Raw genomic sequence first — 114,216 nt, 5'->3', positions numbered from 1 at the left:
CAGTGCTGCATGTTGTTCACCATCATCATCATCTGGATCTACAACTCTTATGTGAGTCTTGGCCGCGTTTACTATTTCCCTCCATTGTTGTCGGTCCTGAGCAGCTATTTCCCATTTTGCGTAGATCACTGACTACTGCGTCCTTCCATCTCTTTCTTTTGCGACCAACTGACCTTTTGCCATCGGGCCTTTCCCAGAATGTGGCGTTCAGAAGTCTTTCGTCACTCGATCTTAGCACGTGGCCCGCCCATCTTATTCGGTTTGCTTTAATGTAGCGTACTATGTTTCCATCTACTATCTGGAGTTCATCATTGTGTCTTCTTCTCCATTCTCCTGTTGTCTCTTCTCTGCAAGGCCTATAGATAGTCCGCAGTATCTTTCTTTCAAGTACCAGTAATTTTGTCGTATTCTGCATGTTGTTACCTAATGTTATTTAATACTCAACAGAAGTTAATAGTTTCCATGTATCCAATATGAGATATACCACAGACTTATTAACTATAGTTAATTATAGTTAATAATTCTGTGGATATACTAATGATGTTATTGATATATTATTTATTAGTCTCCTGATACATATGCAACCAACCATATGTTCAATTTCAAATTTTCACATTTAACATATTATTACTCCATTAAAATAATGTAATCACTGTCGGACTCCAGTCTACAAAAGAGAAATAGGACGAAAAAGGAAATAGATAATGATGGATGTTTGTGGAGAGCTAGCTGATCTACAACATATGCTGTTAGAATGTCCTTTACATTTTATTGAAATATCAAATTTCTATACCAATCTAGTTCAAGTTAATGTACAATTTCCTTTTAATCTTATATACCTTTTACAATCAAACAATCTAGATGTTTATAAAATTTTATACAACCATGTTAATTGTTTAAAATCTGTCTCGAGCTATTCTAAATAGATGCTCTGCTTTTTTTATGTATGTCCTCTCCTTGAGATTGTACAACCAAGAGGCCTGTTTTTAACCAATTCCTCTGCGTCCTTCGATTTTATCCATCATAATAAGTTGAAGAATATTGTATCAGTCTCCTCTTACTACATGTTATTTTGCATCGTCAACAGATGCTACTTTAAATTTGGTATCCATCATACAAAAAGAAAATAAAAACGTATCTTTATTATCTATTAACAACTATGAACAGAATTTCGTAAAAGGTCATGCAAATAACATGTAAAGCATGTAACGAGCAGAATACTTTACATTTTTTTTTAAATTTGTTACTTTACGTGATTCTGTTTTTAAATAACAGTCAATAAGTAACTACTTAGTACTTAAATTAATATCCATAAATAAATCTAATTCACTTTTTAAATCACTTCTTTTTTTCAATATGTTTTGTTGGCTCCAAAATCTAAAAAAAATATAGAAAAAAATTAATAAAAAAAAACAAGGCCTTTTTGAGTTTTAATATAAAATGATGGAAACCGGATGCGGATAAGAAAAGAGGTGGGTTCAATATTAGCAACGAATATGAGTCTACATTCCAAAGAAAAGTTGTGGCTTATTCCTAACTAAAATATTAAATTAGATCACTAGAAGAATCCGAATTACTTAAATAGCAGTAGAAAGACTCAGTGTTGTGTTAAAAAACAATAAGATATCAATAAATGTAAAGAGAAGGTTAATCAACAGTTACCAGCTACTACCAGCTGTGACCTATGGAATGAAGAATGAAGACAGCGACACTTACAGATTTATCAGCCAACAGATTAAGAACAACATATATAGAGAAATCGAACGAGCTATGTTACAAGTTTCCCTGAGGGAACATTACGAAACAAAAACGTGTGAATCAGGACAATGGTGGAAGATGTAATTGGAAGAATTTCGCAAATTAAATGGAGCTCGGCAGGACACGTGGCACAACAAGATGAACGAGAAACATTGTACATTGGAGACCACTCCAACACAGTCTTAGTATAAGAAATAAGGGCACAAGCTGTATCAGCAGTAGGTCTCCGAATAAATAAGCAAAACTCAAATAATGACCAATTTAGTGTTTGAACAAAACATCAAAATAGACGACGCCAACGTAACAGAAACACATGTGCATAAATCAGTGGCGTGCGGTGACTTTTTCTAAAGGGGAAGCGATTCAATAAAGATATAAAAATATTTTCTTAAGGGTCGAGGGTCGAGCCACTTCCCACCTGATAACACTCTGATGCGCTATAGGGGCTCTCTATCAGCAAAGTGCTTATGTGAGACGTGCTGGGTACAAGGAGTCACACACTAAATCCTACTCCGATCAATGCGTGAGGCACTCTATTGCCGCTATTTCTAGTGACTATCGTGACCTATCATTGATCTGTATTGCTTGCTCGGGCCTTAAGTCCTTGCTCCAGGCTTCGTTTCCTAAAGAAGAGATCTATTTAAATGTTTTTTTTTAATTCCGAGGCATTTTCCACAACACACAACTTTCAACAATATGACACTTATTTATACTTGAGCTCTATTCTCCTATCAACTTCTGATAATTGTTGAATTCGGTCTTTTTCAATGGACTTGTAAAGACTGTCTTCGCTTGTTGAATTTCTTGTAAAACTTTTAATGCATTTTAATACTGAAAAACTTCGTTCAACTGATGCACTTGTGACTGGGATAGTTTGTAGTAATTCACACAACTTGGACACTTCACACAGGGGCTTTTTTAAACCAGTAGTTATAAGAAATACCCAGATTTCTGAGTATATCTTTATCAATAATGTGAGTTGTTTCATAAACAACACTTATACTCTGGGCTAATTAGCAAAATACAAGGAAAAGTTATTTACCAGCAATTTTATTGCTGGAATCGAATCTTATTATTGTATGTATTAATAATATGGGTATGCAAAGTCCGCAGATAGTGTGCTACTTTTTTTATAAACAAAATGGCGCTCGAAAATCGTGTTTTTTTCAATCTTTGCTCTATAACTCCAAAGATTTTAACTTTACACCAAAAACACCCAAATAAAAATTCGCCGCAATTAAATTCTGCATAGAGACGTGTTTTCCCGATTCACTTCGACGAAAACTTTTTTCCAACAAAATCTTTAATTTTCAACTAAAATTTTAGATAAGTAATTGTTAATCAATAATTAAATAACTTGGTAATGTAAAAGCCCTTTTTGTGTAGATTATAATTCCAGAAGCCGATGGAAATTGAATGAACAGTTTAGCAACAATTGAATTGTTAATTAAAAATTTACGGTCGCTATAATAACGACAATAATTATGATGCATAAGAATAACTATGATTTTTTCATAAAAAGACACTATACCTATCTAATGTACTTTACAGAATTGAAATTGGACTATTTAAGCGGCCTCAGGAATATTTTAAAATTATAAACAATTTTTTCGCTTATAAACAAATAGAATATCTCGGGAAATATTAAACTAAATTAAATTGTAAAAACGGCATTCGAAAAACAGCGGCAGGGAGCTGCTGCAGTTCCTGAGATACAACCGGTCAAATTTGACCAGAATTTACGGCAAAAATATAAACAATAGGATCATAATTTTAAACCATCACCTTTTTATTTTTGTCCTCTTTCTCCACACCAATTTTCATATCGATATTTCATATTATAATAAAAACTATCGATAGTACGTGTGAAAATTATCAAAATAGCAAAATTCCAATCAAAAATTAGGTTGGAGAAACTGTAACCCCCAAAGTTCAAAATCGGTATACGTTAAAAAAATGCATTTTATCGGCTTCCCATGGAGCAATTTCCTTCATTCTTTTTTTGTTCCCAAGTAACTCGAGTAGGGCCATCGAACTAATGCATTATTAAATGTCAGACTTGCTTTTGTTTTGTTATAATAGATTAATTTATTTATAACAACAGAAAACTACATATTTTTTCCAGTTGTAGGCTTTTTTTACATAAACTTACTACAAATGTACCTTTTAAAGTTAAAAACATAAATATTCTCATTTGAAAGCTGTATAATTATTTAAACAATTTTTATTTAAACAAATTAAAATTTTGTGTTATAATAAATAAATTAATTAATTATAACAAAACTAAAGCAAGTCTGACATTTAATAATGCGCTAGTTCGATGGCTCTACTCGAGTTACTTGGGAACAAAAAAAGAATGAAGAAAATTGCTCTATGGGAAGCCGAGAAAATGCATTTTTTTAACGTATACCGATTTTGAACTTTGAGGGTTACATTTTCTCCAACCTAATTTTTGATTGGAATTTTGCTATTTTTGGCAATTTTCACACGTATTATCGATAGTTTTTATTATAATAATATATGTTATGAGTATTTTAAGGTTATGAAAATTGGTGTGGAGAAAGAGGAAAAAAATAAAAAGTTGATGGTTTGAAAATTATGATCCCATTGTTTATATATTTGCCGTAAATTCCGGTCAACTTTGACCGGTTGTATCTCAAGGGGACTCATCATAATTAAACATTTTTTCTTTTAAAAGATACTCACTGTCGCTGTTTTTCGAATGCCGTTTTTACAATTTAATTTAGTTTAATATTTCCCGAGATATTCTATTTGTTTATAGGCCAAAAAATTGTTTATAATTTTAAAATATTCCTGAGGCCGCTTAAATAGTCCAATTTCAATTCTGTAAAGTACATTAGATAGGTATAGTGTCTTTTTATGAAAAAATCATAGTTATTCTTATGCATCATAATTATTGTCGTTATTATAGCGACCGTAAATTTTTAATTAACAATTCAATTGTTGCTAAACTGTTCATTTAATTTCCATCGGATTCTGGAATTATAATCTATACACAAAGGGCTTTTACATTACCAAGTTATATAATTATTGATTAACAATTACCTATCTAAAATTTTAGTTGAAAATTAAAGATTTTGTTGGAAAAACCCGCTTTTTACGTGGAAAGTTTTCGTCGAAGTGAATCGGGAAAAACACGTCTCTATGCAGAATTTAATTGCGGTGAATTTTTATTTGGGTGTTTTTGGTGTAAAGTTAAAATCTTTGGAGTTATAGAGCAAAAATTGAAAAAAAAACACGATTTTCGGGCGCCATTTTGTTTATAAAAAAAGTAGCACACTATCTGCGGAATTTGCATACGTATATTATTAATATATACAATCGTAAGATCCGATTCCAGCAATAAAATTGCTGGTAAATAACTTTTCCCAAAAATGGCCTATTCTCCGGTAATCAGCCCAGACTATTAACTTATAATGCAAAGCTGGCATATCAAAATATTTTCATTATTTAATCGTAGTGAAATAAATTTCTCTGTGGGAAATTTTGATGAATTATAATTAGAAATATTAAATAAGAATATATTATATAATTCTAAAAATTTTAATTCGTTAAAATTTTGAAAGCGAAAATTCATTTTTTGTAGAATGTTATCAAAAGGTCTCTCTGTTGTCGACATTATCAATCTTCATTCTTTTTCTTTCATGTTCAAACCCCATATTTTCAGTTTTATCCCAAATATTTTTAAACTGCTCTCGTTTTTTAATTATCGTATTAATAAAGTCATCAATTTGTCTTATACAAAATGCAATGTCAATTGACTTCATCTGTAAAATGTCAAATACAAGATCAGTAAAAGGAAAAATCTCTGCAAAAAATTTAAATCGAAATATTCTTTAAGCGAATGTATGTACCTAAGCACCCCTTAGAAGCAGTAACAGTCAGAGCATCCCACTCTTGGAAGGCGATCGAACGATCGCTTCTGCAGGGTACCAAAATTCGCGCGACTAGTGGGTGGTGCCGTCATTGAACCCTGACCAATTTTTATACGGGACAACTGCATGACAAGCGGCGATTTTGAGATGCGCTTCTGTCAGGGGTGGACCGAATAGTTGAATTGTGTGCATAGTGCATATTGAGTTCCTTCCTATGCGATTAATTTTTAATATTTTTCAATGCCTATTGCCTAGGTAATAATATGTAGATTACTGGGATTGGGGAAAATTTTTGATAATTAAATATTAGTTAATAATATATTTTGTTATATCGAAGTATATAATAGGGAAGCGGTGCTTCCCCCGCTTCCATAGACCGCACGCCTCTGGTATAAATACCTTGGACATGAGATACAAATTTTAAAGAATAACCAAACACACGAGATACAGTGCAGAATAGGTTTGGGTTGGGCTGCGTTTGGTAAGCTACGGGAAATATGTAAAAATAAAATGCCCATGTCTAAAGAGAAAAGTGTATGAATAGTGCATATTGCCGGTGATAAAAAGAAATGGAGATGGGCAAGTCATGTGGCAAGAACTTCGAACAGCAGGTGGACTACCAACGCACTAGAGTGACGATGTAAAGAGAACTGCCGGAAACTGGATGATGGTAGCTCAAGATAAGGAGACACGGAAAAACTTAGAGGAGACATATGTGATGAACGGCTAAATGATGATGATGATTATTATATAAATATAGCAAATCCACAGATACAACAAAAAAGTATATTTCAATTAAAAATTTAGTTTCTTTTACCTGAAATGAACACAAAAGATTTTCATTTATTGACATAAGCGCTCCAGCGTTGTCAAATGTACCACAATAATTTGGAGCCGAAAATATCGTTATTAATTTTCTCTGAGCGAAGAATTCATAGCCGTCTTCAACAACCTACAACAGAAAAAACAAATAGAAACAAAATACTTACTACAAACTTCTTATCTATTTATTGATTTCAGTACAGCTTTTGGGTTGGATCAACAGGAATTGATTTTAATAATAATTATCCTACGCACCTTTTCATATAAAGTAATTGTCATTCAATACAGGGTGTAACAAAAATACAGGTCATAAATTAAATCACATATTCTGGGACCAAAAATAGTTCGATTGAACCTAACTTACCTTAGTACAAATATGCACATAAAAAATGTTATAGCCTTTTGAAGTTACAAAATAAAAATAGATTTTTTCCAATATATTAAAAACTATTAGAGATTTTTTATTGAAAATAGACATGGGGCCTTGTCTATGGCCATTGATTATAAATATTCCTATGTCCTAATCAATTCCTAACATTCCTAATCAATGCTATGGCAGTTTATGGCAGTGTCTATGGCATCGTCTGTTCCTGTTATGGCAGGAACATCTTAAAAAAAAATAAAAGTGAAATTTGTGCACTCCATTAAAATTTTATGGGGGTTTTGTTCCCTTAAGCTCCCCACCCCCAAATATTTGTGTACGTTCCAATTAAATTATTATTGTGGTACCATTAGTTAACCAAAATATTTTTAAAACTTTTTTATGCATTTGTAATTTTTCGATAAGTCAGTTTTTATCGAAATATTTTAAACATTTGTAAAATCCATCACAAATTTTTACATGGTAAGATTATAGAGATCTGGTGATAATAGTGAAAAGTTATTGTGAATTTATATACGTACTGTGAATTTTTTTAGGTATATTTTGAAACATATTAATATCTCGATAAAAAATCGTTTATCCAAAAAATAATAAAATGCAAAAAAGTTTTAAAAACATTGTGTTTAAGTAACGGTACCACAATAATAATTTAATTGGAACGTACACAAACATTTGGGGCGTTTAGGGGAACAAAACCCCCATAAAATTTTTATGTAAACATATTAAAAAAGAAGACGCATCTCGATAAAAACTGCCTTATCGAAAAAATACTAGGAGGCAAAGAGTTTTAAAACCATTGTGTTTAACTAATGGTACTGCAGTAATAATTTAATTGGAACGTACACAAAAGTTTGAGGGGTTTAAAGGAACAAAACCCCTAGAAAATTTTTATGGGCTGTACAAATTTCACTATTATTATTTTTGAGATATCCCTACTATAAGAATAGCACATGCCCATTTTCAATAAAAAATCTCTTAGTTTTCAATATATTGGAAAAAATTTATTTTCATTTTATAACTTCAAAGTACTGTAACTTTTTTTATGTGCATATTTGTACTAAGGTAAGTTAGGTTCAATCGAGCTATTTTTGGTCCCAGAATATATATGTGGTTTATTTTATGACCTACATTTTTGTTACACCCTGTATAATCGATACCAAAACTCTCTTTATATTAAACTCTGAATGAATTGTTAACATATTTTTTTCATCGTTATACGCTCTGAGCTTCGATGGTGTCGCCCCTGGCGGATTACTAATTTAACTTTCACTGGTAATTTTTAAATTTATTATTTAATTGTTATCGCTTAATATTTACAACGCTAAAAAGTAATTAAATTGTAATAGATTTTTTTTAAATTTTGCTAATCATTTTGACGTTCTATTGATGAAATATTAATTTCTTACTTCGGATACTTTCACAATTATCGTGTAGATGGCGCTAAGATTAATTTATAATTACATATTACGGAACATTAAAAAAACGTAAATTCAGTATTTAAAACGTAAGTATATTTAAGGTAAAAATATATACCACAGCTTTGACCAACTAATATTTTTTATAATTAATGTTTTTAATTTTAATTTTAAATTAATCACTTTGACATTTATGTCAAATTTCCGGTAAACATTTACAGACTTGCCACTACTGGCGCTCGCGAATTTATAAATATCCCCTCTACGTACGAGCTCACAGCGTATAAACGAATATTTGTTACATTTTACCTGATGACCTCTGCAAATTAAATCAAAGTCATGTTTCCTTAAAAACTTATTAATAACATCTGGACCAAATGAGAATGACACTCCTCTGTCATTTTCCGTCCAACCAGGCTCGGTACTGGGATCAGACCACAATAAATCACAGAGTAAACCTGAAACCAAATAAAAATAAATGATAAGCAAAACATTAATCTCCTCTTTCTATTATAAGATATGACATATGTTATTCTTCTTTTTCTTCTTCCTTTATATAAACAATTTTTCTTGTTCATTAGCAGTTATCATGACCCAACCAGAGACCTAAGAGGACAAATAAACAAGGCCGCAGTCATGTTCGGATGTTTGAGAGATGTGGTCTGGAATAACCCATGTATGAGACTAGCTGCAATACAATCACATGTACTGGCAGATGCATCAGACCTGTTATGACCTATGGTATTGAATCAAGAGAAGACACCAATAAAACCAAAAGCATGCTACGAACAGTCGAGATGAAGACACTAAGAGCAATAACAGGGAAGACAAAGAAGGGATAGAATACGAAACAACATCATCAGGGAACAATGTGGCGTACCAGATGTAGTAAGATGGGACAGGCAAAGATGAAGAGAATGGTTCAGTCATGTAAAAAGAATAGAGGAGCACGTACTACGAAGAATTGGGCTACCAGGAAAACCGGCTGGCAAACGTCCAACAGGAAGACCACCAAAAAGATGGAGAGATAGTTGGCAGTCTACCTCTCAAGAAGTACTTCAATGTCAAAGAAGAAGAAGTAGAAGATGAAGAAGCTTGTTTATTGGTGGGAGATATTAATCTCTTGTCTCTGTCTCTGTCATTCTACTGATGTGATTGTTCTACTGTTTTTTTATATAATGTCCACTCGTTTATACCCTGTACATTGTACATAGTGTACATTACATGTTGTTCTGATATTGCTCGCAGCGTATTTCCTGCGATTCTTCCGAGTATTCTCATTTCTGTTGTTTCCAGTATTCTCTGGAAACTTGGATTCCCGAAGGGATAAATTTTTTATTCCCAGAAGTACCTACCCTAATCAGATGAGAAAATGGAAAGTCAAATATGCGAAAAAGTAAAAAAAAACAAATATAAAGAAGCAAAAGGTATAGAAAAAGTCTTACCCTCGACAGGGGTCTCGAACAACACGTAGGATATCTTTTACATTTTGATGCATACCGGAAAATAAAAGAGAATTGAAAAGGTAGTCCTTTGTCCTTTTATAAAAAATATTTAAACAGATAAAGGTAGGTAAGTACCGTTAGTTATCGTTCTAAGTGGGCAAAATCGAACCTCTTGGTAACGGAACTTTGCTCGTCTGGTTGGCAAGGCCAGGATTCTTTTGCTCGCTGCCTATTTGAAGGGATTAGTTTGATCAAAGATGAATAACCATTTTCAATTTCGTTGCAACACGAAACTACAGCCGGATCATATTCCAGTCCAATCAGAGAGTGCGAAACTTATTAGTCTCTCATCAGGAGGCACATATGCTGCTCTCTCTGACCCAACCAGGACAAATTCCGACGTGCAGTCACGGATCGCAACGAACGAAATGGCAGGGATGCCCTAGCGGCAACTGCTAGCAAAAAACTAAGTTTTCAATCTAATAGCACATAAAACAACATTCAAAAATGCTACTCTACATCCTACAAGATTGAAAACAAGATTAGTTTGAATTACAAATCACTTACCTTGAATAGGAATGTCAATAGGACGCTGAATATTTCGAATTTGTCCTATATGTAAGAGATCTGGGCTCAAGCCTCCATGGCAGCAGAAAATTTTGTCGTCTATGATGGCAGCCACCGGCAATGTGTTAAAAACATCGGTAAATAGTTTAAATATTTTAGTGCTATATCTTCTTTTGCCTAAAAAGTATGAAATATAATGTGTTTTCGAAAGAAGTTTAATATGTATAATATGTAAATAATTGGCTTGAACAGAAACAGATTAAACTATGATGTACAGAACTGAATGTTGGGCAAATGAAAAGAAAAAGGAACAATGACTGCAAATGGTGCAAAATGCAATGCTTAGATAAATGAGTAGAGTGACAAAAACGGATAAAAATAATTATAAGTATTATGTCAAATTACGAGTTACGAGTTACGAGTATGAAATTACCAATTGATGCCAAAATGAGAGAGCACAGTTTAAGATATTTAGGGATATAAAGAAATGTAATTAGGAAATCCGACGCATAGAGATAAATAATCCAAGTAATGAAGCTTAAAATAGGACAAAACCTCGCAATTTTTACAGAATGGATCGATTTGCTTGAAAATTTGAGAATAAGTAGTGGATAGTCCAAGGATCAAAATCTATATCATGCCGAAAGGCGCCTTTACCATGGGGGTGGTTGCCACCCCATCTCAGGGGTGGAAATTTTTTATTATATTTTAATCACAAAAGTTGGTAAAAACGTTCATTCTTAGCAAAAAACATTCTATACATTTTTTTAATAAAATTGATAGTTTTCGATTTATTCGCTATCGAAAGTGTTGGTTTTATATCGAAAAATCAATGTTTTTAATAAGTTTACTGCTAATAACTCCAAAAGTTTTCGTTTTATCAAAACAACTTTACCTAACAAAAATGTACCTTTTGAAAAAATAAACAAAAGCGTGTTTTTAGATTTTCTTTAAGACCAATAGTAATCGAACTATACTTTATTATATGTTGGCTCTTCTTCGTCAAATGCTAAATATTGTAGTTTCAAAATCAAAAGACGAGAAAACTATGCAATTTTCGAGGACAACTTGTTTCATAATAATTTAAAATATTAAAAATATCTATCTCCAGAAATAAAAAAAGTCTCTAGCTCAAAAATTAAGTAACTTATAATGAAAATAACGTTAGTCCCTATTTTTTTCAGCGAAAAAGTGATTGGAAGCAACCCCCTAATCACCACCCTAATTAAAATTAGTAATTGACCTTATTTGGTCTTTTTTTATTTATGTATTATTAATAGGTTCTAGAAGTTTGACCGGCTTAGAATGAATAGTTAATTATATGTTGGCTCTTCTTCGTCAAATGCTAAATATTGTAGTTTCAAAATCAAAAGACGAGAAAACTATGCAATTTTCGAGGACAACTTGTTTCATAATAATTTAAAATATTAAAAATATCTATCTCCAGAAATAAAAAAAGTCTCTAGCTCAAAAATTAAGTAACTTATAATGAAAATAACGTTAGTCCCTATTTTTTTCAGCGAAAAAGTGATTGGAAGCAACCCCCTAATCACCACCCTAATTAAAATTAGTAATTGACCTTATTTGGTCTTTTTTTATTTATGTATTATTAATAGGTTCTAGAAGTTTGACCGGCTTAGAATGAATAGTTTTAAAAAAAAATGGAGTTAAAATCAAATAACGAATTTTTGTAGTTTGGAAAAAATTGCCTTTTCTTCAGAATAGCAAGATTAGCATCAGAGATACGAAAAAATGTTTAAATATGAAATTGTAGCCGATTTAACTTCCAAAAACCTGGTTTTCAAAAATTTTTTCTAGGGCAAACATTGAGTGAGTATCGACAATTAAAACTTGTAATAACATGCAAAAGCCACCTTTACCAACCCTTTCAAAGTCACCTCTTTTTGCGACTGAGGATTTTAACAAGAATTAATATTAATAGCCATATTATGGACTTTGTAAAAACCTACAAAATTCTTTTTTACCAAACTTCTAGGATCAAAATTAAAAATGTTAGGGTTAAAAAATGAATATATTTTTTTGAAAAAAAAAGGAGAAATCCAATTGGAAGCATAATAATGTAATTTAGCGGTGTTTTTAGTCATTGGCCTTATTCATTCTTATTTATTTATGTATTATTAATAGATTCTAGATGTTTGACTGGCTTAGAATGATTAGTTTTTAAAAACAAGAGTTAAAAGCGAATAATGAATTTTTGTAGCTTGGTAAAAAATGCCATTTTCTTCAGAATATAAAGATTAGCATCAGAGATACGAAAAAATGTTTCAATATAAAATTGCAGGTTATTCAATTCTCAAGAATTTGGTATGAAAAAATTTTTTCTACTGCAAAAATTGAGTGAATCGTAAATGAGTATACCTACCAAAACATTGATTTTTTCGATATAAAACTAACATTTTCGATGGCAAATAAATCGAAAACTGTTAATTTTATCAAAAAAAAATGTATAGAATATTTTTTGCTTAGAATGAATGTTTCTATCAACTTTTGCGGTCAAAATATAATAAAAAATTTCCACCCCCGCGATGGGGTGACAACCTCCCCCATGGTAAAAGCGCCTTTCCGCATCATATAGATTTTGATCCTTGGTCTATCTACTATATTTATTTTCAAATTTTCAAGCAAATCTATCCATTCTGTAAAAATTGAGAGGTGAAAAGCTTCGGTTCCTGGCCTAAAAGGCAGAGAGGTATCATGATGACGATGATTGGACAGTTACTACCAGTGTTACGTCAGAAGATTATTGTAGTATTATGGAGTCAAAGTTTTAGACCAATAGAATATAAATAACCAACACATTCAAAATACAATTATTTAATTATCGCACCCCCACTTCAATAGTGCCGTAGCCTTAAAAAATAGACAATCTATTTTTGGCCTAACACATTCCTTTAGGCGTTGCCTTCATTGTGGAATAGTCTCATATAATTTATGGATTTATGTCGAGAGTGGGTGTGTGATAAGTACCGTTGATTTTTAAATATTGCCCTAACATGTGACAATGCATTTGTTCACCAAGAAGAACTACCCACTAAGTAAAATTTGTGATATGGTAGAAGGAAAACGGAATCCAGGCCGTAGAAGAATGTCGTGGATGCTGAATTTGAGAGAGTGGTTTGGCTGCACCACTAATGAACTTTTTAGGTCAGCTGTAAACAAAGTCAGGGTAGCCTTGATGATTTCCAATCTCCGATAGGAGTGGCACAAGAAGAAGAAGAAGGTAGATACACCCTAAACCTCGAATTTTAAATATGGCTGCCTTGACAATAGCGCGTTATCATATTTTAAGGGTGAATTTCAGGGTAAAGCAACGTCAATAACTAAAAATAAATACTAGCATTATACAGTGCTAGTCAAAAGTCCGTACCCCCTCGTATCTTTTGAACGGTTATACCTATAATAGTGAAATTTGAAGGGGGGAAATAAACGGACGTGAGCTTCTTAACTAGTCATGACAAGTGACGTAGTAGTGACAGATGACGTTACAGAGCCACTTTTAAATGGGACCTTATGGTAAGTGATGCCTCGTTTGAAAGGTATTCAAAATACCTATTCAGTCATACTATTTTTTTTTATTTTAGTTGATTTTGATTTTGGTGAATAAATTAAATAAATATAATATTGTAGTTTCGCATTTACATAATTAATAAAAATTCAAATGTCAACCTATGGTTTTTTTTGTCAAAAAAGTTGACGTTTTTCAATTCTCTAGTAGTTTTCATATCTCAGCAAGTAATCATATGCGGAATTTTGAATTTTTATTAATTAAATGCGAAACTACAATTTTATATTACAAACAAAATTAGTATGGCTGAATAGGTATTTTTAATACCTTTCAAACGAGGTATCACTTGCCATAAGGTCCTATTTAAAATTATCTGTCACAGTGGCGCTGTAAAGTCATCTGTCATAATTACGTCAGCTCTCATGACTAGTTAAGAAGCTACCTACGTCCGTTTATTTCCTCCCTCCAAATTTCACTATTATAGGTATAACCGTTCAAAAGATACGAGGGGGGTACGGACTTTTGACTAGCAGTGTATAGCTATACACATAGGTAATCAACACGAATGCAAAATTTGGTTAACTTCGATAAGGAAGTTACAGAGAACAAAATTAAGAGTTCACATAACATTTTGTTTTTGCTCTCCTGAAAAGTTTGCTATTTCACGGTTATGGCACTAATGAAGTCCGGGTGCGATGTATTAAAGATACCTACCTATATTTTTAAAAGACCATTCTCATGAAAACAAATGAAGAGTGCACTTAAAAATGCTAAATTTATTTGGTAGACATAATGATATTAGGTTTGTTCCAACTCGATACAAAACCGTTCTTGAACGGTTACGAGTATGCGCAGTAACGAAAAATGTGTTACTGCGCATAATTATTCGTTATTTTCGTGCATGCGCGTAACGATTCAAGAACGGTTTTGTATCGAATTGGAACAAACCTATTGCTATCATTGTATTCTAAGTGTAATCAATAAAAATAAAATAATTGGATACTTACATTCATCAAAAAATCCGTATATCTTACATACTGCGGATGCTTCATGATTACCTCGCAGTAAGAAGAAATTTTCGGGGTATTTAATTTTGTATGCTAACAATAAGCATATGACTTCTACAGACTGTTTCCCCCTATCTACATAGTCTCCGAGGAATAAGTAATTTGAGTCGGGGGGAAAACCACCAAATCCAAACAGTTTTAACAAATCGAGAAATTGTCCATGTATATCACCTGCAATTAAGAATACTGATTTTGTCATTTGTGAAGATTTTCTTATAAAAAAAAGAATAGGTGGTACCTCCCGTTAAGGTAAACAAAATGTGGTCACTACCAGAATAATATTTTTTATTTTTGTACGTTTTGTAAGATTAAAAGATAACTCACAGCGCAATTTTTGCCTACCACCCCCTTCCACTCCTTTTCCCCCAAAACAACATTTTTTCGTTTTTATATGTTTCTTCGGTGAGTTGCGATCAATTTAAAAATTTCAAAAAATTCACACGCATACTTGAGGCTTTTACAAAACTTTTCTATTTTTTATAGACATGTAGCTTGAGTTTTCATAACTTACAAATAAATTTTCTTTCGAAAAAAGCGTATTACTTTTTTTAGATGGCTGCAGGTCTATTTTTTTATTTTGTGTATTTCATTTTGCGTAGGGTGCGCATAGACATATTAACCGTAGACAAGGCATACTAAGCAAAAAAGCGTAACGCGGAAAGAGTCGATCGGTATCGGTGGCTATGTATCTCTTTTAACCAAGCGATCCCACGCATATGACAGACAAAGATGGCTAGACCACTCAATCCTTAATATTGGCGTTACACCTCGATGCACAGAGCGGTCCATACCTTGACTAATCTACCTAGTTATTATATCTATGAGGGAACGCCTCTTCAAAAACACGAAAAACTGCTTTTTAGAGGTTTGTGGAGATTTCCCCTATTCTTAAACTTCAAAATAGATGAAATACAACGATCGTTTACACGAAAAACCAGGTTTTTCGAACAGGCACGAATACACTAAAGAGTTGGACATCTGCATTCGCTTCATTGACCCAAAGGTTAACAATTATCTCTATCGCGACAGTTCTCCACTTGAAGGCAATAGACAAGTAGTGAAAGTACCGCATTTCTCTCTCTCTCTCTCTCTCTCTCTCTCTCTCTCTCTCTCTCTCTCTCTCTCTCTCTCTTGATTGTTCGCCGCCAAAGGCCTTAAATGTGCAAAGATAACTCTCTCAGTGATAATCACTATTTAACACGCGAAAATGCCTCGAACCTCTGTCTGGGTTCAACTATCGCCGAATAAACGCTTTTTTCTCTTTGTGAACTAATTTCAAGCGTAAACAGTGACGTGTACACATGTATCCGCAAAAGCAGACAGATAATACATACTGGTTTTTTCCGTGTCAACCACTGCGAATGAAAACCTATTTATCTGAATACCGCGAGTGTATGTGACGGTGATTTTGGCAAGATTTTCTATAAACTTAATTAGATAATTACTAATTAAGTATTTTCTATGGGAAATAAGCCACAATTTTACTAAAAAATGAATTTATTAACGTTTCGAAGCCCAAATCGGGTTTCGTTGTCAAAATACAAAATACTATTAAAATAAACAAAAATGTTGTTGGTTGCTAAGTAAAAAAATTCTTCTAATAATTTATTTAATTTGACTCATTTATATTGGCAATTCAGACGTATATTATACATTTTAAAGTAGAAGACTTTAAAATGATATCGCCAATATTTATGAGTTGCGTTCCTGGGACGACTTTACTAAAAGATAGATCATTCGATTACATGAAATCAATCCCAACTCAAGAATATCCGTCGCAAAAAAATCATAGCATGTGATCTGTCTTTAAAAAGACAACCAAATGCAACGATGACAGTAAAATTCTCGCGTTAGAGATTCCATAGTAAATCACGAGGGAAAACCAGGAAAAATCCTCGTGATACTATCCCGACATCGTTAGTATTTGGTCTTACATTTAATTTACCTTCAAAAAACTAATACCAAATTCTGACTTTAATAGGTTTAAATTATAAATAATATTAATAATACATAGATATACAATAAGTAATACTAAAATATAAAATTTGTACTAATTCGATATGTTATTGACTTACTAATCGTGGTATTTTCTTTCTATTGACTTCCTCTTTCAGTATGGGTAACCACATCCTACTGCATTCTACCGAGGAATTTGCGACACAATTGGTTTCATTTAGCATAATTAGAGCCGCTTCTTTGATTTTTCTCTTTTTACTATCTGATTCTTTCAGGACTATACTTGAATCTCTCCACTGAACTCTATGTTCATTATCCCATGCGTGTTGACATATTTGAGATCTATCAAATTCTCTATTTTAATATAAGACTGATGTTCATTTATTCTAACGTTTATTTATAATATAGAGAATTTGATAGATCTCAAATATGTCAACACGCATGGGATAATAAACATAGAGTTCAGTGGAGAGATTCAAGTATAGTCCTGAAAGAATCAGATAGTAAAAAGAGAAAAATCAAAGAAGCGGCTCTAATTATGCTAAATGAAACCAATTGTGTCGCAAATTCCTCGGTAGAATGCAGTAGGATGTGGTTACCCATACTGAAAGAGGAAGTCAATAGAAAGAAAATACCACGATTAGTAAGTCAATAACATATCGAGTTAGTACAAATTTTATATTTTAGTATTACTTATTGTATATCTATGTATTATTAATATTATTTATAATTTAAACATATTAAAGTCAGAATTTGGTATTAGTTTTTTGAAGGTAAATTAAATGTAAGATCAAATACTTACGATGTCGGGATAGTATCACGAGGTTTTTTCCTGGTTTTCCCTCGTGATTTACTATGGAATCTCTAACGCGAGAATTTTACTGTCATCGTTGCCTGTGGTTGTCTTTTTAAAGACAGATCACATGCTATGATTTTTTTGCGACGGATATTCTTGAGTTGGGATTGATTTCATGTAATCGAATGAACTATCTTCTAGTAAAGTCGCCCCAGAAACGCAACTCATAAATATTGGCGATATCATTTTAAAGTCTTCTACTTTAAAATATATAATATACGTCTGAATTGCCAACATAAATGGCAATACAGTTCTATACAGTTTAATACTAATACAGTTCACACAACACACAGCTCTGAAATTATATTAATAATTTCGTATATTATGTACATGTCTTAATTGTACATACATCTCAGGCTGGAGGGGGATCAAAAAAGAAACTTTTGGAAAATCAGAATATTATAGAATTTTACCTAGCTTTACTTACCGCAAACTTTGATTGGTGCTTCTAGCTCGAGCAGCATGGGTTGTGACATAAATATGCTCATAGACTTGAAACATAACGCTTTTATATCAGATTCAGATATGCTTATTAGTTTGATTTTCTTGCTCTCCCGAACTAAAATAAAATTGTAATTGTTTAAAAAAATTAGTATTACCCGAAAGGTAATTAGCAATATATCTCTATAAGAAATCATCTCTGGCATTATAGAAAAGTTCTCTTAATGGTTGACAACACATTGGCCTCATTACATTATATTCAAAACAAGAATTATCCCTTACAAATATATGACTGTATTTTCTGAATACTTCCCCATTTGGGGCAGGAGATGATTGCGCCGATGTTATATGCCTGCTATAATCCAGACTCGATAAAGAGTCTTTTAACCTATAAACACAATTGCGCCAGCAGAATATTTAATCCGCACACCACGATAATTATTATTAGTTACTTACAAGTGAACCAGAATACGAATAGACGTGAAAGTGAACATACTGTTCACGCTAGCAGATTTCAAATTACGGAACAGAGCGCTCAGTTAATCGATAATCGCTTAGCTGTTCATGTGGATAGTTTCGCTGTAGAAGCGATTTGCGACGTTATGTCCTGATAAAGACATATATTCCGACATATCCCAATCGGCAGAGGTGTCCGACAGGGCAATACCTTATCGCCTAAACTGTTTACCGCAGCAGGTACATACTAGAATATGCTGGTAAAAAACTTAACTGGGAAGAGAGAGGCCTGAACATTGACGGTAGAAGATTATCAAATTTGAAATTCGCAGACGACATAGTTTTGTTCTATGACAACCTCAAGGAGATATGTACAATGTTACATGAACTTCAGTTAGTGTGTGCCAGTGTAGGTCTTAAAATAAACATCTCTAAAACAAAATTCATGACAAACCTAGTACCTAGCGGAAATATCAATATTTTAGACAACGAAGTAGAGCTAGTGGAAAAATACATATACCTTGAACACGAAATAAAGATCACAAGAGACTACCAAACATGCGAACTACGAAGAAGAATAAACCTAGCATGGGCAGCCTATGGAAAACTCAAAGACATCTTTAAAAGTGATATACCAATTTCTTTAAAACGTAAAACATTTGGCCACTGTGTGTTGCCTGTGATGACTTATGGTGCCGAAACTTTGACATTGACAGCTACAACTTCTAAAACGCTGCAAATAGCTCAGAGGAAAATGAAAAGGTCACTGCTGAGTATATCGCTGCGTAACCGAGTTAGAAGTGAAGACCTAAGACGAAGAACAAGAGTTACCGATGTAATTTCCCGAGTTGCCACCCTGAAATGGAACTGGGCCGGACACGTCGCCCGGATCAGTGATGGGAAGTGGACGAAGAGATTACTTGAGTGCAGGCCGAGATTAGACAAAAGAAGTAGAGGAAGACCCCCTACTCGTTGGACTGACGATCTTAGGAAAATGTCAAGGAATTGGATGCAAAGTGCTCAAAATAGAGCACAATGGACAAAAATGAGGGAGGCCTATGTCCAGCAGTGGACGCAAAGGGCTGGGTGATGATGTCCGGATGAAGCAGAAGGGATGGTAATTAATCTCCTTCTTTGGTTCTTATTAAATAAAACTATATTTCACTGATTTACTGAAAACTGATTTACATATCACATACGGTGTCGAAACACAACCGTCAACAAGTACAATACTGATCTAACACAATATTTCGAAATATGTACATAAATATGTCTAATAATATACGAATAATAATATACGATGTCTTTGCACCTATACTAAATTTAAATTCAAGATGCAATAGAAATAAATAAACCAAGGCAGGTTAAATGATACTAGGAGCACTACCGAATCATAATTTACAATGTATAAACTTTGGAAATCATGATTTGAGATTTACAGAGTATATACTTGGAGGAGTAAGGGCGAATCTGCTATGATAATAGCATGGTAGGTAGGTTCGCCCTTACTCCTCCAAGCGCCATGTTACGGTTGATGTGATAAATCCGGTCTGTATTAATAATTACCGGTAAATATTAATAGTAACCGTAGCAGTTGGTCAATGTGATTAATAATGCCTTTATAATTAAATTTACCGGCTATTATTAATTAGACCAGTAAGGATCTGCGAAAAAAACGTCTATTTTTGGATGTGAGAGGGGCATTCGGATTTTTGCAGATAAAGTTAGGTGACACCTTCAGTAATAATAATTGACTTATGCTCCTTTTCAAATATGCCCCGAACATTAATAAAAAAATTAAAATATTTAAAAATTTCGAAAAACATCGATTTGTTTCTGCTTTCTTTGCTTAAAACTTTAAAACGATTCGTTTTGGAACAAAGTTGTAAAGAAATAAAATAACGATAATTAAATTTTGTATGATATACGACTGGTAAAAAATCTCTTAAGGTATTACCTTTTCTGCAATATAGCAATAAATACAAAATAAGGGGGCAAAATAAGTCTGTTGTTATTCAATATTTTTTAACCACTTTGGTGGCACTTAGAACCTTAGTAATTCATTTAGGAAATTCTTTGTAACATACTTAAATTGTGTACCAAATTTCATTAAAATCGACCCAATACATTTTGCATAATAAATTTGCAATCTAAATGTTTTTAAAAAAGTTCAAATTTTTTAAAATCTTTCTGAATAAAAAGTAGGCCATTTAGAAGTTGGCTAATTTTTTTACATATAAAGATGTGCTCTACCTATCTAATACACTTTACAGAATTAAAATCGGATTATTTAAGGGGCCCCAGCAAAGTTGTAAATTTATAAACAATTTTTTGGCTTATAAACAAATAGCTTTGTTTAATAATAAAAAAATTAATTTTTAGCAATGCAAATAATTAAAACCGGTATAATTTGACTTAAACTTTAAAATGCTGTCAGCAGAATTACTATTTTATTTTTTAATCAAACGTTATTCGCGTTCAAAAATTGCAATTTCTCGATTTTTTGAAAGTTCCACCGCGTTTATCTCGAAAACTATGCATCCTACGAAAAAACTTGTAAGAACATTTTTTGCTTAGAATTACCCAAGAAATACAAAAAAATGTTTTATTAAGTTCTTTGTTTATAACAATCTTATCGACATCCGGATCAACTGTTACCCAAAAAATTCGTGTTCTATGGGTCAAAATACATAAAAAAAAACTTGGGTAAGTCCATCTAAATAAAGGAGCCCGTAGCATCCCATCCTGGCCACAGCACTAATTTGTTTATAAGCCAAAAAATTGTTTATAACTTTAAAACATTGCTGAGGCTGCTTAAATAATTCGATTTCAATTCTGTAAAGTGCATTAGATAGGTGGAGTACTTCTTTATATGTAAAAAAATTTACAAATCTTTGTATGTTCTAGTTTTTGTTGTGCAAGATTTTAAAAAATTTTAATTTAAAAAAAAAAGTTTAGATTGCAAAATTATTATGCAAAATCTAGTTAGTCAATTTTAATGAAATTTGGTGTACAGTTTTAACACATTACAAAAATTTTATACGCGAATTAGGAAGGTTCCACGTGTAACCTAAGTGATGGAAAATCATTGAATAAGGACAGGCTTGTTTTGCCCCCCTATTTTATATTTATTGCTATTTTGAAGCAAGGTTGATAAATTAAGACATTTTTAACCAATCGCATCTGATAGAAAATTTTGTTTTATTCTTATAGGACTTTGTTCTAAAATGAATAGTTTTTAAGTTATAAGCAAAAAAAGTAGAAAAAAATGAAATTTTTTGAAATTTTTAATTTTTTTTTTTTATTAATGTTCCGGGCATATTTGAGAAGGAACATTAATCAATTATTATTAACGAAGTTATCACCTAACTTTATCCGCAAAAATCTGAATGCCACCTCTCACATCCACCTAAAAACAGATCCTTACTGGTCTATAATACTTTCCTAATAATCTTGGTTAATGTAATAAAAACGCATTCTGGGCTTCACTATTGTTTATTTATGAAATTTGATAATAAAGTTAAACAATTACCTAAACAGAATTTATCAATAAAAAAACTCAACTATTAGACACCTTATAAGTAAAAACAAACTCAGACACACGCATTAGGCTTTAAGTTACTAGATTATAATTACTTGTTTTTATAGGAAAGTCTCTTGTGGCACTTATACAGTGCGGTGGAATAAGTGTTGCCCCCCCTATTAACTTGTTTATTTTAAGAATGTAAGCAAAACGCTCGGACAGGTCGATTTTTAAACTAACCATAGTATATTATAGCATCAACGTTTCGAACTTTACGCGATCCCTCTTCAGGTGACAGGCATAACTTTGATTTTTTTAAATGGGAAAGTACATCATGTGACACCTCATTTAAAAGCTCTTAAAATACTGATTTTAAAAATGTATAATACTTTAATCCTGTTTGAGAGCGTAGGCGCAAAATTTTGGTCGAACTCTTTTTAAACGCATTAATTTTTTTCGAATTCTGAGAAAACTAATAAGTATTTTTGAAAAATTTAAATGCAGAATCAAAGATTAGATTATTACCGAGGGCTGACAGGCCCTTAGAATAAACAAAAAGTTTCTATTGAATGATATATTTGAAATTAAAAATCACACTAAATTTTCTCTTTTTTTCACCACTGTGGCTTATTAAAATAAACATTATAGGAGTTCTCAGGGACTTTGGACCATCGAGAATACTGTAATATTTCATTCTTCGTTTAAATTTTTCAAAAATATTTATTAGTTTTTTCAGGATTCGAAAAAAGTGATTGCATTTAGAAAGAATTCGACCGAAATTTTGCGCCTAGGCTCTCAAACAGGATTAAAGTATTATACATTTTTGAAATCAGTATTTTAAGATCTTTTAAATGAGGTGTCACATGATGTACTTTCCCATTTAAAAAAATCAAAGTTATGCCTGTCACCTGAAGAGGGATCGCGTAAAGTTCGAAACGTTGATGCTATAATATACTATAGTGAGTTTAAAAATCGACATGTCCGAATGTTTCGCTTATATTCTTAAAATAAACAAGTTAATAGGGGGGGGGCAACACTTATTCCACCGCACTGTATGTAATTACAAAGAACGCTTAATTTTTTGCATTTGCAGCGTTTTTAATTGCATTGGCCACTACAATTGCCAAACTTTACGAACGCATTCACTGAGACTTATCTCAGTATTAGCGCATCATTGATTGAAATAAGTGTTTCCTAGCAGGTGGTAAATTCGTTTCTTGCATGAAGTTGGTTTAAATGCCATGATTATTGCCTAGCTTGTATAGCTTTTCATCTATAACAGAAATAATAATGGCAATAATGTTTCGGCTATTGGCCTTAGCTCTATTAACTTCTGGAATTCGCACTCAAACACTTTGATCTACTTTTTCAACAGTGAATCTATCATTAGAATCCTTTAAGATTCTGTCAGATTCTTTTACAAGTGACTGTTTAGCAAGATCCCGAGTCCCTGAATTTTCTTTTGAAGTTTTGTCAATTGCAGTGCCATCTTCTTCGTCTCCCTCATTTTCTTTAACGCCAATACTGACATTGTCTTCCTCATTGACAGCAATTATCGCACACGCATTATGTTCGATTGGGCTGTTAGTATTACCTGTATCTTCAATATTTGTCAACTGTAAATCCTCCGTTGTATTGTTGAGTTCCATATCACCAAGGTGCTTTGTTCCATCATCAGCGTCGTCAGAATGATCTGCTATTATCGCTTCTAAATCTTCTTCTGATTTCGGATAAAGTACCAGGAGGTAAGGATGTTTTTAATCCTACTTTAGCCTTATGTATTTAATACATTAAATAGTGTATTACCCAGTGGCCGCTTCCGACTACAGATTGACTAACACTGTGGTATGATATGTGGTATGCCGTATTTAGCTCTGGTATGTCGCAGTGCCTAATACACTCCATACACTTCGCAAGCTTCTACGCGCTTAATGGTATTGAAATTTATCACATTTACCGATCTAATCCGGGATTTATTAATAATTACCGGTTGATGTGATTATTTCTGGCATATTATTACTTTTACCTAGCTATTCGGTTTGTATTAATAGTAACCGGTAATTATCGTCACACATACATTGTAAATTATGATTCGGGAGTGCTCCTAGTTAGTCCATTCTTTCACGGTTTTTGCTCTAAATTTTAAAGAACCGCTTGGATTGAATTGAAATTTGGCATACTTATAGCTTACATGTCAAAGAAAAAAAGTGTAATTGTGCCGATGTGTGCTTTTGCCCTGGGGGTGACTTTCACCCCCTCTTGGGGGTGAAAAAATATATGTCCAAAATAAGTCCGGAAATGGGTAAACTGACTAATTTTAAGTAACTTTTGTCCTATAGAGCTTTTTCGCCAAGTCAACACTTTTCGAGTTATTTGCGAGTGAATATGTTCATTTTTCAACAAAATAGCCACATTTTTAGACGGTTTTTCGCAAATAACGCAAAAAGTAAGTATTTTGTCGAAAAAAACGTTCTTAACAAAAATATAGCCTATAAAAAAGTAAAAAAAATGGTGTACGCGTTAGGTCTCTGGATCTCGTAGAACCAGAGTTATAGCCAATGAAAAATAGATTCATATTCACCAAATTTCAAATAGAATATTTCGACGTGAAATATCCAAAAAATTAAGCAATTTTGGGGAAAGTTTCACCCCCATAAGGGGTGAAAATCACCCCCAGGTGACTGTGCCGATGTGTGCTTTTGCCCTGGGGGTGACTTTCACCCCCCTTTTGGGGGTGAAAAAATATATGTCCAAAATAATAATACATGTCCGGAAATGGGTAAACTGACTAATTTTAAGTAATTTTTGTTCTATAGAGCTTTTTCGCCAAGTCAACACTTTTCGAGTTATTTGCGAGTGAATATGTTCATTTTTCAACAAAATAGCCACATTTTTAGACGGTTTTTCGCCAATAACTCAAAAAGTAAGTATTTTGTCGAAAAAAACGTTCTTAACAAAAATATAGCCTATAAAAAAGTAAAAAAAATGGTGTACGCGTTAGGTCTCTGGATCTCGTAGAACCAGAGTTATAGCCAATGAAAAATAGATTCATATTCATCAAATTTCAAATAGAATATTTCGACGTGAAATATCCAAAAAATTAAGCAATTTTGGGGAAACCCCGTTACAACTCTATTAAAGTGTTTAAAAAAGGCTTTATTTTTGTTTTTACAAAAAGTTTCTAGCATTAAATTTAAGCAAGTTACGCTCAAAATAAAGTTTGTCCCTTTTGTTGTTGCAAAAAAAAATCTGGAAGACCACCCCCTAATTAGCAACTTAAATGAAATTAATCGTTACCGCTTCACAAATTATTTTACTTATGTTGTGTTTATATGATCTGTAAGTTTCATCGATTCAAAGTGCTTATTTTTGAAAAAATTTGGTTTCAAAGTAAAATTTTTAAAAATTTAAATTTTGAAAAATATGCTTTTTTTCAAAATTACTTAAAAATTGTTAGAGATACCAAAAATCTCGAAAAACAAAAAAAGTCAGATTTGCTTATCTGAATATCATGTATTTTTTTGTTTTTCTGTTAGACAAAAATTTATTAAGATTTGGTGTTTCTAAATTTGCATACATTCGTGATCAGTGACTCGTTCAACCCCTTTTAACTACAGCCCTTTCAATAATAAGGACTTTGAACCGATGAAACTTACAGATCATATTATAAACAATATATACACGAGTCAAGAAACTTGTGAAGTCGTAACGATTAAGTTCATTTAAGATACTAATTAGGGGGTAATTTTTCGATTTTTTTAACAAAACCAAAAGGCACTAACTTTATTTTGAGCGTAACTTGTTTAATTTTGATGCTAGAAAATTTTTTTAAAAAACAAAAATGAAGCTTTTTTAAACACTTTAAATAAGTTGTAATGCTATTTTCCCCGAAATGTGCTTCATTTTTGGTTATTTCACGTTAAAGTATTCCATTTGGAATTTGACGAATATAAACATATTTTTCATTAGCTATAACTCTGCTTCTACTAGGTGTAGAGACGTGACATATACCTACAGCATTTTTTAAAAATTTTTACAGGCTATATTTTTGCTAAGAATGTTTTTTCGACAAAATACTTACTATTTGAGTTATTTGCGAAAAACCGTCTAAAAGCGTGGTTATTTTGTCGAAAAAATGAACATATTCACTGCCAAATAACTGGAAAAGTATTGACTTAGTGAAAAAACTCTATAGCACAAAAGTTACTTAAAATTAGCCAGTTTATCCATTTCCTGACTTTCTTTGGACGAATATTTTTTCACCCCCAAGAGGGGGCGAAAACCACCCCAGGGCAAAAGCACATATCGGCACAATATCACTTTTTTTGTTTGACTTGTTAGCTATGTGTATGCCAAAATACTAGCTATTTATAAAATATTTGCAATATTTTACCGTTAAAGAACGGACTAAGTAGCATTTAACGTGTCTTGGTTTGTTTATTTCTACTGCATCTTGAATTTAAATTTAGTATAGTCTGTATTTATACACAACATACTCGTATCAATAACACGTATAGTTCAATGTCATGTTTGCTTATTGTTCGGGAATAATAATTGTCCGTCATCCAGAATAATTATTTTAATGAAATTTTTATATCTCCTTGCCTTTGTTCCGTATTTTATACGAACTCATCAATTAGCCTATATTTGTCCACTGCTGAACGTAGGCCTTCCGTAAAATTTTCCACCTATTTCTATAATGAGCTTATTGCATCCAAGAAGTAGTCGTCAGTTACTAACTAAGCTAAATAAAAAAGTATTCTAGATGTTTCAAATAGTTATATCTGTTTTGGATATCTGATTTTGTATCAAACAAAAAGAAATTTGGACCATTACTCACTGATGACTGGTTATAAATTAACAATAATACTTTTAAATATTCACAATTTTCATTTAATAGGGATTTTATCAGACAATGCCAAACACTCGATATTTGGAGGACAGCCGAAAATTATGTTATTGTTTTTTAATATAACAATGACACAAAGTTTGGATACTATGATCTCTTATTAAAGTTATTTAAATTAGAGCATAAAGTATGGCACGAAAAAATTAAATATAAATTAAAGAATTATTGGAAACATACATTAAAGATTTTGTGGTTAAGCAAGAAGAAGCCTGCTCGGAATTAAGTTAATCAATGCAGATGTACCACAAGGTAGTGTTATAGGAACAGCCCTATACCTATTATACAATACCTAGTGGACCAAGAGCTCTAGCAACGACGGAAAAAAATATTTTAAGACAACTGTTTCTTTGATATATTATTCTCTATGCTTCCTCGAACACCGTACCGGCCATCTGGCTGCTGATACAGGTTGCGTTCATTACTGCGCAGCACATTTGTACAGGTAAACATATCGAATTTAAAATTATTGTAAGACGAAAAATTATTTTGTCATTGCTTTTTAAACATTATTAGAAATATGAACTATAATTGCCAAACATTTTTGTGGTTTAAAAAGTAATGAGAAAAAAATGTTTCGTCCTAAAATAATTTAAATTCAATATACAGGGTGATTGATGAGTGTGATAAAGCTCAGTAGATCCGCTATAGTAATAGATAGCAATAAAAGTTGATAACAAAAATTGTAGCCAACTTTCAGCTTTACATTACGAAATTTGTTAGAATGTTACAGGGTGTTCAATAACATAGTGGCAAACCAAACTTTTGTTTTTTTAAATGGAATACCCTATATTTTATTTTATATTCGAAATTGTCTTAACTTTCCCATCACAAAAATATAAAGGTTTGTTATGTTATATAGGGCTTTTACAAAGTTATAACCAATTTTTTATGAAAAACGTAACAAGTTCAGCTCCCTGTATAAATAAAAATAAGCAAAACAGCAATGGTTTATTGGTGCTATATTTTTTTGTTGATTGTCAAAATTTATAAAAATGGTTGATATTGCTAATTTTCCTTATATCAAATACAGGATGAGTCAAAACGCAAGTACATTCTTTTCTCAGAAATTTTAAATGGAATACCCTGTATTTTATATCACCATCGAAAAGTATCATTACAGTTCTTAAATTTTTGTATAATATTCCCTATGACTAAATTTGTTAGTTTTTGAGATATTTTCATTTTTCAGAGCAAGTTATTAATTAAGGTGTTCTATTTAAACTTACTGAGAAAATAATGTACTTGCGTTTTGACTCATCCTGTATTCGATATAAAGAAAATTAGCAATATCAACCATTTTTATAAATTTTGACAATCAACAAAAAAATATGGCACCAATAAACCATTGCTGTTGTGCTTATTTTTATTTATCCAGGGAGCTGAACTTATTCCGATTTTCGTAGAACATTGGTTATAACTTTGTAAATACCCTGTATAACATAACAAACCTTTATATTTTTGTGTTGGAGCAGTTAACAGGATTTCGAATATAAAATAAAATATAGGGTGTTCCTTTTAAAAAAACATAAGTTTGGTCTGCCACTATGATGTCGAACACCCTGTAACATTCTAACTAATTCTGTAATGTGAAGCTCAAAGTTGGCTACAAGTTTTGTTATTAACTTTTATTGCTATCTATTACTATAGCGGATCTACTAAGCTATATCACACTAATCAATCACCCTGATTTTGTATTTACCTGTACAAGTGTGCTGCGCAGTAATGAACGCAGTATCAGCAGCCAGATGGCCGGTACGGTGTTCGAGGAAGCATAGGGAACAATATATGAAAGAATCAGCTGTCTTAAAATAGTTTCTCGAAAACGTTGCTAGCTCTTAGACCATAGTGAAATCCCTGAATTAGATCATAACTCAAAAGCTACCTTTGCTACATATACTGCCGGATTGGCCGTAGGTGAAGATAATGAAGAAACAACAAGAAAACTACAAACCTCTGTTAACACACTTAACAACTGGACTTAATGCTGACGAATTAAATTAAATGAAATTTCGTCAGTGCACATTAATTTTAGAAACAAGAAAAAACGAGGCAGTCCTAAGCAGATCCCTCAAAATAGTTGGGTATAACATTGGACTACAACTAAACTACAAGACTTTACAAACAAATTTTTAAGAAAAACCCTGAAAATATACTGGCCTAACAGAATAACTAATACAAAACTATGGGAAAGAACAAAACCTAACATATCTATTCCGTTCAAGGGAAAAAAATGAAAATGGAATGGCCATACTTTGAGGAAAGATTAAAACAACACAGCGAGAACAGCACTTAAATATGAGCCAAAGGAGATAAAAAGAGAGGAAGACCAGACAGCACGTGAAAACGAACCAAAACGAGGAACCACAAAAAAATTGGACCAAGATGGGGTGAAATCAAAAAGAGAGCAAGAAATAGAAGAGGATAGATAGAGGACTATTTAGTAAACAGTTTATCCAGAGAATAAAAAAAAAGAAGATGCGATGACCCGGACAGCCAGCCATTGAGAAGTTCTACACTTTTGGCCAAGAAACTCATAAGCGCCCAATACTGCATAAAGAGGAATGAAATTAGAGAGAGAGAGAAAGGGAGAGATAGAGAGAGATAGAGAGAGAGAGAAAGAGAGAGAAAGAGAGAGGTAGAGAGAAAGAGAGAGATAGAGAGAGAAAGAGAGAGATAGAGCGAGATAGAGAGGTAGAGAGAGAGAGTGAAAGAGAGAGATAGAGAGAGAGAAAGAGAGAGGGATATTTTGTAACGCCACTAACTGCAGTATAGGCCAGGGGTCACCAATTAGGTTCCATGGGGGTCCGTTTCGAAAACCTATGACACTTCCGGGGTCCGGATTTATGCTGCCTGTGTCTAGTTGTTCTGATTCGGTTTCTTTGCGGATTCTTCTAAAAAAATATCCCCTATAAACAAATAAGAAGGGTGCCGGGCGAAATATTTGGGTAGAAATTGTTTAACATTTTTTTTAACAAATTCAAAACATCACCTTTCTTGCCCCAGAAAATATGTTTTAGGATTTTTGGATCATCTTAAACAAAAAATATCTGTCACTTTATTAAAACTTAAGAGTTTTCAAGAATCGCAAATGCATATTTTTGCATTTTTCAGATTTTAAATCGCTTATAACTCGAAAACTATCAACTTTTCAGAAATATGACAAGAGACCTTGTTTGTTTACAATTACCCAAGAAAAAAGTAATTTTGAATTTGCTTAAAAAATGTTTCACCCTTCTGATTTGTTTAAAGGGGACATTTTTGAACAGGAATCCGCAAAGAAATCGAGTCAGAAACATTTTTCATACGAAAGTGACCTCACACATGGACTAATATGGAAAGGAAAACTAATAATATCTGATGGTTTTTTGGTTACTGTATATATTTCCTGTAAGTTTTCCTGGTACAATAAATAAAATATAAATTCATTGTTATGATGTTATTATCAGTATATTTTGAAAACAGCATTATTTTAAATTGTTACTGAGAATATTTTAAAAGTAAGAAATTTATAATTTGAATGCTAATGAAGACATCTTCATTTTTGAAAATTTAGACATCTTCAATTTTGTAGAAAGGAAACTGAGGAATTTAAAATAAATAATAATAGTACAAAATGCTAATTAAGATGTTATCTTTTCTACATTAGTTTCAATGCAAGTTGATTGTTGCAAACTTATTAAATCTGAAAATTATTTCAATTAAATGCACATCTGGAAAGTACTCCTACTTAAATAGTAGAGAGGAAATGAATATAAAAAATGCACATGATCATTTTATATTACAGTATACTTAATTTCAAAATTAGTGATTTAAATTATCAGAGAGAAAAATGAAATTTTTTTATGTACCAGCTGTCTGAAGTTTGGAGTGAGTTTAGTGCAACTGAGTCTCATTAGAGAGTTGAGATATTCATCTGTTAAGTGAGATCTCTACTGATTTTTAATTAAGTTCATTCTTGATAAAGCGGCTTGGCACACATAAGTTGAGCCAAACATAGTACACAATTTCATGGCCAACATTTTCAAAATTGCCAAACACTAGGTATATTCTGAATTTATTGACGGTCCGCACAAAACTAGCCCACGGTCCGGATGCGGACCGCGGTCCGCTAATTGGTGACCCCTGGTATAGGCAATGACAAAAGTATACCAACAAACAGTATCTAAATCGAGAGTACTGTTTTTAGTTTGTTAATATTGGTTAATATAGTTGGCGTATAAAAAAATAACGAAGAGTAAATACCAGTTCCTTCAACTTCAACTTATAATCCAGGGTAAAATTAAAGGCAAGAGAGGAATAGGACGCAAGAAAATGTCCTGGCTCCGAAACATAAGGCAATGGACAGGGATTACCGACATACAATCACTGATACACATTGCAAGAAACAGAGAGTTAATGGAAAATGTGATCGCCAACATCCATTAGTGGATTTGCATTTGAAGAAGAAGAAATACTAGGATATTACTCTGAATAAAAAAATATATTACGAAAAAATACATATAAACAAATAAATGAGAGTGATAAGCAAATGAGTTAAAATATTTGCTTTGATCTGTCATAAACAAACATACATATCGAATGGCATTAATTTTAATACAATTATGTTATTCTAAACATTTAGTTCCTAAAGATTTAATAAAAAATTAGATACATACCCTCTTTGGAGGTGAGTTTTGTAATAATTTTATCCACGTCTAGGTGTGTAGCCATTTTGAAAACACTTGATGGATCCAAAAAAACTTGTGAGCTGTATCTACCTACTACGTCCGATAAGATAAAAATGATATTAATGATTTTGAGTAATCTTAATAAATATGTAATCAAACTTGTTCCAGTTATCAGCTGAAACTATTAAGTACCTCTTTCAACACAAAAAATCTACGATCATTACCTTCGGTAATAGACAATCAGTTAAAAAATTAGACAAAGCAATTACGAAAAATTAAATGTATGTTCAGATAAATAAGAATATGTTATAAACGTTAAATCACATAAGTAAACGAAATTATTATTATTGATTGTTACAAAATTTGATATCTAGTCTTTAAAAAAATGATTGAGAAGAATACGAAGCTCATGAAATTGAACAAGTAGGATTTAGAGCTGGAAAATCTTGCGTAGACTACATATTTGCCTTAACACAACTTAACGAAAAGAAAGTTGAAAGAAGCCAGAAAATATGTCTTTTATTTGTGAATTTCACAAAAGCGCATGACACGATTCCAGCAAGAAAACTGTGGCAGTCTCTTGGTCGATCTTCGTTAAATAGCACGATCATTGTCGCAGTCAAACTATTATACAAGAAAGCAACATAAAAAATCAAACTAAACAACACCTTATCAGAAGAATTTCCAGTAACAGAAGGGTTACGACAAAGATTCTGCCTCTCTCCAGTACTATTCAAGTTCTATTTAAATGAAGCACTAAAACACTGGAGAAGATGGGGATCCAACTTGACGACGGTAGTGTATACTCTACATTTTGCGGACGACTACCTCATAGTTGCAGCAGACAATGAAGGTTTAGAATTCATGAGGAGACGGTTATTATGAAGAGTGGAGCCTTAATAAGTACAAGAATATTGAGGAAATCTAGCTCCTCGATACTACTGGGCAAACTAGAAGATTGAAGAGGATAAAGCCTTTTGAACTAGTTTGAGTGATAGGTGATAGTGAAAAGCAGAGCATAGTGCTTGTGTGCCTGTGTATGTTAGAATAGTGCACGATCTTTTTAGATTAGATAAGAGACGCTATGGGGTAAGCTCTTCATTTTAAGGAACAATAGTAATTTAGGTTAAATTAAAATTGCTCATTGGTCAGTTATGACCAGATTGTAATTGTAATGTACAATTCAATACAATGAATCATCATCGTAGTGATGATTATGGGCTTACAAGGATGTATTATTTGGTATGGCCACATATACTTCTGGTATATCGTCGGCGATGTGGCAATACCTCCTATCTGCTTTTTCATGAATTTTGTAGGAGACGAAAAACTATTTTTAGGGTCATCTCCTGTTTTCACATGTAAATTTTGACATGTTTTGTGGTAAATAGATAGTTGAATTTACTACAAAACATGTCAAAAAATATCATATGAAAATAGGAGGTGACTGTAAAAAAAGTTTTAATTCTCTCTTACAAAACTCATGAAAAAACAAATCGGAGGTATTATGTCACATCAGCGACTATATCCAGGGAATGTCTAAAAAATATACTGTGAATGTCCAAAGAACATTCGTAGACATTCGTGGAATGTTCCAACAAGAAATTCAAGGAATATTTAAAATGGTGACAGAGGACTTTCCTGGGACATTTATGGGACGTTATTGTGCTTTTGAGGACATTCCAGGAATGTTTTCAATGTCCTGTGTGTACATTCTAGGAACATACATGGAATGTTTGGTGTTATTAGGGTTTCTGTAAATAGAAACAAAACACAATACTTATGTATCGGGAATGAAGCATAAGATCTAATGGTCAACGAACACAAAACAATCAAGAACGGTGAGGAATATATATATATTTGGGAACAACAATCAACAAGAGTGGGCGCAACCGAAAAAGAGATAGAGCAAAGGATCGTGAAAAGAAAAAGGGTGATTGGATGCCTAAACCCGATGCTATGGTCAAAATAACTATCAAATCAAAGAAAACATCTCATCTTTAACTCCATCTTTAAAAGTATAGTGCTCTATGCACTACAACCAGTGGCGTAACAAACTCCATAGGGCCCCCCGCAGAATTGGAAATGGGACCCCCTTTAAAAAATTACCCAATGCGACATGTGTAACAAATATCTATATGTGTTACAGCCCAGTAAATCAATGTCCCCACCGAAGTGGTCAACTCAAGTCTTTTCGAGTTATTTATGAGTAAAAATGTTTATTGTTCCACAAAAAACCACGTTGTTAGGCGATTTTTCGCAAATAGTTCAAAGAGTAAGTATTCGATCGAAAAGAATATTGTTAGCAAGAATGTATCTAGCTTATAAAAAAAAGTGAAACAAAAATGAAGTCTATTGACTCAGTAAAAGAAAACTTGTAGCTCATGAAAAGTTTTTCTTATTCGTCAAATTCCAAATAGAATATTTCAACGTGAAATAACCAAAAAATGAAATACTGTTCGGGGAAACTCATTAGAACTTTTTTAAAGTGTTTAAAAGAAGCTTTATTTTTTACAAAAGTTTCTAGCATCAAAACTAAGCCAGTTACGCTCAAAATACAGTTAATCCCATTTTTTGGTAAAAAATTGTGAAAATCTCCCCCTATTTAGCACCCCAAATGAAACTAATCATTATCGCCTTACAAATTACCTAACTTTTTTATAAGTTAACTGTAAGTTTCACCGGTTCAATTCAAACTGCTTATTTTTAAAAGGGTTCTAGTTTAAGGGCTTGAACGAGTCACTAATCACGAGTATATGCAAATTTTAAACAGCCATGTCTTAACCATATTTTGTCTTACAGAAAAACAAAATAAAGCCAAAATATTTATAAAAGCAAGACCTACATTTCTTTACTCTTTGAGATTTTTCGTATCACTAATACTTTTTAAGTTATTTTGAAAAAAAGGCATTTTTTCAAAATAAAAAAAACTTTTAAATTTTTTCAAAAATAAGAACTTCGAACCGGTCAAACTTACAGATCATATAAACAATAAATATTTAAAGTAAATGGTAAAGCGCTAATGATTAATTTTATTTGGGGTGCGAAATAGGGGCAGATTTTCACGATTTTTTTTACCAAAAAGGGGCCAACTTTATTTTGAGCGTAACTCGTATAGGTTTGATGCTAGAAACTTTTATAAAAAAAACAAAAATAAAGCTTTTTTTAACATTTAAAAAAAGTTTTAAGAGTTTTTCCCGAAAATTGCTTCATTTTTTGGTTATTTCAGGTTGAAATATTCGATTTTTAATTGGACAAATAAGAATAATTCTTCATGAGCTTCAACTGTGCTTTTACTGTGTCGATAGACTTCATGAATAAGTACACCATTTTCGGAATCTTATAAGCTACATTTTTGCTACAAAATATTTTTTCGATATCTAATATTTAATTCGATAAATACTTATTTTTGAGTTATTTGCGAAAAACCCGTCTGAAAACGTTGTTTTTTTAATAAAAATTATCACTCGCAAATGACTTGAAAAGTATTAGCATAGATAAAGAAACTCTATAGAAGAACGAAAGTTGCTTATAATTAGTCAATTTATACATTTCCGGACTTATTTTAAACGTATGTTTTTCACCCCAAGGAGGGGTTACCCCCCGAAGTAAAAGCAACCAACGGCATAAATCCAACTTTGAAGTGGAGTGTAACTAGAACCTAAATCCAAATTGTCAAGCAAATGCGTCCGTCGTGACGCTGATAATTTCACTCCAAAACTGTCATTTACTGAGCTATTGGTGTATTCATGCATTGTTTATGACGACTTACATTTTTCATCTTTATTGGTATAGAATAAAATAGAACAAAAATTACTAAATGATTACATTAGTAATCATTACTATGTTTACTAATTATCAGTAATTATTACTAATAGTATCAGCGAATATATCTACAATTTTATTAATTCGGATGGACAACTTAATTTTCAATACTGCACTGCTTAAAAAAAGTGTGTATGCAAATAATATAAAAACACATTTTTACATATATTAGACAACAAGACGGGGCACTTGACATATTGGGGCTTCATGCTGCGGGGGCCTTTGTTACGCCTCTGGATAATTGTATCGAAATACTAAACGTAGGCAAAGATTAAAGAGAAAACCCATTTCGGCAAATTGCAATTCTCAAATCTTTCAATAGTCACGTACAAAGCATTATAGTTTATTGTCGTTACCATAAAATTTCGGTAGGCCGGAGCCGGAAGGGATTAAGTTTCTAGATATTATGAGATGATTAACTTGGCAAATACGTCTATTTAGAAATTTACCTTTTTAATTTTAAACACACAACGTAAAATAATGTTACAATAACAGATTTTTACATAATATCAGATGACAAGATGGGGCCCTTAAGCGATTGGGCCCCCCCCCCCGCAAGCTTCACGCTGCGGGGCCTCTATTACGCCCCTGACTACAATTTACTAAATCCCTGGAACGACGCCCTCTTGCATTGGAAATGGACTTCTGGAGAAAATCAGCTAGAAAGTCAAGGCTTTAAAGAATACAAAATGACCAAATCAGACATATCATGGGAGTCAAGTCAACTATCATAGATGAAATTCAAACGAGGCAACTGATACGGTATGGTCATGGTCATGTAGAGCGAATGGACGACGTCAGGCTGCCAAAATAATGGATGCCAAGGGAAAGAAGTAAGAGAGGAAGGCCGAAATAATCCTGACTAGGTGGTATTCAGAAGGTAATGTCGGAAAGGAACCTTCATCCTGGCGAATGGAACGACTGACGAAGCTGGAAACTAGGAATCAGACGGCGGAGAAGTTTGTTAGTCGTACCTATGTCTTAGTTGGACCGGAGCCTTAATATCAAGCAGGCACAAAGGGGAGAAATTGGCGTAAAGGATAAATATATTAAGCTATTGAGAAAACCAAAATAAAGAAAAACCTTGAAAGGTTTTGATTCCTTGCTCGACTCTGGTTGAATAATTTTCGTTCTTGCTAAAAAACCATTGTTTTGACTACTTTTCGGTAAGGCCACTCTTGTCATAGTAATGGTAATGACGTGTGAAGGTAACATTCACTGGTCACCTTGGTGTTGAGCATGATTTATGTGAAATTAGAGTGAAAATATAGAGTTAGAGTGGGATTGATGCTGAATGTAAGATGTATAATAATAATAATAATAGAGTTTATTTGCAGCAACCTAGTACATAATAAATAAACCCAGTTTCTCACTGAAGTTGTTAGTCACATGGACTACAACTTGTGCGTGAGGGTTAAATTTAGATTATAAAACAACATGAATTTATCTTAACAAAAAGGAATCGAATATAGTCTTGTTCATTCTTGTTCGCTCATCTGTCTTTAACTTTGGGCTCCTCTTCTCAATAATTTAGTTAACGTTAAATTTTGTTTGTCGGACCTACAAAAATCTCTAATCAAATTCAACAAAGGATTGCGAAAACTTAAATGGGATTCTTCTGGCGGGACTTCGTTTTATATGAGAATTTTCAGGATATTTTGAAGGTGTTTTATCCATTTTTGCCATAATTTTTAAGATGTGCTCAAGAGATAGTAGAAACAATAAATTCAGGTCTTTCTCAATTTAAAATGCGATATAAATAATATTTTAGGATTTATTACGATAAGTAGTCATTACATTACTTGTCAATAATGTCATAACGCCATTTTTATTCAATGTGTTCTTATTAATAATAGATAATCTCATCTTAATATTTTTTTCTATTTTTCTTAGTTTTTCGATCATGTTTATATTCAAAACAAAACAATTCACACTATAATACATAGCTTGATATGAATATATAACATGCTCAAGTTAAATATTAACTGACTTACTTACGTGACTAAATTTTTACACAGATTATAGCATTCGAAGGTTTATCAAATATATTTTATTAGAAAAACCTTTTTTCAATGATGGGTATTGTTGTAATACATACTTATATTAAATGTTGTACACACACTTTTTAAGTATACAATCGATACCTTGGGAAATAATTATAAAAACTAATTATATCTATGAGAAGCGTTATCAGGCTGCGTCAAAGATTGCTAAAGCAAATATTTTCTTAATTTCTGAAGGATGATATACTTTACTTTACTTTATCGTGTCCGGACATGTCATTCTGATAATTTCGGCCCAGTATCGGGCTACGTCGGTTCCAAATTTGTTGACAAGTCTTCGAGGGTATACCGATGAGGACAGTTTCTGCATGTAAAAGAAGATGTCTGATGTCTGCATGGTATAAGAAGATGTTTCATTTTCTGTATTTCTTCATAGTCACAGTTTATATCATCTTGGTCTATTTTCCCCATTTTACAACGTTTAATTTTACTGGAGCTACCACCGTCCTAGAATTCATAGTTTTCCACATTTTAAAGTCCAGAGATTAACCAGTCCATTGACCCTGGGGAAGAGGAAAATACTTGGACGGTTCATCCTGCACTGTTTCAAGTAAGCTTTTCCTGGATTTTAGTCGTTTTCGAGGTGTTCGAGCTTTGTATAGGGCAGCGTTTCCCAAAGTTTTTTGGTCGAGGGGCACTATTCAGGACAGAAATTCTGTAGGGAGCACTTACCATATTGCACCTGAAGCCTTTATAGGTGCCACAGAGAACGAGAGATATTAGTTGGGGGGGGGGGGGATTACCATTACATTTTCTATTCACTTTATTCAATTTTTTTTTCAATCGCAAACATAAGAAACTTAATTACATATAGCGAAAAACAAAAATAAAATGAACACACAGGTCTTATTTCTAAAATCTTAAAAAACGTAATGTATTCATTTTAATGTGAAGAATGGGGCTGCCTTGATTTGCACAGTTGCACAGGTTAGTAATATCCGGTTGAATTTGGGATAACTGCAATCGAATGTCAGGTTCCGCATTCAGGCGAGATCTATATTTTGTTTTAGTGGCCACATAGGCAGATAATGCTGCTTCACATAAGTATGTTGTTGCAAAAGGGAGAAGAATAAGTTTCGCTTTATCTGACACAATTTTAAATTCGTCTTTGAGTTGACACCAAAAATCTACTAGCGATTTACTTTCAAAATGTTTCTTATCGCAGAATCCTATGTCAAATCTATCAGGCATTCATACTGCTGAGATGTTAAGGAAGATGGTTTTTTTACCATTGCAAGGTACCTACATATGGATCTGCAACCCAGAAGTTTTCTTTAATTTTGTCGTGGAATTTCTCAGGAAAATAATTCTTGAAGTTTTCAAGTAAATTTAGCAGATGAGTGTGGAACTCGTTTAAGACAGCTTCAGGTATGCCCGATTCCAGTTCTTCTCGAAATTCTGTGATTAGTGGAAAGCTATCTAGGTTTTTATTTTTCACCGATTCTGAGAGATTTTTGCCAATTCCGATCGCTAAAAATAATGAATGGGGAAAATACACAAGAATATCCACAAATTACGGTCAATAATTGACTACATAATCCAAAGAGAAAGCTCTAGACTCAAGACTACAGACGTGAGGGTATACCGGGGACTAGAATGTGGACCCTATCACCACCTGTTGGTAGTCACCATAAGAATAACTTACCGGTCAACAAATACCAACCGTTTATTATCGTCATATAGTGGAGCACCTGTAGATGCTTCGCGGAGCACCGAGTGCTCCGCGGAGCACAGTTTGGGAAACGCTGGTATAGGGAATGCCGCTCGTCCGCGATCGGTTTAATTTTCTCTATGTGCTCTGCAACACCTCTGCATGTTGAGGGTTCTGCAAACTCCGCTGCTTTTCTGAAGGATGGTGAAACTAACATATTAAATAAACTTGAGTGCAAGAACTTTTGGAGCCACGTTTTTGTTTTCATGATTTACTTTTAGGATATATTTGATGAATCATTTGAAAATGATCGGTTGAGTTAATTACAAGCACCACTGTAGAAGTTAAGATATGACAACGTAATATATTTGAAGGGTAAAGAATATTTACAATTTTTGTCGGGCTATCAATTATTATTTAAGAAGAATATTGTTTATTTAAGACTAACGTACTTTACCAAAGTTTTCATACAACAATTTATGCCAAAGAGTAAGTCTACGGGCCAAGCCAAAAAAATGTCTTAGGGATGTTTTAACCACCCGGCCGCTTCGCGTATATCTTTCAATTAGTTGGGTGCTTTGCTTTTTTCACTCCTACACTCTTTTCTCTTGGTTCTTCCACAACCTAGAGCTGACAAACCCTCTCTTGAGTCACCCTCTCTGGAACTGCATCACTTCTATAGAGTAGATCATTACCTGCGACATTCTCGCCATTAATAACTGCCTCAATGACTTCCACCCGGTAAAGCTATGCAGTGGTCTCAGATGTTGGTTTTGTGCGGTTGCAAGCCTAACTAACCGCGCCTGGTCATCCCTGCCAGGTATAAGTTCAATAACTTTCCTAAAAGCCACTGAAGACGTTTGTTGTCGTTGCCGACTAAAACGACATCCTCGATATATACTTTCCCACCATGCAGCTGTAGGTGTTCACCTACAGCTGCATGGTGTAGATGTTCCATCCCTCAGGAATGGTTGGTGTCGACCTTTGTAAAAATACCAAAAACAATATATGCCAAAGATTGTTCGGATTATAGGACAATATCACTAATAAGCCATACCCTCAAAATATTTCTAAAGGTGATTCATGGAAGATTATACAGAAAGCTAGAAGATGATATGGACGATACCCAATTTGGGTTCCGCAAAGGACTTGGAACAAGAGAGGCATTGTTTGCGTTTAATGTCCTCTCTCAAAATGCTTAGAAATGAACCTGGATATTTATTCCTCTTCTATCGACTTCGAAAAAGCGTTCGACAGGGTCCGGCATGAAAAGCTAATAGAATTATTGAAAAACAGAGATATAGACAGACGAGATTTACGAATTATCATCAATCTATATTGGAATCAAAACGCCAATATAAAGATAGAAGAACAAGAATCAGAGCATATTGATATAAAGAGAGGAGTAAGACAGGGTTGTGTTCTGTCGCCGCTACTGTTTAACGTGTACAGTGAAGCCATATTTCAGGAAGCGATAGCGGAGCTAAGTGATGGAATCTCTATAAACGGTAGAATAGTAAATAACATAAGATTCGCTGATGACACCGTTATAATGGCAGATACCGTGGAGTCGCTACAAGAATTGCTAAATAGAATTAACGATTATTGCATTCGATACGGACTAAAAATAAACAAGAAAAAAACTAAATTTATGATTGTCTCTAAAACACAACATAGGAATGAAAGGTTAATGATAGAGCAACCCAGGGAACCTGGGTTGATGACAAAAATGACCAAAGTAAAGAAATTAAAGTCCGAATTGAAACTGCAAGGCAAGCATTTATAAAAATGAAGACTGCTTATAAACAAAGACCTTCAGTTGCCTCTCAGATTGAGGGCTCGAAGAAGAAAAGTCTTGGATTTAAAATATTGTTTATTATATTTTTATTTCAATTATTCTAATTGTTTAAAAAGTAGTAAACTTTGTATCTAGGGCTTTTCGTTGTTTTCCTCGTAATACGAGAGATGTCGCTAGATTGCGTCTCAAAAGGTGAAATCATTGTATCGCGATGGTTTCCCTTAAATAGGCAGATTGTTTATATTCCTTTCAGAGTTGTGACTGCATAGCTTCACTGAGGAGGCATGAGGATGCTGAAATAGCTATATGGAGATGGTGGTCCAACTCTGAATCGAATATAAACAAAACCTGCCTTTATCTTTTTAATATTTAAAAGGTGGTACTATGAAGGGTACAGGGAAGAAAACATTGTTATATAAGAATCAATTTTATTTCTCTTTAGGAACATCACACGGTAAGTATACAATAAAAATCTAGATTTAAATAACAAAAGTAGATAAATTTCTCTTAGTTATAAACAAGTGTGGCGCAGTTGAGCATATTGTCATATTTTTGGTTCACATTATTTATTAAATTCTAAGACCATCTTTTAACTTTTTTGTAATGTTTTTCTCATTATGTAAAATAAACTATCTGTTTAGTTTTATTCAATTATTGCTTTAATCCGTCCGCATCCTATCTAATGCAGATTTCGAACATAAAATTTTGTGAGCTGTACTTTAGGCTACGTGCAAGTTCGACCTTGTCGCGCATTTCGGTATGAAATTAAGATATTAGGTCTGGATCCCCCATAAGAAAAAAAGGTGATTAATAGCAAGCTGAAAATTTGTTAACAGCTTTACGGTATGTAGTCGGACAAACTTTAATATATGGGAACACTGGAACAGGTGAAGTTTTAATGGTGGAACAGGTTAAAAATTTGGAACGTCAAATGTATTTTGTCGGACAGAACTTCCAATTGATTTGGTTCTCTTTTATTAAACTCTCATGCAAAAACCAGACTGGTGTTTATCACCAACTGGGCATTTTAATGAGTGAAACACGAAGAACATGTCAAGTGACAGGAATCATGTTGGTTAGTAATAGCAGTCTGATTTTTGCATGAGAGTTTAATGAAAGGGTAACAAATCAATTGGAAGTTCTTTCCGACAAAATACATCTGACGTTTTCGTAGTCTGACGTTCCAAATTTTTAACCTGTTCCACAATTAAAACTTCCCCTGTTCCAGTGTTCCCATATATCAAAGTTTGTCCGACTAGACACCCTTAAGCTATTAAAAAATGTTCAGCTTGCTATTAATCAACTTTTTTTGGTACGCGGGATCCAGACCTATATGCAGTCAATGTTTTTGGGATTCATTTTTTTCCAAGCATACGTTTCCAAGGTTCATGAGGTTTCGCATCAAGTCTGCCTAACTCCGATGCCTATCGAACACGTGCTTAACATGTGACATATGGGAGCCAACAATTGGTATTGTAACTTGCGCTATCCTCTCTTTTTTATTGTCTAGGGTCAACATTATCAAAATATTATATAGACCTGGATCCTGCGTAAGAAAAAAAAGTTGATTAACAGCAAGCTGACAATTTGTTAATAGCTTAACGGTGTCTAGTCGGACTAACATTGATGCACGGGAACACTGAAACAGGGGAAGTTTTAACGGTGGAGCATGATAAACGTGTCGTCCTGACAAGTTTATGATGGTGAAAAATAGCAAGTTGTTTTTAAGTTTATTCAATAGCCAACGTTATATAATATATGAAAAAATGTTTGTCCGACAAAAAGGTTGGGCATTTTAACGAGTCCGACACGTAGAACATGTCACCTCACAGGAACTATGTTGGTGATGAATAGCAGTCTGATTTTTGCATGAGAGTTTAATGAAAGGTTAAAAAAGCAACTGGAAGTTCTGTCGGACAAAATGAATGGGAAATTTTCCTAGTCGGACATTCTAAACATGTAATATATAGACAAAAATGTTAGTGATAAATAGCAAGCTAATTTTGATTTTTTTATGTACAAATTATATTTTGTAACGCAAAAAGTTATATGTCGGACAAAAAGTTTGGGCAAATCTTAGGAAATAAATAAAAAACATTTTTTCAGAATGACTTAGTCACATATTGATAAAGCTATTTTAGTTGTATATTATTTATATTCACATATTTGCATGTGCATATATATACATGCACACTCCAAAAACAGTGAGGTAAGTATCAATGCATGTATATATTGCAAAACAATTATTTTTTGGGTGGAGTTTGTTCTAGATTTTCTCAAAATGACAATAAAAAATGTCAAAGAACCTGTGAAAGCAATCTCTTAGGGTTTTCTAATTAGGCGCATCAGAAAGTACGGAAAATTTCCTACAAAAAACGTATACATTTTTTTCCATACTCAAATCTTAACCCTGTAAACGACATTGAAAAATGTGAAGAGTCTAAAACTTCGGTGCTTATAAGAATAGACGTAAATATGACACATTATGCTTAGAAGTATGTATTAGAAGGCTGCATTTGTCAGTGTGACACTTTGTGCTATACAAAGTAGTATTTGAAAGTACATGGTCTCTGAGTTTCTGTTTGCCACGTGTGTTGGAAATTAAAATTTATATTAACTATGGAGTGTTTTTGTGTCTATTTTTGAGTGTCAACAGTTTAAATTTTAAGTCGCCAAATCAAAAGTGAAACCATTCAACGGAACATTTTTGAGTAATTTTCGAACATTTTACAAAGTTAGTAAAATACTTGGTCATCAATTCAATGAGGTTCAGTTGCCAGATAATTGTGAAAGTTCTATTGAATATCATTCTTCGTGTTATAATGCTTTGCTTGATTGAAAAAGGGTACCTAAATAAATTATTACTAAAATTGTATAACGTAATATTTCTCAACTTTCTACAAACGAAATAATAATGTAATTAATATGTCACATGGCAAGAAATAATTTGCTGCCAAAATAAATCGATTAGTTTAAATTTGAAGTTACGATTGCAATTTATTATGAATTATTGTCAAAAGTGACAGTTTTTCTTCTTCTTCTTCTTTTTGTTTTTGGTTTCGCTGCAAGGCGATTACCAGCACGATTTATAGGCGACCTTGACGTGTCTGGCTCAGTTTTTCTTAAATGGAAATGTATTCATAGACATAAGGGTAGACAGGGAATACAGTGCAAAAAGTCTACCTCTTTTAACCAAGCATGTTCCACGTGTCGGACTCGTTAAAATGCTCAACATTTTTGTCGGACAAACATTTTCGCATATATTACATAACGTTGGCTATCGAATAAACTTAAAAACAACTTGCTATTTTTCACAATCATAAACTTGTCAGGACGACACGTTTATCATGCTCCACAGTTAAAACTTCCCCTGTTCCAGTGTTCCCGTGCATCAAAGTTTGTCCGACTAGACACCGTTAAGCTATTAACAAATTTTCAGCTTGCTATTAATCAACTTTTCTTTCTTACGCGGGATCCAGGTCTAATACTGTATGGACACTAACCGCGATGTCAAACGGAACAGGAAGGCACGGCGAGTCAAAAATTTTATTTAGAGAATGCAGGAAAACAAAACATTTTGGCATTTAGTTAAATTGTTATGAATATTGTAAATACTATGAGAAAAGGCATAATAAGGTATCATAATGTTAAAAAGTAAATGAAAACAATACTGTTCTTTACCACAATGTAGTAATTATCGTTCGGATGCAATAAATATGCATTTTTCCTCGAGATCAAAATGTACAATGTTTTTTGACTCATTAATTAAAATTTAAGAAATCAATAACAATGGTATGATCATGTGTTCACATTTGTTATGTAGCGTTTTTTTTTCAAGCAAGCTTTATAAACAGAAGTTTGGCATTTATTATATATGTACCTAATATATCGATCTTAATTAAAATTTCTATTGTAGTCGCAATAGTGAAAAAGCAAACTTTAAAGAAAGGTGTTGTTTTTCTCAATGAGTTTCTAAAGGAAGACATGAATGAAGAATTGGTAAATGCTAGACTAAGACGCAATAAAAGACAGAAATTTAACACAGCATTTAAAAACGCTTAGCCTTTTGTTAAAGTCCTACTGTGTCGTCTATATATTTAAAAATAACGTCTTTAGAAATATCCACAAGATAACCTTTAATATCTTTATTTTCCACTTTTTCCTCTTCTTCTTTCACCTTTCAAAGGCTTCCAGATTCTTGAGAAGTGTATCCATTAAACTCCAACCTTCGACACCATACAAAAGAGTAGAGAACACATAACATCTCACTAATCTAATTTTCAGTCTTAAAGTAATATTGTTTCCACATAACAGTTTCTTCATCTCAAAGAATGCAGCTCTGGTCTTCTCTATACGTATTCAAATTTCTTTGCTTATGTTCTCATTTAGATTACAGCCAAGGTAGGTGATACTGGTAGTTCTCTTCAGTTGTTCACCATAAGCTGTTACCACTTCCGGTTGTCTTATCGTTTTACTGAGAACCATCAACTGTGTTAAGCTTCAATCCATTATTGAAAAAACTAAAAATTCATGGCGGTTATTTGAATAAAGTTGTTGAACTTATTGAAATTAGCTGGAAAATTAATTAAACTCGTGAGCAGTGGAATATAATATACACTGGGGTGCAAAATTAACCATACACTTTAAAAATGGGTCATTTTTGATGTCTCGAATTTTCTAAACCTGTTGTCCGATTTAAGTGATTTTTTAAATATGTTATAGCCTTATTCGTTAACAATATTGCTGTAATAATATTGTTACTAAACGGGTGAATTTTCATTGGATACCGGGTGTACCAATGAAACTGTGTTTTTTTCTCAAACTTCGCATCACCCTGTGGAATATTCTAGCATTTATAAAATACTGAAATTAAAACCCAACTGTAGATTCATGTTTTCTCAACATTCTGTTTTTTGATTCATTCGCTTATATTGGACCATAAAAAAGTTAGGTACTTTAACAATTACCGATGTAATTCATGAATACAGGGTGTTTTCAAAATAAGTGTGGCAAACTTCAAGGGGTAGTTTTACATGAAAGAATAATGACAGTTTGCTTTATAAACCTATGTTCGCAAAATGCTTCGTTTCTGAGATAGAGGATGTTGACATTTTTCTTACAAACTGACGATTTATTTATTGCTTTAAAACCGCTTGAGATATGCAAATGAAATTTGGTGGGTTTTAAGACGTAGTTATTGTACATTTTTTGACATACAAGTAAGAATTTAATATTCACCATTGGCGCGCATACGGGTAATATGAGCGGTTATATTACCCGTATGCGCGCCAATGGTGAATATTGCGCCAAAAAATGTACAATAACTACGTCTTAAAACCGACCAAATTTCATTTGCATATCTCGACCGGTTTTAAAGCAATAAATAAATCGTCAATTTGTAATAAAAATTTCAACACCCCATATCTCGGAAACGAAGCATTTGCGGACATAACGTTTATAAAGCAAACTCTCATTATTTTTTATGCAGAATTTTCCCTTACAGTTGGCCATACTTATTTAAAACACCCTGTATTGATTAAAAACATGGCTAGTTGTTAAAGTACCTAACTTTTTTATGGACCAATGTAAGCGAATGAATCAAAAAACAATATGTTGAGAAAACATGAGGCTATAGTTTGAATTTAATTTCAGTATTTTATAAATGCTAGAATGTTCCACAGGGTGATGCGAACTTTTAGAAAAAAAACACAGTTTGATCGGTACATCCGGTATACAATGAAAATTTAACTGTTTAGCAACAATACTATTACAGCGATAATGTTAAAGAATAAGGCTATAATATATTAAAAAAGTCACTTAAATCAGACAACAGGTTTAGAAAATTCCAGACATAAAAAATGACCCTTTTTAAGGTGTCCGGTTAATTTTGCACCCCAGCGTAGAATGGTAAATTTGAATGACATAGATGGTTAAAAATAAGAAAACACTTGGCTACACTCATAAATTGTTAACACTTAAAATATGTTTTCCGTGCTACGGTTGTGGCAAATTGGTTTGTTTTTCTACATTCTTGATTAGCTAGGCATCTGTTAAAGCACCCTCTACAGTTCGTTTAAATCGCGGATAGAAACTACAAATAACTGGTTATAATCTATAATACTATGAAGAATAAATATAAAAATATATATTTATAAAAATATAGGTTTGGACAAGTTGGAATACTTTAAAGTTTCAATAACTAGATATATTTACGCCTAAGACTAGTAATAGAGCAATGGTTATATAAATTGTACCTTATAGGTTACAAATATAGTCCTGGATCCCGCGTACCAAATAAAAGATTATTAATATCAGGCTGAAAATTTGTTCATAGATTAACGGTGCTGAGTCGGACAAACTTTGATGTATGGGAACACTGGAAGTTTTAATTGTGGAACATGATAAACTTGTCATCTGCACAAGTTTATGATTGTGAAAAATAGCAGGCTGTTTTTAAGTTTGTTCAATAGCCACCGTTATATAATACATATAAGAAAAAATGTTTGTCCGACAAAAATGTTGGGCATCTTAACCAGTCCGACACGTAGAACATGTCAAATGACAGGAAATATATTGATGATAAATAGCAGTCTGATTTTTGCATGAGAGTTTAATGAATGGGTAAAAAATCAATTGGAATTTCTGTCCGACCAAACTCATGGGAAGATTTCGTAGTCCGACGTTCGAAACTATCTATATCTTACAGGTTTCAAATGTAGGACTACGAAAACTTCCCATAAATTTTGTCTTACAGGGACAGAACTTCCAATTGATTTGTTACCCTTTCATTAAACTCACATGCAAAAATCAGACTGCTATTTATCACCAACATAATTCCTGTCATATGACATGTTCTACGTGTCGGACTGGTTAAAATGCCCAAACTTTTTGTCGGACAAACATTTTTTAATATATTATACAGGGTGTAAAAAAATACAGGTCATAAATTAAATCACATATTCTGGGACCAAAAATAGTTCGATTGAACTAACTTACTTTAGTACAAATATGCACACAAAAAAAGTTACAGCCCTTTGAAGTTACACGATAAAAATCGATATTTTCCGATATATCGAGAACTATTAGAGATATTTTAATGAAAATGGACACGTGGCATTCTTATGGCAGGAACATTTTAAAAATAAATTATAGTTAAATTTGTGCATCCCATAAAAATTTTATGGGGGTTTTGTTCCCTTAAACCCTCCCAAACTTTTTTGTACGTTCCAATTAAATTATTATTGTGGTATCCTTAGTAGGGCTTCCAATCCCGCAATACCGAGATCTCGGTATTGCGAGATCCCGCGTCATTTTCCAATCCCGCATGATGCGGGATTACAGGCGCGGGATCCGCGGGATTTGCGGGACTGAAAAAAGCTTACATTACTGCTGTAGCCACGCTCAAAATTATCAAAAAACTGGAAAAAAATTATTCAAGGTTAGTTTCAGAATTAGCTTTATCTTTGCGCCGTATTTTACAACGACGTAGAAATGTGACTGCACTACTGATTTATCTCCAAAAGCCCTGTAGATACCAAGCGTCGTGTGACGATGAAACTTTTCATCTCCCACCGAAAAATTTACTTCGAAAAGAAATTAATGATTTTGTAACGGGAATGAACTTCAGCCTTTGAATTTCATCTGAGAGCAATTATGACAAATAGGCTGATCAAGTAAGAAACACGTGAGAAACAATGTCATGTAGAGGTTCCATCATCGGGTTCCGATCTTGATCTTACATTGCAACAGAAGTTAGAGTTAACTATGTCGTCAGCATGTAATGTATTTAGTTTGCCCGTCGCCATCTCGAGCTAGTACACTTGAGTCCATTATTAAAATAGAAATGACTCTCTATGAATCTGGGGAGTCAATGGGAAAATATCTTACATTTACATAATATAAAGCCTAAAAAGGAATACCGTCGATGTATGGAAGCCGAAAGGGCATCTTCTGCTGCTGGCTATATTGTGTCTAAAATTCTCAGGAATTTGGCAGATGACAGTTTAGATTTAGATATTGGCTCGTATGAATAAAAATGAGAATGTAGTTTATACTTAAAATTTTGGAGTACATACATACTCCACGCGGTAGTATCTACTCTTATGTACGGTGGATGGGCAGAAACTCATCACATCGACATATTTTTATTCGTATAAAATGTAGTATAAACTTATACTCTATGCTCATACCCATGAGAACGTACTCTTAGTACTCCGTACTCCGTTTTAATTCATACCATCCAATATGTTGTGTTTCCTTTGCAAACATTTTCAATAGGGCTTTTCATTCGCAGTCATTTGTTTCGAGCTTCTGTCATATCCTTATTCTGTCGTATAATCCGTGCATATTAATATTATACACAGATTATACAACATATGACAGAAGCTCGAAACAAATGACAATCGATGAAAAACCCTATTGAAAGCTTTAGCTAAATAATAGTAACTTACAGCTAAGTAATATAGCAACTAAATTAGTAAACTATATTAATTTTCAGTTGAAAATGGGTTTTTGGTTGATTTTTAAAATTTTGTTGGTGTATTTTTTGAAGAAGATAGATTTTTTGTTTTTTCAGTATTTGTTAGTGTTTTTTGTGAAGAAAAAACAGTTTTGATCTCATACTAATAGTAATACTTAAATAAATGTGGAGTTAGTTGATTAATTTATTGTTTTATTTACCTTATATAAATGTGACTACTTTCAATATGCGGGATCACGCAAATACCGAGATCCCGCGGGATTGAAAATTCGTAGTTCCGTAAATACCGAGATTGAACTCAGGCTGCGGGATTGGAAGCCCTAATCCTTAGTTAAACACAATGTTTTTAAAACTTTTTTCCCTCTTAATATTTTTTCGATAAACCAGTTTTAATCGAGATGCGGCTTCTTTTTTAATATGTTTACATAAAAATTTTATGGGGGTTCTGTGCCTTTAAACCCCCCAAATGTTTGTGTACGTTCCAATTAAACTATTATTGCGATACCATTAGTTAAACAGGATGTTTTTAAAACTTTTTTGCCTCTTAGTATTTTTGCGATGAGGCACCTTTTATCGAGATGTGGCTTCTTTTCTAATATGGTTCAAAATATACCTCAAACTGTAATTTATAAAAAAAAAATTCATATTATTACCAGGTCTCTACAATCATACGTAACAGTATACAAATATGTGGTGGATTTGACAAATATTCAAAATATCTCGATAAAAACTAGCTTTTCAAAAAAATACTAAGAGGCAAAAAAGTTTAAAAAACTGTGTTTAACTAATGGTACCACAACAATAATTTAATTGGAACGTACAAAACAGTTTGGGGGGGTTTAAGGGAACAAAACCCCATAATATTTTTATGGGGTGCAGAAATTTAACTATAATTTATTTTTAAAATGTTCCTGCCATAAGAATGCCACGTGTCCATTTTCATTAAAAAATATCTAATAGTTTTCGATATATCGGAAAAAAACGATTTTTATCTTGTAACTTCAAAGGGTTATACCTTTTTTTGTATGCTCATTTGGACTAAGGTAAGTTAGGTTCAATCGAACTATTTTTGGTCACAGAATATGTGATTTAAATTATGACCTGTATTTTTGTTACACCCTGTATAACTTTGGCTATCGAATAAACTTAAAAACAGCCTTCTATTTTTCACAATCATAAACTTGTCCGGATGACACGTTTATCATGTTCCACAATAATTAAAACTTCCCCTGTTCCAGTGTCCCATACATCAAAGTTTGTCCGACTCAACACCGTTAATCTATGAACAAATTTTCAGCTTGCTATTAATAATCTTTTATTTAGTACGCGGGATCCAGGACTATTATATTTTTCAAATAATTCTGAGAAATGAACTAATAAACATAATAATATAAAGTCATGGGGAAAATATAAATATTTAAAATATTATTTTAACCGTTGTTTCTAAAGAAGCGGTTCTGTGTCATTTATGAGAGGTGAATAATTATTCTGTTCTCTGAGTAAAAGTTTGTACCGATTTTTTGGAATAGATTTACACTTTATAAACTGGATACATTTCTTCAACCATTCTCTGTCTGCCATGCCCACCTGTAAAAAGAAAGAAGAAATAATATTAGAAGAAATATATATTATCAGTAGGTTTTAGCAACATGTCCACTGCATGACATAGGCCTCCCCTGTTTGTATCCAGAGAGACAGTCTTGTGCAGTATGGATCCAATTTTTCGTCATCTTTCGCAGATCTTCTTGTAGGTGGTCTTCCTCTGTTGCGTTTATCTGTTCTTGGTCTCCATTATTAGGTTAACTTGCATATTCATCTTCCATCCTTCATTCTTGCCACGTGGCCAGCCCATCTCCATTTCAATCCGTAAGCTCTCTCCACAACATCTGTAACTTTAGTTCTGTTTCGTATGTCTTCGATTGTAATATTGTTTAGTAGTATGTTTATATGGAATTGAGCCACAATTGTTGGTGTAATGAAAATTACATTTCTTAATTAACTATTGTTTAATGCTTCGATTTCCACTCCGGAAATCGTTCTCAGAAAATTAAAAGAAAATAAGGTTTGAAAATTCTGGGAAAATTCTCATAACCTGATCTTTTTAGGTATGTACCCTCGGAGATCGGTGGAAAAAATTTACACCCAAAATAACAAAATTCAGTTTGGCAACACTGTGTGAATGTTGATAGTAACAGATAAACAGAACTGTGATTTAGTCTAGACAAATTAATATATTTTTGTGCCAACAAAAATGAGATTTTTCAACCAAATAATGTTTCACATGCGATGTGCAAAATAATTTTGAATTGGTTTCTGCTAATGAGCTTGCTTTTTTTGTCATTAAAGTAGAAAAAACTTTAAAATTTATTCTTTATAATCACTATCGTCCAGTTCTCGTCTTATTATTTTCACTGTACTAATATCCGTCGACTAATTTACAATGATTAATAGGCTATTGATAATATTCAAAATAAGATAGCTAAAAGGAACTACAACGTTAACGGGGTTTTATTATTTCATATGGTCAACGGACATCTATATATGAAAAAACCGCGGAGTGCTACAATTTAAAGGGTTGCGTTTTTGAGAAATGGGTGAATTAGTCCCTGGGCACAGGTTACATTAGGGTGAGTTCTATGCACTTTTGGTACAAACATACCTACATAAAAATTCTTCCTCGTTAAATTTCCTATCTACATATCACTTTTTAAAGTCAATGATACTTTTTTTACAAAGATATATTCAAAAGAAAAAGCACAAAGAAACCCTAAAGAAAGACATTTTGTTTTTTGTCCCATAACTTTTGTCCACGAGGATATAGGTACAGACATTGCTTTACAGAAAAAAAACCTACATACTTCTTCTTTAAAATGTTGTTTAGTAGAGGTAATTAGGATTTATACTTTTCGAAATATGATTTTTCAAAATTCGCCAATCACAGCAATTTTGGGCAATTTTCCTTGTTATTTCGCAAATATTGTTCTGTAACTTTTTTCTACGTAACTTTAGGTATATGCAATGGTACACGTAATAGGAATAGAAATCAATTACCTTTAAAATGGTCTACTGACTACTGTATAACGTTGTACGACTTTTTCTTTTCGAAAGAGATTATGGTTTTTCAAGGTTTTATACTTTCAACGATTTCTTATAATATAATATAAAAATAAAATAATATTATTATATAATATATTATATAATACTTATATATTATATAATACCTAATATAAAAAAATATTATTTTTTACATTTTACAATTCTAGGACTATTTTTGAATAAGATATTATTTTTCAAAATGTAATAAGTACTTGCAACGATTTTTGATTTTAGGATTATTTTTTAAATTTCTCAATATAACTTTTTTTCTTGTACATGAATATACTATATATTGCTCAATAAAGAGGGCTTATTTTCTGTTCTTTAAAATGGCGTATCATATATATTTAAATAATGGAGACCGAGTGATTCTTTGATATTTTTTTACCTGTATTATTTAAAATTATTTCTTTTACAAAAATTACATAAACATTAGTCTTAAAAAACATCACTTTAGTTAAAATTATTTAAACGTTGACATTTAAAAAATTTTCAAAATCAAGGTCCATCTCTTCGTTAGCATTAGCTTCAATATCTTCCTCTGACACCTCAGTTATCTTAGAGTTCCCACAATTAGTACCCATGCACATGCACCCTTTGCAGAATATTGAACAACTAATTCCTATCTTCCTACAACCGCATTTTTTTGTACATCCTTTGGTACATTTACATGCTATTTTTTCAAGCAAAGCTTTGTGGTGCTTGTGGAGCTTTGACAGTAAATATTGGAATTAATCCAAATTTGAAGTTTGCCCGGCCGAGTCAAGTGGATCCAAAGTATTACCTATAAAAAATAAGATTCAATCATAACACACAATCACATAAAAAAGTTGTAATGAGAAATTTAAAAAATAATCCTAAAATCAAAAATCGATGCAAGTACTTATTACATTTTGAAAAATCATATCTTATTCAAAAATAATCCTAGATTTTTTTATAACACACCATTTTAAAGTAAACAGAATAAGCTTTCTTTTTCATTATATAATAATATATACCTAAATGTAGAAAAAAAAGTTATACTGGGAAATTTAAAAAATAATCTTAAAAAATATTAAAACTCGTTAAAAGTATAAAATCTTGAAAAAGATAACCTCTTTAAAAGAAGTCGTACAACATTATACAGTAGAACATTTTAAAGGTAATTGATTTTTATTCCTCTTACATGTACCATTGCATATGCCTAAAGTTACGTAGAAAAAAGTTACAGAGCAATATTTGCGAAATAACAAGGAAAATTGCCCAAAATTGCTGTGAGTGGCAAACTTTGAAAAATTATATTTCGAAAACTGTAAATCCTAGTGGCCTCTATCAAACATCATTTTAAAGATAAAATATGTAAGTTTTTTTTCGGTGAAGCAATGTCTATACCTATATCCCCGTGGACAAAAGTTATGGGACAAAAAACAAAATTTCTTTCTTTTGGGTTTCTTTGTGCTTTTTCTTTTGAATATATTTTTGTAAAAAAAAGTATCTTTGACTTTAAAAAGTTATATTTAACCAGGAAATTTATCCGGGAACAATTTTTATGTAGACGTGTTTGTACCAAAAGTTCATAGAACTCACCCTAATGTAACCTATGCCCAGGGACTAATTCACCCATTTCTCATAAACGCACCCCTTTAAATGGTAGCACTCCGCGGTTTTTTGAGATATAGAGATTCATTGACCATATGAAATAATAAAACCCCGTTAACGTTGTAGTTCCTTTCTATAGTACATAATCAATAGCCTATAATGCGATGTTAAAACATGTTATCGTTAGCGGCTTCTGGAGTGTCTGAGACATATCTAATTTCATTGATAAAATGCACAGTTCCACCGATTTCCACTTGAGCTATACTTCCTAATACAAATATTTTCCTTACAAATAAAATTTTGGTCTTGGTCTTAAGGACCCTATAGGGTTCTTAAGAGCTTCTGAAGGTTCCTCATCTGAACGAGATGAGGTTGGGGTGTAAATCTGAAGAATCTTTATACACTAGGTATATTCGCAGAGCAAATCCTGAACTTACCCAGAGGAAGAACGCTTGCGTATTGGGTGTTCAGAGGAAAAAATTCGACCTCCGCGTACGCCCAATTTTAAAATGCGCAGGCGCTGTCCCTCTGAGTAAGTTCAGGATTTGCTCCGCGAATACACCTTATATCTGTCATTGAGCTTAAAATTCCTTTGACGGATGTGATATTGTACTTGTGCAAAACTTTACTTTATACTGTACTTTCGTGTATTGTACTAATGCATTCTGTGGACAAAGAGTGCAGTACCGTTCACTGAAGTATCTTCGTTTCCGATGTGCTAAAATGTGAATTGAGTTCCAAACTTTCTCGTTTTCTTCTGACTTCATTTACTCCTATTATGTCCCAGTTAATGTTTGCTATTTCGCTTTCTACAGTGGAACCCCTTTAACTCGGATTAATCGGGACCGCGGCCGATCCGGGTTATCGAAAATCCGGGTTAGCCGGAGAAAATGGTAAAAATTAATAAAATAAGGTATGCTTACAGATAAACTCCGTTAAAATTGTTACACAGACACTGGTAAACCACGTTCGCATTCCACACAAAACCACACATACAAAGCGTCGTCAAGAGTCTCATTCTTAGCTTTATTAGCTTTGCATCGATTGTCCAAACTGTCTTTTGTTATCATTTTGAAAAAAAATTTTTCGATTTTAGTTCTATTTTTCTTCCAATCCGATACTGTAGATGTACCGACATCATATAATGCTGCAAGATTCGCCTTTATCAATTCTACTTAATGCTTCTAGTTTCTTTTCCATTGTTACTACATTTTTACGTTTTGTTGCCCTTATAGACAAAAACACGAAAACACAAAATCTGAATAGATTTACGAACGATTATAGAACGGAAGCGAATAATACGACTTTACTACACACAATACCGTCTCTGATGTTATGTTATTTAATAACAGTGATGACTAAGTCCATTGTTAAAAAAAAAGAATTTTAATAGTCTTTTCTAAACAATACTAAGACAGTTTCAAATAAATAAAGGATACTACAGGTGCCTGTTGTTTTCGATAACACGACAATGAATGTGGTGTGCCATGAGTCATTTTTACTATGGTATATGTAGTTCAAATTACACGAATACCCATTATCTGTCGAATATTTTATTACATTCATTTTTATTGTTTAAATGTTTGTCTGATAAAAATCGGTCCGGGTTAGCCGGAGTTCCGGGTTATCAGGGGCCGACTTATCGGGGTTCCACTGTACTTATGTAAACCTTTGTTCTGATAAAAGGCTTCTGGTGTTACACGCTGCTACTTGCAAAGAGATAGGTTTTTTATTCTTCTGATGTTCTTTCTAGTTCTATTCAGATGTGTGGGATTTTCAAATACTGATCTATCCAACTGGGGTACATATAGATATGTTTCGCCATTAGGGGGGTTTTGGCAGTTAAAACACCGCGCTTGTCGAGTTTGTTTTCAGCAATCCACTCTAGGTTAGAAGCTGTTTCTAACTTTCCACTGTGGATCAGTCGCTGCATGTATTCTAGTATATACAGTATTTCTTTTAAAGTTAATTGCAGGTCAGATATTACTACATTACCTAAAGAAACTAGCACTAAAATATGAAAAATACTAACCTCTATTAGACTCGCCAATATAAAATGAAGAACGGGAAATGCTAACAAACTGTACTTGAAATCATTCTCCGGTCTCTTTCCGTGTGGAATGTAGACCACGTTCATCAAATCGGCAATATACTCGCAGGGATAAACAACGAGCCACGTTACAGCTATCACCAATAAAACAGCCGACAACAGGAACCATGAATTGGTAATAAGCATTTCTCGGTACGGCCTGCCTTTGGAGTACACCACCGCTAAGATAATATACTGGTAACACGAAACACAGAATACCACTGTGTTCTCCCAAGAAACTATTATCGGTTCGATCGTATTGCTTGGAATTGGTTTGAACCATCGTTGTTGGAACAGGTAGTAAATCGATCCCATTTGAAATAAGGCACATAAGGCTATTTGTAAAAGTAATGGCAGCACGTTTTTGGCAGATACGAGTGAGCTCATTGGACGTTTGGAACTTAAGTAGCCGGACGGACCTAAAAATATCAAAATTTGTAAATAATATACGAAAAGGAATATTCACACATCGTCTAACCCGCCATTCTGCGATATGTGTTTCGCTATTTTTAGCTCTTCTGACATAGCTTGAAAGACGCGGTAAGAAATTATTTTCATATATCGGTGGTTAATACACAACCATGCAGTCATTCACAGATCAGTGCAATCTGGATTTAGTCCAGAAAGCCACTGCGCATCCGCTAGGAAAAATATTCTGATTCGGATTTTTTGCACAATCTTACTGAAAAAGGACTCCTTTTAACAAATTTGCATGTTGCCGGGACCAAAAGGTGGTCAAAACTTTTTTAAACGTTTTTTTTTTTGTTTTTTTCCTAAAATTATTTTTTTGCACGGAAAAAAGTTTTTTTTAGGTTTTTTGGATCATTCCAAACAGAAAAGGTCTTTAGTGACTTTTCTCTAAAAATGATAGTTTTTGACATATAAGCGATTAAAAATTGAAAAATTGCGAAATCGGCCATTTTTAACCCTCAAAAACTATGTGAAAAACTGAAAATTTGAATGTTGCCAAGGTAGGTAGATATTCTTTAAACATCGATTGATGAAATCCCGAAGAGTTTTTTGCAATACAATATTCAAAACTCCTTTGTTTTTAATTGCTAATCACGCGTGCGCGACACTATTTTCCACCGACAGTATGGTGCAAACGAAAGGAATAAATTCGTTATTTCGTAAACCGGCGACTTTAAGGAAAAATCCCGAAACAGGTCGATTTTTATTTTTAAGTTAGGATATTGTGGCATATATGGTATACTAGTGACGTCATCCATCTGGACGTGATGACGTAATCGATGATTTTTTTAAATGAGAATAGGGGTCGTGTGCTAGCTCATTTGAAAGGTTCTTTAATTCTCTATTCAGTAATATAAACATTTACATAATTATTTATACAGGGTGTCCAAAAAATTTTTATTAAATTAAATTATTTGACAAAAAAGAAGTAGAAGGACACCCTGTATAAATAATTATATAAATGTTTACATTACTGAATAGAGAATTGAAGAACCTTTCAAATAAGCTACCACACGACCCCTATTCTCATCTAAAAAAATCATCGATTACGTCACCACGTCCAGATGGATGACGTCACTAGTATACCGTACATGCCACAATATCATAACTTAAAAATAAAAATCGACCTGTTTCGGGATTTTTCCTTAAAGTCGCCGGTTTACGAAATAACGAATTTAATCCTTTCATTTGCACCATACTGTCCGGTGCAAAAATAGGGTCGCGCACGCTTGATTATCAATTAAAAAACAAAGGAGTTTTGAATATTGTATTGCAAAAAACTCTTCGGGATTTCATCAATCGATGTTTAAAGAATATCTACCTACCTTGGCAACATTCAAATTTTCAGTTTTTCACATAGTTTTTGAGGGTTATAAATGGCCGATTTCGCAATTTTTCAATTTTTAATCGCTTATATGTCAAAAACTATCATTTTTAGAGAAAAGTCACTAAAGACCTTTTCTGTTTGGAATGATCCAAAAAACCTAAAAAAACTTTTTTTCATGCAAAAAAAATAATTTTAGGAAAAAAACAAAAAAAAAACGTTTAAAAATTTTTGACCACCTTTTGGTCCTGGCAACATGCAAATTTGTTAAAAGGAGTCCTTTTTGAGTAAGATTGTGCAAAAAATCCGAATCAGAATATTTTTCCTAGCGGATGCGCAGTGGCTTTCTGGACTAATTCTATTGAAGCAACCCACTAGCTTGCTCTATAAAATCCAGATTGCGGTAATCTGAATATCAAAATTTATTTAATCCACATAATTTATCAACCATAAATTAAGGTCCCCATTTTTGCCGCGCTAAAAAACAACTTCATTATCAAGGTGATATTTTATAAAAGGTAGTTGATGAGTAAGAAGCATAAACAGCACTTTTTACTCAAATGGAATCTCCCCTTTGCGCGGTACTCCATGTTAGATATCAAACGATTACCGAGTATCTGAGAAATATGTGTATGAACCAAACCAGCGAAAATGTAGTGATACTTACGAAAGTAATGTCCAACAGAAAACACCTATGCTCTATGATGGGAGCTTGGTGTAAGGTTAACAACCCCTTCATACCGTACAAATGCATTACAACGATGGATTTACAGTTTTGGTGACAGGTCGAGGAACAGAAATAGAAATAATATGACCGAAGATGTGGAAGCCTCTCTCTCGAATATGTGATAAGACGCTTGAATATAAGAAGAGCTAATCTTCTAATAAATAAAACAATACAGATGCCGACCTCGCAGAAAGGAAGAAACAGCAGTATACTCATAATTAAATAATTAAAAACAGGGACAAAATAAACTGGACTAAAAATAAATATTCAAAAGACAAAAAACTTACACAGGCTAAAAAGAGCTAGGAGAAAAGAACCGCAAATAGTGAACTGTAGGGCGCAAGACCAATAGGAAGACCACGGAAAAGATGAGGGGGGGGATGTGGCAGCGGTCGCGCAAAATGTATTATACATGAGAACATAAAGAAGACTGGCGCGTGACCGGCAAGGTTGGATACATAGTTTGGGAGGTAGTGATGTCGATTATAGTTATTTTCGAGTATTCGTTACAAATCGTTACTTTTGTATAAAGTAATCATTTACAGTATTCGTTACTTTGATTACTATGATTACCTACTTTAGTTACTTTTGTATTTGAGTACCGATAATCATATCTAGAATCGTATTTCTCAGTAGGTAGGTATTTTGTATAGGTATTCCGATATAACAACGACCTTCACCGATCTGTTTAAGGGTTAAAAATGATTTGGTTACTATGATTACTTTTGTTACTTTTGTATTTGAGTACCGGTAATCATATAGAGAATCGTATTTCTCAGTAGGTAGGTATTTTGTATAGGTATTCCGTCACACCCTTAAAACGCTTCATAACGATAACGATATTCGATAACACTCGTAAAATACGTAAATTGGTACGAAGTAATCACAGGAATCAAAGTACATACAATAGTCGTTACTCGCTCTAATACGATTCGTACGAAGTAATCAGAGTAATCAAAGTAGATACAACAGTCGTTACTCGCTCTAATACGATTGGTACGAAGTAATCAGAGTAATCAAAGTAACGATTTGCTCTCTGTATAGTAATCGTTACTTTCGGTATTCGTAAGTAACGAGTACTTTGTAACGAATAGTTACTTTTTCAACATCACTATTGGGAGGAGGCTAAGGCTAGATTTGGGTTGTAGTGCCATTGGGGGAGAGAGGGGGAAAGAGTCGTTATGATAATTGCTAACTTTCTGAGAGTAAAGTAAAGTAGAACAAACTGCGCAAAAACTAAATGAATCGAAACTGGATGTGAATGAACTGGATGACGATTCGATTATATTGACTTACCTTGTCTTGCCATAGTTATTGCAAAACTAGTTGTAATTATTAAATCAACGAACAGGAACTGGGAATCTCCAATCATGGAATGTGCCTAAAAATAATAATATTCAAATAATTGTAGTCATAAATAAATTACGAATATATTATGAATCCACGGCGAAAGTACATATCCTTGTCCCACATGTTTTAAAATGTTCTTATTCTTGATGCTTTGACAATGGTAATTCCTAGCTGAAGCTTATTATTTATTCATCTTATGGTTTATAATTAACGTCCTCTTCATGTATCATGTGATTTCAGAATGTTGGTTACCATCATAGCTACATTTTATTTGTATTTTATTCTTATTTACCTATAGCAACCTATATTTGGGCCTGCTTATTATTTGCCCGATGTAATTCAGCTTTACTACTAATCTCGGTGATCTTGCTGAGATGTTCTAGTAATCTGGAGTTTCAAATCTTCTGCACTCAAGACACCTTTAAAAATTTTCATTATTACTTACCCTGTAGAGAATTAATACCGACAAAAATTGAATGAGACTGTAGAGAGCCATGTATTTAAACTGTACAAAACTGGTCACCAGCGCACATCTTCCTTCCAGCATTAAATGAACTAGGCATGATATGTTTTGAATTGAAGAGGTAAACGGTGCTGCGACACTGGCTTCAGCTTGAGATAATGATACACCAACATGGGCTGCCTTTAACGCCTGGAAATAAAGATGAACTCATCATAAAGATCAGATCATTATAGATGTCAGCTGTGATGTTTTTGCATGCCTGATTGACTATAAGAAGGCTTTCGATAGTCAGGCATGAGCAAATGATGGAAGTGCTGAAGAGGACGGGGATTGACGGAAGAGACCTAAAAATAATAGCTAACCTGTATTGGAATCAATCAACAGTGCTCCGAATAGATTGAGAATATAGAGATCAGGTCAAAATCTTAAGGGACGTGAGACAGGGGTACATAATATCACCGCTGATATTCAATCTGTACTCAGAGCACATTTTTGAAGAGGCTCTAAAAGACATTGATGAAGGCATCTCAATAAATGGAGTCAAGCTCTGTACCTAACCTGCGGTATGCAGATTGCAGGTGATACAATAGTGTTTTCCAATACCACAGCCGTAAGCTGCAGTACTTGGGATATATAATGAGAAATCAAGGCAGAGACGAGCTACTCTAATGCATTTTGTAAGGTAAAATTGAAGGAAAAAGGGGCCCAGGACGAAGGAGAATATCCTGGCTTGCTAATCTGAGAGCATGGTATAGAAAGACTTCAACACAACTATTCCGTATAACAACCAACAAAATCATCATAGCCAAAATGAGTCCGTTAGCCACAGATTTTTATTTTATTTTTACCTCAATTTATTATAACAAAACTAATAAATTGAGGTAAAAATAAAATAAAAATCTGTGGCTAACGGACTCGCATCCAAGCCATTTTCACACACACACACACACACACACACACACACACACACACACACACACACACACACACACACACACACACACACACACACACACACACACACACACACACACACACACATAGCCAAAATGATCGCCAACGTTCGGAATGGACAGGCACCCTAAGAAGAAGAAACGGGGCTGCGACACTGGCTTCAGCTTGAGATAATACACCAACATGAGCAGCCTTTAACGCCTGGAAATAAAGATTAACTCATCATAGAGATTAGTTTACTCATCACAAGTTTACAAAATTCAACATTTAAAAAAATTTGAGTACGCCGTTCATAAAAAAAAAATTTGGGTGGTAAAAAAGAATATAATACAATACTTACACCACAATCGTTAGCACCATCACCGACCATAGAAACTATATAGTCCAGTTTTTGTAAATACGTAATCAACTCGGTCTTCTGATCAGACTTAAATCTGGCAAATATAGTAGCAGTTACTAAAAGACTAGGAATTAGGTCCGGATAATGTGTTCGTAGTTTACTCCAAGTTTTTCCTTCGATGGCTATATGGTAATGCTGGAATAAATTAAAGATTTCTTATAAGTCAAATGCTGGAATAAACTAAAGATTTCTTATAAGTCAAAAGGAAAAGAAATAATTTTTCCTGTAGCCTAGCTGTATACCACCAATCACAAAAATGAAATGAAAAATCCTTTGTAAAAGCTATCAATTTTTTTATTAAAACAGCCCTTTAAGGGTTACATCACAGAACGTTTTCGATTTTAAAAAAAACCATCATCAGTGTTTAAAACTGGTTGATCACAATGAGCCGAGTTGTCATCTAACAGTCTTCATGTAGAGACATATCTACATTCTACATGTTTAGCCACGTGATGGGGGAGTCATGCTGTGCCCATGAACCTATGGAATTTTAAGCAAATATGCTATTATGACAAATTGTTATACCACTTAATGGGTTCATACTCTGGTATTTCTTCGGTGGCTCAGCTTGTGATCAACCAGTTCTAAACACTGATGTAATGTAGCCCTTGAAGGAATTTTAATAAAAACATTTATACCTTTTACAAACGATTTTTCATTAAATTTTTCAAAAGGAACGTTATTGTTTAAAAATAGAACCAGGAAATTAATCGGTCCCAGAAGAAGAGGTAGACCCAGAACGAGGGTGATCACGTTTCTGGAAGGAACTAGTTTGCTAAAGATTGTTATCACGGTGAACAACAGGTCGTAGATGCAATTATACGTCTCCTTGTCGACTAATTCATCACTCTGTATTGCTTTATATTTACATCTTTAAAGGCATCAGAGGATAACAATTCGAATTTTAGTTCCCGACTCATTTGACTTACGATTCATAGATGGTGATAGCACCATCCTTGGCAATTATTTAAATAATTGCACCGAATAGATGACAAGAGTTGATTCCAGTTCAGTGCCTCTACACAGGTGCTCTGAGGGGGCTACGGTAAAGCCGAAATACGTATAAGCACATAGTAGATGCCCAGGGGTCTTATTCTCGAGCTCATATATCGACCGTGATGAACGTCGAACAAAAATGTCGCACGCAAGTGCTTTATTGTTCGAGATTGTTTATGTTCTGCAAGTGCAGAAAATCGAGATTGCTATTCTCGAAATTCCTTGTTCGACATAAATATGTCGAATGATAAGCATCGAGCGGTGGTAAATGGGTCACCAACGCTCGGTGGTGAGTGGGTCGACATGTTGTATATTTCACTCTGTTTAAAGACAGTGTATATTTCGTTCTTTTTCAGAGGCGACCATGATTCTCTTACGTACGTTTCACTCTTTTGATATCTTCAAAGTGGCTTATGTTCTGCTCTGAGCCAAAAAGAAAACAAACTGTCGTTACCCTAAGCAAAATTTGCTGTAGCGACATCTATTAACACAATAAGAAGTCCCAGACTAGAAGTCTAATTCTAAAGACTTCTACCGTGGAACCAATTTTCTGGTACAACCTAAATCCGTGCTTTCACCAATTTAAAAAGCAAACGGGCTATGAATAAAACAGACGAAAGGGACTCTCCAATATACAGTCACCTCCCGTCAATTCATCTAGGTAAAATTCCATCGAAAGTTAATTTTGTGTACTCACAATATAAGTAAACTAAGAGAAAATGAAAGACAGTTTATATTTCATTCAGTTTAAGAGGCGACCATCATTCTCTTACGAACGTTTCACTCTCTTGAGCACTTCTTCTTCTTCTTCTTCTTCTTCTACGGCACTACAGCCCAAATTGAGCCTTGGCCTCCTTTATTTTTTGCCTCCACCCTTGCCTGTCTGTGGCTGCTCTTCTCCATACACGGACTCCTAAAAGGGCTTGTACGTCGCTGTTTACTGTGTCTTCCCAGCGCTTTCGTGGCTTCCCAATCGGTCTCTTTCCCTGCATTCTATCATTCAGTGCTCGTTTTGGTAGCCTATCCTCTCCCATTCTTATCACATGTCCGGCCCATTGCAATCTTTGTATTCTAATGAAGTCTGACAGGGGCGTTTCCTTATAAAGTTGATAAAGCTCGTTGTTGTATCGACTTCTGAAGATTCCGTTTTCCCTCACAGGTCCTAGTATTCTCCTAAGTACTTTCCTTTCGAATGTGTCGAGTTTGTTTTTGGATGTTTCTTTCAGGACCCAGGCTTCACTGCCATAGCATGTTATTGGTCGAATTAAGGTTTTATAGATTCTCAGCTTTGTATTTCGGTGGACACTTTTAGACCGAAATATATGGGAGAGGGCAAAATAAGCTCTGTTTGCCTGCGTTATTCTCTTCCGTATTTCTCCATCTTCTGATCCGTCGGCATATATTACTACTCTTGAGCACTTCAGAGAGGCATATTTTCTGCTCTGAATCAAAAAGAAAACAAACTCTCTCTCTAAGCAAAATTCTACAAATAATTCGCTTTCAGACGCTGTAGCGGCATCTATTAACACAATGAGAAATCCTAGATCCGAAAATCTAAAGACTTCTACCGTGGAGCCAAATTTCTGGTTACAAGCTAAATCCGTGCTTTCTACACTTTACAAAACAAACGGACGATGAATAAAACAGATGAAAGGGACTCTACAATGGATTGACGCGAGGTGACTGCATATTGTAGAGGATATTTCGTCTGCTTTATTTATCGTCTGTTTGCTTTATAAATTATAGAAAGCACAGATTTAAATTGTAACTACAAAGTTGGTTACACGATAGAAGTCTTTAAATTTTCGGACCTAGGACTTCTCATTGTGACAAAAAACATTGTTGTATTTTAAAATCAACTTACATCTCTATCGATGCTAACAATCGAATCGGTAACTAAAGCTCTTCCCACCTCTTCATACTGGATTCTTGTAGTTTCCATCTGGTTTTCATCACCAATGGTTGTTTCCACTGAGAGAATAAATATTTTATCTGACTTTCTAACCATTCCACAGTCATGAGCCACTGAAATGGCTGTTAAAATATTGTCACCTAAAATGGATAGTAAATTAAAAAAAAAAGTAAAGAAATAAAATGAGATGTCCCAGATCCGCAAATCGGAATCCTCTCGTGGAACCAATTTTTGGTTACTTCTTTTATCTCTGCCTTTAACAATTTATAAGGAAAGGAGACGACGAATAAGGAAGACGAAAAGGGCTCTATAATATGCAGTCACATTTCGTCTACTCGTCTAGGAAAAATTCCAGCGAAACTTGGTTCCGTATACTGACGATCTGAATAAACGTATGTTTCTGTCTCCCCAGACCTCATCAGAGGTCTGAAACGTACGTAAGGGGATGATTACATAAGCTGTGAAACATGAAAGGAAACATAAGCTGTGTTTCATAGAAAACTGTACTGTCCTCAATTACTTGGCGGAAGGAAGTAAAAAAAAACGTTTTGGAATTTTCAACTGATACAGAAATGGCCACTGGAGAAAAAATCCAAACTGAAGGAATATACATCAGAAATGCAGAAAATAAATGGATCACTCACAAAGAGAGTATAAATTTGAGTAGGTAACAGAATTTGAGTACCATGGAGTAACAGTTACAAATAGAGGAGGCGAAGAAAGATAGAGAGAGAGAGAGAGAGAGATAAACGGTTGTCGAAAGGAAGCAAAGCAGTAGCAGTAAATGCACTGTTGAAGGCAAAAAACATGTCCAGGGCAGCCAAGATTAGAACTTATGAAACAATAGTTAGACTAACGGTGTTGGTATGCATGTGAAACTTGCACAATGAATCCGAAAGAAGAAAAAAGAGGAAATTGAGAGAGGAAAATATTGAGAAAAGTTTTTAGTGACTAACGGGGAATAGCGTAGAAGAACAAACCAGGAGCTAATAGAGATATACACTGATGAACGCACTAATAACCGGCAAAATAACGCAAAAGATGGAAAATATATTAAGCTGTGAGATAAAAAGAGATGAACTTAGTGGAGGTGTTAAATTTAGCGATAGTAACTTAATATCGATTGACATTATATTGATTGTTTCCCACCTTTTGACGTATCGAACGAATTTGAGACATGCCACTGTCACAGTGACAGTTTTAGTTGACATACTCCTCTGACACGTCTGAAGGTGGGAAACAATCAATATAATGTCAATTTATATGTTACTATCGCTAAATTTAACAACTCTACTAGTTTTATTTCTTTTTATCTCACAGTTTAATATGTTTTCCATGTTTTGCGTTATTTTGCCGGTTATTAGCACGGTCATCACTGTATAAGAGACCCAAAATATCACAGAAAATCAGGGTACAGAGAGTTCGAAGGTTATGTTTTACGAATGCCAAAAGAAAGAACCGTTCTAAGAGTTCTGCAAGCAGGAAAACAAGAAAAGAAAAGAAAAGAAGGAGACCATAAAGGAAGTGGAAATAGGAACAGGGGCTGGAGAGAACAAGTGAAAGACCAGAAAAAGTGGAAGAAACTATTCAAGACTATCAAAGCCGCCTCTAAGACCTGTATTGTTCAATCTAGGGAACGATTAGGCCTATTAGGGGAGTGCAATTAGAAAGAAAAGATACAATGTTTCGGAAAAAATCAAACAAGGTTATATTTTTCTAAAACTTTTTTTGCTAGTTTATAAATATGTTAAAGTAAAAAGTTCTACTCACAAATTTCGCCGCTAATTGTTTATTAATTGTTTAAACAATAACAATTGTTTTGTATAAATAATGTTAAGAATATGGGTGAATTCAACATTTTATTTTGATAAAAAATGTTTTCATTTTAGTTTTGATTATGCTGAACCCGAATCTGACATTACAATTTGCAAATTCAAAATGGTGGATTCAAAATGGCGGATTTTTTCCTAAAAATCCTTAAAAAGTAGTTGTAAAATCCGAATTTTTTTTATAAAACGTGTTTGTTTACATATATGTGGATATTTTTGAGAGGTTGTTGAACCTGAATCAAATTTTGATAATTTAAATTATAAAATGGCAGATCCAAAATGGCGGATAACTTAAAAAATAGTTGTAAAATAATAATTTCTTTACAAAATGTATTTATTTCTACATATATTTATTTTTGGGAGCTTTGATAAACCTAACTTAAATGTTAACATTATAAACTATAAAGTGGCGGATCCAAAATGCGGATTTTCTAAAAAGAACATAAAAAAGAACATTTTTCTAAAACATTTATTGTCTTTATTTTTAATCTGAATTGGTTGTTTAATCTGAATTAAAGATTAAAAATTAAAAATTAAAGATTAAAAATTTAAATTTCAAAATGGCGGATATTTAAATGAAAAAGAAGTAGAATCCAATCAAACAAATTTCAGATATGAGTAAAATACCTATATTTTCATAATACTGAAAATTGTTATTATGGAAAGTTGTTCAGAATTAAAAATGATGTGTCAATATGCAATTACACTCTTCTAATCGAAATATTGTGAACTACACTCACCGGCAGAGAAAACGGGCACCCCAAAAAATGGGTCATTTTTAATGTCTTGTATTTCCTAAACCTGATGTCCGATTTAAGTAATTTTTTTAATATGTTATAGCCTTATTCTTTATCAATATCGCTGTAATAATATTGTTGCTAGACAGGTACATTGTCATTGTATACAGGGTGTACGAATCAAACTGTGTTTTTTTCTCAAACTTTGGAACACCCTGTGGAATGTTCTAGCTTTTATAAAATACTAAAATTATAACCAAACTATAGCCTCAGGTTTTCTTAACATTCTGTTTTTTGATTTATTCGCTTATGTTGGATAATAAAAAAGTTAAGCACTTTAACAACTACCCCTGTTTTCGTTAATACAGGGTGTTTTTAAATAAGTACGGCAAACTTTAAGGAGTAATTCTGCATGATAAAATAATGACTAGCTCTTAAAATCTACCAAATTTCATTTGCATATCACAAACCGTTTTAGAGCAATAAATAAATCGTCAGTTTGTAAGAACAATTTCAACACCCCCTATCTCAGAAACGAAGTATTTGCGGGCATAAGTTTATAAAGCAAACTGTCATTATTTTATCATGCAGAATTACCCCTTAAAGCTTGCCGTACTTATTGAAAAACACCCTGTATTGACGAAAAACAGGGGTAGTTGTTAAAGTGCCTAACTTTTTTATTATCCAACATAAGCGAATGAATAAAAAAACATAATGTTAAGAAAATCTGTGGCTATAGTTGGGTTTTCATTTTAGTATTTTATAAAAGCTAGAACATTCCACAGGGTGTTCCAAAGTTTGAGAAAAAAACACAGTTTGATTCGTACACCCTGTATACAATGACAATGTACCTGTCTAGCACAATATTATTACAGCGATATTGATAAAGAATAAGGCTATAGCATATTAAAAAAAGAATGTGTGTGTACTTTGTACGCACAAAAGAAGATATTCTTCTATTATAGGTAATTTAAACGAAGTAAATATACTTAAAAGGTTATTTGTACTTATTTTATTTAAAAATCAAACTAACTTTCTTATCTACCACTTTCAAAAAAGAAGAATATCTTCAAAAATTATATAATAATATAGTACTTACAATCATAAAATCTATAAAAAAAAATAAAAAAGTAATAACTTGCTTGGGGCTCGAACTCACTTCACTTCTACCGAGCTGTACGAAAGCTGACGGCATGCCGCGGCATTTCAAACTAGACCACATCCGCGTGTACGTCATATGGGAATATACTCAAACTAAACGTTTACACCATAAATTTATATCAATTTAATAAAATCATTAGTTTGATTTTTGTCGAAATAAAATACAACAAAGTATAGTGTAAGAAAACAATATATGAGATGAAGATTTTTAGAAAGTTTGTTCGTAATCAGATTATGTAAATTAAAGCATTGCCTACTAATAGGTAACTACATTATTTTGTTTACATTTTCCTAATAGATAGGTATTGAAACTATTAGGTATTTCCAACTGAAACATTTAAAATTACGTACCTGCGGCTTTTCAAAACTATTTAAAAACTCACTATAATTATAACTTTTATTTTATTTCTGTCCACACATCAATAAAAACTAATATTATACAATATTTTTGTTTACCATAATCTCCATATTGAACAATTATTGACAGATCATTTCAAAATTTCAACACCCAATCAGAGCCCGTATAACCACTAATACCATACTGTCGGTGTGCGCATGCGCGTGGTAAATCAAATTTTACCCTCAATAGATTCGTCGCTAAAGAAGAATATCTTCAAAAATTACTTAAATCGGACATCAGGTTTAGGAAATACAAGACATTAAAAATGACCCATTTTTTGGGGTGTCCGTTTTCTCTGCCGGTGAGTGTATAAAGGTACATATTTATTGCGCAAAATATAATTTTTTTACATACCTCGTATAATATTGATAAAAAATATTTTATATTTGCATATTAAGTGTTAGACCATGCACAGCTATTTATGACGAATAACTTTCTTCATAAAATTAATAATAAAACAGTTATCATAAATAATAAGTGAAAATTTAATGATGTTGGGTATAATTAATTTGAAACAATATTAAAAAAAACAAATTTTCGATTAGAAGGATATAATTACATATTGGAACATAGTTATTAATTCCAAACAACTTTTCTTTATAAAAATTTTCGATATTGTGAAATATAAAGGTACTTTACTCTTGAGTGAAATTCATATTTTTTGACATACCTCGTACAAAATTAATAAAATTTGATATTTGATGGTTGCATCTTATGTTATATACGATGCAGAGTATTTTATAAAGAATAACTTTTTTTCGTCAAACTGATATTAAAAAAGTTATCAATAGGTTCCAAGTTACGCAGACATACTGAATGAGCTAAAAAAATTTTTTTTGTTGAACATTTATTATTGTTGAAGCTTATTATTAAATGTATTTTAGGTAAGTTTTACAGAAAAAAGTTTTGATCACTCTGTATATACATTTTTTCAGCTGGTAATTTTCGGTTTTTGTATTACATTTTTGTTATCTTTCTTAGTTTTCTCAAAAAGAAATTGTTTATTTCATTTTTAAACTAAAATAATTCAGTGTTTTTTTAAGATTACATCCTAAGCTTTAACAAATATCAAAAAAATTGTATTAGATTTATTCAAACTTGAGTAATACCGTCTTAATTGGTGGGAATTCTGTAAAACTACGAAGTTTTCAAAAATTACATTTTTTGAGACATCGTATTATTTGAATTAAATTTTTGAGATTTTTTTTGAACAAAACATCGTTTAGTAAGATTATTGAGAGGTAAGTTGTGCAAATTTGAGAGTTTTATAAGTAAAATTGTATTAGTTACACATTTTTAAATCATTTTTAAACAGAATTCATGTAAGGCTCACTTTCCGCGCAAACCGTACTTATGTCCATATATTTTATTTCTTTTTATTACAACCATAAGATAGCTTATTTCATCTTCTTTCATGTCCAATTTGTAAAATTTCTTTTGATCCATTAGTTAAAGAATTACATTAAAAAAACTCAACCGTGCACTTCTTCCAACGCTAGTTTACAGTGCGCCAATGTGTGTGAGAAGGGTGACTTTAGCGTTATAAATAAAAAATTACGGAAGCTAGAGATTTAATTTTAGAAAAATCTTTATATAAGGTTTTTTTTTGTAAAATTTTCTAAATTTTTCAATGGTCAAGTCAGTTTTTTTCTAAAAATTATATTTTCGGAGTTATTTAAAAAAACATCTAACTTCGCTGTTCATTTGTTTAATAAAAAATGAAGCACCCACTTCTCGAGTAGAACTTTTTGATATGTTGTTTATTAAACATTTCTTAATGAAATTACAGAAAGTTTTATCTTGTTTGATTTTTTCCGAAGTGAAAATCTAAATGCACTCCCCTATATGTATATATGTACTATGGTTAAATTGTAGACTATTGTATTTCTAAAATTATTTGACGGAAATAATTATACGTACCTGTTACCATAACTGTTCTAATATTGGCATTGTGTAGTATTTTTATCACAGGAGCAGTTTCTTCTTTTAAAGGATTGTGCATAATTAAAAATCCAAGAAAAGTTAAATCACATTCTATCTGAAAAACAAAATACAAACATCTGTAAAACAGGCATAAAACAGAAGCACGTCTACATTCTGCGTTTCTCTCACGTTGAACTTAAGATTGTAATTTTTTCGTGTAATGTGTCTTCAGTTGTGCGCAGATAAATACTTTAATGGCCAAATAAAAACAAATTCTCAATTATTGTTTTCTGTTCCCTGCGTCAGCCATAGACAGGTGCAAAATTAAATTTTTACCAAAAAAAATTCTGTAATTTAGATTTGAAAGTTACTACACCAATGTAGAAAGAATTACAATGCACAATTTTTCTGTTAATCTCTCAATTTACTAACGCCTAACTGATGAAACACAACACTACATTGAATTCTTAGGCTGCTAACTAGACACATTGTCGAGACACATTGTGTCTAGTTAGTGTTTTATTTTCGAGGAGGTAGACTGCACCTTACAAAACTAATGGACAAAATTAACACCAATTAAACGAAACAGAATAAAAACTTAGCAAAAATAACAAAACGAGATCGTCATTACATATCACAACAGCTTGAAACAACAGAAATCAAGGTACTTAGTGGCATAGCTCGAAAGTCTTCTAGACAAAGAAACAACTGAAAACATAATAGTGCAGTCACTGAAGGTGGATATGAGCTATATGAAAATTGGTGAGTGGTTAGAAGATATCTCTGGGAACAAAGGTGACATGGTGCCATCTTGCACTTTTACCCTGGGAATGGATGTCACCCCTTCTCGGGGTGAAAAAAATAACCCCATAATTAAATAGAGAGACAAATTCTAAGCAAAATTTGTTATATGTATAAAGTTATTAAAATAAATCAAAACTTTTCCAGTTATTAAATACCAAAGATTTTAATTTTTCGTGAGAAAATGCATGTTTTTAACCGAGTTTTATATAACCGAGTTTTATTTTAATTAGCTCCGTTAATTTTCAAGATATCAGGTTCACCTAAAAACGATTTGAAAGATAATTCCAAAAGCTATTAAAACATGTTGAATTTAATCTTCTAAACCCCTTACTTTTTTAAAATACCGAAGGTTAAATGTTCACGGTTACATGGTTCTCGAAGCAAAATTTCAGCTTTAAACGTTTCTATCTCGGTTATTTTTCACCCTTCAGAAATAGTAAATAGGTAAAATATTTGATATAGAAAAAACTAAAATTCGGTTAAATATCATTTTTTTATTTATTGAATATTTTTGGAGTTATTATCAAAAGAAAATGAAAATGACGATAACTTTAAAAATTCAGATTTTTTCAAATTATTATATCTTTTTTTCAAAAATATGCATTCTAAACCGGTGAAAATTGTTGAAATCATTACTTATGCTGATACAAAGAAATTCTTGTAAGGATTACTATAAATTTTAATTTTTTTGGAAATGGTGTTTATTTTATTTTTCACTTTTTCCTAAAAAATTCGAAAGTGTTCTCTTATTTTCATCAGAACTTGCCTAATTTTGATGCTATTAACTTCTTCAGGAGCTCGTTTGATAGGTATTCCGAAGTACTTTGACAAGTGTTTAGCAGGTATGTTTTATAAAATGCATCGTTTTCCCGTTATTTAAGCTTGAATACTTAGATTTGAGTACTCGTCGAAAAAAATATATAATCAATTACCCACAACTCACCTTGAATTAACATTAATTTAGTTCTTTAAGTGAAGAGTGTATTAAATTTTTTGTTATCTTTAATTTTGTTAATAATAACTTTTTTGTAAAAACTCACAGTTTTTGAGTTATACGTGAAAAACAGCATTAAAACGTGCATTTTCTTACGAAAAAAATAAAATCTTTGATCTTTAATAACTCAAAAAGTATTGATCTATATTAATAACTTCAAATAACAAACTTTGCTTAGAATTTGTCACTCTATCGATTTATGGTATTATTTTTAATAAAATAATTTTCTCCCCCGAAAAGGGGAGGCATCCACCCCCAGGGTGAAAACGCAAGTTGGCATCCTGTCACCTTTGTTCCCTGAGGTATCCTCTAACTGCTCACCAATTTTCATGAAAATCGATGGAGGTTCAACGAAATCGGAGGTGAAAACATTCACTGACTGCACTATAAGGGATGCATGTGGGGTAGACAATATTAATCTCAATGGCGGATAGGGGAATGCCCTCACCGGCATAGATGGCGAACAGGGAGGAAATAAAATACTCCCCGCGGACCAAAAACTAAGGGAACAAACCGTGACAGAAAATGCTGGCCCTCCAGATTAGTTGTGCGCTATGGGCTAGAAACCTAAACATGGAAAAAAAGGAGCTATGAATCGTTTAGTATTGCCTGGGAATAAGACAGAACTACGGAGCAGACCTAAGCATTGAAATAAGGATATTCTATTTGGCATTTGGAACGTACTAAGCTGGTGCTGAGCAGAAATCGAAACACGTTTTAAAACAGTTACAGAAATATAAGACGAATGTAACAGCTATTCAGGAAATGAGGAGAACAGGCTCGGGGAGCCTGCAGATGGAAAACTCTCTGGTTTTCTGGTCGGGAGAAGAAGAAAAAATAGATTAGATTAAGAAACAAACAATTTAACAATAATATCACATAAACTTTAAGACATTGCATACTCCAAAAGGCACAAATAAAAATTTTAGCATAAAGAAACAAAATAACTAGCAACAATAAATTAAATAAATGATTTTTAAAACATAAAAAAACTTAGACATTGTACCAATGATATCGTGCATTTTATTTGCCAGTACCTGTACATTTTTGACTACCAACTACAAAAGAACTTGCCTTAATGAAAATTCTTTATTAAAGGATGTCTTGCTCTGTAGAAAAACTTTGTTTCTTTATTCGTTAGTTATCCATTTTGTCTGTTCTTATACTGCACATATCTACAAGTACAAGTAATCGCTAATTTATTTTTATAAAAAAATACTTAATATTGACATCAGAATATGCGGAGTGTATTTGTTATCTTAGAAGTATTTGAGTGATATTGACATTTTTGATCAATTTCATACTAATTAAAATTTAAAACTCTTGACATATTGAAAAGGCAACACTCACTAAAGGGTCAATCCATGCCAGTTGGTCCAATATAAATTAAGTTGGTTGCTCGACTATATTTAATATTTTTTATTTTTCTACCTTTTAAACTTCAGTCTATAGAGACTACAGAATTCCATTTATTTTATTTTTAAAAAATTTAGTTTGCCGATGATGGTCATTTTTGTTAAAGCGTATCGATCATTTTCACGGAAAACATGGCTTCGCTCTTTAGCCAATATTTTCACTGAGGTTTGTCCTAGAACAATAAATCAAAAACCAAACTATAGCATTATTTAATTTCAAACTACCCTTAAGGCCTTAAATGAACCTCAAAGTTTGAAAAGGTAAACTGATAAAATTCCATTTTCAGCATTTTTTTAACAGCATAAGGCAAGCCGATAATGGTTTGTAATTTTTTTCTGCAAAAGACATACATACATACTTTAAATAAAAAAAGTTTGAGCTTTGAGACTTGAGTAATTTTTTTCAAAAACAATCTCAAAAATGTAATTTTTTGAAAAATCTCAAAGTTTGACCCCTTATATCTCTGATGGGCACAGATGAAAAAATTTGAAATTCGGCTGAATCTTAGCCCCTAGCAAGTAGAATAAGGAGTAAAAATTTGGAGTTGCAGACTTGCCTCATATAGGAGTTACAGGCCTGAAAAATGGTCAAAAATCAAAATGGTCAAAAATCAAAATGGTCAAAATTTGAGCGTTTGTGGGCAGGGTAATTAAAATTCAGATAAACTGTCTAATGAAATAAAAATTAATGTATTTTCACCAGATTTCACAATGAATACAAATTTATACAGGGTGGGCCAAAGAAAAGATTTCACCTTGATATTTGGCAGTTATTAGATTTTAAGGGAATGTCGAAACAGGTAGATTTTTATTTTTAAATTACAATTTTTTTATATATATTTCATACGTCTCACATGACGTGTCATCGTCAGTGACGTCATCCATCTGGGCGTGATGACGTAATCGATCATTTTTTTAATGGGAATAGGGGCGTATGTTATCTCATTTGAAAGAGTGTTCAATTCTCTGTTCAGTAGTATTAACAATAATATAATTATTTATACAGGGTGGGCAAAAAATAATTTTTGAATTAAATTAATTGACACAAAAAGAAAAATGTATGTAATTTATTTAACTCAAAATACATTTTATTGCTGTCATAAAATAGAAAAAAAATATATTATTTGGCAAATAAACATTGCTTTTCGCTTAAATTAAATGTTCAAACTGTCAAGAGGTAGGTGGGAGGCTGTTTGTGATTTAATTTAAGCGAAAAAAAAAATGTTTATTTGTGAAATAAACATTTTTTCTATTTTCTGACAGCAGTAAAATATATTTTTAGTTGCCTCAAGACCCCTATTCCCATTTAAAAAAATCATCGATTACGTCATCACGCTCTGATGGATGACGTCACGTAGTATGAAATATATCCCAAAAAGTTGCAATATAATAAAAATAAAAATGGACCTATATCGGCATTTTCTTAAAATCTAATAGGTAACTATTGCCAAATATCGAGGTGGGCTCTTTTCTTTGGTACACCCTGTATAAATTTGTATTCATTGTGAAATCTGGTGAAAATACATTAATTTTTATTTCATTAGACAGTTTATTTGAATTTTAATTACCCTGCCCGCAAACGCTCAAATTTTGACCATTTTGATTTTTGACCATTTTTTCAGGCCTGTAACTCCTATATGACGTAAGTCTGCAACTCCAAATTTTTACTCCTTATTTTACTTGCTAGGGGCTAACATTCAGCCAAATTTCAAATTTTTTCATCCGTGCCCATCAGGGATATAAGGGGTCAAACTTTGAGATTTTTCAAAAAATTACATTTTTAAGATTTATTTTGAAAAAATTTACTCAAGTCTCAAAGCTCAAACTTTTTTTATTTAAAGTATGTACGTATGTCTTTTTCAGAAAAAAATTACAAACCATTATCGGCTTGCCTTATGCTGTTAAAAAAATGCTAAAAATGGAATTTTATCAGTTTACCTTTTTAAATTTTGAGGTTCATTTAAGACCTTAAGGGTAGTTTGAAATTAAATAATGCTACAGGCAATTTTTTTGGAGTATACTTTTCTAAAAAGTTTGGTTTTTGATATATGGTTCTAGGACAAACCTCAGTAAAAATATTGGTTAAAGAGTGAAGCCATGTTCTCCGTGAAAATGATCGACACGCTTTAAGAAAAATGGCCGTCATCGGCAAACTAAATTTTTTAAAAATAAAATGAATGCAATTTTGTACTCTCTATAGGCTGAAGTTTAAAAGGTAAAAAAATAAAAAATATTACAAATAGTCAAGCAACCACCTTTGGACCACTTGGCTTGGATTGACCCTAAAACATCAGGAATATCATGAAAGTGTACTAACTTTAATTTGCTGGCCAGTAGAAACTTCAAAAGCTTTCACGAGACAAATTTAAAAGCAGGAGATTTTAATTATTACAAAAATAACAATCGGGTAGTGTTAGTAATCTTTTGTTTAATTTCAATTAATATCTTTAACCTAAGTAATATATTATGTATACAACTTATGTATACGAATGAACATCTTCAAATGAAGATTTCAAATACTCTGTCCTACCAAGGTTTAAACCATTTCCTGAAGACTTAGTCTCCACTCTTCCAGTTTTTGGAAATCATACAACTATCATATAACATAAAATCATCGTACAATCAACAGTCAATCCAGCTACACTCAAAAAAGGGACTCAAGGTTGACAACAATACCATATATTATGTAAAGCGCTTATTAGAAAAATGAAAAAGGATACGGAATAATATAACAAAACAACAACATTTAAAACAACCAACACACTCAGATCTATCATGTGTAAAATCAAACCAAACAACACACAGGAGAGCTGAAAGAACTGCATCTACAAAATACCCTGTGAATGCAACAATTTCTAAGAGGGACAAACTGTATAACCTCTAAGCCTCAGGATCAACGAACATGAAACATACATCAAAAACAGGGATTTCGACAAATTACAGATGTGCGAACATGCCTGGAACAATAAACAGACCACAATGGAAAGATGCATCAATAATCATAAAGAAAACATACATGAACAAGACAAAAAACAAAAAAGGAGCCCCCATCCTATATATAGAAAAATGTGTAGCAACCCAATCAGCAACATGCAGCAGACTTTAGTTGTCAATACTTACAGAGGAAGTGAACAACAAGAACATACTAGTACTAGAGGATAAGAAAACGTAAAACACAAGTTATCATACACTATACATATGCAACACGCAATAACACAATATCTAGTACTTTTTTAACACATTCTTTCATTATTGTATTCTTTCAAATGTACAACAATACATGTAAAGTAGATTCGCTAATTTGAGACACAACTGTCTAGTGGCATTGGTAATTTTTTTGGAAGTTAGGTTGCTACACGTGACTAGAAATTCTACACAACCAAACCTACCTGCTCATAACCAATATTATTAATAGTAAACAGACACAAATGACATAAACCTTGGGCCAACCAATAATTATTTATTTACACCATTATAATGTATTGATAACAAATGAGAAAATTATTTATTGTATAAAATAAAAATATTTTGAAGAAATAAATTCCACAAAATTTTATAAGTATAGTATACACTCACACTATTTCCAATAATTCTTCTTTTTTAATGAAAGATTAAGTTGATTTGAACAGTTAATAGTGTGAGGTAGGAGTTTTTGTATTGTATGTTTCCTATTCCCAAGGCGTCAAAATGAATCTTGGCTGAGCGAATTCAGAATATTATCCTATATATAAAATAATCTATGTAACGTACTACTTTAAAATTCTTACCTTATCCCTTTTCACCTTCTGCGCCTCTTTCCACTTGAAACTTTCCGGCAAATCCTTATAGCCCAAAGCGATAACTCGGTAACCCTGAGCAGTATACTCAGCTAACTTCGCAAGAAAATTCTCCGGAATGGTTTCTTCTCGGCACATATTCAGCAATTTTTCAGGAGCACCTTTGGTAAATGCCACCATGTTGGGTTGACGTAGATCACGACATATCACAGACATACATTGAAACGTGGAAGAAAAGGTAAACGTCCTTAAAAGTGCTATTTCGTAAGGTAGCTAAAATGTCACATTTGCTGTATACGTGGCCTGTCTTTTTAGTTTTGCATATAGCCGCTTAGAGGGCGCCACCTCTAAAACGTAACCTCAACCTTTTGTTGACATAAATCGAGAGTTTCATTCCGAAACAACAACAGGGCCGTAACTACGATGTTAGGGGCCCCGGGGCAAAGGTGATCTGGGGGCCCCCTGCCAGGGGGTCTGGGTTTACCCCCCAGCGGAAGGCGGGTTCCGGAAAAATGTTTGATATTTAACCCCTTGAAAACGCATTTTAATGGATTCTATGACTACAGTTTCTTGAACCTACATATTACTATTTTAGTTAACCAACACAACAAAAAATTGAAATCACCTTATTTTTTATTCGCTTTGAAAAATTTAAAAGAAAAACAACAAAATGAACAGATAGTAAAACAAAATGAGATAATATAATGAAACAATAAAAAGAAAATTTCTTGAAACTTCAAAAACCGAATGGAAAAATATGAAGATATGAAGGTTTATTTAGAGAAAATGTAGGAACACGCTCTGAGCTTCGCTGGTGTCGCTCCTAGCGGTTACTAATTCAACTTTTACTGGTAATTTTTAAATTTATTATTTAATTGTTATCGCTTAATATTTACAACGCAAAAAAGTAATTAAATTGTAATCGATTTTTTTAAGATTTTTCTAATCATTTTGACGTTCTATTGATAAAATATCAATTTCTTACTTCGGATACTTTGACAATAATCGTGTAGATGGCGCTAAGATTATAATATTCGTTTTTATTTTTATACGTCCATGTTATTTATAATTAGATATTACGGAACATTAAAAAAACTTAAATTCAGTATTTAAAACGTAAGTATATTTAAGGTAAAAATATATACCACAGCTTTGACCAACTAATATTGTTTATAATTAATGTTTTTTAATTTTAATTTTAAATTAATCACTTTGACATTTATGTCAAATTTCCGGTAAACGTTTACAAACTTGTCACTACTGGCGTTCGCGAATTTGTAAATATCCCCTCTACGTACGAGCTCACAGCGTATAGGTAAATCAGATTGCTGAGGAGATACAGAAAATTGAAAAGGTGGAAGAAAATTTCAAGAATGCGGTAAAATTCGATATGGAAAAAGTGGAAGAAAATTGACGGAGATAGGAAAATGTCAAAAAGGAGGAGACCGTCGAGAAGTAATTGTATAAAGCTCTAATGAGAGCAGAATCCTATTTGACGAGGATATTAGAAAACGATATCCGGTACTTTCAGCAGTGACACTCTCGAAGGCGAATACCGTCACTGCTGTTAGATTTATTATGCTGTGGTACTGGTAGGGCTGATTCCAATGTGCTCATTCCATCTTACCCTTACCTTTCTTTTCAATATGTGGTACCATGTGGTTCCGTTCACGTACCAAGATGTGGTCTGGGGTAAATTGGTCAAGATAAAGTAGCTGGGACCGGGGGCCGCTATTCCGGTTGCATTTTAGTTTTTATTTCACCAAAATAACTAATTTTCTCAGTAACAATTTATGTCTTTACGAAAGGTCTCGGGGGCCCCAGCTTAGCCCGGGTCCCTCTTTCAATGGCATTTTAGGTCTCGGGAGCCCCTGCTTAGCTCAGGCCTCAGGGGACCCTTCTAAGGGTTCTGTTCCAATTGCATTTTGGTCGAAAATACTAATTTCTCCAGTAAAAATTAAAACTTTATGTTCTATTCTAGGGTGCCCCTGTAAGGTCTTTTTAAAATTGTGTCATTGGAAAATATTTCGTTGGGATCGGCTTTTAAAATAAATATTTTTATTTTCCTCGTTAAACTCTATGCACGGTCAAAAAAGGGGCAACTGCGGGGCCCCCCTTGGCGGGGGGCCCCGGGGCACTGCCCCGGTTGCCCCAATGGTAGTTACGGCCCTGAACAACAAGTCGTGTAGATACAGTGAATTTTTGAAATTAGCAAGTCGGTCGAAAAATGGATCTTAGCCGAGAACATTTTCGAGTAATAATTTTTTACAATTTTCGGAGAGGATTATCCCAACAGCAATGTCACGCTGAAATGGTTTCTGTGTTTGGAAATGAAGCATCACACCAGTCAACTATTTCCCGCTCGTATTGGGAATTTCAACGTGGTCGCTCCAGTCTCAGCGACGAATCCAGGCCAGGTCCACCCAAAACATCAGTCACACAGCAAAACATTGATGCGGTTCGTCAGCTAATTAAGGATGACCGCCGTGTAACATACCGGGAGATAGAGGCATCCTTGGGCATTTCAAAGACCTCGATCCAAAAGATCCTACATGAAGAACTGGGCGTTAGGAAGTTGGTTGGCCGTTGGATCCCTCATTTACTTACAGAAGAGCAAAAAGCGGTTCGCGTCAATTGGTGTCGAAAAACATTGGAACAGTTCGACAAAAGAAGCGCAAAAAACGTTTACAGTATTGTTAGTGGCGATGAATCTTGTATTTACTCCTACCAACTGGAAAATAAATGCCAATACGCTGTGTGGGTGGTTACGATGAGCAAAAACCAACAAAAGTGATCCGTTCTCGAAATGTGCCAAAGAAAATAATCGCAATTTTTGTGTCAAAATCTGGTCATGTGGCAACAATTGCTTTAAAAGATCGAAGAATGGTTACTTCTGATTGGTATATAACCGTTTGTTTACCAGAAGTTATCGCGAAACTCAGACAAAGCGACATACAACAGCGAACCATCCTACATCATGACAATGCAAGTGCTGACACTATCCAAAAGACAATAGAGTTTTTGGAGCTTCAAAACATCGAATTGTTAAACCATCCACCTATAGCCCCGACCTAAGTCGCAACGACTTCTTCACTTTCCCAAAGATCAAACACTCAATGCGTGGGTGGCGATTCCAGTCGCCAGAAGAAGCCATCGATGCCCTTAAAACAGCGATTTTGCAGGTGTCAACTGAAGACTGAAGTTTTACCACTTGGCATGAACGGATGTAAAAGTGTATCGATTTTGGTTGGACATATTTTGAAAAGCAATAAAGTACTTTCAAGTCTATATATTTTTTTGTTTTTATGGCTATATGCAAAACTAAAAAGGCAACCTATCGTATGATATACGAGGGGTGTAGAAAATGAAGTATAAAATATTTCGGGTATATAGTTACTGTATGACACTTTTGTATAAGATGAAGTGATACAACTGCCCAAAATGAAACAATCAAACATTAGTACGTTATTCACAATTATGATGTTTATATTATACAGAATCTTCTTCCACTCTTTCTAGTTCTATGACCATTATAGATCGTTAGATATCATGTTGACTACCATATTCGCTATCGTGACTTTATTGGCAGCAGCTCTGAATAACGATATAGTCGATTTTCCATACCATTGCCTTATGACGTTTCAGCCATGACGTTCTTTTACCAGGACCACGTTTACCTTGGATATTTCCCTGAATGATCAGATGAAAAAGATCATATTTTTCTGGGTGTCTCATAATGTAACCACAGTATTCCAGCTTGCGTCTCTTTATTATATGTATTGACCAGTTGTTTGGTTCAGCCGTCTAAGGACCTTCTCATTTCTAACTCTGTCGACCCAACTTATGTTTAGTAGTCGTCTGTATACCCACATATCAAAGGCTTTCAACCGTTTAAGCATAGCCTCACTTATGAATCCACGCTTCTACTCCATACAGTAGTGATGTTGAAAAAGTAACTATTCGTTACAAAGTACTCGTTACTTACGAATACCGAAAGTAACGATTACTATACAGAGAGGCAAATCGTTACTTTGATTACTCTGATTACTTCGTACCATTCGTATCAGAGCGAGTAACGACTATTGTATCTACAACCAGTAAATTTGATTACTTTCTAGTTTCTAGACTGACCGGAAAAAAGTGGAAATGATAATGTTTCTACAGTTGTTATATCTGTGATAATGTTATATCGGAATACCTATACAAAATACCTTCTTCTGCTTCTTCGTCTAGCCATTCACGTCCACATCTGAACATAAGCCTGTTCAAGTCTTCCTTTCCATTGTTTTTTGTTGTACGCTTCTTGTAGCCAATTTTAAACATAAAAAAAAGAAGTGTTTCGCAAAAATTAAAATATATTTTATATTTAAAAAACAGTAAAATAATTTAAAAAAAAACAAAATAAAAAAAGCTACACAATGTACCAATGTATCTATAAAAATAATATTGTAGAATGTACTTATGTTTATAAGAAATTTATGACTATGAATCTGCAATCAATCACAAACAAGTCTGGCTAATTGGCTCTGCCAAAGCCATTTTTCAAAAAAAAAAAATTTTTTCCCGGCAGTTCCTTTCAGACAATCTGTCCATCTCATAGGAGGTCTGCCTTTGGGCCTTTTGTGTTGGTATGGTCTCCAGGTTAGAATTGTTCTGTGCCATTTGTTTAGATCGCTCCTAGCTACATGTCCAGCGTATTCTCATTTCAATTTTAGTGATTTTTGTACCACATCGGTGACTTTGGTTTTCTGTCTTATCCATGTGTTTGTTTTCCTGTCCTTAAGTGATATGCCAAGCATTGCTTTTTCCATCGCGTGTTGAGTGACTCTGAGTAAGAAGTGACTCTAAAGTAAGTAACTTTTTTGTGATTGTCCATGTTTGTGCCCCATATGTTAATATCGGAATAATGCATGCATCAAAAACTTTAGATCTTAGATGTAGTTGAATTTGCTGATTTCGGAGTATATAGTTCAGTTTGCCGAATGCTGCCCATGCTAACTTTCTTCTTCTTTTTATTTCTTCCGTTTGAATTTCCCTATTTAGTATTATTTATATCTACAGGAAAATGTATTGGTACATGAGTAGGAAATCAAATCTTAGCCTGAAGAACAAAATTATGATTTATAAATGTATTTTAAAACCGGTGTGGCTATATGCAGCACAAATATGGGGAACAGCAAGTAATACCAACATTCAAAAACTTCAACGGTTCCAATCAAAAGTGTTGCGCCAGATCTGCAATGCCCCTTGGTATGTTACGAACCAGAGATTGCACCACGATCTACAGCTACCAACAGTTAAGCGCTGGTTTCCTCGAAAGCGGTGCCGACAACCTCCGATCGTAACACTGCGATGAATGACATCATAAAAAACTGTACCATGCAAAATAATAGCGTTGGTTTACAAGGATGCGTTGGAAGCCACCGCTTGCTGAGCTTGCACATTCCATTGCCCCAGTGAAGAACCTTGAATTTTTCACCGTAATTTGACGTAATTCATCACAGTGCTACGGCCGCTGTTTGTCGGTGCCGCTTTAGAGGAAACCCAGGCTTTAGCGAAGCAATATCTGCTGTAAATTCTAGATACAAGACCAGACTATCCTGCCATCCAAATCCACTCGCCACGGACCTGCTCAACATTTCTCATGAAAGACGATTAAAAAGACCTGACCCTTTGGACCTCTAGTACATCTGGACATCAGAGCAACAACAGAGTGCAGTGTCATAGTGCAGTGAAATAATCATGTTTTAGTTTTAGTGATTTTTTTTAAACTTCTTTCGTATTTTTATTCATGTTCCTTAGACTTTTAATAATCATATTTTTATTGTCTGAACTGTCCAATATACTAAATTTTATCTATGTATTATGTTCCAAGTAATTGTTATGTCTTATTTTAAAATTATAATGTTACATGTCTTACTGGGTGCTCGCCACTGGGCGGCTTCCATCTGTGTTATTTTTCAATAATTATATGTATTGCTTATTGTTTGTGATCAGACAGATTGCAATAAACGTTGGATGTTAAAAAAAAGTATTATTTTTTGTCCTAAGTATATATATTCTTCAACTTTTTCTATAACTTTGTCGTTTATTATTGTCACGGTTTCTTCGGAGTGCATGACTTTTGTTTTGTTTAAATTCATTTTCAGTCCTATTTTGGAAGATTCTGTGTGTAGTTCTGAAAGCATGGCTTGCAGTTCTTGTAGGTCAGTAGCTATCAGGATTATATCATCCGCAAATCGCAGATTACTGAGGTAGCGGCCATTGATGTTTATTCCCTTCTATTTCCAATTTAGATTTTTAAACACGTCCTCCAAAACTAAGGTGAACAGTTTGGGTGGTAGAGTGTCTCCCTGTTTGACTCCCCTAGCTTGGTTCATAGTTTCTTTTATTAAGTTAATATATCTGCTGTCTATTCTACAAATGCTATAAAAACTGGAAACTTGTATTCGTTACATTTTTCTATTAATATTTTTGTGGTTAACAGGACCTTAACAGTGGCCTTTTCTAAAAGCTGCCTGTTAATATGGTTGGTATTCATCTTTTTTTCTTGTTAGTCGGGTAGTTATGACTTTTGTGAGTATTTTAAACAGGTGTGACAGTAGACTGATGGGCCTGTAGTTTTCCAACTTTCGATTATCACCTTTCTTGTGTAATAAGATTACTTTACAGTTGTTCCAGCTCTTAGGGACTTTGCCCTGGGGTAAACAACTGTCTATAAGCTTAGTTACAATTGCAATGAGGCATACAAAATACCTACCTACTGAGAAATACGATTTTCGATATGATTACCGGTACTCAAATACAAAAGTAACAAAAGTAATCATAGTAATCAAAGTAATACTGTAAAGGATTATTTTATACAAAAGTAACGATTTGTAACGAATACTCGAAAGTAACTATAATCAACATCACTAACATACAGTAGGATTGTAGTTACTTTCATTATTTAATATTACTTCCATATACGTGGTAATAAAGGTCTGTAGCGCCTGTCCTTAAAAACTTGCAATGTTTTTGCGGGATGCAAAAACTAAAGATTGAAAATTTTCATTTTATATAAATATGTTAACATTTTCGTATTTCTTTCGAAATCTTCATAAGTTATTCTTTCTATAGTTAGCGCCGGACTCCACTTGCGATTTGTAGTCGCGCGATTATTTTGTCGCGAAGATTGAACACATTGTTTCAAATACAAGTCAAACCATGATTATTAAGTCGCAAATGAATTGACTTGTATTTGAAACAATGTGTTCAATCTTCGCGACAAAACAATCGCGCGACTACAAATCGCAAATGGAGTCCGGCGCTGTTACAGTCAGGTCTCCGTTTGCTTTGATTTTGGTTTTAATTATTCCCAATGTGAAGGTTGTCAGTATTTATTAGTGTTTTTTTATTATTTCTGCGACGTAGTTCTACTTGTATATTGTTGCTTCAGTTTTTCGATATCTAGCTGTGCTGTCATCTATGCCCTATGCTGCTTTTTAATTTTGAAGTCTTAAGTTTTTTAATGCTAGTCGCAGTAGTAGAAAAAGATATTTCGAATAAAACAGATTGATATAAGTTGTTATTAACATCGTTATTTTTAAACATACATGTGGTCTACAAAATAAAATACATACATACCTCAGTTTTATTAATATCTAAAGGATTTAAATTATGGTTTAATGTGGGCCCCACTACAGTTGGAGCTAACATATCGTAACGTGCGGTTTCTGTCATTCCAAGTTCCTCTAATTCCTAAAAAAATTATTTATTTAAAAAACAAAACAAATTACCGAGAGTATATTTATATAGCCTCGAAAATTGATGCTAAATATACTACAGATAAGCTTTATTTACAAGTAATTTCACAGCCTATACTAATAAAGACTTTTTTCCAGGCACTAGTTATGCGTTTACTAATATAATAGGGCACAACCACACTGTAATGAACGAAAAGATACAAAAACATAACTCACCCACTTTGTAAACTCAAACATGCTTAATTCTAAAGGATCACCGTTTAATACACCTTCGACTCTTGTCAAAGAATGGCAAGTAGCCATTATTTGAACAAGTTTTGCCTCTACATCTAATTGACGAACATCGCTTACTGGATCGGAAAATGCAGCTTCTGTGCAAGGTATCACACAATTCATCTCCAAACCATCGTGGGTTAAAGTACCTGTCTGCAAAATACCAATATATAAAAACATATAAATACTTACTGTGTGCGTGTGTTTGTTTTATTTGCACTGGTTGTAGCAACCAACTGGCCAATCAATTTGTTTTGAGTTCTCTCTTTTACAAACGAAAAGGTATCTTTAACCATACAAAGTAGGTGATATTGTTACTTGTTATTTGTTTTTATAAGTATTTTCGTTTTAAGAGTGTTCTTTGTCTGTCGAAGAAAAAGACAAAGTGGCGCCTTTTTGGCAAATTGTTTATGACTTGTCTTCTTTTTTTATTCATTCTCTATTTCTGGTTTAGCTCTAGTAGCTATTATGTTATAATTTTTGCTTTTTCTCTAATTTTATTTATATTTATGTACTAGTAAGAATGATCCAAAGAACTATCCCATATCTCTTCCGATTCTGAGAGTAACGCGGCCTTCGTTCTTTATGTGTTACACATCTGTGTGTTACACTTTAATGGCGCCCAACGCGGGCTATGATGCTATTGCACGATACAGAAACAAAAAGTTAAAAAACTTTACCTAGTATACTGTCCTACCTAGTATACCTAGCTGTCCTACTTTACCTAGTATAACTTTATTGCCTATTATTACAAATCATTACAATTGCCAAAGATACTCAAACATTAAAAATGGTCCATAATTCCTAGACCTAAAAAGACGAGTACGGCCTGACTTCCTCAAGATCTAATTAGAAAGTGAATTAAATTTTCGCCATGGAAGATTTTCCTCCCACTGGCTAAGACACTCAACGCTGATAACTTGATCGGCACTTTTTAGACCAATTTAAAACCTAAGTAGCCACTTATGAGATTCTAAAATAAAGCGCTATTCGATGCAATTAAAACTGAACAAACAAACACTGTAATTTTTGCTAGCAATGGCCACCAAGTGTTTTTCACCGAATTTTTAAGATGGAATTAGAATGTCTATAAGTTAGAATATTTGTAAGGTGAAGATTAAAACCATATATACAGAACGGAAAACTTAAATTCGTGATTTAAAACTTGTATGATTCTTGATATATCGTGTAGTGGTGATTATTTCTTATCTTAATTATAGCAATTTATAATACATTATACGTACTTTGTCAAAACAAGCAATTTTGATTTTTCCACAAACATTTATTCTGGCCGGACTTATGCAAAAAATTCCAGTTTTCTTCAGGCGATTCTGACTGTAGCCAATGCCGACAGCTATCGCGGCTGGTAACGCTGGCGGTACTACGATCGTTATTATATCTAAAGTTCTTATAATAATATCTTTCAATGGTGCCTACAAAAATATAATATCAAATTAACTTTTACCGTAAGGAAACACTAAGCCCAGAAACAGACGAGCCACTCTGCAGCGCTACTCTGTGGCGCCACAGAGTGGCTTAGTCAGGCGATTTTGTAGCGCCAATGATTTTGTAATGGACGCCACTAGCAGCGAGGATCGGCGACAGTGGCTGGCCACTGTCGCTCGTCTGGAATGGCACGTTATTTACATAGGAATTTACGGCTAATCATCGGAAGCTACTTTGTGGCGCGACAGAGTAGCGCTGCAGAGTGGTTCGTCTGTTTCTGGGCTAACACTAGAAGAAAAATTGGGGGGGGGGTCACAGTGTACCGGGTGTCCCAATAAGAATGGCTCTCGGCCATATCTCAGGAACAGTTTATACTACAGCTTTGGGAAAACTAATTTTTTAACAAAAGTTGCCCCGAGAATAGCTTTGAAATTATTTTCATAATTGTAAGGCCACCGCTAGAGGGCGTAATTAAATATCAAAAATTAAAAATCGAAATTTTACAAAATTTGCCTAATGAAAGGGCACTGGAAATCCAATCATCGTATTCTTCATACAATTCTATGCATATTTTATTCACAAGTTTAAGTCTACCTGTGCAAATAAGAGGTGGGGGTGAGTGGGAACATTGTTATGAAAAAATCGCTGTAAGTCCGGTTCTGCTTAATAGATTTTTACAAACTTGGTCTTGTTGAAAACAGCTCTTTTTCGTCAATGTAATAGTTATAATTTGGAAACAGTCTATTACGTAATATACCGGCTAGAAGGCGCTATTTATTTTTTTAGAAATCTAGTTTTCTTCTAGTTTTCAGAATACCGAAAACCGCATGTCGATACCTTTTTTCTATCTCGAGATATCTTAAGAAACGTGTAAATTTTAAACATAACTGTTGCTGTCATCTAAGTGGAAATATATAGAAGCACGTAGTGTGCTATGGAAATAAACAAAGGAACATTGTCCAGATGTCACCGTATATAATGAATCAAAACAACAATAAGACAAATAACACTATAAAATATAACAAAAAAAGAGTGTGTGTACTTTGTACGCGAGTAAGAAGTTATACTTCTATTATTATGATTTTAACGAAATAAATATATTGTAAACAGTTTAATTTTATTTTTATTTAAATATTACACTAATTTTAATACTTAAAATAATACCAAAAAATAGCGTTAATATGTAAATTTTTATGAATTGTTGCCTCTGCGCATTTGCTTTTCTCTCGATGAATCGTAGAAAATGTAAAAACGTCAGATTTTCTACACAAATTTTTAATTTTTATTTCATTATATTTTAATATCAATTATCCTATTCCCAACTAAGATAAATACGTAACTGTTATTATCACCGGTAAACTAAGTTAGGAAGTCCAAGTGGAAACAAGTAGTGTGCTATGGAAAAAAATAGAACTATTAGAAGTATTAACTTCAAAAAGTCATCATGTGTCAAATTATGTGTCAAATCAGTAAAACATAAAAATTTGTTCATTGATGGTTTGTTGCGGTTTGTTTCTATTAAATTTTATATAAAATTTATACAGAGTGAAATTCAAGATGATTCTTACAAACTAAGAAGCATTTGACATGATAGCCACATTCTTTGAATGCATAAGAAATGCAACTGTTGCGGCTAGAATATATGCAATGAAATATCCCCAAAGACGTTACCCCAGTAGTAGAGTTTTTCATATTTTGTTTTGATTTATTATATACGGTGACATCTGGAAAATGTTTCTTTTCCATAGCACACTACTTGTTTCTATATATTTCCACTTATATGACAGCAACAGTTATGTTTAAAATTTACGCGTTTCTTAAGATATCTCGAGATAGAAAAAAGGTATAGACATGCGGTTTTCGGTATTCTGTTGCTAATTTGGTCTAATTTTGTAATACAGGAAAAAAATACATACTTGTGTTTAACATTTTCCAAAGAAAACTAGATTTCTAAAAAGAAAATAACTAGCGCCTCCTAGCCGGCATATTACGTAATAGGCTGTTTCCAAATTATAACTATTACACAGACGAAAAAGAGCTGTTTTCAACAAGACCAAGTTTGCAAAAATCGATTAAGCAGAACCGGACTTACAGCGATTTTTTTCATAACAAGGTTTCCACTCACCCCCACCTCTTATTTGCACAGGTAGACTTAAACTTGTGAAATAAAATATGCGCAGAATTTTATGAAGAATACGATAATCGGATTTCCAGTGCCCTTTCATTAGGCAAATTTTGTAAAATTTCGATTTTTTAATTTTTGATATTCAATTACGCCCTCTAGCGGTGGACTTACAATTATGAAAATAATTTCCAGGATTTTCTCGAGGCAACATTTGTTATAAATTTTTTTTTCCCAAAGCTGTACTATAAACGGTTCCTGAGATATGGCCGAGCGCCATTCTTATTGGGACACCCGGTACATAGTGAGATGAAATTAATGGGTTAAATACAGTAAAATAAAGGATCTAGATTAACAACCTAAAGGATCCAAAAATGTGTTGAAATAAGCTTTATTATTTAAAAATTCTTCTTCTTTAGCTATCGTATTCTGTATCGGCTGCTTCGTGAAATAATTCTTCGACTGTGGAACCACCCATTGTCTAATGCCCATGAAAGTTTCTTTCGACCAATCCATCTCTTTCCCTACACGTTTTCTTGTATTATAAGGCCAAGTAGATGGTATTTAGGTCCTCTAATTATATGGCCGAAGTATTCTGTTTTTCTCCTATTTGATGTTTATAATCTTTACGATCCGTCGAGAGCACCACAATTCGAATGTTTCTAATTTGTTTAGCATTGTGGTCTTGTGGTTTTTAACAGTCAAACTTCAAAAAGTTTGTAAAAATTTACAGTTTTGTTTTATTAGACACGAGTTTGTGTTTTGTTTTGTCCGTTTAGTGGAAAACCGTCATAAGATAATGTAAAATTGTTAATACTTACATGCCTAGAAATATATAAATACAAACAATACGTCATCCCAATCATCGCCACGGAAAATAGCACCAAAACGAACTTCATACTGTCCCTGTAAAATTTGAGATCGACTGGTACCGGAAAAAGAATGCTTTTGACAAGTAATCCCTTCGTCGTATCGAAACCAGTCCGTACGACTCTTGCTAGAACATGTTCGCTGTTGTAATAACGAGTCTGGATGACGGTTGTGCCAGAGAAGAGAGTATGGCGCTTGTGCTCGTCTACATCATACGTTTCTGTTCCGGAATGTAGAGCTGTTTTCGTTTCTGGAACACTTTCACCTAAAAATATGAAATTTAAATATCACATCGGAATAATCAAGATTTATCAATCCCCATAAAAATCAGGTTACTACGATGTTATGTCTATCCTATAACATATTTATATGGGAGTAGAAAGTAAATGTTCATTTAAAGATGGAGTTACTACAAATAAAATGGTATCTTTGGATGGTGAAATGATTGTGAAAATCAATAGTTTTAAGTACCTAGGATCGGTATTACAGAGTAATGGAGAAATAGATGGAGATGCATGCAGTAGAATTAGGGCTAAATGGATGAAGTGGAAAGAAACGAGTGGTGTGTTGTGTGACAGAAAAATTCCAATGAAGCTGAAGGGAAAATTCTATAAAACAGCCATAAGACCGGCTATGATGTACGGAACTGAATGTTGGGCAGTGAAAAAGAAAGAGGAACAGCGAATGCATGTGGCGGAAATGAGAATGCTTAGATGGATGAGTGGAGTGACAAAGAAGGATAAAATTAGAAATGAGTATATTAGGGGAAGTCTAGGTGTAGCACCAATTGATGCCAAAATGAGAGAGCATAGGTTAAGATGGTTTGGTCATGTTCAACGTCGAGACGTTAATCACCCAATACGAAGAATAGCTGAAGTGCAGATTCCTGGAAGGAGTAGGAGAAGAAGACCAAAGAAGACCTGGGGGGGAGACCACAAGGCAGGACATGTTGGTAAAGGGGATTAACATTGATATGACCCAAGATAGAATTGTGTGGAGAAATGCAATTAGGGAAGCCGACCCCGCATAGGGATAAGGTAAAGAGAATGATGATGATGATACGGGAGTAGAAAGTAAATAAAAAAGTAATGGCGAAGCATGCTGATTCTACGAAATTCTGGTGATTCCTACATATTTTAAGAAACAGAGAATTAATGAAAAATGTGATCGTAACATTAGTCCAAGTAATGAAGCTTAAAATAGGACAAAACCTCGCAATTTTTACAGAAGGGATCGATTTTCTTGAAAATTTGAGAATAAGTAGTGGATAGTCTAAGGATAAAATCTATATGATACCGAAAGGCGCTTTTACCATGGGGGTTGTTGCCACCCCATCTAGGGGGTGGAATTTTTTTATTACATTTTAATCACAAAAGTTAATAAAAACGTTCATTCTAAGCAAAAAACGTTCTATAAATTTTGTTGATAAAATTGATAGTCTTCGTTTTATTTGCTATCGAAAGTGCTAGTTTTATATCGAAAAAATCAATGATTTTTAAAAAGTTTTCTACTAATAACTCCAAAAGTTTTCGTTTTATCAAAACAACTTTACTTAACAAAAATGTACCTTTTGAAAAAATAAACAAAACCTTTTTTTTAATTTTCTTACAGACCAATAGTAATCGAGCTATACTTTATTATATGTTGGCTCTTCTTCGTCAAATGCTAAATATTGTAGTTTCAAAGTCAAAAGACGGGAAAACTATGCATTTTTCGAGGACAACTTGGTCAAACTAATTCAAAGTACATAAAAATATCTATCTGCAGAAGTAAAAAAGAAGTCTCTAGCTCAAAAATTAAGTGACTTATAATAAAAATAATGTCAGTTCATATTTTTTTTTCAGCGAAAAAGTGATTGCAAGCAACCCCCTAATTACCACCCTAATTAAAATTCGTCATTGACCTTATTCGGTCTTTTTTATTTATGTATTATTAATAGGTTCTAGAAGTTTGACCGGCTTAGAATGATTAGTTTAAAAAAAGAAGTTAAAAGCGAATAACGCCTTTTTGTAGTTTGGAAAAAAATGGCATTTTCTTCAGAATAGCAAGATTAGCATCAGAGATACGAAAAAATGTTTAAATATAAAATTGTAGATTATTTAATTCCCAAGAACCTGGGTTGCAGAAATTTTTTCTACGTCAAAAATTGAGTGAGCTATTGACAATTAAAACTTATAAAAACATGCAAAAACCACCTTTACCAACCCTTTCAAAGTCACCTCTTTCTGCGACTGATGATTTTAAAAAGATTTAATATTCATAGGCTTATAGACCTTGTAAAACATACGAAATTATTTTTTACTAAACTTTTTTAGATAAAAAATAAAAAAGTTACGGTTAAAAATCAATATATCTTTTTGAAAAAAAAAAGGAGAAATCCAATTGGTAGCATAATAATGTAAGTTAGCTGTGTTTTTAGTCATTCTCCTTATTCATTCTTATTTATTTATGTATTAATAATAGACTCCAGAAGTTTAACTGGCTTAGAATGATCAGTTTTTAAAAACTAGAGTTAAAAGCGAATAACGAATTTTTGTAGTTTGGTAAAAAATTCCATTTTCTTCAGAATAGAAAGATTAGCATCAAAGATACGAAAAAATGTTTCAATATAAAATTGTAGGTTATTTAATTCCCAATAACTTGGTTTGAAAAAAAAATTTCTACAGCAAAAATTGAGTGAATCGTAAATGAGTATCTCGAAAAACATTGATCTTTTCTATACAATACTAACACTTTCGATAGCAAATAAATCGCAAACTATTAATTTTATCAAAAAAATGTATAGAACATTTTTTGCTTAGAATGAATGTTTTTATCAACTTTTGCGGTCAAAATATAATAAAAAAGGAATGTGTGTGTACTTTGTACGCACGTAAGAAGTTATACTTCTATTATAATATAATCTAACTTCATATTATGATTTCAACGAAATCAATATACCTATCTACTTTAAACAGTTTTTTTGTATTGTATTTAAATATTAAACTAATTTTAGAAAGAACAAAAAGAATACCAAACATTAAAAAAAAAGGATATGACTTTGTCAGGATTCGAACAGGGGACCTCTCGATCCCTAGGCGAATGCTCTACCGATCAGCTACCACCGCTTTTGTATTCAGTCGATCATTTCTCGGACATAATTACAATCACGGTTGCAGATACATTAATTGAAAATAAACATTTTCAATAATACTTATAAGGAGGAAGACAAATCCACAGTCATAAAAATTATGATAAATATATTTACTAAAAACACTAATAATATATTCTTTTCACGCACACCTTATTTGCGCTACATAACTTAAAAGATGCAGCGACTAATACCTTACTGTCGGTGTGCGCATGCGCCAGGGAATTTAAAAATCCACACTCGTGCCTAAAGAAGTATAACTTCAAAAATTTCCACCCCCGAGATGGGGTGGCAACCACCCCCATGGTAAAAGCGCCTTTCGGCATCATATAGATTTTGATCCTTGGACTATCCACTACTTATTCTCAATTTTTCAAGCAAATTGATTTATTCTGTAAAAATTGCGAGGTGAAAAGCTTCGGTTCCTGGCCTACATCCATTAGTCATTAGTGGATTTGCATGTGAAGAAAAAGATTCACATACCTGTTAAGACGCTTTCATTAACGATACACTCGCCTGTAAGAAGGACGGCATCACAGGGCATTGTATACTTTGAGGAACGAAGAACAATAAGATCTCCAGGAACAAGATCCTCAGGATCTATAATCATATCGTTTACACTTACATCATTTACATTATATCTACGTAATACTGATACTTCATGGCATTTGGAAGACTCTACCAAATCACGGATGGCTTCGCTTTGCTAAAATATTAAACAATAATAAAGATCTGAATAGATCTGAATAGTTACTGAATTTAAATATAAAAGAATATGCATTGCAGAAAAATGATGTACCTACATAAAAAATGACTGTTACTAGTTACTAGCAAAAATAGACAAAAATACTCAGTTAACTACAGAGACGTAAATATAAATCGACTGAGCCGTGTGTAGAGTGAAGTAACGACACCATCTCATTTTTCTTATGGGTTCTGCTTCACTCTTACACATAGTAAAGCTGCGACATTATTATTTAAGTCATTTTTAAGTAGGGAGAAGTATGAAGTTCGCTAACGTGCCTATACCACCACTTAGTTTCTCGATACAATGTGTTAAAAAGAGATAGTACCAATGAATCCAAGAGATCTTGTCATGAAGCGCGGCCGGTATGATCAGTCTATTTCTTTCTCTTCATAAGGGTGCTGAAAAATCTAATGCCTGCAACTATAGACCTACTGCTTTACTACCGGTACTCTCCAAAATTATTGAAAGACTCATAAAAACCCGACTTATGTCCTTTCTCATTGATAACAACATTTTATCACAAAATCAGTTCGACTTTTTAACTAATAACTGTCCCACTGATGCCATATTTTCTGTACTATATGAGGTTTCTTCTTTTTCGGGTGCTATGTCCGTTTATCGAACGTTAGCGATCATGTTGGCTATTAGCCCAGTCGGGATAGCATTTGACCTTGCATTAGGAGCTGCCCCAAATTTTATTTTTCTAATCTTTAGGGAGGGTTAATATTAGTAAAAATTTAAAATCTCGACTGAATTCCACCGTTGCGTTAGCCGCCATCTTGATTTTAAACGAGAACCGTTTTTGCTCAATATCTCCGCCATTCTCAATTTTTTGACAAAAAGTGTACAAACTGAAATTGTTGAAAATGTGATTTTCTATAATTTCATTTATTATAATTTTTTTCGTGCGGTCGATATTTTCCGAGTTATGAAGGGAAAATAGTAACAGTTGTAGCATAATTATTGAATTATTGAATTATCTCGTTTATTATTAGTTTTACAACAAATATATACCTATACAAAAATGAAGAGAATTAAATTTTGTACAATTTTGTTGCCGTTCATTTTTTTGATAAAATCAATATTTAAGGTAGTGCGTATGTGGTAAAGGTGCGAGCGTAAGACCTGATTGATTTTGTAGCAATTGTTTTTGTTCAATATCTCCGCCATTTTCAACTTTTCGACTAAAAGTGTAAGAACTGAAATTGTTGCAATTACGATTTACTACAATTTTTTGAGAGAAACAGTGGCGGGTCTACAATGGGGGGAAATGGGAAAATTCCCCCCAACAGGGTCCAAAATTTAAAAAAAATTGTTGAAACATCACGATATATTAGCTGAAATAATACTTAAAATATCGACCGACAAATTTAACCAATAAAACCCGCTAGTTAATAAAATTAAGTGAACTTAATGCATATAATGTCTTTTTATGTCTTTTATATACTTAGTTTGGTTGATGTTTCATTGGAAGTTTCAAAAATTGTATAAAATATAATTCTCTTTATTTTTGTTTATGTACAATTATGTCGTAAAGTTAATAATAAATGAGACAATTCAATAATTATGCTTCCCCTCCGCTTCCATTATTTTCCCCTTAAATCGGAGAATATTGATGGTATAAAAAAATTGTGCCAAAGAAATTGTAGGAAATTTTATTTTCAACAATTTTCTTTCCCACCATTTATGTCGAAAAGTTGAAAATGACGGAGATATTAAGCAACAACAGTTCTCATTTAAAATCAATATGGTGGCTAATGCAACCGCGGAATTCAGTCGAGGTTTTAAATTTACACTACTATTGATCTCTCCTAAAGGATAGAATTTTAAAATTTGGGGCAGCTCGGAAACAAAATTCAATTCAATAATTATGCTCTCCCCACCACTTTTTACTATTTTCCCATGTAACTCGGAAAATATCAACCGCATGAAAAAAATTGTTAAAAGGAAATTGTAGAAAATTATATTTTGAACAATTTTAGTTGAAAATGGCGTAGATATTGAACAAAAACAATTGCTATAAAATCAATCCGGTCTTACGCTCGCGCCATTACCGCATACGTACTACCTTAAATATTAATTTTAGCAAAAAATGAAGAGATAAAAATTGTGTAGAATTTAATTCTCTTCATTTTTGTATGGGTACATATTTGTTGTAAAATTAATAATAAACGAGATAATTTAATAATTCAATAATTATGCTCCAACTGTCACTATTTTCCCCTCATAATTCGGAAAATATCGACCGCACGAAAAAAATTATAATAAATGAAATTATAGAAAATCGTATTTTCAACAATTTCAGTTTGTACACTTTTTGTCAAAAAATTGAAAATGGCGGAGATATTGAGCAAAAACGGTTCTCGTTTAAAATCAAGATGGCGGCTAACGCAACGGTGGAATTCAGTCGAGATTTTAAATTTATACTAATATTAACCCTCCCTAAAGATTAGAAAAATAAAATTTGGGGCAGCTCCTAATGCAAGGTTAGGCCTGTTATTCGTCTAACCCGACTGGACTATATCATAACTTTATTCGCAGCAGATCTGAAGAGCGATTCCGAAGTGTGACCAAACCATTGCCTCAAATTTCTTAACCAAGATGTTCTTCTTCTTCCTCGACTTCTTCTGTCTAATATTTTACCCTGCATAATTAGATGTAGAATATTTTTCCGGATGTCTACAAACATGCGCAAAATACTCGAGTTTTCTAGACTTTATCATTTTTACCAGTTCTCTGCCATTCTTCATCCTGCTCAGAATAATATCATTACGCACCCTGTCCATCCAGCTTACTCTCAGCATTCTTCGATAGCACCATAATTCAAAGGATTCAACCATCTTAAGCATTCTTCCTGTTAAGGTCCATGACTCAACTCCGTAGAGAAGAACGGAAAACACGTAACACTTTAAAATTCTTGTCCTAAGACTCAAATTTATGTCATGACCGCATAGAATTTTCTTGTAACGGAAAAATGCTGATTTGGCTTGAGCAATTCTGCAACGTATTTCGGTGGATGGATCCCAATTATCAGAGATTCTGCTTCCCAAGTATGTTATAGCTTCAACTCTCTTAAGTTGTACATCATTAACGTGAATTCCAGCATCGATGACATTATCCTTACTGACGACCATATAGTTTGTTTTTTTGATGTTAAGGTGGAGACCATAATTATTGCACTGTGCTACCACAGAATCCAATAGATATTGTAATTCGGTATCACTACTGGCAATTAGTACAGTGTCGTCTGCATATCGGAGATTATTTATCAGTTTCCCGTTTATCACAACTCCACCTTGTGTAGTACTGAGTGCCTCTTCAAACATCTTTTCTGAATAAATGTTAAAAATTAATGGTGAAAGAATACATCCCTGTCTTACTCCACGTTGGATTTGAATCTCTTCTGTGTGATCACCGTCTACTCTAACTGTGGATTTTTGATTCCAGTACAAGTTAGCAATGATTTTTAGATTTTTATCGTCAATATTAGTTGACCTTAGAACATCTAACATCTTAGTATGTGATACTTTGTTAAATGCTTTTTCGAAATCAAGAAAACATAGGTACACATCAGCATTTACATCTCTACTCCTTTGTACTAATACCTGCAACCCAAACAGGGCCTCTCGTGTACCTAGTCCATTTCTAAAGCCAAATTGAGTTTCGCCCAAATGTTCTTCGATTCTTTTATATATTCTCGCATGGATCACACGCAGAAAGACCTTAAGTACGTGGCTCATGAGGTTTACCAAGCACCTAACAATAAATTATCTTTACACTGCCATGTTTTCTGTGCCTATGCCAAAGCTTTGTGACGGTAATATAATTTTATCGTCTAGAGTACGTCAATGAATTAATAGACCAGGGCGCATCTGTAAAAATATTAATACATTTGGACGTTGAGAGGTGACTCAAATTTTTTTACAGAAATTGCTTGAAAATCAATCAAATAATAATATTTGAGTTATCTTCCCTCTCAAAAAGGTCCGGAACATTGTTTAAATAATCAAAATGTCAAAAAATTAAGGAAAAATTCGATTTTTTCTTGGTTTTTTGATTATAACTTTAAAAGTATTCATTTCCGAGAAAAGTTGTACTGACATAAAAGTTGCGTAATTAAATTTACTACAATATAAAAATGGTTAAAAATTTAAGAAATAGTCACCCTTGTTCCAAAATAGCAATAATTGTGAAAAAAACATACAAAAACAAGTATTCGCATTTTACGTTTTTCAACCATTTATGCTACATTTAGGACCTTCATATTTAACCCCGAAAAACTTTATGATACAGTTAAACAATGCTATAAATTTCATTAAGATCAGTTCAATAGATTTTGCAAAATAAATTTTGTAATCCAGCCTTCGTAAATAAAATTCATTTTTTCAAAATGTTACAGGACTGAAAATAAAGCAGATAGAAAGTTGAAATTTTTTTTACATATAGAAGTGTACTGTACCTTTCATTTGCAATTTAGCAAAATTAAAATAGATTAACACCACGGCGTCAGAATTTTTTTTAAATAAACATTAATTATTGGTGCTACGCGCAGGTTAGCGTATAGTTTGCTCTGATTAGGCATTCCAATGACCTTTGATAATTATTGATACATTTTAATTTTTATTATATTTCGATATAAATAAATAAATTTGTTTATTGCAAAATAAAAAAAATACTCTACCCTTTGAAATAACACTTTTATTAGCAAAAACTTTCTTTGTTCATATTTTTTAACTTAAATAATAAAAGTTTATTATTTTTAAACATATGCAATTGTTTAAACAATATTTCACAAACAATAATAAAATTAGTTTGATTTTTGTGGAATTAAAATATTAAAATACAACAAAATATAGAGTAAAAAAATAATATATTAGATAAAGATTGGAAGAAATTTTGGTGGAAATCAACTTGTGTGAATCGAACACCGCTGTCCTGCGCGTAGCACCAAAAATTATTGTTTATTTAAAAAAATTTCTGACGCCGTGGTAATTAATCGATTTTAATTTTGAAAACTGCAAATGAAAGGTACAGTACACTTCTATAAGCAAAAAAAATTTCAACTTGCTATCTGCTTTATTTTTAGTCCTGTAACATTTTGAAAAAATAAATTTTTTTTGCGAAAGCTGGATTTCAAAATTTATTTTGCAAAATCTATTAAACCGATCTTAATGAAATTTACAGTTTTGTTTTATAGTATCAAAGTTTTTCTAGATGAAATATGAAGGTCCTAAGTGTAGCATAAATGGTTGAAAAACGGAAAATGCGAATACGTGTTTTTGTATGGTTTTTTCGCAATTATTGCCATTTTGCAACTAGGGTGACTATTTTTTAAATTTTTAACCAATTCTATATTGTAGTAAATTTAATTACGCAACTTTTATATCAGTACAACTTTTCTGGGAAATGAATACTTTTAAAGTTATAATCAAAAAACGAAGAAAAAAATCGAATTTTTCCTTCAATTTTTGACATTTTGATTATTTAAACAATGTTCCGGACCTTTTTGAGAGGGAGGATAACTCAAATATTATTATTTGATTTATTTTCAAGTAATTTCTGCAAAAACATTTGAGTCACCTCTCAACGTCCATCTCAAAACAGATGCGCCCTGGACTATAAGTAAAACGTGTTTTTGCACCGTCTCGGGCGATATAAAACTCGGAACGAAAAGCATAGTTGATTATTATTCTTGGAGCGTTGATCGAAGAATAATAAACAACAACGAGGTCTAAGAGATGAGTTATCCCGACCATTTTCCGCCGTCGTTTTGGTGCGCTGAACGAATCCGACGGTTTTTCCTTTTACCTATTCTCATACGAGCGGTGATCGTATTTCCCTACATGTCTTTTCCTCTGGCGAGGTGAGCGAGATATCCTATCCTTATGCATCCGTTTCATATTAATAAATGTAATTCCTAATCCACGCAATCGTCGGTAGTATTCATTCATGTACCAGATATCGTCACATCGACCCGAACCTAATGTTCGATTCGTAGGTTATAAATATATTTTATTAACGAAATTAACGAGTAGTAATTAAGGCTAATTACCTTATCATTTGTACGTTTTGATTTTAAATAAAAATATCTTAAGGCTATGGGTACATAATTCGCAAATATTTTACGGCTATCCCTACTTTTTCTGTCTTTACACGGCAAATTACGTGTAGTAAAATTCTCACTGGTATGAAAACTGCAGATGTAAACATTAGGTTGACAGTGACATTGTCATTAGAAAGGTAGAGATGGCTATTTCGGTTTCGTTCAGTTTTTGAATGTTCTTGGATAACCTTTACTTGTATAAATGATAGGATTATTTTTTCACTAATTATGTATTCAGTGGTTACCATTATTTATATACCATACAAATAGTCGAAAAAGAAAAAAAGTTGTAAAGTTATTTTAATAATGTCCTGTTACCATGGAAAGCTTAGATAAGGTTTGAACATGTGAAGAACCGCGTTGTATAAATGTAGTATTACTCAATTAATTTATAAAGACTTTATTTATTTCTTTATTTGCGCAAATTAAAATATGGGACGTTGTTATAAGAAATGTGTTACTGAAAAGCGAAGAAATAGACGGTTAGCTCAACTGAAGTAAGTAATTTTTTTACATAAATCAAATTAATTACTTTTTTTATTTTTCAAATTAATTTTAAATTTATAGTGAAAATATGATCTATAAAATCTATCGGTAAACCAATAATTTTCGCATTAAATTTTATTCTCGTTTAAAGGAGTAAACTATTTATTACTACACAACAGAAGTACCTACTACTGACCAGAAGTATCTACTACAAAGCGTTACGCCAGCCGTGTCTGCATTACACCAATCGTGATGGAATTAGTTTTCCATGTGCTTGTGATTTGTGAATTCACATTTTTACGTACCAAATTATTAGAATTGTACATGAGTAAAAATGAGTGACTCAGATCCGAAGCGACAAAAGAGTTACGCGAGGATAAAAATGAACAATTGTTATTTGTTAATCTTCTTCACAATTATTAAATTTTATTTGATAAAAGAATGACCCCAAAAATTAAGAAACTTCTTCTTAGTTTGTAAATTTTTCTATGACACACATTCATAAATGCTGCCATATTGTAACAAAAAAATACCTACGCCGAAGACGTCCACCCACCAACTTCACTTAAACTGTAGCAAAATACTACTAAACAAGCACATACTTCAAAAGCGTAGTACATTCTTCTATGTAGGCTGGTAAATAGTAGCAAATACTACGGAGAAAAGCAAATGCTTTTTAAGTGTAGTGAAATCTTCAAAAATGTAGTACGTACTTGAATCATTAGCATTTACTACATTTTATGCCACCATGGGGACTTTACTTTATAGCTAAACTCGTACCTATTTAAGGTTATCGGAACAAACTCTTATAAAATAATACTTTTATTTGAACTTTAATGACTTGAAATACTTGGATTTTCCATAAATTATATATAAACAATAAATAACTTTTTATTAATTGTACGCCTTAAATCAATTATTTTTCAAATACACTATCAATACTATTTAATAAACAACTCTTTGACTGATTTTATTATCATCGTAAAAGCGTTAAAAAGCAGTAGCAGAATGAACTGCTATATCAAAATAGCGGGTCGGACACATCTCTACTTGTCACTGTCTTGAGTCTTGTCATAACATTATATTCGAATGAGTGCGTTGTATGACAAAGATAGCGAATGTTCGATTTTCACGGACATGGTGTCTATTTTTTTCGAATCCTGAAAAACTAATAAATATTTTTAAAAAATTTAAACACAAAATGAAAGAATAAATTATTATCGAGGGCCGAAAGTCCCTTAGAATATATAAGAAGTTTCTTTCGAATGAGATATTTGAAATTAAAAATCACACTAAATTTTCTCTTAGTTTTTCACCCCTGTAACTTATTAAAATAAACATTATAGAAGTTCTCAGGGACTTTCGGCCCTCGCTAATAACGTAATCTTTCATTCAGCGTTTAAATTTTTTAAAAATACTTATTAGTTTTCTCAGGATTCGAAAAAAATCAATCCCCATTTGAATAGCATTGCAGCCGAAAATACGTACCGATCCTCTTAAAAAGCGAACCTTTGTCTTCGGCTGAATTTTGTTACCTAAAGCATCAAAAACAACGACAACGTTACAACTTTTGATTGTGTAAATCAATACATTTTGATAAAAAAAAAACTAAATTTCTACGGAATTCGAGGCATTTCTTTGAATTGGTTTCAATCTTACTTGGATAATAGAAAACAACTGGTTAGAGCCAATGATACTGATCTCGTTTCAAACACGTGTGTGTTTGAAACATTCTACGTTTTGTAAACTAAAGTATATTCATCTATTGGGACCGTGCAAGTTCGGCAAAGCGACACCTGGTTTCTACGCTCAGCGACATTTTTCGCACTTTTAATTATTCGCCCCGTGCGTCTCCCCTCTATTTACAATCACGTGACACGCTGTCAGATTTTGTAAGGATGTTTTAACAATTGAGTCTTATGGGATTATTTTATTAACCCGCGAGTAGTCGCGCCGTTAGATAGAATCCCACATTTTATCCTTTTACGCGATAACTTGATGAAAAATTTTACAATTTTGAAAAAATTTCGTAAGTGCCTCGAGGAAGGGTGTAGTAATGCGTAGGATTTTTTTTCATTTCTTCTTCTTCTTTTTGTGGAATTTATGGCTTTGGGGAGAGCCAATTAGCTTTAATAATTGTTAGAAATAATATTTCTAACATAACAAGTAAATAAAAATACTATAAAATAAAAATTTGTTGTAAACTCCTATTTAAATTCGTATTTTGAGATAGAAGCTAACACGCGGCTATTCACGTTACAGAAGTGAGCGCGACTACTCCCGGGTTAAACTTGAATATTTTATTTTATAGTGATAATAACCGAATACAATTGTTAGAATTCATTAGTTATTAATTTATAGTGTAATTTATAGAGCAACAAAAATATTATCTTTTTCGTTAATAAAGATTTATTGACATAAACTGCGATAGTGAGGTTATGTATACATAATCAAACTGTTGGAAAGTGAAGAATTTATATCAGATATTGTTTTGAAGTGCGTTTTTATTTTCTGTTCATATTAATACTAATACATCATATCACTAGCGTAGCACGGTATTTTTTTTAAATGACCCATTTAAACATACACAAAGCGTCCTTACAAAATTTCAAAAAACCGCCACCATGAGCAGGTCGGTCGATTTTGCTTTGACACTTTGTTAATGCTCGGAGCGAATATTGTCCAATTATATTAGTCCTGGTTACTGGATAATTGTCAAGGCCATAGTCCAAACAAATAATACGAAGAAAAAATAAGATTTAGGATATGATATTAAAACGTAAACAATTGTATGTAGTAAATAAAATTAGTTATTAAAATATTAGTAATAGTAGTAGTAGCACTACAGCAAGCAAAATACAATTAATTAAATTTACCTTTATATTATATTTGCATATCATATCAATATTGTGGAAAAATATATAATTTTTCTTCTTCAATGACAGTAGGTATGAAATATACGTCAATTTGACAATTTCAATTGACAATATGAATTATTTAAGAAAGTTGCAATATTTCTCCGCTATTCGCGCACGATCGTTTCTCGTATCCCCTCCAAGTACTTGCACACCGCGAATATTTGGGTGTCACATGCAGCAGCTTAAACTTTTAACTTTTAGTTCCTATGTTTGTATATTTTATTTTGTTGTATGTTTAATTTGCAATCTGCAGTGATGAGCATGCTAATAATCGGCAAAATAACGCAAAAGGTGGAAAACATTACACCTTGTGAAATAAAAAGAGATGAGACTAGTAGAGGTGGAAATTATTGATATAAACGTATAAATTAACATTGCATTACACAGTTTTCCACCTTTAGACGTATCGTAGGAGTCTAACAATTGTCACTGTGACATGAGACTTTTATAAAATACTCCTGTCACAGACTTCTAAAGGTGGGAAACTAAACTTACGTGCATAGAAATCGGCCCACTTAAAAATTTGGTCATTTTTGATGTCTCATATTTAATAAACCTGTTGGCCGATTTAAGTGATTTATTAAACATGTTATAGCCTTATTCTTTAACAATACCACTGTAATAATATTGTTCCTAAACAGGTAAACTTTCATTGCATACCGGGTGTACCAATCAAACTGTGTTTTTTTCTCAAAGTTCGCATCACCCTGTGGAATATTCTAGCAATTATAAAATACTGAAATTAAAACCCAACTATAGCCCCAGGTTTTCTTAACAGTCTGTTTTTTGATTCATTCGTTTATGTTGGATAATAAAAAAGTTCGGTACTTTAACAACTAGACATGTTCTTCATCAATACACGGTATTTATAAATAAGTGCGACAAACTTTAAGCGGTAATTTTGCATGAAAAAATAATAACAGTTGGCTTAATAAACGTATGTCCGCAAATGTTTCCTTTCCGAGATACGGGATGTTCAATTTTTTCTTACAAACTGACGATTTATTTATTGCTTTAAAACCTGTTGAGATATGCAAATGAAATTTGGTAGGTTTTAAGAGATAGTTATTGCAGATTATAAGATTAATAATTTTATATTCACCATTAGCGTGCAAACGGGTAATATGATCAGTCATATTACACGTTTGCGCGCTAATGGTGAATATTAAATTCTTAATTGTATGTCAAAAAATGTGCAATAACTACGTCTTAAAACCCACCAAATTTCATTGGCATATCTCAACCGGTTTTAAAGCAATAAAATAAATCGTCAGTTTGTAAGAAAAAATTAAAGATCCCGTATCTCGAAATCGAAACATTTGCGGACATACGTTTATCAAGCCAACTGTCATTATTTTTCATGCAGAATTACCCCTTAAAGTTTGTGGCATTTATTTAGAAACACCGTGTATTGATGAAGAACATGTCTAGTTGTTAAAGTACCTAACTTTTTTATTATCCAACATAAACGAATGAATCAAAAAAGGGAGTAAAAACCTGAGGCTATAGTTGTATTTTAATTTCAGTATTTTATAAATGCTAGAATATTCCACAGGGTGATGCGAACTTTGAGAAAAAAACACAGTTTGATTGGTACACCCGGTATACAATGAAAATTTACCTGTTTAGCAACACTATTATTACAGTGCTATTGCTAAAGAATCAGGCTATAACATGTTCAAAAAATCACTTAAATCGGCCAACACGTTTAGGAAATATGAGACATCAAAAATGACCAAATTTTTAAGTGGGCCGATTTCTATGCACGTAAGTTTATGTAATGTAATATTAATTTATACGTTTATATCGATAATTTCCACCCCTACTAGTTTCATCTCTTTTTATTTCACAAGATATAATGTTGTCCATCTTTTGTGTTATTTTGCCGGTTATTAGCGCGCTTATCACTGTATATAAATTTTGCAATACATATATTTTGTTCTTGCTTTACTTTAATAACTTTAATTTTTTTTAATATTGAAGATTTATCTAATTTCAGTAAATTGTATTTGTTATTGTTATTTTTTTGACTCTATGTAAGCTTTGACCATAAAATTGTAAAATTGTGACAATAAAGTGACAATAAAGCATATTTCTATTATATTCTATTTATATTTACATCTATGATCAACTATATCCCTAGACTCTCATAAAAGGATGACATAAATGACATTTCTAAAGGGTTATCCAAAAGGGATGACTTCTAACTTTAACAGTTGGTAGCAGCCATATTGTTGAAACTGCATCTCTCAAATTCTCATTTTGCCAATTCAACATGGATGGATAAAGAACAACTACTTACCCTGCGTGTCTGTAATAAAGATGTAACACTGGAGTATATCGTTAAAGCGACGACACAGAAGGCATATAGTAAATAATCATCGCATAACCAAAGCACCACAGAAAAAACTTGAAATATGTAAAATGGATTTAGTACTTCTTCGATAAACAGAGTCGAGTAGGATTTTATTTCTACTTCAATTTTATTTTTTCCATACAAGTCTAAGCTAAAAATAACATAAAACATTATACTACAGTTGTCAGAGATTCTCTAGATCTCTAAAAACCGTAAAAAAATGTTTCACACAAGAAATGGAGCTGAGATAATTTTGAACAAAAATTGTTATTAGCACTTTTTGTGTAGAATGAACCGTTCTCTCAGAATTAACGCTTGAAGCGACCGGCGATTTTTGAAAAATTTTATCAACTCAACCAAAACCTACAACATCAAATTTTAACTTTGAGTTTTGTCAACAAATATGAGACATTTGATTTGAATGTCCTTAACAAATCCACGAAGACGTATTGGGTAGAATTTGTAGATGAAGTTGTGTAATCCAGAAAAACATTATTGTGCAACTGAAAAAAAGCATTTTTAAATGCTTTGAAATAGAAGAAGATGAAAGAGATAAAGAAGTCAAGAAAAATTTTGACTTGTATAGTTGACTTATATACACTAACCGACAAAATTAATGGAACACCTTTAAAAATGGGACATGTTAGATGTCTCGAATTTCCTAAACCTGTTGTACGATTTGAGTGATTTTTTTAATGCTGAGTGATTTTGAGTATGCTATAGCCTTATTATTTAAGAAAATCGATGTAGTAATATTGTTGCTAGACAGCTAAATTTAATTTTTTACCAGGTGTAACAATCATACTGTGTTTTTACTTTATCGTACCATATACGTAGTATAATAGATAAAGTTATAGGATCGTGGAACAATTTTTCAGATTTCACTTTTTTTCGACGTTTTGAGTCCCCCTGAGTCTAAAAAGCAAATAAAAAAAACATTTCGGAAGTATGTACGTACGTACGTACGTATGTCGTACGTACGTACGTATGTCGCCACCGCCCAGCAAAAACTACTGGACCAATTTCGATGAAATTCGATATGAGTAAGTTTAAGAGAATTTTGTCGAGAAACTAAGCTTTTAACAAAAACCTCTCAAATGGGGGCCGAAATAGGGGGGATATTTGGGGCCCATTTTTGCAAATTTTGAGCGAAATGAATGAAATTTAACTCAATGTTAGCTCATCGGTAGGTAAATAGAAATACGGAATTTGACATTTCCAAATTCAAAATGGCGGCCAACATGGCCGATCGCCCACCCGATACATTTCCTTACCTATCTAAAAACTTGTTTAAGATAAGTTTAATTTGAAAAAGTCGTTATGTAGCCTAAAGATGGGGCTATAAGAAGAATATTATCGTTTTTCAGAAAAAGTTATGGGTTGCCTATATTTAAGGGGTCAAAATTCGACATAACTTTGAACTAGATTTTCTCAAAAATGGCTCCAAGGAATTTGTTTATTTTGGATATATTTTTGATATCCTATCAGTAAATTGAATGACTTTAGTCAGATTTTTTAACTGCCCATAGGAAGGTAGTTATGAATTTTTTATAAAAAAATATTCGAGTGCCCGTAACTTCCTCTGTAATAGAAACTAAAATTTTAAATTTGGGAGACATATATGGTACTTTATTATCTATTATCACAATAAATTTTACCCAAAATATGGCTTCCGGTTGAACCGGAAATGAAAAAAAAAATCGTAATTTTTTAGATGCGCCCTGTATATTTTTACATATTTTAAAATAATGCAAAATTACCTTTCCAATGACATAAAACTCGTTGCTGTAGCTCAAAAACTCGAAAAGTTACAGTAAATAGAAATTTTGCTATAATTTTGTGTGCGTCCTCTCACACGCGATCATAGCAGAGCATTATTATGGGACAGTCAATGAGGGTATTTGGATCCGAATTCCATCCTACTACATCGATGTACTTGATATTTTCACAGTAAGTAGGGAATAGCTCAAGAAACAAAATCTACCCTATATACTATGGCGCTTTTTATCTTGAGGCGGTTCCCACCCCTCGAAGGGGGTGGAAAATTTGTTGGTCAAAATAACCACGGAAGTAGCTAGAGAACCTAATTCTAAGTAAAAACTATACTTTTTTTTTGAGAACTCCATACTTTCTGAGTTATGCGTTCGGAAGGTTTTTTGTGAATACCTTAAAAACTATGCATCGAAGTAAAAATACTATATAAAACATTTTTTAAATTATAAATAACAAAGAGATTCGTTCCTTCGTAAATCTTCTATTTATAATACAAAAAAAAGAGATATGGTAGGTGAAAAGAGTTTGTTTTTTGGTGCATGCTCAAATTGGTGTATTCAACTTGAAATAACAGAGAAACGGTAGGTTTTAGGTGTATAATGCTACAAACGCCTTTTGTAGTGTTTAAAGGCCTTTAAAACGAGCACCGTTAAATGTCGGTTACATTCAAACTAAGCGAGATATGGTGCAAAAAAATATATGACTAATGTACTTTAAGGAAAATACGTACATACATAATAAGTACATATATTTAACCCCTCATCCACCAGAACTTAAATGCATCGTTTTTCTTCTGCAATACCTTTTAATATAGTGTTATTTCTACTTTCAAAAAGTTCGACGGGTTTAATATGAAAGGTTTTTGAAAAAAAATAAGATCAAATTATAGAGCGCATTTTAAAATTTTCTTAAAAATCTTCCTTTTTCTCCATGTAATTCGAAAATAAAAATGTTCCACTCCCGAGAAGGGGTGGGAAGCGCCCCCATAATACAAGCGCCATAGTATATAGGATAGACTTTGAATTAGGAGATTGGGCTACTCCCAAAATTTCATTAAAATCTATGCAGTAGGATAGAATTCGGAGGTAATATCTTGTTCTTACTCTCGCACATTGACTGACGTAATAGAAATATAATGAAAATGCAAATATTGTAAACTATTAATTTCTCTGAAAAATGAACTAATTTGAAATGAAAGTATGACTAATATTCTATTGATTTATGCAATAATCTAATCTATAGTATGTCCCCGAAATAAAGCATCGAACATTTTCTCAAATGCAGGAATTAATGATGCGTAGAACCATAAATTATTTTAGTATACAAGGTGTCTCTAAAATATCAAAATAACGAGTAACTGTTTTATTTTTATAGAATGCCAGTATCTAGTACGATAACGATAATAGATCGGTACGATAAAGTTCTCGGGCGGCCCTTCCGTCCAGCGTTTTTTCCTTAAAGTTCGGAACACCCTGTGGAATATTCTAGCACAGGTGTTCCCAACCAGTGTGCCGCGGCACACTGGTGTGCCCTGAAGTTCCTGAAGGTGTGCCGCGAAATTTAATTATACTCACTATCATTATAGAAATTATTTACCCAAGTGTGCCGTGGCTGAACCAGTTTTTAAGTTAGTGTGCCTCAAGCTAAAAAAGGTTGGAAACCGCTGATTCTAGCACACATAAAATATTTAAATTAAAACTCAATTGTAGCCCTAGACTTTATTAACATTTTCTTTCTTGATAAATTTGCTTACATACTAAAACAATCACTCAAACCGGACAACAGGTTTAGGAAATTCGAGACATCAAACATGTACCATTTTTAAGGTGTTCCGTTAATTTTGCCGGTGTGTGTAGTAACCAAGAAAACAATTGAAGAAAAAACTTGGTACACAATTGAAAAAAAACACTCGAAAAGTTTCATAAAATAGTCATTACCTGCTCATGTATTCTTCATAGGTTAACCCATTTGTGTCATTTAAATATTCATCAACAGTCTTTGCTGGCATGAAAACTTGGAGTGTTACAAAAGATTTGGTTTCGCAATGCCAAATATATTTGGTATGCTGATATAAAAAATACCTAAGCTCAGTCACATTTGGAAGTGATATTATCTCATTTTGGACTGTAACATACTCAGATACCCCAAAATTGTCTGTTACTGAAAAGAAAAAATAGTATTACTGTACGTATTAGTGAAAGTGAACAATATATTTTAAAACAATTTAAATTATATAAATCAAAGAAGCACAATTTTATAACATATATTTTTATTATATATTTTATAACAAGAACTTTAGAATTTTTAATATTAATAAAATATTTAATTTTGAGAAGCAATTTAGCAAAGCAATTTTAAATATTCAGTAGTGGTTACAAATAAATAGAAAATTTCACATGACATAGAAAGTAACGCCATCTATTGAGAAAACTAGTAGCGCCATCTTTCGAGAAAAATGAGAAGTAATTTTACCATATAAAATTTAAAATGACTTAAAATTACAAATAAAACTCAATACATCCATGTAAAAGCTGTTGGATATTGTACAGTCATCGAGTTCTGGCCTATTGTAAAAATTTCAGATCTCTAGCTAGTGGGGAAGTATGTTGTGACAAATAGACAGACGAAGAACACGCGAAGTATATAAAACTTGGTAAATAGCTTCCATTTATTACATAAAATCCTATATTCACACAAAAACCATTAACTTGATGAATTTGCCGCAATTTCTTAGAAGAATATTACTGAGAAAACATATTTTTTTCAATTAAGTGACACACAGGGGATATCTAGCATATTTTAGGATCTTTTGAATTATGGAATTTAATTTTTTTTTAAATAAAATATTACTCTTTTAGCATACTCACTTAGCAATATTGTAGCACTTTCCAAAGGAGCTTTCTTAAACTTCACACTCTTCAGTTTGGGATAAAAGCAAAACAGTAAATACGGTATACCAAGTAGTATCACACATCCAAAGTGGTATAGAAAGTTTCTGGTCCTGTCTTCTCGCAAACCCCATATTTTAAATTTTACTGCATCACAGCTTTCGTTATATACCTCTTGCAAGTTATGAATTTCAATAGATTCATAACCTAAAAATGTTATAAATAAATTTATAATGTTAAATCGTTTATCAGAAAGATTACGTTTAGATCAGAAATGCAAAAGACTTGGTTATACATCATGAGCAAACATATAAGTACAAACTTTTTAGCAAGCCTTATGAGGACAGAATTGTATGCCTTAGTCGCAGAGAACAGAGTTTACTTTACCATAGGGAAATAAAAAAATCCCATAGGCACGTATATTTATTATATACCTACGTATATTTATTAACTTGTACCATGTGGTAGTCTCGGTAATAAAATTATTTAGGAGCTCTATTGGGACCGTGCAACAGATTTGGTTCAACATTGCAATTGTTTGTTAACTCAAACATGTCCCACGTGGCTTGATTTTCGCGGCACACCTACAGGGACTTCAGTGCACATCAGTGTGCCGCTGCCTGATTGGGAACCTCTGCTCTAGTGGATATGGGTAGTATTTCCACAAGGGTAAGGCCTGACAGACCTCATCTGTCCGCTGGAGGGATATAAATAGTTCTGTCATATTCCTACATTATCTCTTATATACAATATCTACTTAAATTAGATTATACTTTGTTTCACGTTAAGAACAGAACATTGCACTTATGGAGATCAATGTTGCTAAACCTCTCGGAGCGGGTGGCTACTCAACTGCCGATATATACGATTCATTCCAATCAGTACAGCATGGCATCAGCACACTTCTATCCTCCATAAGAAATACATTGGTCTATCTAAGCAAAGTTTCATTCTTAATGTGAAACACTCTATAGAACACAGTATAAATATTCAATAGGAGATATTTTAATAAGCCTTGTAAAATAGTATTGTATAATCAAATCCATACATATGGATTATTTTAACAGTATGAAAATCAATTAGTCATCATCATTGTGTTACAGATAACAAACAGTAATTTAATACTTTTTCATGCTTAGGAATTTTTACATACTACACACCACACCTACTGTCTTATTACTATCACAACAATGAACACTACTGTTCAGATGGGTATTGGGGTGTTACTAAACACCCTAAAGACAAATAAAATCATTGTAATAAAGTATTTAATAACAGTATTAAATAATTCCTTTAAAATTTACAAGACTTCATTTTTTATTACACTTTATCTAAAGTTTTTACAGTTTATTCAAGCTTTGTATTTATAAAGCTATAAAATGTATTCACTTACCGTTTATCCTGTTGTAACTATTCATCTTTTTATTATTATAGGGGAAATATCTAATTATTCATAGTGGCTGGCACATTTCAACTAAACGAGATAAGGACTGCTGCGGTATTTATCAATACTATTTGATAAAATAATGATCAACACGGTTTGCTATTTGCACTGGGAAAAATCTAATGTAGCAACAAAATGACTAACTGCAATATTTGCACTTATTTCTATATTTTTTCATATAAATTGTGTAACAGGCGTAAATGAATCCGATTTCCTTATTATGTTTATGTCATTAAACATATCACAGTTTTATCATAAATTCATTGTTTACTTTTGCTTATTGTATTTTTAAAAACTATTATTATAAATCAGTCAAGGTTATTTGTATCTTTATCATACTTATCTATACAACAAAACTAAAATAAACTATGTATAAAAACTTTTAAAAGTTGTGACAAACGTCATCTGTTGTTGTGACAGTTTCGATACGCAGTACTGCCAACATGCTGCCAACCCAAGGTCCAATAAGATTAATATGTACATATATAAACTTTTTTCGCAATTTTTAAATCTTAAAAAAATTTATAATTTACCTCACTTTTATAAATTTATTTCACTGAAGAATAAATATTTGCAAGAGCTTAATGCTTAGTGTGTCTAAGAACTCTGAACAACAGCGATCGTCTACGATACTCAATATTAAATTGACTTACATATCTTTTTAACTTTTTTAAATTTGATTTTATTTTATTCATGAAATTAAATGGATACTTTGAACCATCTTTGAACGGTTCATCATTAGCCAGCCTCAAAAGTCCACTGTCAAACATAGGCCTCTTCCTCGTTTATCTTGCGTCGCTCTCGTTCAGTTTTTATTTCTTCTTCCTCTTTATAAGTAATTCTGCTTGTTCATTAATGGATTGATACCTCTATGAAAGGTTGTCGTTGTCACTCTATCTTTTGCGCGGTCGGCCGATACTTCTACCGATTGGTGATTTACCTATCTCTTGCTATTTTAACCACTTGTCGTCGGTCGTACACCCTCCTAAACTATACTATATAACTGTATGCAGCGAGGATTTCTCTCATCGGCCATGGTTCGCTCCCGGAGCTGTATGTGTATTATGCTTATTACATTCTATTTAGTGTCCATTCGTTTATATTATAGTGGAGTCACTGAAGGTGGATATAATATGAGCTATTACCTCCGATTTCGTTGAACCTCCATCGATTTGCATGAAAATTGGTGAGTGGTTAGAGGATATCTCAAGAAACAAAGGCGACATGGTGCCAACATGCGCTTTTACCCTGGAGGTGGATGCCACCCCTTCTCGGCGTGAAAATTATTTTAGTAAAAATAACCCCATAATTAGATAGGGGGACAAATTCTAAGCAAAATTTGTTATATAAAGTTATTAAAATAAATCAAAACTTTTTGAGTTATTAAAGATTAAAAATTTTAATTTTTCGTAAGAAAAATGCATGTTTTTAACCGATTTTTCATAGATAACTCAAAAACTATAAGTTTTTACAAAAAAGTTATTATTACCAAAATTGAAGCTAATAAAAAATTAAATACTCTTCTTACTAAAAAGACCTTTTAATATTGACTAAAAGTGAGTTAAAGGTAATTGAATGCATATTTTTCTCGGCGAGTACCCAAATCTAAGTATTCAAGCTTAAATTACGGGAAAATGATGCATTTTATAATAACATAAACTTATTAAATATTTGTGAAAGTACTTAGAAATATCTATCAAATGAGATATCGAACAAGTTAATAGCATTAAAATTTATGCTCCAAAAATTTTTCAAACTTTATCTTTTAAAAATTTTTCCAAAAAATGTTATCGTTTTTTTTTAATAGCTCCGTTAATTTTTAAGATATCAGGTCATATCTTTTAAAAATGTTTCCAAAAAATTTTATCGTTTTTTTTTAACCCTCCGTTAATTTTTAAGATATCAGGTTCACCTAAAAACGGTTTGAAAGCTAATTCCAAAGGCTATTAAAACGCGGTAAATTTAATCTTTTAAACCCCTTACTTTTTTAAAAATCAAAGATTAAATGGCCTC

General features: G+C 32.8%; 2 protein-coding genes across 2 annotated transcripts; both read right to left on the bottom strand.

Annotated features, from left to right (window-relative positions):
* Positions 1-1,123: 1,123 nt before the first annotated feature.
* Positions 1,124-37,719, bottom strand: LOC114349518 (serine/threonine-protein phosphatase PP1-beta). Its single transcript, XM_028299921.2, has 8 exons — positions 37,510-37,719; positions 31,675-31,779; positions 18,118-18,249; positions 14,819-15,049; positions 10,286-10,462; positions 8,583-8,731; positions 6,472-6,606; positions 1,124-1,377 (listed from the first exon to the last, which is right to left on the bottom strand). The coding sequence occupies exons 2-8, from the start codon at positions 31,727-31,729 to the stop codon at positions 1,339-1,341; spliced, it is 918 nt and encodes a 305-aa protein (XP_028155722.1). The 5' UTR covers positions 31,730-31,779; positions 37,510-37,719; the 3' UTR covers positions 1,124-1,338.
* Positions 37,720-41,431: 3,712 nt separating this feature from the next.
* Positions 41,432-112,551, bottom strand: LOC114349503 (polyamine-transporting ATPase 13A3). Its single transcript, XM_050646381.1, has 17 exons — positions 112,153-112,551; positions 110,739-110,966; positions 109,809-110,031; positions 106,045-106,249; positions 93,971-94,193; positions 90,309-90,622; positions 87,164-87,352; positions 85,863-86,072; positions 85,528-85,641; positions 77,893-78,174; positions 70,910-71,027; positions 64,815-65,002; positions 61,895-62,089; positions 60,583-60,789; positions 60,084-60,168; positions 56,209-56,684; positions 41,432-51,089 (listed from the first exon to the last, which is right to left on the bottom strand). Exons 1-17 carry the CDS (start codon positions 112,175-112,177, stop codon positions 50,946-50,948), a joined length of 3,426 nt encoding a protein of 1,141 aa, XP_050502338.1. The 5' UTR covers positions 112,178-112,551; the 3' UTR covers positions 41,432-50,945.
* Between the last annotated feature and the right edge of the window lie 1,665 nt (positions 112,552-114,216).

This window comes from Diabrotica virgifera, chromosome 3, assembly GCF_917563875.1.
Source record: "Diabrotica virgifera virgifera chromosome 3, PGI_DIABVI_V3a".
NCBI lineage: Eukaryota > Metazoa > Arthropoda > Insecta > Coleoptera > Chrysomelidae > Diabrotica > Diabrotica virgifera.
Note: the sequence above shows the minus strand (reverse complement) of the source record. Positions and strands in the feature narration are given on the sequence as shown.

What these genes read in the sequence shown, in the direction of transcription:
- LOC114349518 (XM_028299921.2), bottom strand. Translation starts at nt 31,729, where the DNA reads ATGGCTACACACCTAGACGTGGATAAAATTATTACAAAACTCACCTCC. An exon ending in TATTGACATTCCTATTCAAG is followed by an intron (nt 8,732 to 10,285) that starts GTAAGTGATTTG and finishes ATTTGGTTTCAG; the next exon opens with GTTTACTCTGTGATTTATTG. An exon ending in ATCTTTTGTGTTCATTTCAG is followed by an intron (nt 1,378 to 6,471) that starts GTAAAAGAAACT and finishes TATTTTTTTTAG; the next exon opens with ATTTTGGAGCCAACAAAACA.
- LOC114349503 (XM_050646381.1), bottom strand. Translation starts at nt 112,177, where the DNA reads ATGAATAGTTACAACAGGATAAACG. An exon ending in TGTTTGAGTTTACAAAGTGG is followed by an intron (nt 85,642 to 85,862) that starts GTGAGTTATGTT and finishes TAATTTTTTTAG; the next exon opens with GAATTAGAGGAACTTGGAAT. An exon ending in TATTGGCGAGTCTAATAGAG is followed by an intron (nt 51,090 to 56,208) that starts GTTAGTATTTTT and finishes TTCTTTTTACAG; the next exon opens with GTGGGCATGGCAGACAGAGA.